Source organism: Gopherus evgoodei, chromosome 1 (genome assembly GCF_007399415.2).
Source record: "Gopherus evgoodei ecotype Sinaloan lineage chromosome 1, rGopEvg1_v1.p, whole genome shotgun sequence".
In the NCBI taxonomy this organism is placed as follows: Eukaryota; Metazoa; Chordata; order Testudines; family Testudinidae; genus Gopherus; species Gopherus evgoodei.
The window spans coordinates 285,988,762-286,132,940 of record NC_044322.1 but is presented as its reverse complement, the minus strand read 5'-3'; the positions used below and the strand labels follow the sequence as shown (position 1 = coordinate 286,132,940).

At 42.0% G+C, this 144,179-nt stretch overlaps 1 protein-coding gene and 1 pseudogene across 1 annotated transcript; one reads left to right on the top strand and one right to left on the bottom strand.

Annotated features, from left to right (window-relative positions):
• The first annotated feature begins 6,623 nt into the window (after window positions 1-6,623).
• Window positions 6,624-7,235, top strand: LOC115647193 (annotated as a pseudogene).
• Window positions 7,236-55,726: 48,491 nt separating this feature from the next.
• Window positions 55,727-141,535, bottom strand: KITLG (KIT ligand). The gene is made up of 10 exons (XM_030548585.1): window positions 141,311-141,535; window positions 100,379-100,492; window positions 86,411-86,473; window positions 77,788-77,958; window positions 75,050-75,212; window positions 72,903-72,986; window positions 67,900-68,009; window positions 62,136-62,212; window positions 59,775-59,854; window positions 55,727-58,537 (listed from the first exon to the last, which is right to left on the bottom strand). Exons 1-9 carry the CDS (start codon window positions 141,323-141,325, stop codon window positions 59,815-59,817), a joined length of 837 nt encoding a protein of 278 aa, XP_030404445.1. The 5' UTR covers window positions 141,326-141,535; the 3' UTR covers window positions 55,727-58,537; window positions 59,775-59,814.
• Between the last annotated feature and the right edge of the window lie 2,644 nt (window positions 141,536-144,179).

The window sequence follows — 144,179 nt, the reverse complement described above, 5'->3', positions numbered from 1 at the left end:
GCCCAGGGCAGTAGAGTGTGAAACGATGAGCAGAGTGGCTGAAAAGGTATGCTGGGATACCTCCTAATACCCTGGAGGCCAATAAAAGCGCTTTTGGTGGCCACACTTGATGACCAGCGCTGCATCACCAGCGCTGGAATCGCTATACCGCAAGCAGACCAGGTGTGTACAGCCAGCGCTGCAACCAGGGAGTTGCAGCGCTGGCCATGCTTTGCAAGTGTGGACACAGAGTGAGTTGCAGTGCTGTAACCCCATCACCAGCGCTGCAACTCTCTAGTGTAGCCAAGTCCTGAGTCTAACTTTGACATGTATTTATTAGGTACAACCACAGCAGAAGAGAAACCAATGACTGGCTTGTATCCTTGGAATAGAATGGAAATGAACATATAAGTTACCTCAAGAGTTGGGTTGGAAACAGTTTTCTTGTCATATGCAAATTTTCAAGATTTCAGAAACTGGGCTACAGAAACTGACTATAGTTTGGTGGTCAGGGCACTCACTTCACACTCAAACAATGTAGGGGTTTGAACAGTGACAGATTAATGATTTTGCTACCCCTAGTGTAAGGATATTAAAGAAGGTACTAATAGTGATTCTTCCAAGTGACAGTGACCCCCTAGTTTCACCAAGTACAAAAATCTTTTAGTTCTTCTGTTAAAACTTGTAAGCTAACATCTGCAGAAACCATTGATTGTATCTGTCCTGTGAAAGATACTCTATTACTATGTAAAACTTACAAACACGTTAATTGACTTTGTTTTTGAAGTAAACACTATGCTAGTCTTAAGCTGTAATTGATACAGTGTAAACAAACAGACCCCCCCACCCTCTGTGATTACAGGGCCAGGAGTCTCATATGAATTAACACACACCCCAAAAGTGGTGAAGACAGTAAATTAAAATATGGTTAAGATATGGATGTATGTTGATGAATGCTTGATATACATGAATAGTTAGGGAGATGCCAGCCTAGAAAGGGAGTATCCATCGGCCGAAGAATGTGTCAAGTGGACCACCAGACAACCCCCGGAGGGTAAACCGGGATCCACCCCATCACCTGGAAGGATAAGAAACACAAAACGTTGGACAGTGTGAAGCCACCAGGAATGTGCCATCTGCTGATTGAGTCAGCAACAGCAGGATGAAACAGCTCCCATAGACTAACATAGGAATTAATTCCTATAAGAATGAACTCCCAAGACTGAGGACTTTGAGTCTCTGGTTCTGCTGCCAACCTCCAGGAGCATCAGGTGCATCTGACACAGACTCGGCTCCATCCTCATGACCAAGATACCTGGCCAGTAACTTGGCATGAGCAACTTCTAGGCTGGTAACTATAACACCTATACAGAACTTGAATATGATTGTGTGAATGAATATATATATGTGTGTGTATAAGGAATAAGTAGTAATAGGAATTAGTCAAACAAAGTTGTTTACTTTTATCTTTTGCTTTATTATTATATTTACAATAAATGTGGCATTTTTCCCTTGTCCCTCTTAATAAGATCCTGCTGTTTTTTATTATATTGGTATAACGCTAGGCCCAGAGTTTTTTGCCACCCCAAGATCGCAAGTGCCGAAGCAAAACAAAACAAAACTTCCGAGTGCCAAAGCAAAATATAAAACCTTCCAAGAACGCAAGTGCTGCCCCTGCAAATTTGTTGGCCTAGGTGATAATACGCTGCTGGGTTTGAACCTGCATCTCTCACAGGTGTTGTGAGTCCTGTAAATGCAGTTCCTCATCTCTAGGGCACAGCCTCAAGCCCTGACATGGCACTGTAGTTTATTTCACCTCTTGCGCCCCTTTTGGTGGCCACTTCCTTGGCCTCACAATGGCCAGTTCCATCTTCTCTCAACTCTGTCTCTGAGTCTTCTGTGGCTCAGCTCTCTGGCCAAATCACATAATTAATAAAGGTCTATCTTAAATTTCACCATGTCTATACTTATGCTTTTTCTGCCTCTCTCAGTCTCAACTGAAATCTTCTGCTTCCTGGTCTCAGCAGGGATTCCCTTGAACTGCTTCTTCCTCAGCAGGATTCTTCTTCTGCTTCCTTTCACCAAGGATGCCAGCAGCTTGCCTCTAAGAATCTCCCTGTTCCTTGTAAGCCCTATGTCAGGCCTCCACCACAATAACCTACTTTACTCCCTGGGGATCTCTTTCTCCTGTTGCAGGTTCTAACTGAGGGCGGAATCTACTACACATCCAGTGGCTCTTCCAAGAGGATAGCTCCCATTGTTTCTCCCTCTACTGAGTTCCCAGCTCTGTTTTAAGAAGGACATGTCCTGCTTCACCACCACATCTGGGGCCAGTCTTTTTAATTAAACCTCATTACACCAAGCTGGAGTTGTTAATTAGCCCTTATGTTGACAGCTCATCAGTAAGGCTGAGCAATAGGTGCTGAGTCATGGGCAAGGCTGAGCCCAGCTTGCCTGAAAGGGCCAGCCAGACTGTAACAATCACAGAATCATAGAAGATTAGGGTTGGAAGAGACCTCAGAAGGTCACCTAGTCCAACCCCCGCTCAAAGCAGGACCTAATCCCCAACTAAATCATCCCAGCCAGGGCTTTGCCAAACCAGACTTTAAAAACCTCTAAGGAAGGAGATTCCACGGCCTCCCTAGGTAACCCATTCCAGTGCTTCTCTATCTTCCTAGTGAAATAGTGTTTCCTAATATCCAACCTAGACCTCCCCCACTGCAACTTGACATGATGTGTCTAGAAAGGTTATTACTGGAGCAGCACTAATTTTGCCCATCTGAATCCTCAGACAGGGGTAACTTTTTTGGGAAAATGCAGGAGAAGAGAAGGAAGAACAATTCTCTCACTTTTTTTCCCCCTCAGGGCAGCTATTTGAACTTGCTTAGGGGTTTCAACTGACATGAAGTGAAGGACATAAATCCACACCAGGTAGAGGTTAAGCATAGGAGTTTATTTCGCACAGCACTGGCGGAGTGTCACCTTGCTTATTAGGCTTAGAGACACCAGCAATCAGTTGATTACAATAGGATATATATTGCCCAAATTGCAATCCCAGTTATATTGAAATGGCATGTATAGGGGCTTAGGCCTGGCCTACACTTAATAGTTAGATTGACATAGCTGTGTTGCACAGGACTGTGAAAAAGTCACATCCCTGAAAGTCAACCTAATCCAGTTTGTAGACATGGCTACACCTGCTTGAGGAAATGCATTATCTACATCAACAGAAGAACCCCTTCTTTTGCTGTAGCAAGCATATACACTACAGTGCTATAGCAGCATAGGTGCAGCACTGTAGCTGTGCCATTAAGCTCCCATAGTGGACACATGGCCATATCCTACATATTCCTACACAAACAAAGGGCCTTCTTGCAGTGGAACTATCAGGACACGAGTTTGCAGCAGCAGAGCAGCTGCCCCTCTGCATACAGAATGAGTGTGGTGGTATGGCAGGCAAGGTATGGCAGTAACTCGATGCAAAAACATCAGAAGCGCTGTTGAACTGAAAATTTTCAGATTCAGTTTTTTACGGTTTGCTTCTGGCTATACAAATACACCATCTCTACACCTCTAAGGGTTGCACCAGGGCTGTCCTTAGCCATAGGCAGAACAGGCAGCCGCCTAGGGCACCACTAGGTCTGGGGGCACTGCTCTGCTGGGAGCCCGGACAGATGGGAAGCAGTGGAGCATGTAAGAGCAGGGCTGCTGGGTCCTATTGAGAGATGAATGCAGCACAGTCTGAGGGAGGGGATTGGCTGCTGGGGTCTCTGGGAAGGTGTGGAGGAAGGAACTCACCTGTAGGGTGACCAGATGTCCCGATTTTATAGGGACAGTCCTGATTTTTGGGTCTTTTTCTTATATAGGCTCCTATTCACCCCCACCCCCACCCCCGTCCCAATTTTTTGCATTTGCTGTCTGGTCACCCTTGGTGGGGTAATCGGTACCTATATAAGACAGCCCCAAATATCGGGACTGGCCCTATAAAATCAGGACACATCTCTCCCCCAGGCTGGCAGTGATCCATCTCATCCGGGTGGAGCTGTTCAGGGCAGGATGAGCTGCTGTGCCTCCATGGGTGTCCCGTCCCTGAGATCTGATGCTGTGCTAACTTCACCATGGTCCGTTGGGCTGGCAGTGGCACCCATTGGTGTCTGATCAGACCTCAGGGTTTGCTGTTACCACTCTGCACCCCAAGAGGTGGATTTTGAGGTCCTGCAGTTTTCCACCTATCTCCTCCTCTACTGCAGCTGTTGGACCAGCAGGCTGGGGGGTGAGCCAAGCACGAAAGCAGTACTGTGTTGCCATTTAGATTGTCATTTAACAAATTTGTTTGCCAAAAATGCTTGCTAACAATCCTGAATTCAATTTCAATATTATTTTTTTAAAAATCAATATTTTAGCCAAAAACAGAAAATTAAGTTGTTGACAATTTTTTGTCACAAGTTTGGTATGGGGAAGGGAGTGGGCCAGTTTTCATCAGAGAAACAAAAAATGTTGACTGACTTTCCTATAGCCCTGTTACTGCTAAATAGAGCCCTCCAACAACTGTAATATGCTCATCTCCTTACTAATATATAGAGCAAGGGTCAGCAACCTACAGCACACGTGCCAAATGTGGCACGTAAGCTGATTTTTGATGGCATGCAGTGGTGGGCTGAGTGGCTCAGCCCGCTAGTGCTCTCATGTTCCGGCTGCTGCCCCATTGCCACCTGGGGTCCTGGCCACTGGCCCCACTCAGCACCCACTGCTGGCCTGGGGACCCCCAAGGAACCCCAGGCTGGCAGCTGGCTGAGCAGGTTGGTGGCTGAGACTCCGGCTGAGCAACTCAACCCACTGTCAGCCGGGCGTTCCATTCACTCAGTTGGTAGAGGGCTGAGCAGGACTAAATTCAAAGAAATAGGAAAACAAGAGCAACTAATGACAAAGTGCATGAACCTAGAGTGGTGTTACCCAACCTTTTTCATCTGGCTGTCACCAGACGAAGGACCGTGGCGGTGGATGAGCATCCGCCGAAATGCCGCTGAAATTTTGCGGCATTTCAACGGTGATGCCTCTGGATGACGCTGCTTATCGGCGGCAAGCGGTATCATCCAGAGGCGTCGCCGCTGAATTTCGTTGGCATTTCGGCGGATGCTCGTCTGCCGGCCAGTATGCTGGTGTACTGAGAGGCCCTTGCAGGCGCCATGGCACCCGCGGACACCATGGCACCCACAGGCACCACGTTGGGGACCCCTGACCTAGAAAGCCTCCTGAAGCACAGCGATCATTTTGATTTAAATGGACTTGAACTGTATGAAGAGTTGAGTACACTGTCATCAATGTTGCCACATGCAAAATCAATGATGGACGTTGTACAGTTTACTCACCAGCAAACTTGTTGACATATATTCTAATGTGTACATTGCCACTCGTATTCTACTGACAATTCCTGTAACAGGAGCATCAGGAGAATGGAGTTTCTCAAAACTAAAGCTCATTAAAAACAATCTCCGCTCTACAAGGAGTCAGGAACACTTGACTGGTCTTGCTATTCTTTCAATCAAACAAGACATCACTTTGTCTTTGTCATACGATGATATTATTACTGATTTTGCAGGCAAAAAAGCCAGAAAGATTGGTTTTAATTAAAACCAAATCCTTGTTTCAATACCTTTGCATAGAAATTTCCAATAAAATGTTGACAAATTAAAAAAATCTATATTATTTGCATCATTCTGTCAAATCAGAATTATTTCTATAGTGCTACTTCTTTAGTGCTAGTTCATCAGCATTACAGTGTGCTTAATTAAGTTAAATTGGTTTTAATAACATCTATGTAGCAAGTTTTCCAGTAGTGTAACCTTGTTTGTGTTGCTAAGAGCAAGACAGGCACAGGTTCACCAGTTTAATAATCTTGCCTAGGACACCATAAATCCTAAGGACGGTCCTGGATTGCACCTGTGTATTTGAGAGCATCATTGGGCCCATATGCCATATGTGTAGACTTATGAATTATGCTGTGGGGAGCAGGGAAGGAGTAACTTCCTCTCTAAAAATTACACCTCTAGTTTCATTCCTCCCAACTTCTTTTATCAAGGTCATTAGGTCTTGACAGACCTTAAGGAGGAAGTTTTGTTGTAGCTGTATCAATCTCAGGATATTAGAGAGACAAGGTGGATGAGGTAATATCCTTCACTGGACTAACTTCTGTTGGTGAGAGAGAGAAGCTTTTGAGCTACACCAATCTCTTCCTCAGGTCTGGAAAAGTTACGTAAGACTTGTCTACACTACAAAATTAAGGCAACTAAGTTAGGTCAACCTACAGCCACTGCAGTAATTAAATCAGCTGTTCGTGTCCACCTTACCCTCCTTCTGCCAGTTGTGCACATCCTTACCCGGAGCATTTGCACAGACTTAAGTGAAACATGGAGAGGGGCTGACAGCATGCGTGGAGCTGACTGCTGGAGCCCTGCTGACTGCTAGACCTTTGCTGCCTTGGGCTGACAGCCAGAGGTTAACAGGCCACTTCATCTTGAATGGTCCTTTAGAATATGTGCTAACTACTTATGCTAAACTATCTGTTTGATCTTGTGTTTAGCTGTGACACTCCAAATACTTTCCCCAGACCCGAGGAAGAGCTCTGTGTAGCTCAAAAGCTTATCTCTCTCATCACGCCTCCATCATGGTGCAAGATCAGGAGTGAGAAGGAGAACCCCATGCGTAAGCTGCGCATCTGCAAACTCTGTCTCAATATTTGTGTTGGGGAAAGTGGTGACAGACTCACCTGGGCAGCCAAAGTGCTGGAGCAGCTCACAGGCCAGACTTCTGTCTTCTCAAAGGCTCTATACACTGTCAGATCCTTTGGAATAAGGAGAATGAAAGGATTGCTGTTCACTGCATAGTTCGTGGGGCCAAAGCAGAGGAGATTCTGGAGAAAGGGTTGAAGGTGCGAGAATATGAATTGAGGAAAAACAACTTTTCAGACACTGGGAACTTTGGTTTTGGCATCCAGGAGCACATTGATCTGGGAATTAAATACGATCCCAGCATTGGCATCTTTGGCTTGGACTTCTATGTGGTTCTGGGCAGGCCAGGCTTCAGCACTGCTGACAAGAAATGAAAAACTGGCTCCATTGGAGCCAAGCACAGAATTGGGAAGGAGAAGGCCATGCGTTGGTTCCAGAAGAAGTATGATGGCATCATCCTTCCTGGCAAATGAGCAGTTCCAGTTACCAAAAATGCGAATAAAATTTTTTAACATTTAAAAAAAAAAAGTTGGTCCAAAGAAAGATGCTGCCTAACATACCTTGTCTCTCTTAAGGAGGAAGCAATTTGCAAATGAGTTCATGCATATATACAAAGTATCAGAGGGGTAGCTGTGTTAGTCTGTATCCACAAAAACAACAAGGAGTCCAGTGGCACCTTAAAGACTAACAGATTTATTTGGGCACAAGCTTTTGTGGGTAAAAAACTCCATTTTTTTACCCACAAAAGCTTATGCCCAAATAAATCTGTTAGTCTTTAAGGTGCCACTGGACTCCTTGTTGTTTTCATGCATATACAGTGTCATTTTAGCCAGAGGGGTACAATTTGGTTATCTTTCTTAGTTAAATGATGAGAAAAGCTGGGATCTGTGGGGATCACTCTGAATGTCTTAGGAGGCTGTAGAAACCTTACATTGATAAGTCACACTGAATACATTATCTAACAAAATTTAGCAAACTACTTATATCATCCAATGGCAACTGCAGTAGCACTTCTGTAGTTTCAGGAGACAATCTACAGAATCGTAAGGAATCTACGTTAGTGCCTCCAGGATTTGGCTAGGCCTTGTGTTTTTTGCAATCTGCTCTGTGGGTTGTATACACTTGGTGCCAGTATGTTGATGGATCTTTTGTGAAGCTCTGTAAATATTTTCTTTCTTTTTGCGCATTATATTAAACATTACAGGTGGAGAATGATCTTTCTGTGTCTGAACAGCAGTGCGTTGTGAAAGTCCTTATCAGTGAACCCATGTCAAATACATTATGTTTAACTGTTCACCCCGTCTAGTGCCTTTTAAAGAACACCCAGTGAAGCGAATGATTTATCTCATTATTCTCTGTGTGAATAGTAAGGATTCATGTATTGGTGTGGGCACCTTTCCCCAAATCTTCTATTATGGACAGATATAATTGGAACTACTGTTATGCTACTTGACAATTTTGTTTATTTTACAGTAAATGTGCTGGCCTAAATTTTTAAATTAAAATAAGGCACTAGATTCTATTTCTGTAGAGCCACAGGTACAGGATTTCATAGTGCTATTTCCTAGGGAAGATGTGTGGGGAAAATTGTAATAAGTGAGTTCCCACAATTGTACTATACAGCAGACCATAAAAAGCAAACAAACGGGGCTTTCCTTTATTTCTGTAAAACTGACAGTTGTTTATAAGATTGTTGCTGAATCACTGTACATTATTGTTGCTGTCAGTACGCATGGCATTTGTAAAGATCTGACCATAAATAATGATGATGTGTTCAGACACACGACAGCACTGTGAAAACTGTCTCTTTAGAGTTTGTTTTCTCCATAGTGGAACTCTCAGGTGACACAATACTGCCCCAGTCCTTTTCAAAGGAGGTACTTTCAAGTTAATTTGACAACCCTTACTTTTAATCCTCATCTCTTTAAAATGTGAATGTAGGTAGTTCTTTTGGGCTTCAATCTTCCAAAAACATAATTGTAATATGAATAAAATCCCTTCTCCACAAATGACCCTGCAGAAAACTAAAACCAACACTAATCCTTTGCTTTAAGAAAAGTGACATTTAAAAATAAATATTTTGCACTTCTATAGTCCTTTCCATTTGAGGATTTGAAAGCATTTTCCATTAATTCTCACACCACTAATTTGAGGTATTATAGGGAAGTATTAATAGAAGGAAAAAGTGGTGAAAATGGCACATATGGACCTCACGTCCCATAATCTTTACTGGGACTGGAGCGGGACTGGAAACTGAATCCAATTCTTTTTTAACTCGAAAAGTCTTTTCTATTAACAGACTTGTTAATACCTTGAATTACCTTGTTTTCTGAAAAATTCTGAAGGAAGTTTTTAAAAATATGACAGTGCGATATGTCTGCATTGTTTTTTAACTCTATCTTATTCTATGTGGAAATGTTGAACATTGTGACTGCACAAGCCTTGGCATTCACAAAGGCAATCTATTGTATTGCATTACAGACAGCTGCCCTGCTTGGGAAGCATGCGTGACACCTCACTTAAGAACTATCATCTAGAGTTCTATATTGCAATCTAGGGTCCTCACTTTGACGGGGTTTCAAATACAAACACATCCCCACATAATACTTTCTAAACAGAGCCCACATGGGGTGAAGCAAGCACGAGTAGGGGAGACCTGGAGCATCTCAGGTTGTTCACATGTCACGGAGAGGAGACCCTCCTCAAGAGCAGAATTTTGCTCTGTGCAGGGGGCTGAGAATCACTACACACACACACAAAGGATTTACAGGAGAGGTTGAGCTGGGGAGACTCTGCCTAGCCTGAAGCACTGACAAACCTTAGATCCATAAGAATGGTTGAAAGCAGACTAGGGGAGGGTGCATGTCAGGACTTTTGTTTTCAAAAATCTTAATTCTTAAGTAAGTTACGAGAAATTTCTGTGCTTAAGAAATTCCTTTGTTAAGCCTCTGTTCTTTGCTTTCCCACCACATTGTCCCCAAGGGATTAAACTAGAAGCCTGGAGCACCCACAGCTAAGTGGAGCTCTAGGGCAGAAGATGCAGGTGTGAGGAGCTTGGAATGTTTCACACACTGGCTTTAGAGTCTAGGGCAGCAGGGCCCTCCATCCCAAAGAAAAGCTCAAACAAAATCTGAGCCTGGGTGTGCTAGAGACCCAGAACTAGAAACTGTGACTAAACTCTGCAGGACCTCCATTGACTTGAAACCATTATGGTATCCAGCAATTGAGTCCACTTTCAACAGTATTGGTGACCATACAGTGTGGTACAGGGCCAAGCTGTAATATGGTGTGACAAAAACAACGAGGAGTCCTTGTGGCACCTTAGAGACTAACAAATTTATTTGGGCATAAGCTTTTGTGGGTTATAACCCACTTCATCAGATGCATGGAGTGAAAAATACAGTAGGCAGGTATAAATATACAGCACGTGAATAGATGGGAGTTACCTTACCAAGTGGGAGGGTCAGTGCTAATGAGGCCAATTCAATCAGAGTGATGTGGTCCATTTCCAACAGTTGACAAGAAGGTGTGAGCAACAACAGAGAAAAAATTACTTTTTGTAGTGACCCAGCCACTCCCAGTCTTTATTCAGGCCTAATTTGATGGTGTCAGGTTTTCAAATTAATTCCAGTTCTGCAGTTTCTCTTTGAAGTCTGTTTTTAAAGTTTTTTTGTTGAAGAATGGCCACTTTTAAGTCTGTTATTGAGTGTCCAGGGAGATTGAAGTGTTCTCCTACTGATTTTTGAATGTTACAATTCTTGATGTCTGATTTGTGGCTATTTTTTCTTTTGCGTAGAGACTGTCCAGTTTGGCCAACGTACATGGCCATGGGGCATTGCTGGCACATGATGGCATATATCCCATTTGTAGATGTGCAGGTGAATGAGCCCCTCATGGTGTGGCTGATGTGGTTAGATCCTATGATGGTGAATGAATATGCAGACAGTGTTGGCAACAGGGTTTGTTGCAGGGATTGGTTCCTGGGTTAGTGATTCTGTTGTGTGGTGTGTGGTTGCTGGTGAGTATTTGCTTCAGGTTGGGGGGGCTGTCTGTAAGTGAGGACTGGCCTGTTTCCCAATGTTTGTTAGAGTGATGGATCATCCTTCAGGATAGGTTGTAGATCCTTGATGATGCATTGGAGGGGTTTAAGTTGGGGGCTGTAGGTGATGGCTAGTGGCTTTCTGTTATTTTCTTTTTTGGGCCTGTCCTGTAGTAGGTGACTTCTGGGTACCATTCTGGCTCTGTCAATCTGTTTCTTCCTGTCCCTAGGTGGGTATTGTAGTTTTAAGAACACTTGATAGAGATCCTGTAGGTGTTTATCTCTGTCTGAGGGATTGTAGCAAATGTGGTTGTATCTTAGGGCTTGGCTGTAGACAATGGATTGTGTGATGTGATCTGAATGAAAGCTGGAGGCATATAGGTAAGTATAGAGGTGTCATAGCATTCTTTCTCAGATCTGAACCTTAGAGTTCAGAAAATGAGATACTAGCACTGAATCCTCTAAGCTTAATTACCAGCTTAGATCTGATAGCTCTGCCACCACCCAAAAATATAGTGTTTTGGGGCACTCTGACCTCCCCAACCTTCCCTGGGGACCCCAAGAACCCAGATCCCTTGGGTTCTTAAAACAAGGAGAAATAAACCATTCCCCCACCTTTCCCTCTCCCAGAATTTCCCTCCCTGGGCTATCCTGAGAGATACTGATCCAACCTCTTAAATCACCATACAGAGAAGCATCTCCCTTCCCTTCCACAAAGAGGCAAACAAATTCAAGGAAAACAAAGAGAGATTCTATCTCTCCCCCTCCCATCTCCCCCCCACCTGTCCTGGTGAGTTATTCCAATCCCCTGGAATAACACAAGGGAAACAAGGGGAAAAAATCAATCAGGTTCTCTAAAAAAAGAAAGAAATCTTTTAATAAAAGAAAGGAAAAAGTAAAGAATTATCTCTGTACTTCAGGATGTAAATATACAGGGTCCTAGGCTTACAGGCACCAGAAAGAGACTTTCCCCCCAGTACCAGTACAAATCAAAATATTCCCAGCAACTACACATATAAAAGTTAACCAGCCAGATCCACAATTTCAAATAGAGTAAAACAATTAAAAAACCTAAACCGCCTGTTTTACTTACTATTAGAAAAGAAACTTAGAGAGCCTGTAGTAATATCTAGTCTCTCTCAGAGAGAAGAGCCCACAACGGACAAAGAACACACACAAAAGCTTCCCTCCGCCCAAATTTAAAAGTATCTTGTCTTCTGATTGGTCTTCCGGGCAAGTGTCCCGTTCCCTGCTTGTAACCCTTTACAGGTACAAGAGACATTAACCCTTAACAATCTGTTTATGACAAGAGGTCAATAGGTTTCCGGTATAGGGTGGTGTTTATGTGACCATCACTTATTTGCACTGTATAGTTCAAGAAGTGGATCTCTTGTGTGGATTGGTCCAGGCTGAGGTTGATGGTGGGGTGGAAATTGTTGAAATCCCGGTGGAATTCCTCAAGGGCCTCCTTCCCATTCGTCCAGATGATGAAGATGTTATCAATGTAGCACAAGTAGAGTAGGGGCGCTAGGGGACGAGGGCTGAGGAAGCGTTGTTCTAAGTCAGCCCTAAAAATGTTGGTATACTGCGGGGCTATGTGGGTACCCATAGCAGTACTGCTGACCTAAAAGTGTAAAACGTCCCCAAAGTGAAATAGTTGTGGGTGAGAACAAAGCCACAAAATTCAGCCACCAGGTCTGCCATGACATTATCAGGGACACTGTTCCTTACGCCTTGTAGTCCATCTTTGTGTGGAATGCTGGTGTAAAAAGAGCTTTTACATCCATAATGGCTAGGATGGTGTTTTCTGGAAGATCACCAATGGATTGTAGTTTCCTCATAAAGTCAGTGGTGTCTCGAAGATAGCTAGGAGTTCTGGTAGCGTAGAGCCTGAGGAGAGAGTCCATATAGCTGGACAATCCTGCTTTCAGGGTGCCAATGCCTGAGATGATGGGGCATCCAGGATTCCCAGGTTTATGGATCTTGGGTAGCAGATAGAATACCCCTGGTCGGGGTCTCAGGGTGTGTCTGTATAGATTTGTTCCTGTGCTGCTTCAGGGAATTTCTTGAGAAAATGGTGCAGTTTCTTTTGGTAACCCTCAGTGGGATCAGAGGGTAATGGCCTGTATAATGTGGTGTCAGAGAGTTGCCTAGCAGTCTCTCGTTCATACTCCAACTTATTCATGATGACTACAGCACCTCCTTTGTCACTCTTTTTTTATTATAGTGTCAAAATTGTTTCTGAGGCTGTGGATGGTATTGTGTTCTGCACAGCTGAGGTTATGGAGCAAGTGATACTGCTTTTCTACTATTTCAGGCCGTGCACATTGGTGGAAGCACTCTATGTAGAAGTCCAGTCTGTTGTTTCGACCATCAGGAGGAGTCCATGCAGAATCCTTCTTCTTGTAGCATTGGTAGGAAGGTTGCTGTGGGTTAGTGTGCTGTTCAGTGGTGTGGTGGAAATAGTCCTCGAGTTGGAGATGATGAAATTAGGATTCCAGGTCACTGCAGAATTGTATCATGTTCATAGGGGTGGTGGGGCAGAAGGAGAGTCCCCGAGATAGGACAGACTCCTCTGCTGGGCTAAGAGTATAGCTGGATAGATTAACAATATTGTTGGGTGAGTTAAGGGTACTACTGTTGTGGCACCTTGTGGCGTGTAGGAGTTTGGATAGTTTAGTGTCCTTTTTCCTCTGTAGAGAAGCAAAGTGTATGTTGTAAGTGGCTTGTCTAGTTTTTTATAAACTCAAGCCAAGAGGAAATTTGTCCACTGCATGGACTCCAGCGGGGGAAAACCAACAGAGGCTTATTGTACACAGTCATATGCTTTGAGGGTGGTGGTGGTGCACGTCCACTTCAGTAGTCCCATTCAGACCACAGGCAGATCCTGGGTAGTAATAATAAGCACAATAACCCAGTCTGAAAAGCAACCACAATAGTCCCAGGTAATAAAGTAAACACAGTCCTGCTCCCCTACCTTCCCTCAGGGAGTCTCTGGCTTCTGTCAGTCTGTGGGTGTCACACTCTGGAGAGCCTCCACAAGCAAACTATACTCTGAGATTAGAAAGCTAGTCTTGATTTTGTAATTTAAATCTTTTTCCCCCAGTGGTGATTCAGTTAAAAGTTACTATCAGGAACCAAGTCAAGAGGAGTCTTGCCTAAAGCATGGAGCAACAGTCCAGCCAGTTAGAGCTGAATCTAGCCAGGTCAGGGTCCTGGAACAAGGCCACATGTCAGAGTCAAAAGCCAAAATCACGGTCAGAAGGCAGGGCTGGGACAAGCACAACCACAGACAAAGAGCAGTCAATACACCACTGTTACTGAGCTTAAATATAAGCCTGCTGACTCCTGTAGCCAATCAGGTGTCTCAGTCAATTGGATGGCTTCTGTTAGGGCCAGCTGCACTCCTTTGGTTGCCAGGAGACTAGTTCTGTTGCACGTTGGCAACTGACAATTATATTTTTTAGCAGAGAGACAAGGTGAGTGAGGTAATATCTTTTACTGTACCAACTTCAGCTGGTAGAAGGTACAAGCTTTTGAGAGATACAAAGCTCTTCTTCAGGTTGTATTATGTTTAGACAATCCTCAACAGCTAGTCCCCTTGGAAAAGAGCTACCTTATAGAATAAAATATAACAGATTATTAGCCTCTTTCTATGGAATTTTAAATAGTTTGTAAATAAAATTCTCTAAAAGGGATATCTTTCCTTATTCTAGAGAAATGATTTTTTCAATTTGTTATGTAATCTTTGTAGAAATCTATTGATTTCATCACTATTTATTTATCTGGGAGTTTTAAATAGGGATAAGAGGAGCATCTTGAAATGATCTTCTCATCAACACAACTGTTCTTCCAGACCGCCATCTCAATTCTTTACTGGATGAGCTGGTGCCAATTATGGGATGGAGCAAAGACAACTGTGGGAACTTAACTCCAAGGGGAGTGTTCATATCCCACAATGCACTGCAAAAATGTTTTACAAGGCAGTGTACTGGATCTAGTGGACACTGGGATGCCTACCCATAGTACAGCACATATTTTCCCAATAAAATCTCTTGTGCTGAGGATGCGCAGCATCAACAAAGGCAGAGAAATGTGCACATGCTCTAGAGATATTACAATGTTGGTAGCTGTATTCTGGCAAAAATGTTACTGGTAAAACTTTTTAAAGTAGATATGACCTTTAAAACGGGGTGCATATTTTTCCTTTCATATCTAGAACTAGGCAAGCTAGGACAAATCATTAATTTTATACGCTAAATGAATTTTTGGAATATGTTGGATCGAGGCTTTTCCATGCCAAATTTCATTTAATTAGGACTAATAAGAAACATCTTTGATTATGATGATGCTAAGAAATTTTTATAATTCAAATGTCAGACAAGAGCTTGTGCAAATTAGTAACTCCAGTATTCTTTTTGATTAAAATTGGATTATCCAGTTAGTGAATAAGATCAAGTTTTTGAAAACTTGAATGGTTCAGAGGAAGATATGATTGCTAAATAAACATGTCTTCAGTAAGAACATATTTATTTGGGAAAATAGCAGAGCTTTGTTGGGTATTGTTTTGGTCTACTGATACCTACATTCCTGAGTACAAGATATCTTATGTAGAGGTTTTCTATGGATATCTTCTTAACAATTCCTTAGTAGTTTAGAGGAAAATTTGGATGATAAGATAGATAGTTATATACTTTCCTTTCTGTTCTCTATAGGGCTATTTTTATCAGTTTATGAATACATTGTTATTAATGAAGATCTAAAAAATTATAAATATAGGTGATCAAAAATGATGAAATATTTTTTACAAGTTTAGTCAGAATTGTGAAAATTTGAGAAGTTTTAACCAGCTTTAAAAATAATAATAATAACAGGTTATTGTGCTGGGCTGCACATTTCCAGCACTGAACAAAGACAGGAAGCGTTAATAATCTGACTTGCATGTGAAGAGACTACAGTAGTATAAGGGGCCTACCATCAATCCAACGTAGGCCTTGCCGCCTGCCCCCTCAGACCATGCCCACCTGTCATCCTAAGACCCGCTCCCTGAGGTATTACTTCTTGGGTCAAGACAGAGATACATGACCGGAAGCGAAGGGTGTCATGTGATCCCTCTACAAACTCCTTCCACTGCCCTCTACCAGTCAGGATGGGTTTCACCCCACCATAGGACTGAGCGGAGATTTGACCAATCAGGGGGTTTTCTGGGGTGGAGTGACCCTCCCGGAAGAGGGTTGTGTGACCCCTCTAAGAACTCCTCCCATCTCCCTCTGCCAATCAAGATGGGTTTCATCCACAGAAGATCTCCCTGAGAGCAGATTTGACCAATCAGGGGAAGTTCAAACCTTTGACAAGGTCCCTCATCAAAGGCTGTTATGTAAATTAAGCTGTCATGGGATAAAAAGGAAGGTCCTTTCATGGATTGAGAACTGGTTAAAAGACAGGGAACAAAGGTAGGAATTAATGGTAAATTCTCAGAATGGAGAGGGATAACTTGTGGTGTTCCCCCAGGGTCAGTCCTAGGACCAGTCCTATTCAATTTATTCATAAATTATCTGGAGAAAGGGGTAAACAGGGAGGTGGCAAAGTTTGCAGATGATACTAAACTGCTCAAGATAGTTAAGACCAAAGCAGACTGTGAAGAACTTCAAAAAGATCTCACAAAACTAAGTGATTGGGCAACAAAATGGCAAATGGAATTTAATGTGGATAAATGTAAAGTAATGCACACTGGAAAAAATAACCCCAACTATATATACAATATGCTGGGGGCTAATTTAGCTACAATGAGTCAGGAAAAAGATCTTGGAGTTGTCGTGGACAGTTCTCTGAAGATGTCCACGCAGTGTGTAGAGGTGGACAAAAAAGCAAACAGGATGTTAGGAATCATTAAAAAGGGGATAGAGAATAAGACTGAGAATATATTATTGCCCTTATATAAATCTATGGTATGCCCACATCTCGAATACTGTGTACAGATGTGGTCTCCTCACCTCAAAAAAGATATTCTAGCACTAGAAAGGGTTCAGAAAAGGGCAACTAAAATGATTAGGGGTTTGGAGAGGGTCCCATACGAGGAAAGATTAAAGAGGCTAGGACTCTTCAGCTTGGAAAAGAGGAGACTAAGGGGGGATATGATAGAGGTCTATAAAATCATGAATGATGTGGAGAAAGTGGATAAGGAAAAGTTATTTACTTATTCCCATAATACAAGAACTAGGGTCACCAAATGAAATTAATAGACAGCAGGTTTAAAACAAATAAAAGGAATTTCTTCTTCACACAGCACACAGTCAACTTGTGGAACTCCTTACCTGAGGAGTTGTGAAGGCTAGGACTATAACAGCGTTTAAAAGAGAACTGGATAAATTCATGGTTGTTAAGTCCATAAATGGCTATTAGCCAGGATGGGTCAAGAATGGTGTCCCTAGCCTCTGTTTGTCAGAGGATGGAGATGGATGGCAGGAGATAGATCACTTGATCATTGCCTGTTAGGTTCACTCCCTCTGGGGCACCTGGCATTGGCCACTGTCAATAGACAGATACTGGGCTAGATGGACCTTTGGTCTGACCCGGTACAGCCGTTCTTATGTTCTGGGGTGGGGTGACCCGCCCAGAAGAGGGTCATGTACCCATCTAAGAGCACCCCCAACTGCCCTTTACCAATCAAAGAGCAGCACTGCCCCTGGAAGTCCCAGTGCCCTACTGGAAAGAGTCCATTTTGTTTCAAGAACGCATGTTTCAGAAATCATGGAAACGCTGAGGAAACATGGACTCCTTCATCACCCCCGTGAGAACTTCGGACTTTGTTTTAGCTCTGAGGGCCTTTGACCACCCATGGAGAAAGCGCTACATCATCAACAGTTCCAAGGAGGAGGAGGGAGTGGCCACAACGAGCCCTTTGGCCAAGCCGTTGATGGATACGCTGGATCCCGATCCTGAAACCCAAGCACTCATGAGGCAAACCAATGAGCACGATGGCCTCTTGTTGTCCACCCCATGGCGGAAGGCGACCACGGCTCATGGGAGTCACCAGTGGACAAGGTGAATGGAAAAGACATCGCTCAGCTAAATGAATGAGAATGGGGCGTAATAGGGTTAGGAATCAACCCAGGGTTGCGTAAATCTAAAAACAAGCAATGGTGGGGCTTACACTGTTTCTTTTCTGAAAATCTCTTGACAGCTCGATTATGCCTTTCTAGAGGCTTTTGAGAACTTACACCTTGGTAGCCCTGGTGGGAGTAAATATACCATGCATCAGCTGGTTTTGCTCATGTCTGAGACACAGATCTCAAGAGGAAATCCATAAAAGGACAAAAATGGTAGAATGAAACAGTTTAGACTCCCTAATGGTAGGGATTGGCATCCTAATGACATCCATTTTCACAGGCTGCTGTAAGAGGTCATGATAAACTATGAAATTAATAAAACTTGTTTAAATTTGTCAATATGAACAACCATGTCTATGCAGACAGCTCTGATAAAGAAAATATATTACATCCCCAGGGAAGTTGGGAGCTTTGACAGGATGAATCCTCTTTTTCAAGTGGCCAAAAAGCATAGTAAAACTTTGAATAGAAGACAGGTAAACAGCTTGGCTTTCAGACCAGTACACTTACACTTTACACAAACTGGCTTGAATACGTTTTAAAAGAAACAAGACCATTATTTCAAATGTTGATGCTCAATGGCAGGCAGATTTGGTGGATATGCACAGGTTCTCCAAACACAACAGTGGTTTCAAGTACATCTTAACAGTGATAGACACTCTATCCAAATATGCCTGGTCCTTAAGGCTAAAAGACAAGACAGGTGGTGAGGTACCCAAGGCCTTTAAAACTATTTTCAGTGAAGGTTGCATGCCTCAAAAATTACGAAGTGATCAGGGGAAAGAATTTTTAAATGAACCTTTAAGCAGATTGTTAAAGCAGCATGACATTCACCATTTTGTTACTAATAATGAAGTCAAAACAGGGGTGGTGGAGCGATTTAACAGAACTTTAAAAACTAGGATGTGGAGATCTTTTACAACCAATAACACCTTTTGCTACATCGATGTGTTACCTTACTTTATAAAGAGTTACAACCAGACCTTTCACAGAACTATATGTACTGTATTTTCCCTTTATCTGCATCGCTCTGCTTCACGTACATTAGGTATCTTTGAAGCACAGTGCTGTAAAGTTTAGCCATTTCATATTTGGCTAAGTCTGTCCTTTGAAGAACAGATTTCATTTCAGCATCCAGTAAGTGAGTTGTGGTCATTCTGATATTTTCCCATGCCAGAGGGGGAGCCCTTAATTGCTCCAACTGGTGGCTGGGCACCAGGTACATTTTTTCTGCGTACTCCATTATCGACTTGTCAAAAGCCCCATTATCAGAGGGATAGCAAAACTTAACAGAGGTCTGATAAAACCCCCAGACTGCTTCACTAGATGCTTCTTTCTTTTAAGTGAAACCCTTTTATTACACACGGTTTTTATAAGCATGCGTCTCTTTTTCAGCACGCGCACTTGATTCTGTGTCAAAAGTAAGTTTCCTTTAAAGTCATTGAGCGCTATTTCTGAGATGGCCGCTACTAAATCTCCAGAGGCCAAACATAGTATAGCCCTTCTCTGCTGTGGGGATGATTTGCTAGTAATTTTTAAAAGACCAGGTTTCTCTTCACGCAGCTAGACATGTTTTTAATCAGCAACCCCTGCTGTTGAAAACAGCTTGCCAATAATTCATACCTTTTTATTCCCAGCAGTTGTTCTTTTCAAAGTATAAACCACTGACCAGTCTGGAGGGAAAAGACTGGTTCTTAGTCTATAAGCTTCTGATGTGGAAGCATCTAAATGCAGCACCAGGAAGTAGCCATAAGTTCTTTTGGTAGCATCCTCAAAAGCTTCTAGAAAGAATTGTGCATTGCTGAGGTAAATTTGCTAAACAAGCATAGTGAGTTGTAATTTATCCCTGGGGTTTTTGAACCGTGTACTTTGTGTTTAGGTTAATCATGCGACTCTTTTTTCCCCTGACAAAATACATTCTGAACTATATATATAATGCTCAGGTTCCTGTGATACATGTACTTGGTAAAAGCTTTCTCAATTTCATCGCTTTCACAAGCAGCGTTCATCAGATCGTCTAAGATAATCATATTTACTTTATTGGTAGGAAACAAACAGTCATTGTCAAAAGCATTGGGCAGGCCCACCACAAAATTGATAAAGGGATATTTACCGAGCAGTTCTTTATACAGAGGTTGCTAGCAACTGTAACATCACACAATGTTCTCTGGCATAACAGACAATGTTTGTTTGGCATTATCCAACACGTTTTTTATAAAATAACTTCTCTCGCAGTAACTAGGCCCTGTGACAATTACAGAAAAGGAGTGTTTCCACGTCGTATCCATTTTCAAAAGCCATAGAGCAGGGTTTTAAGCCATTCTCCGAAGACTCTTGTTGTAAATGACTTTTTGTGTTTTTTTGAGGGTCTTTATCTCTATTTGCTGCTCCTTTTTGTTCCTTATGATAGAGGGCTGCTGCACCTCTATCTTTTTTGAGGTGTTCTCCTCCAGGGCCACACTATGGTCCAGGACTAGATCTTTCAAACTGTCAAAGTTGATCTTTTCACAGTTTGCTACGTTCAGGGTAATCCCTTTGACTTTCATACAGGCCTTTCCCCCAGACAGCTTGTACCTGTATGTTTTCGGGACAGCTGACACAAACTCAGTGATGTGTTGATCTGGTGGGATCTCGCTTGTGAGGTCCCCCAGATAATCCCCCAGAGGAGAGTTCAAGTCACCCTTCATTTTCACAAACATCACCGAGTCAGTGTCGTGGTACAGGCACCGCTCTTGCAGCCTATCTAGCAGATAGTATAGTTCTAAGCGGGCATAAGCGGTGGTGATACAGGCTATGAAGATGTTGGTATTGCCAGAGACCCAGCAGTGGTCTTTTGTATGCTTCCAAGACACACACACTGTTTCATCATCAAGAAACTCGCAGGATGAAAGCTCGTAATTGGAGGAAAACAGGTAATGAAAGAGTTCATCAGGGTATCTCACAATGCTGGTATTGGGTGGGTTTGTTTTTTGGCCGAATTTACCCCACAGAGAATTTTAAAACAGCTTAGTGATTTGGCACTTGGCGGGGTTCAGTATGATCTCGTGTTGGTGTAAATGCACTTCTTCTTTCTGGTAGAAATCATTAACATACTTATTTTGTTTTTCTTTGTCTGGGCACCAGCTGGGATACCCTGAAGCCTCTTGTTTTTGGTGCAGGCATAATTTTATGTACTCTGAAAAGAATTTGTCAATTTTTTCTTCAAAATGATAGATTTCATAGATTTTAGCCCCCTTGTACCCCTTCGCTATGGCTACATTCAAATCCACCATGCACCACATCCCCAGGATGGCCCTCTTCTCGTCAGTATGGATGCACTGATCAGTTTCTGCACAGGTTCGGCATAGCGGGAACGTACATTTGCCACCCACTCTGACAGGTAACAATGAGAGGCCTCATGAGGGATACACGTTAACTTTCGCAGTTCCAGAATAATTTGTGAGGGGGGTCCAAATTTGTCATGAACTATATTGCGGTGTCTGATAGGATATTCTTTGGTTTTGTTTACGAAAGGGTACAGGCTGGTAAAATCATAATAATGGATTTCTTCACCAGAGTTAGGTTTGTAATATAGGTGGATAGCATTAGTCCTCCCCCAAAAAAAGAGTATGCCTAGGCATGAGAGGCTGAGGCAGATGGGCTTTGTTTAAGAAATCTGCAAGCTCCCTGTTTGTTTCTATCATCACCTCCCACTCGTGCTCCCAGAGGTTCGTCACTACATAACCAAGTCTTTTCAGATAGTCAGTCTTGAGCTGTGTCTTGTAATAAAGAAACCCAAAAGTTGTCCCCGTCATAGGGTTCTGTGCTTTTTCACAATAACAGATGACACAGCCCTGGAAAAAACACCCATTAAACTCAAAAGCTGTGCGTACCCCGTTAATGACAGCATAACCATCTAGAAAGTAGGGGCCTACCTGTAAATACCCACCCTGTAAAGCATGCCATATCTGTATATTTTCTTTGTGAATGGTATACAACAGCCACTGAATAAAGGTGGTCGAATATCTCTTTTTCTGCCTGTGATAGTTGTCTGGAGGGAGAAGAGCTACTGTGTTAGGCTGCAAAAACATAAACCTGTACATAGCTATGTGGACAGACGTCAGCGTTATGTACCGGAAAGCATATATACACTACTTTACCTCTGTGAATTTACCAGGACCTCTCTCTACAATATCCCTCATCTCTGTCATTTTCATGATCTCTTCTCTATACAGGATACAGGCCCGTCTCAAATTTTTGACATCCTGCTGACAATAATATGCTAGCTCTTTCTGCAAGTCAAACATCTCATATAAGTTGTCCCAATACCAGTCAAGAAATTCTGCTTTCTCCCTGGGCATCATGCTGTCTACGCCATAATGCTCCACCTCAGGTATAGGCCCCATGTAATTTTGGTTTTCTAAAGTGTTAAAAAAAAAAATGTGGGAAATACCCTTTGCAACCTTCAAACCCCGTCGCCTGCAGGAGGTTGCTAAGCTTCATGGGCCAGAAGTTTAAAGAGTCTATAAAACGAATGCCCAGGGCCTTCACTTCCACACACATTAGTTTACTACTCTGAGTTATCAGTTCTATGCACATCTTTTCCTTCAGTAACTGTCTAATGATGAAGTACTCATTGTAACCTTTGGAATGGTGCTCTAGGAACATGTAGTCCCAGAATTTTTTGCTAATAAAGGTCTTAACAAAGGTAGAAAGACACTCACCGCCCTTAAATTCCCAGGATTTTTCTGGCTTTAGGGACATAGCAATAATGTAATTGGGCACATGCAACGCCATCTCCTGTGTGCATTTAAAAGTGTTAAAAATATACTTTTCTGATAATTCAGGCTTTCTAATGCTGTCCATAAAACACAGGTGATTCAAACCCTGACACTGCTTACAACGCCTCCCTTTACACCTGTACCCCTTGTCCACGTAAGACTGACAATGATCACATAAAGTTTTAGACAGGCATTCGACTTGTTTTTTGATGTGCATTTGATGTGTCTGTCTAAACTCTCTTTGGAGCGACAATACATTGTACAGCTAGGACACCTCAGCTGCACGCCCACACTGTCTGAGCACATCACATTCAAGCAGAGGTGGCAATGAGACCTGCAAGAGTGGTTGTTACTGTACACCGCGTGGCAAAACTCACAATAATTTTTTGCACCAAACAATGTTTTCACATCCAGAAGCCCATAATAATGCTCATTGTGCAACAAGACAAAAAAAGTCTTGGGGAACACTGGGCCTCTCGTTTAAAAAAAAAACCCATTCGCCTTTCGCTGCATAAAGAACCACCTGTATGTTGACTCCTAAATGCTGTTCAAATGCTGCTACATCACTGAGCATAATCTTTTTTGATCTGACCACCCCAGTTTCTCATGCAACTTTCTCGCCCCATCTGACAATTTCACGTCTGTGGGTTTACAGTCAGACATGACAGCCAAGAGCCTGCCCGCAAAACACAGATTGGTACCTGCGTCAGTCAAGTCTACTAAACACTGTCTCTTTTTATGGATAATTTGACTACTGAGGATAGAATTTAAAACTCTACAGCCACCTCTGCCCATGTTTTTACAACTGTCACAATCAGGCGCAGTGTCCCATCGACATGCATCTCTCTATTACTCTGTAACAGCTTTGAGATCTGATTTAAGAAGTCTTCAGCAGACAGCTCATCCCTAGTTCTTCTTACCGAAAGCAAAGGGTTGGTTAAATTATGACTCTCTAAACATAACAGAACATAATAATCAGGGGCTACCCTACTGTTAATGTCATAGAGAACTAACTGTATCCCTCTGTGTATGGCTTCAACAACCTGCTGCGCTGAATTTATTTACTCAAGATTGACAAAACAAAATTCCTCACAATACACTGCACTCCCAAACTCTAGTTAATTCCTGTTGCCAACTTCTCACTCGCTCCATATACACGTCTGTTCGGGAGGGACTGTATCTGCATTTTCAGAGTTACTTGGAGGTTCTTCTATGGAACCATCAGCTGCATCCGATGCTATTTGAGAGTCAGACTCCGAGGGGACACTGCGAGGATCATCAGAAGTAAACAAGGACCTGTCTAGAGAGCTGTCATAAACAGATAGTTAAGGGTTAATGTCTCTTTTACCTGTAAAGGGTTAACAAACAGGGAACCAAAAACACCTGACCAGGGGACCAATCAGAAGACAAGATACTTTCAAATCTCGGTGGAGGGAAGCCTTTGTGTTTTTTGGGTTTGGCTTTGTTCTCTCTGGGTCCTGGAAGGGACTAGACGTGCAACCAGGGTTCTTGTCAATCTCCCTGCTACAGTCTCTTATATATTCAGAATAGTGAGTATTAAGTAGAACAGATGGTTATAATCTTTTGATTGTTTTCTATATTTGCAAATGTGTAGTTTGCTGGAAGTATTTTAAATTGCATATTGCTGGAGGGAGGCTTCTTTCTAGTGTCTTAAGCTGAAGGACCCTGTAACTTTTACCATCTAAATTACAGAGATAACTTTTACTTTTTTTTCTTTCTTTTTATTAAAAGTTTTGTTTTTAAGACCTGTCTGATTTTTATTTCTTTGTTGAGGCTCAAGGGAATTGAGTCTTAACAGGGAAGGAGAAGGGAGGGGAGAAGGGTGGAATCCCTTTGTTTTAGATTCACGGAGCTTGAAACTGTCTATCTCTCCAGGAGCCCAGGGAGGGAACACCCGGAGGGGAAGAGAAGGGGAGGAACAAACCTGATTTCTGTGTGTTGTGATTCAAGGAGTTTGAATCACGGTGATCTTCCAGGGTAACCCAGGGAGGGGAAGTCTGGGAGAGGCACTGGTGAGGGAAAGAGTTTACTTTCCTTGTGTTAAGATCCAAGGGGTCTGGGTCTTGGGGCTCCCCAGGGAAGGTTTTGGGGGGACCAGAGTGTATCAGGCACTCCAAGTCCTGATTGGTGGCAGCTATCAGATCTAAGCTGGTAACTAGGCTTAGGGGAATTCATGCTGGTACCCCAACTTTTGGACTCTAAGGTTCAGATTGGGGAAAGATACCCTGACAAGAGCCTTCTGGGGAATTTTCTAAATCAGACTCTGTTTGAGAGTCACCACCACCCCATAGGTCAAATTTCGCCTCCCCATTCTCAGACGCAGTGGTCTGAGAGCATCCAATAAGAGGCATCTCTTTTCGTTTTCTTCTCCTTATCACCTGTTTAGCCTTTTAAAAAAATTTTACAGTGACCCTGGCTCATAACTTTTGGGCAGCTGTCCACTTATCCCCAAATGCTGTCCCCCCATTTTGTTTATGCGTTAGCTGATGTGCACCCTTGAGGATGCCCCTTTTACTCAGGCCCCTTTCCACAATTAGCACGTCTGCTGAGAGCCGCCCTCTGGAAAAATTGAAGTATTTTTCAAAAAGTCACCCGCAAGAGCTTTTGCATTTTTGATGTAGTTTCCAGTCCTCCCTTCCTTTATAACCCTTGAGGATACAGCGTCCATCAGCTTTCTGAACGAAGTGTCATATTTTTCCCAAATCTTTCCAAAGAGCTGTACCAAGCTTATTGGGTTGGGAGAATGGTTTGTAATAATTTTCAGATACTTTATAAGGTGATAGCTCCTGCGATACTGGGGTTTCAGTCCTTGTTTTTTTATTCACAACCCCGAAAGCGCGTGCTCCGGGTTTGTGAATATGTGTGTTTTTGCTCACAGTTTTCTCAGGGCTTGGTGTGGTGCTGACCACCGAAGAACTGGAGTTGAGGGGTTTGTGTGGTTGCAATAACGCAGCATTGCAGGAGCTTTCAGTCCTTGTTTTTTTATTCACAACCCTTAAAGCACGTGTTCCAGGTTTGTGAATATGTGTGTTTTCCCTCACACTCACAACCTAAAAAGCGCATGGTCCGGGTTTGTGTGTGTTTTTCTTCACAGTTTTCTCAGGGTTTGATGTGGTGTTGATCACTGAAGAACTGGAGTTATATTTGCGTGATTGCTTTTTACCAGAGTCTTTTGTTTTGCCCTTGGGTTTGACATACAGGAGCTTTGGACTGCCCTGGTGCTTTTGGACTCCCCAGTTGTGCAGAAATGGACCTAGGAGTTACAGTGGAGAAGAAACTTGGTATGAGTTGACAGTGTACCCTTGTTGCCAAGAAGGCTAACAGCAGTTTGGGCTGTATAAGTAGGGGTATTGCCAGCAAATCGAGGGACATGATCATTCCCCTCTATTCGACATTGGTGAGGACTCATCTGGAGTACTGTGTCCAGTTTTGGGCCCCACACTACAAGAAGGATATGGAAAAATTGGAAAGAGTCCAGCAGAGGGCAATAATAATGATTAGGGGGCTGGAGCACATGACTTATGAGGATAGGTTGAGGGAACTGGGATTGTTTAGTCTGCAGAAGAGAAGAATGAGTGGGGATTTGATAGCTGCTTTCAACTGCCTGAAAGGGGGTTCCAAAGAGGATGGTTCTCAGTGGTACCAGATGACAGAACAAAGAGCACTGGTCTCAAGTTGCAGTGGGGGAGGTCTAGGTTGGATATTAGGAAAAAAATTTTCACTTGCAGGGTGATGAGGCACTGGAATGCGTTACCTAGGGAGGTGGTGGAATCTCCTTTCCTCCTTCCTTTAAAGCCTGGCTTGACAGAGCTCTGGCTGGGATGATTTAGTTGGGGATTGGTCCTGCTTTGAGCAGGGGGTTGGACTAGATGACTTCCTGAGGTCCTTTCCAACCCTGGTATTCTATGATTCTATGATCCTATGATCTGCGCTCTTGTGCTGTTTTGCATTGGCGTTGTTGTTGTTGTTGTTAAAGATCTCAGAGCAGATTTCTGGTTCTTTGCAGGTTCTGGTGGAGGTGTCCATGTAGGCCTGACTACAGCATTGTCAGGAGAGCTACCCATTCCTGATTAAGAAAAACAGAGATGTTCCAATTTAGCATCAAATAAACATTTTACAAAACTTAACTTTACCATCTTTCTCACCACCTATGTATTTGCTTAAAATACAAAACCAAACCAATAAGCAAAACATATTTACGGGGCTTCATCCATCCATCAGCCATTGATGCTGGTGAATTTTCTTTTTCAGCTGTCTCTTTCCTTTTGAGCTTGTTTACCCCTTGGTCTAAGGATCTTTCATGTTTTGAGAGTACTGTGGAGCAGACAACATTATTATTATAAAACACATGAAACTGTCTTGTAAATGTAAAAAATAAAATACTCATTAGGATGTTTTTCTATTTAAAAAATCATAGCTTTAAAAGAAAATAATCAATTTCTGGCTATACAACACACACAGGTTTTGGTTTATTTCTAGCACTAATGTTTTCTCTAAAATCTAGACATTTTTTAAATACAAGCACGTTTCCACCATGCACCCAAAAACAAAGTGGACAATAAAATACTTTTAAAATCTCCCACCATAACTGGGTCTTGCAGAGGTCCCCTAAATCACCAACAACCGTTTAAACACTAACTAATTTTAAAACAACCCATTTAAAAAAAAAATCACATTTTGCAGAATAAAAGCAGGGCGGGTGCAAGGATGTTTCGCACCCTAGGTGAAACTTCCACCTTGCACCCTCCCCCCCGTGTCCCTGCCCTGAGGCACCCCCCCTCCCCAGCTCACCCATGCTTCTCGCACGAGTACGCCGAGCACGCTGTGGCTGCTTTACTTCTCCCGCCTCCCAGGCTTCTGGTGCCAATCAGCTTAGGCACCGCAAACCTGGTAGGCGGGAGAAGTGAAGCTGCCACGACGTGCTCGGGGAGGAGGCAGGGCAGGAGTGAGCTGGGGTTCCCCTACGTGCCACCTCCCCCTTGCTGCAGGAGGCCCGCTCCATGCTCCCCTGCCCCAGCTCCCTCTGCCTAAATGCTGGCGGCGACCGAGGCGGCCGAAGATCCATCCGCCGCGGTCACTGCCAAAGAAAATGGCACCCCCCCAAATGTCAGCACTCTGGTCGCCTAAATGGTTGCACCGGCCTTGAGTAAAAGCCAAACTGTTTTGAAACAAAATACTGTAAAACCCCACACACTTATCTCTAGCATAGGTTCTCTGAATCACACACAAAACCCCCAGCAGTTTTAAACACACCAAAACAACAGTTTGCAACCAAATACTTTTTAAAACCCTTACCTATCTCTAGATTAGGCCCCTTGAATTACCAGCAACAATTTAAACACTAATTTAAAAAAAAATTAACATACACACATGCTTTTAAAAGCCAGTTGCAGAAAGTTACCTTCCACCACAGGGTAAAGGGATGCTGGCACATGGTTATTCTGTTTCCCCTCACATATATTTGGGCCTTTGGATTAAAGAACAAGCAAAATTTGTAGTAGAATTATCCTCCAATTGCATCAAATCCCTGTGCAATCTGTGTTATACTTGGTATTTTTTGATTTAACAGTATTAAGCACAACTATAGTTAAAAATGGGGTTTTACCTGGCCCTGGTGAAAAGCAGCTATAAATTGGTATTTCCATGCTGAACAGATCACACTGCAATAAAGATAGGCACCATTATTTAGTAAGGACAGCACGGACAAAGAGTGACATTATGTAAGATATATTTTCAGAGTTATAAACAAGCAGCATACCTAGTCCTGCAGCTATTCAGTTCAAGATAGTTTATGCTGAAAGAGGACAGTCTCCAAAAAACCTGAGGTTTTTATACCATCCCAACTCTTTGTTTCAGAGTCTGTAGTTAGCAGGTTGATTCGATCACTTACAACTCTGAACTAATAGATACTTAAGGAAATTAGGCACCCTTCCCCAAAGTTCCCTTTTGTGATCTGAGGGCCTTCTTACGATATTAAACAGTAAATCACCATACACAACAATCCTTAATGTTACTGATATCAATTCATGTCTTGGTTGTTTTTTTAAAACATCGAGGAGTCCAGTGGCACCTTAAAGACTAACAGATTTATTTGGGCATAAGATTTTGTGGGTAAAAAACTCACTTCTTCAGATGCATGGGCATTTTTTAAACATGTTTCTTTCATGCTTAACGTTTTGGATTGTTTTGAAATAAAATGGATGTATCACAACCATCGTAAGCACTACAAATACCCAAAGCTTTTAAATGTTTTTACAGCAAATGCTTGTTCTATAAAAGTATGGTGGAGGTTTGTGAAACCTAGAAAACATTTCAATTTTGGGTTAGACCCTTGTTTATTTTTGGAAATATATTATTTTAATGACTTTGATTTGCTAGAAGGACTGACCCATAGCATTCAAACAACTCCTGGGTTATATTTAAACTGTCCAATATAACTCTACCAATTCCTAGGCTATATTTAAACTATCCAGTAGCATTCTATAAACTCCTTGTGTTATATTTAAATTGTCCAATAGCATCTACAAACTCCTGAGGTTTTATTTAATTTAATATTAATCAGAGCTCACCATGCCCACCCACCTCCTTTACTATGGGTTTACACCCATAAGACTTAATTACTGATCACTAATATGTTTAACCCTGATGCCAACAAGGGTGGATAATCACATCTAGACCTACAGACTAAACAGAGTCACCCTTGTTGTTGAGTGGGGGTGTGGTTAAACTATCAGTACTACAGGGTGAGTCAGCTTTATTGTATTCAAACACATGTCTCAAACATCCCTGTTTATATAGAAGCCTTTTTTTGGCTTTTATTTTAAACATTTTTGGGGGGAGGGGGTCCCCACAAGATTCTACTACACATATTTCAGCTTTTTTGCTGTAAGTGGGTCACTTTTACACAAAGACACAAGAGCTAGTTTTTCACAAACTATTTTTTTAAATCTAAAACACATACAGCCCCTTGAAAACATACCAATATGCTCCATCAAAACTTTTATCTTGCTTAAGGGACACACGGACCTTCTAATAGAAACACAGAGAGTCACAAAGCCCTTTTCAATAGATATTTTTATTTGCAGCTACCAAGTTTTATATCACATGTTTGTCCCCTCACCATTCTCTAACTTAATCCTTTTAGATTTCTTACAACTAGCCTTTTTCTTAAGCAGGGTTCTATAACTTTTTGTGCAGACCAGATGGTCAATATAACGCTGTAAGCAGGCATCTTCCAGTTTGGTCAATTTCTTTAAAACACTGTCAGTATCTCCACTGAATTGCACAGCATTTACCAAGGTCATCTCTTTTGCTAAATTTTCTTGGGTTAGGCACAGACATTGCAAAGCATAACCTATGGCAATAACAGTGTTTAATAATCTTTCCAAACACAGGTCCGTGCACAGGACCCGGAGCTTGCAGTTTATATCCTCCGTCCAACTCACACAATCATGGTGCTGTTGAGCTGGAGCATCTATGACACAGTCCTCACAATCTTGGAAAAGCTTTTCCTTAAGGCAGTAATTAAGGACAGCACAAACAGCAACATATATGATAGAACGCATGACTTTTTTATGCTCACAATGTGGCACTGCCTCAGTTAATTCCATGCCAAGCCTCCTCCTTAAATCCACATAGCCGTCATCCTCAGCGTCCTCATCAATGATTTGTACTGGCGTTGAGAAAAAACAAAGCAGGCCCCATTTGTCTTCGCTGTCTGATACAATGCTGTCAAGGGCCTCTAGAAAGGCATCGTTAAGCTGTGAAGAGATTTTTAGAAAAGAAACTGTAAGCTCCCACTGCTTGTTTTTTAGATTTACGCAACCCCAGGTCAATTCCTAATGCCATCACATCCCATCCTTGATCATCACTTCTTAATTGTTCATTTACCTGAGCAATGTCTTGTCCACTGTAGTCGGCACATGATCAATACCCTTTTATAAAAAGGGACTTGCAATTTGTTCCTAAAACAAGATCTTGATGCACATTCAGATCTTCTCATTCTTCTATCAGTGTCTTACAGCATTAAATACTTCACCATGTAATATGTCCACCATAGTCGCCTTCCTCCTCCAGGGGTGGATGAAAAGATGCCGTCATGCTCGTCAGTCTTCCTCACGAGCAGATGGGTTTTGGGGTCGGATTCCAGCATATCCATCAACAGCCAAAGGGCTCCCCATGCTGCTCCCTCCTCCTCTTTGGAACTGTCACTGATGAAGCGCTTTCTCCACAGGCGGTTGAAGGCCCTCAGAGATAAAATAAAGTCCGAAGTTTTCACAGGGGTGGTGAAGGAGTTCATGTTTCCCCTCAGCCTTTCCACAATTTCTAAAACATGTATTCTTGGAACAAAATGGCCTCTTCTGCGTGGCCCTGGGACTTCCGGGGTGGTGCTGCACTCTGATTGGTAGAGGGCAGTAGGGGAAGCTCTTGGAGTGGTCACACGACCCTCTTCCGTTCAGATCACCCTGCCCCAGAACTCCCCCCCGATTGGTCAAATCCACTCTCAGGGAGGTCCTCTGTGGATGAAACCCATCCTGATTGGGACATTCTGTCCATCCTGTGTGGACATTCTATTCCAGAATAAAAGTCACTTTATTATGGAATAATTAGTGTGCTTTGTGATCTTCCTAATTGTTCTGAAATGAAGTGATTTATTCCAGAATAAAGTGTCCACACAGTGAGCTATTCCGTAATACTTATAGCGAAATACTTTATTCCTCAAAAATTATTCTGATCAAATTCCTCATCTAAACAAGCTCTACATTCTCTTATTTCCCTTCCAACAAGGAATTAGCCAGCTCAAGAAGTTCAAACCCTTCTTGCTTCTCGGAAGCCAGTAGATTTCTGTACATTGTGACTCCTTTTTCTCTCTCTCCCCTCTCCTTTTTCAGTCTTTCCATTTGTTTTATCATCTGCATGCACTTTATCCAGTTGTGGAATGGAAACTCAAAAACTATCCAAATTTGACTCAAGATATTGAATCTACAATAGCTGAGTAGATTCAGAATTAGGTGAAACAGGTTCACCGTTCCCTGTGTGAAGAACGAAGGGTTGAGCGTTGTTCATGCTTTCTACACTGCAGTGGACCACAAGGAAATATGACACCTGGAAAAATCTCCTCTGCTAGTCTCTGCTGTATCAGCTTCTGATTCACAGCCTGTCACATATTGGTCACACACAAATAGCAGAACACTTTGTACTATGGCCGAATCCATGGGTAGCAGGAATAATAGGCCAGGGGAGGCTAAGCCTCACCAAACCCAGGCAGTTGCCCTGTCTACACTCCACCCAGAAGCCATGCCCTCACTCTGCCTCTCCCCTGAAGTCAGCAGGGCTGGGCTCAGGTTGGTCGGTGGCCAGGGATGGCCTGGGGCCTGGGCTTGGGCCACGGTGGGGGTCTCAGGGATACTCTGGCTCTGGCAGGCAACAGGGGGGCAGGGTAGAGGTAGGACCTCGGGCAGGAGAGCGTGGGGCGGGGCTAGCCTCCCCGAATGGGGGGTTCACCAGCTGCTCATGGCCAAATCAGTTAGCCTTTGAAAGGATTTAGCGCTCTTAAATTGCTCAGTCTGACAGTAGGATCATACCAAGTCACTTTACCTCCTAGTCACTTAGCCAAGATGGAAATCCTGGTTTAGAAAGAAAGAAAGAACCATAAAGACTAAATGATGCATCTGAGCTAAGCTTTCTTGCCCTTCCACCAAATGGTGGAGAAGTGGTCATTATCCAATTCAGAGTATTTATGTAAAGCACCATTTAAACAAGCCTGAAGACTGAAATCAATTACTGAGGTTATTTCAATATCCCAATACTGCAGTGAGGGATTTAGGCCTGCAAAATGTGGGACAAAGGGGGACACTGATTCTAAAAAGAGTAACAAATTTAGGTATTGTCTCTTCATTGTCTCTTTGTCCCTCCCACAGCCTTAACTCCGTCCATCCTTATTCTCAAATCTTCCATTGTCTACTTCTCTAACTCCATTGCTTCCTCCATTTAATCTTTCTCTCTCTTAATCTGTCCCTTTCTCTTATCTAACAGCCTTCCCATACAAGAAAAGGGCCTATAGGAAACAGATTATCCCAGACTGGAGGTGACAAGTGGGATGGGAGGGAGGTGTGAGCTCTCTCAGTGCCTAGGTTTGGCCACACTCATCCCACTGCCTGGGAAGGACATGCACAGATAATTAAGCTTTCCAGGTGGCCAGCAGCTGAGAAGTGATTGACTTTAATGAGGCCTGTGATTGGCCTTTGTTCAAGACCTCCTAAACTGAGGAGTACATGTAGCTGTTGAATGCTTCCTCCACTCGGCTGCCTGCTTTCACATTATTCCTCTATATGTCTGGGGTCCACAGTAGATGGCTGGCAGAGGATGAACAAATAAATACAGGACAGTTTGGAAAGAGATGGGTGGGTAAGTAAGTGTGAAAAATCCCCTCCTTCTGAAACCTGTTTCATTTGCATCTTATCTTATGAAATGGCAGATATTTCAGATATACAACCATGTCTAGGCATGTCTTAAATTCTGTTGTGGTCAAAAACAGATTCTAAGATGATTTGACTGGCCAATATGGAAGTGGTTAGAAATTTATTAAAAAAGCAGGTCCCATCCCAGGTAAACTGTAAATCCATCAGAAGGGTAGAACATGATTTTTAAATATAGTTCTAACATAGTCTGACCATTCTATGTTGCTCATGCAAGCTATATTAGAACCTGATCTTGTCACAGTTAAGTTTAAACTGGTTTTAAGTATGAAGATGAGCCTTAAAAAATTCAGGTCCCTCCCCAGATCTCAGCTGTTCTACTCCCAGGACTTATTCACATTCAGGGATGATTCAGAGAGCTCTGTTCTCCAATCTAAAGCCAGATAGCTTAACATCATTTTATTTAAAGACACTTATTCATAGAGATAAAACTGTAAAACCAAATACAATCTATGTGTGAATTTACTGAAGATGATGGAATAATATCCACTCAATAATTTGAGACAGGTGGTTTTCTTTATAGCCTTTTCATTATACAACCATCTTGCAGTGATGGGTAAATAAATTGCAAATATATTTATCAAATAACTTGTTTTATCAGCTTCACAAAGTTTGTATAACATAATCCATTTTTCCTATAGTTGGGAGTTACTGGAATTTTCTCTTGCACAAGAAATGTAACATTTAAACAGGAATATTCTGTTTAATTAAAAACCCTCACCCTGAAGCCTGATTACATTTCACACATTCCTCTCTCCTTATTTTAAAGAATTGACTATTTAACTCTTGTAGCTGGCCCAGCTAGAGACCGCTGTGGCAATATGAGAGACTGTATTACACTGTTTCATGGTGAATACTAGGGATCCAAGTTTAGGGTAACACGGTAAAGATTTTATCTGCCTATAGCAGAGTCTGAGTCACCCTTTATATATTTGTTTCCTCAAGGTAGAAATTTTACATATTGATTTAGTTCTGACTATCCAGCATGGTATGATGCTTTCAGTAGAAATGTACAGCTACCCAGTGTGATGGTTACTTAGCTGCCTTCAGAGGCACAGCCCTTGTCCCCTTGTATTAGGGAAATGCTGTCTTATCTGAAGACTGCTTATGATAGACGTCAAATACAATGACTTTCATGGAGACCCAAGGGAGGTTACGGCATTGTAAAACTTCTTGAGCGGTGTATATGGTGAGCTCTTAAGTGGGGAAAAGAGAACTTCAGTAAGTATTCAATGTTTGGAGAAGCAGCCATGTGACTGATGAGGTCTGCAATGACTTTATGGCTGTGAAGAATCCTAAACAGCTGTCTTTAGTTTCTTTATATTGTACTATAAAAAGAGAACATCTTAATACAGCAACTGCTACTTGATGGAAACTGTTGGGTAGTGTATTCATCTTCTGTTTAATTGTTTGAACATTGACTGAGGAAAGGAAAACAGGAGTGGTGTTGTAATGGGCTGTGGGGATACTGTAATATGTATAATTAATAAACTCCCCTTTTCCTGCACTTCTGCCTGCTTCTGTGCTTAACCAGAGGCCAAAGCTCAGTCTTTTCAGACTTATAAAAAAGTATTACCCAGAGTTAAACTGTCAGAGAGTACCATACAATTTCTTATGGAAGAACATTTTGTATAATATATGTATATCTTCAACCTGCCTTTGAAATAATTGCAAAAACTTTTCTTAAACAACTATTATGCAGTATTCCCACATAGATTTACCCATTTTGGTTGTTATTACATACGTTTCATTGCAAAGTGTGTCTTGGCACACAAACACATACACACTCGCCTCTGATCTTATCACAGAGATGACTTCTCAGTCTGTGCATGTGTGTTATCTGGACTCATCAGAGCCAGAGGGGGATGACAGTCCCGCATTTCTCCTCCAAACTCCTCAGCAGAAGCAGTCCAGAAATCCTCCTGGCCAGCAGCAGTTCCAGTCTTAGGGTATGTCTGCACTATGGGATTATTCTGATTTTACATAAACCAGATTGGGGTGTATAAAGTCGAGCGCACGCGGCCACACTAAGCACATTAATTCGGCGGTATGCGTCCATGTACCGAGGCTAGCGTCGATTTCCGGAGCATTGCACTGTGGGTAGCTATCCCATAGTTCCCACAGTCTCCCCCACCCATTGGAATTCTGGGTTGAGATCCCAGTGCAAAGACAGTGTCGAGGGTGATTCTGGGTAAATGTCATCACTCATTCCTTCCTCCGTGAAAGCAACGGCAGACAATCATTTCGTGCCCTTTTTCTCTGGATTGCCCTGGCAGACACCATAGAATGGCAACCATGGAGCCCATTTTGCCTTTTGTCACTGTCACCGTATGTTACTGGATGCCGCTGACAGAGGCGGTACTTCAGCGCTACACAGCAGCATTCATTTGCCTTTGCAAGGTAGCAGAGATGGTTACCATCCCTATTGCACCATCTGCCATGCCATTGTAAATTGGCTATGAGATGACGGTTATCAGTAGTTCTGTACTGTCTGCTGCTGTCATGAGTGCTCCTGGCTGGCCTCGCTGAGGTCAGCCGGGGGCACATGGACAAAAATGGGAATGACTCCCTGGGTCATTCCCTTCTTTATGTCTTGTCTAAAAATAGCAAAGAATCCTGTGGCACCTTATAGACTAACAGACGTTTTGGAGCATGAGCTTTCGTGGGTGAATACCCACTTCTTCAGATGCATGTAATGGAAATTTCCAGGAGCAGATATATATATGCTAGCAAGCAAGCTAGAGATAACGAGGTCAGTTCAATCAGAGAGGATGAGGCCCTGTTCTAGCAGCTGAGGTGTGAAAACCAAGAGAGGAGAAACTGGTCCTGTAATTGGCAAGCCATTCACAGTCTTTGTTCAGTCCTGAGCTGATGGTGTCAAATTTGCAGATGAACTGAAGCTCAGCAGTTTCTCTTTGAAGTCTGGTCCTGAAGTTTTTTTGCTGCAGGATGGCCACCTTAAGGTCTGCTATAGTGTGGCCAGGGAGGTTGAAGTGCTCTCCTACAGGTTTTTGTATATTGCCATTCCTAATGTCTGATTTGTGTCCATTTATCCTTTTCCGTAGAGACTGTCCAGTTTGGCCGATGTACATAGCAGAGGGGCACTGGTGGCATATGATGGCGTATATTACATTGGTGGATGTACAGGTGAATGAACCAGTGATGGTGTGGCTGATCTGGTTAGGTCATGTGATGGTGTCGCTGGTGTAGATATGTGGGCAGAGTTGGCATCGAGGTTTGTTGCATGGATTGGTTCCTGAGCTAGAGTTATTATGGTGCGGTGTGCAGTTACTGGTGAGAATATGTTTCAGGTTGGCAGGTTGTCTGTGGGCAAAGACTGGCCTGCCACCCAAGGCCTGTGAAAGTGTGGGATCATTGTCCAGGATGGGTTGTAGATCCTTGATGATGCGTTGGAGGGGTTTTAGCTGGGGACTGTATGTGATGGCCAGTGGAGTCCTGTTGGTTTCTTTCTTGGCTTTGTCTTGCAGTAGGAGGCTTCTGGGTACACGTCTGGCTCTGTTGATCTGTTTCCTTATTTCCTCGTGCGGGCATTGTAGTTTTGAGAATGCTTGGTGGAGATTTTGTAGGTGTTGGTCTCTGTCTGAGGGGTTAGAGCAGATGCGGTTGTACCTCAGTGCTTGGCTGTAGACAATGGATTGTGTGATGTGCCCGGGATGGAAGCTGGAGGCATGAAGGTAGGCATAGCGGTCGGTAGGTTTTCGATATAGGGTGGTGTTAATGTGACCATCACTTATTTGCACCGTGGTGTCAAGAAAGTGGACCTCCCATGTAGATTGGTCCAGGCTGAGGTTGATGGTGGGGTGGAAGCTGTTGAAATCGTGGTGGATTTTTTCCAGAGTCTCCTTCCCATGGGTCCAGATGATGAAGATGTCATCAATGTAGCATAGGTAGAGAAGGGGCGTGAGTGGACGAGAGCTGAGGAAGCGTTGTTCCAGGTCGGCCATAAAGATATTGGCATATTGTGGGGCCATGCGGGTGCCCATAGCAGTGCCACTGATCTGGACCAGACTAACACGGCTACCCCTCTGATACTGTCTAAAAATAGTCAGTCCTGCCTAGAATATGGGGCAAGTGTACTAGAGAACCAGAGAGTACAGCCGCTTCGTGTCAGAGCCCCAGAGATCCCGCAGAAATGATGAGCTGCATGCCATTCTAGGGGGTACCCCTGCAACAACCCCACCCATTGCTTACCTCCTCCCCCAACCCTCCTGGGCTACCGTGGCAGTGTCCCCCCATTTGTGTGATGAAGTAATAAAGAATGCAGGAATAAGAACACTGCTTTTTTAGTGAGATAAAAAGAGGGGGAGGAAGCCTCCAGCTGTTATGATAGTCCAGGCAGGACATTAAAGGGTGAGGGGGGAGAGGAGCCCGGCCTCCCACTGCTATGATAGTCCAGGCCGTACAGAATCTTTTCTTTAGAAATGAAAGGGGGGGGGGGCTGATGAAGACAGTTACCAGCCGTTTTGTACCATCTGCCGGGGATGACCGGGAGTCATTCCCATTTTTACCCAGGCGCCCCCGGCCGACCTCACCAAGGCCAGCCAGGAGCACTCACGGGCTGATGATGATGATGGATAGCAGTCATATTGTACCGTCTGCCACCGGGAAGGGTGTAAATTGACGACATATACCCTGAAACACCTGGGAAAATGTTTTTGACCCTTCAGGCATTGGGAGCTCAGCCAAGAATGCAAATACTTTTTGGAGACTGCAGGGACTGTGGGATAGCTGGAGTCCTCAGTACCCACTCCCTCCCTCCCTCCATGAGCGTCCATTTGATTCTTTGGCTTTCCGTTACGCTTGTCACACAGCACTGTGCTGTGGCCTCTGTCTATCATAGCCTGGAAATTTTTTCAAATACTTTGTCATTTCGTCTTCTGTAACAGAGCTCTGATAGAACAGATTTGTCTCCCCATACAGCGATCAGATCCAGTATCTCCCATACGGTCCATGCCGGAGCTCTTTTTGGATTTGGGACTGCATCGCCACCCGTGCTGATCAGAGCTCCACGCTAGGCAAACAGGAAATGAAATTCAAAAGTTTGAGGGGCTTTTCCTGTCTACCTGACCAGTGCATCCGAGTTCAGATTGCTTTCCAGAGCGGTCACAATGGTGCACTGTGGGATACCGCCCAGAGGCCAATACCATTGATTTGCAGTCACACTAACCCTAATACAACATGGCAATACCAATTTCAGCATTACTCCTCTCGTCGGGGAGGAGTACAGAAATAGGTTTAAAGAGGCCTTTATATCGATATAAAAGGCCTCGTTGTGTGAACGGGTGCAGGGTTAAATCGGTTTAACGCTGCTAAATTCGGTTTAAATGCGTAGTATAGACCAGGCCTCATAGAGTCAATAGTCGCCCACATCCTCAGCATACAGAGTCTGTAGTCTAGATACAAAGTGGCACAGACTCTGAGACACTACTTTCCCAGCATACAAACCCTAGGCTTGCATTGTTCAGGACTGGCTCCAACCACTGCTGTGGAGAATATTCTGTTGTGGATTGTTCCACTGTATATAAATAATTGAAATATCTATTGGGCGAGACAAAGAGTGAAAAATAACTCTGTAGTCTAGTGGTTAAGGCATTCACCTGAGAGGTGGGAGACCCAAATTTAAAATTTCTGCTCCACACTGGGAGTGATGAAGAATTGACTTGAGCAAGTATCCTAATGAGTGGAATAAAGATTATAAGGGATTTCCCCTTTTCTCTGGCTCTTTTGTGTGGGTCTTTCTTGGAAGAAATGGTTTAGGGGCCTAACTCCAGCAGAAGGATGGGGCTTAGGCCACACCCCTCTCTTAAGCTTCAGCTGTCAACTAGTTTAGAACATAAGAATGTCTATACTAGGTCAGACCAAAGGTCCATCCAGCCAGTATCTTGTCTTCCAACAGTGGCCAATGCCAGGTGCCCCAGAGAGAATGAACAGAACAGGTAACCATCAAGTGATCCATTACCGGTCACTCATTCCCAGCTTCTGGCAAACAGAGGCTAAGGACACCATCCCTGCTCATCCTGGCTAATAGCCATTGATGGACCTATCCTCCATGAATTTATCTAGTTCTTTTTTAAACCCTGTTATAGTCTTGGCCTTCACAACATCCTCTGGCAAAGAGTTCTACAGGTTGACTGTGCGTTATGCGAAGAAATACTTCCTTTTGTTTCTTTTAAACCTGCTGCCTATTTATTTCATTTAGTGATCCCTAGTTCTTGTGCTATGAGGCATAAATAGCACTTCCTTATTTACTTTCTCCACACCAGTCATGATTTTATAGAGCTCAATTAAATCCTCCCTTAATCATTTCTTTTCCAAGATGAAAAGTCCCAGTTTTATTAATCTCTCCTCATACAGAAGCTGTTCCATACCCCTATTCATTTTTGTTGCCCTTTTCTGAACCTTTTCCAATTAAAATATATCTTTTTTGAGATGGGGCAACCCCATCTGCACATAGTATTCAAGATGTGGGCATACCATGGATTTATATAGAGGCAATATGATATCCTCTGTTTTATTATCTAGCTCTTTCTTAATGATTCCCAACATTCTATTTGCTTTTTTGACTGCTGCTGCACACTGAGTGGATATTTTTAGAGAACTATCCACAATGACTCCAAGATCTCTTTCTTGAGTGGTAACAGCTAATTTAGACCCAATGATTTTATATGTATAGTTGGGATTATGTTTTCTAATGTGCATTACTTTGCACTTATCAACACTGAATTTCATCAGTCATTTTGTTGCCCGGTCACCCAGTTTTGTGAGATCCTTTTGTAGCTCTTCACATTCTGCTTGGGACTTAACTATCTTGAGTAGTTTTGTATCATCTGCAAATTTTGCCACTCACTGTTTACCCCTTTTTCCAGATCATTTGAGTATGTCGAACAGTAATGGTCCCAGTACAGGCCCCTGGGGGACACCACTATTTACCTCTCCAATCTGAAAACTTACCATTTATTTCTACCTTTTGTTCTCTATCTTTTAACCCACTACCAGTCCATGAGAGGATCTTCCCTCTTATCCCATGACAGTTTACTTTGCATAAGAGCCTTTGGTGAGGGATCTTCTCAAAGGCTTTCTGGAAATCTAAGTACACTATATCCACTGCTTGTTGACCACCTCAAAGAATTCTAGTATATAGTGAGGCATGATTTCCCTTTACAAAACACATGTTGCCTCTTCCTCAACACATTACATTCATCTCTGTGTCTGACAGTTTTGTTCTTTAGTATAGTTTCAACCAGTTTGTCCTGTACTGAAGTCAGGCTTAAACCTGCTGTTTTTTGTAAATCCCACTTTTAGGTGCCTATTTCTCCCCATACATTGTATATGGAGTCTATATGCCTAATTCAGGGCCATTGGAGTGCCCAATTCCCTTTGTGAAGTTAGGTTAAAAAGTGCAGATACACAGAGGATTCATCAAAAATCCATGTCTTCTCCCTGCTTCTTCTCTCTCCTTTTCAGACTAAAATATATCAACTTGTCTCCTATCTTATTTTCTGCCTTAAAGAGGAGAGAATATTTTAAAATAGTAAAACGCTCCTACCTCATGGATTTGCAGTGATTAACAAGAATGAATACAAAGTGCACTTTTTTTTTCTGTGAGCTCTTTATTGTGTGGATCTTTTCCAACCGCATGGAGACTACTCCCTTCTTTGTGTGTTTTTATTTCTAGGCTCATTTCATGCTTCCAGGTTTCCAAAAGGCGATAGGAGTTTTATCACTTTCCAAGTGAGGACTGAGGATTTTGTTCATTTTTGTATAACTTTGAATTTGGGAATTACCAAATTTCAATCCATCTCAAAAAGCCAATTTTTGTATCTCCCTTACCCACTAAAACTCTTACTGTCACCCACGTCCTCAAGCACCTCCTCTATCCTCCTTCACCATAGGTTTTCCCGGGCTTTGCCTCTCCCTATGGGCTATCATTTCTCAACACATCTTCTGTTCCCATCAGTTTCTGCTAAAGGCCTGGATTGTTTTGTGCCAGGCTGTCAGCTACTTGTAAGCATAAAAGCTTCAAACCATTGAATAGTACAGGTAAACAGGATTTAATGTTGCTATACATTTTTTAAAGGTGATATGGTTCAAAGAAAGAACTCTTGACACAGAAAATATGAAAACAATGGCAAGTTAACCATATTGTATCAGAGGACAAGTGAAATGTTTCAGATGTTGAAACAAGTAACTTTATTTATTTTATGTCTTTGAAAAGCTATTGATCTATTGTCAACTATAGAGACACCTTAATCCTATTTCAAACACCAACAGACTCAAGAAAGAACTGCTAACTTGTAGATGGAAACTTCTTGTAAAGAAAGGACAAAGGCCTGCAGGCCAGGATGGGCTTCTGATAAAACATTTTGGGTGGTACTTCTAGAGGTCCAGTAGAAGAAGAGAGCTTCCAGCTGGCTGAAAGTGGAGAAGAATAAATAAATAATCCCACACAGGCCAAAAGTTCAGGATGCTGGAATCTCCCTTCTGTAATAATTAGGCGTAGTCATTTGCCTGATCCTCACTGTAGTAGATCCCTAGTATAACTGTTTTAGCAGGATTGGTTTTATAACAGCTTAAGCCTGCATTACAATCCAGTAAGGGTTATTACTAGAGCTGGACAAAACTGAACACCTTTGTAAAACATTTTTGAAATTGTATGGAAAAAGTGAAGTGTTTCAATATGACTTATTCATCAGCACACACACAGCTATAAAGATAGGTTCCAACAAAAGCTTGAGCTTTGAGGCAGGGAAGCAGATATCTAACAGCTAGTGAAAACATTTGGGAGACTTCAAAATTCCTAAGAAACAAGGAAAGCACAACCCTTTCAAGAGCAGGCCAAGTTGACTCCATCTTTGGCAGTGTTCTCACAGAAGATTTCTCACACAGACTGATCACCATGGCATATGTATGAGCAAATACTTGCATTGCAGGATAAAGTGCAACTGGTGTGACTTTTCAAAGTTGGAGAATTGATTCAGTATCCTCAAGGATGAAAGAGATTAAAGGAAAATTCAGGGAATCAGTGTTTGCATCAAACAAAGCATGATAATTGGCTTAGTCTAGAGAAGTAACTACTTAGAAAAATGTTTCCCAATTATAATACCATTGTAGAATGCTACCTGGAGCGACTGCAGAATCAAATTTGCTTCTGACATAATGGGGGTGTAAGCAGGAAGAAAAGACCTGGGGGACCTGTTTATTGTGGTAAATCTGGTTTTCAGTGAGCAGCCTCTGAACTACTGCTTATACCTCCAGAGTGTCCTGGAGATGTCCTGGTATAGCTTGCCAAGCGTCATCTTTGTGCTGGAGTACTGGAGACACATACATGTTTTGTCGATGAGAGATGAGTATCCCAGCTATCCATGCTGTCCTGTTTGCTTGGTCTGTCTTCATTTTATACTCCTGGCTCACTGTAACCTATGGTATCAAGGGCCCTGATTTTCAGAGGTGCTGAACATCCACAATTCCAAAACATGTCCTAAGGAACCTGGAAATGTTACATGTACTATGGGGAACAGCGCAGGGAGAATCAATCAAGTACATAGCTCAGTTTAGCAACATATTATGGTGGTTTTGAAAGTAAGCTGTTCCATAAGGAAAAAATATTGCTGTTACTGAAGGAATCTTATTTATAGTCAGAGAAATGCTGGCAGTTGAACAAAGAAAAGCTATTATCATGTACTCTCCTGGGGGAAATCTGTGTTTTTATTGTATTATTCCTTCCTCAAGCGGAGTCCTTGGTTTCTGGGTATGAGTAAAAATCACATCATGTAGGCAGAGTCCCTGTTAGCTCAAATATTTTACCAACTTGCCAAGGTGGCTGCCTCTGTTTGCTCTACTGTTGAACTCTGCCCTCATTTGACCACTGTTATCACATCCAGATCTTTTATCAGTAGCTGCACGTTGAAGGCAGAATGTTCAAAGTGGGAATTGAGATGCAAATTTTTAATAGTGATGCTAATAAGCCATTGGAAAAGATTTCCACATTACATGGCAAATTCTCTAACACATTTTAAAAAAAATCAGGCTTGGATATTTAAATGTTAACAAGATATACTTAGGTTGCATCTAGCCCATCACTTAAGGTTGAACTAAGCCTTTTGTCCCTAAGGCCTTTCTTTCAAGAAAGGTGGTGGCTCATACCTAAATACACTCAAAGCAGAGAGAGAGGTGAGGAGAAGAGGACTATCTTATAACTTTTAGGCCAGTAGTCAGGTTACTCACTCAGGCTATAGAAGACAGCAGTTCAAGTCTCTTCTATGCATGAAACAAAGACGGAATTTGAAATTGGATCTCCCACTTCTTACGTGGGGGCCTTAATTACTTGGCTATAGAATAATTCTTATGTTCTGTTTGGCCCAATACATATTTAATTATTTTTGCATAGTGGAACAGCTTTGGGAGAGATTGAGAAATCCATATCAGGATATCTTACAGTCCTATGGTCTCTGCCTACTTCTATTCTTCTTGTATTTCTTGCAAAAAAATCCAACCAAAACAACAAAATAACAACAAAAACCAAAACAAAACCCTCGGCTTAGGCACCTAACTCCAAGAGAGGGTTCATGGCTATGAATCCCAGGCAGAGACAGGTAGCTGCCTCTGGTCTGGATTTAGGCACCCAAGTCCCTTTGAGTGGCAGGATTTAGGACCCACCCCTCTCCTCCTCATTTCTTATTGACTATCTTAGATGACTGATTTATCAGCATACTGGCTTTTGTGAATCCTATTCTTAGACATGTCTCTTCCCCCCAGGTTCTGTGTAGGAACCTAGACACCTTTTTTGGGTCTTTTTGGGTCTGTGGATTCATGTGTGTGGTAAGGTACCTAAAAGTTAGAGATTGCTATGTTAAACATTGTAATGGCTAAATCCTTTTTGTGGGTCTAGCCCATTGTCACTTCAGTAACTACTGCTGCTGCTCCTGTGTGATGGGTTGGATCACAGAAACCTCCTTTGGGACTGCCACCTGATGTGCCGAGACTACCCCAAGTTCGTTTTCCCTGGAACCTTGGAACTTCAGAACCCTGTTTGGTTGTGCCAGACATGCTAGCCTGCTACAAACACAGACCCAGGTCTGAACTACATCCCCCACAAGCTTAATTGAAAACAGCTTAAGAAGTGTTCCTGTCTCCGACACCCAGATGCCCAGTTCCCAACGAGGTTTGCCCATTGTTTCTGATTTCCACTAATCTGTGTGTTATGCATGGGCGGTGGGTATAAGAGGCTGGGGAGGCTAAGCCACCAGCACCACATTTGGAGTGCATTGCTGCTGAAAGTATGCCCTGGCATAGCTGTGCCCATGCTTCACGCTGAGGCCTCGCTCGTCCTCTTCCCCCAAAGGCCCTGCCCTTGCTCTGCCTCTTCCCATCCCTGCTCCACTCGTATGGGGATCTCGGGGGAGGGGGCAAAGAGGCAGAAGCAGTGGACAGGTGGGTGTCTTGAGGGAGGGGCAAAGAAGCATGAGTGGTGGACGGAAGGCTGGGGGAGGGGGGAAAGCCTTCGGGGAGGGGGCAAAGAGGCACAAGCAGCAGGGGCCGGGGTAGGATTGCCAAGGCATCCAGTTTTTGACCAGAACATGTGGTCAAAAAGGGAATCTGGCAGTGTCCAATCAGCACAGCTAACCTCAGGCGGTGCTGCCACCGGGGGCAAGGAGGGGGAATCCTGTCCATCCACCTTGTGCCCCACCATGCCCCAACTGCCCCGAGGGGCCAGGGCACAGGGGGGCTTGGAGGGAGGAGGCTGGGGAGGGGTCTGGCAGAGGTGAGGGGGCTGAAGGGGTGGGGGGAAAGAGTGAGTGATGGAGATGTGGGAGAGGAGTGAGTGAGGGCAAGAGGCAGGGCAGGGGACAGGGCAAGGGTGTTTTGTTTTCAGCAATTAGAAAGTTGGCAACCCTAGGGAGGGACCTGGGGGGAAGAGGTGCGAGAAGAGGGCGGGGGGCCTCGGGGGAGGGGGCCGAGCAGGGATGGGCCTCGGGACAGGGTCACAGTCCAGGCACTCCCAGCCACCTCCTCATCACATGCCTCCCATGGTGTTACGATTATATGGGCTCTGGATACAAGAGTGAGGCAATGACCTCACAGAGGCCTGTGGGAGCCTGGAGCAGAATCATTCTGAGCACAGGCATGAGGCTTAGGGTTAGAATCGGAGGGTCGGGGAAGGGGGCACAGAACCTCCTTTGCCTGTAGCACCCAGTGGGCATTCTGTGGGCCTAGCTTTTGTGGAAATGAGGCTGCTAGAAACTTCTCACCCCTCCCACTCTGGTCAGAACCTTTGCCCCTTGGGGATATTGTCACCCCAACTCTGCCCTCCCCCAGTGTATACTGGGGTTGTAGGGCCTAGCTGATTGTATAGCTCAGCTTACATAAGCAACGAAGTGTTCATTACTCTAGTAGCCTTTATATAAATACATTGCTACATGTTCTGCTTCCTCTAAGTTAAGTTCAATACCCTTCTTTAGAGCACTGATTATGTTATAAAACTGTGGTCTGAAAGCACTGCTGGCAGCCTGCAGAGAAGTGGTTGGTCACATAGTACAGATTCTCCTGATTTCTAATAGACTCCTAAAAGATGTTTGAGTTTCTCATTGCACAATAGAGCTTGGAGACTGTAAAAACAGCTGAGAACAGGTTGTGCCCCTACAAGGCGCTGCTGCTACATAGGTGAAGATATAGGAACTGTTTGAAGGGATGGAGCAATAGTACAGGTAGAGGTGGGGAGATGTAAAGAAGACCTGAAGCAGACAATGCAATTACCTTTCTTCCACAGACACAAACTTGGTGCACTTGTGAGAGCTAAAAACTACACAAGTAATTTCTCCAAGTAATTGCCACAGTGACATTAAGTGACTCTAAATGGGAAGGGGTAATTCGCGCAATAGTTAAGGCTATGTTTTAGTCAGAGGTATTTTTTAGTAAAAGTCATGCACAGGTCACAGGCAGTAAACAAAAATTCATGGCCCATGACCTGTCCATGAATTTTACTATATACCCCTAACTAAAATCTTGGGAGGTGGCAGCTTGGGAGGGTGGCCCTGGGGGCACTGTGGGTTCTGGGGGGATATTCCAGGGTGGTGCCGTGGGTGCTTGGAGGTGGGGAGGGTGGAGGAGGACACAGCTCCGGGGGTGCTGCTGGTGCTCGGGGGGGGGGGGGGGGGGTTGCAGCTTGCAGGGGCACCACAGGTGCCTGGGGTGGGGGCGCTGCTGGTGCTCAGAGCGAGGAGGTGAGTCCCCGCCCACCATGCTCTCCTGTGGGGGCAGGGGGCAGAAGCTTGGTCCTTCCGGCTGCTGCTGCAAGCTCCCTCCTCCCCCACCTCTTCCCCAGCATGCTGGGTTCCTGCCCCTCCTCCTCTCCCTCCCTGCTGCCAAACAGCTGATGGCCCTGGAGAGGGAGGGGGAGAAGCGGAGCGGGAACCACAGCAGCAGGGTGCTTGCTGCTCCAGAAAAGAGGCAGGGATGGGGTCTTGGGGAAGGAGGGTGGAATCAGGGCATATCCCCTCCGGCCTCCTGCCGTGAGCCGCTCAGGGCAGGGGGCTGGGAGCATCCCCACAACACCACCCCACACCCCCAGGCCTGTGCCCTGCTTCCTGAACCCCCCTAGCCCTCTGCCCTGACCCCTGCACATGCCCAGCCCTCTGCCCTGGCTCCCCCACACTCCATGCCCTGACTCCGGCACCCCCTATGTCCCCACCCCCACCCTGAGCACCAAATGGAAGCTCCTGCACCCACCCACCCCACATTCCCACCTGCACACCTCATACGAAATGGGAGCTGCCCAAGTAAGCGCTCCACACCCATACCTCATGCCCCAACTCTGAGCTCCATCCCTCATTCTAGCTCCTGGCCAGACCCTGCACCCCAACCCCCAGCCTGCTCCTTCAATCCTAGCCTTGTTCTCAGTGCACTACCACCCTCCTCTCAGTGTGGAGAGAGAGGAAGAGAGTGAGCTAAAACCAGGAAGAAGGTAGGTACTCACTCTGTGTGGGCAGGGCCAGGATCCCAGACCGGCCGCTGGCTGAACAGGGCCAGCAGACAGGACCCTGGCTGGCAGGAGCTGGTGGATGGAACTCCAGACCGGCAGTGGGCTGAGCAACTCAGCCCATCAGCCCGCTCCCTGTCTAGGGTCCTGGCTGCCAGTCCCGCTCAGCCCGCTGCCGGTCTGGGGTTCTGACTGCCGGCCCCTTGCCAGCCGGGATCCTGGCCACTGGCCCCACTAAGCCTGCTGCCGGCCTAGGTGAATGGAACCCCACGCCAGCAGCGAGCTGAGCGGGCCGGTGGCATAAGATCTGCATTTTAATTTAATTTTAAATGAAGCTTCTTAAACATTTTGAAAACCTTGTTTATTTTACATACAACAATAGTTTAATTATATAATATATAGACTTATAGAGAGAGACCTTCTAAAAAACATTAAAATGTATTACTGGTTCTGGTTCTCATGGGAGACTTTAATCACCCTGATATCTGCTGGGAGAGCAATACAGCGGTGCACAGACAATACAGGAAGTTTTGGAAAGTGTAGGGGACAATTTCCTGGCACAAATGCTGGAGGAACCAACTAGGGGCAGAGCTCTTCTTGACCTGCTGCTCACAAACAGGGAAGAGTTAGTAGGGGAAGCAAAAGTGGATGGGAACCTGGGAGGCAGTGACCATGAGATGGTCGAGTTCAGGATCCTGACACAAAGAAGAAAGGAGAGCAGCAGAATACAGACCCTGGACTTCAGAAAAGCAGACTTTGACTCCCTCAGGGAACTGATGGGCAGGATCCTCTGGGAGAATAATATGAGGGGGAAGGAGTCCAGGAGAACTGGCTGTATTTTAAAGAATCCTTATTGAGTTTGCAGGAAAAAACCATCCTGATATGTAGGAAGAATAGTAAATATGGCAGGCGAGCAGCTTGGCTTAACAGTGAAATCCTTGCTGATCTTAACTGCAGAAAAGAAGCTTTCAAGAAGTGGAAGCTTGGACAAATGACCAGGGAGGAGTATAAAAATATTGTTCAGGCATGCAGGAATGAAATCAGGAAGGCCAGATCACACTTGGAGTTGCAGCTAGCAAGAGATGTTAAGAGTAACAAGAAGGGTTTCTTCAGGTATGTTAGCAACAAGAAGAAAGTCAAAGAAAGTGTGGGCCCCTTACTGAATGGGGGAGGCAATCTAGTGACAGAGGATGTGGAAAAAGGTAATGTACTCAATGCTTTTCTTGCCTCTGTCTTCACAAACAAGGTTAGCTCCCAGACTGCTGCACTGGGCAGCACAGCATGGGGAGGAGGTGACCAGCCCTCTGTGGAGAAAGAAGTGGTTTGGGACCATTTAGAAAAACTGGATGAGCACAAGTGCATGGGGCTGGATGCGCTGCATCCAAGGGTGCTAAAGGAGTTGGCAGATGTAATTGCAGAGCCCTTGGCCATTATCTTTGAAATACTCATGGTGATCGGGGGAGGTCCCAGATGACTGGAAAAAGGCTACTGTAGTGCCCATCTTTAAAAAAGGGAAGGAGGAGGATCCGGGGAACTACAGGCCAGTCAACCTCACCTCAGTCCCTGGAAAAATCATGAAGCAAGTCCTCAAGGAATCAATTCTGAAGCACTTAGGAGAGGAAAGTGATCAGGAACAGTCAGCATGGATTCACCAAGGGCAAGTCATGCCTGACTAAACTAATTGCCTTTTATAAGGAGATAACTGGGTCTGTGGATGAGGGGAAAGCAGTGTGACTTTAGCAAAGTTTTTGATACGGTCTCCCACAGTTCTTGCTGGCAAGTTAAAGAAGTATGGGCTGGATGAACGGACTATAAGATGGATAGAAAGCTGGCTAGGTTGTTGGGCTCAACGGGTGGTGATCAACGGCTCCATGTCTAGTTGGCAGCTGGTTTCAAGCAGAGTGCCCCAAGGGTTGGTCCTGGGGCCAGTTTTGTTCAGAATTTCTAAAAGGTTGCCAACCCCTGCCCTAGAGAAAGGAATCCTCATGGAATTGGTGCAAGCAGGTTACTTTAGCTGAAGGGTGTGGAAATAATTTAATCAAGGAAGTTTCAGTTCCTAACAGCCAGAAAATTTCTGTTGTGAATGGATCCACTGACTTTTTCCTTTTGAAAGATCCAGTGTGGATAGCTTTGAGAAGGTCTCATATGGAATGAAAGCTGTTAAGAAAGTTGAACAATCCTATAACCAAGTGACTGTGTTTGGCCAGCTTGTTCAGGAGACAGTTATTGAGAGAGGAATGTCTCCAAGCTAATTCTGTAAGGGTATGTCTTTGCTACCCGCCGTATCGGCGGGTAGCAATCGATTGCTCGGGGATCGATATATCGCGTCTCATCTAGACGCGATATATCGATCCCTGAACGCGCTTATATCGATTCCATAACTCCACCAACTCGAACAGAGTTGCAGAATCGACAGGGGGAGACGTGGACATCGATCCCGTGCCATAAGGACGGTGAGTAATTCAATCTTAGATACTTCGACTTCAGCTACGTTATTCACATAGCTGAAGTTGCGTATCTAAGATCGATTTCCCCCTGTAGTGTAGACCAGCCCTAAGTGAATAGTCTGTCTCAGGTTCAGAGGGAAGACTGCATAGCTGAGTCTGCAGAGCAGAACAGCTGTGTAGTTAAGCTCTTGAGAATGCAGGGGATAGCAGGCATACTCTCATCTCTAGACACTTTGAATATGACTTGTAGTTTCACAGTGAAGTTAACATCTGATTCCATGTGGAAGCAAAGGTTTTTAAGGGAAGGACAACAGAACTTTAAGTCTAGCTTGTTAGTGAAAATGGATGGTAGCTCTTTAAGACAGAGTCTAGCCTTGGAATTGGTAGCAGTTAAGGATCTGAAAATTGGTGAACTGGCTCCTCTCTGTGTTGATGCAAATTACTTGGCTGGCAGGGAGAAGAAAGACTTGTGAATAGCGTTAGCAGGGAGAGCACACCCAATCAGCCAGTGAACTCGCTTAAGCAAGAGAAATCAGGGTTTGATCCTTCAAGACAAGGAAGAAAGACAGAATTTACTTTTGCAAAGGGAAGCCGCAGGTTAACCCTAAAATGCCCAAACCTCAGTGGCATTGAGCCAAAGGTGTGACATGACAAACATGATTGTAAATGGACATTTCAGTGAATTTGCTGTTATTGCTAATGGTAATTTTTGTAACTGTGTTGCTATTACCAAAAAATGTAAAAATGTACAATGTGCCTAAGCTTTTGGAAAATCCCTTGAACATGTTAAGAGTAATGCATAAAAACATACTTTATGTTAAAAGACCTTCTTATACTCATATTTCTTAGTTAATCCCTGTTAACTGTATTGGAACTTTTCACAGGGGAAAAGACACTCCAGACCTAATGTGCTGTATAAAAAATGGAAACTGAGGCACACTACCACATTGCTTTCACAGCTAAATGCCAAAATTCCTGTAGTATGGACAACATTAATATCTATATTCTCTTGATGTTAATTGGGTTCCAAACATTTGCCAGAGTTTGTATAGATAAAGTAGCTATGTTCTTTAGCGTTTGGCAAAATCACACGAGACACACAGGAACCATGCTGCAAGAGCAGATCCAATCCACTATTGTTCTAACCAAGTTTTACCTTGAGATTGTAAAGAGATTCAATCATGTTATTCAATGTGATTTTGATAAACCATTTCTGTTATACACTAGTATGGCTTCTAACCCCATACTAGCTTTAGTAAGACAGAACCAAGGATGGGGAGCTCTTGGAATGCAGTCAGTGATGTTTGTGTCATTCCTTCCTGCATCAATTTTTGCATTGATGGTGTAATGTTGACATAATCTGGGACCGTATAGATCATTGTTGCAACCAAGGTCCTGTAGTGGCACCAAATCTTGTATAAAGGAGATCAAATAAGGTGCCTAAGACAGGGTTATGGTTTGCTGGTTTTGATTATGCTATCTGTATATGTGTATCATTTTTGTAGTTGAAATTATGAATATTGGCTCTATACTGTCTGTATTTCAAACGTATGCTATGCTTAATTGTTCCAATGGTTAGTTACTCTCACTGTTAAAAATGTACACCTTACATGTGTCTAGCTTCAACTTCCAGCCATTGGATTGTGTTATACCTTTCTCTGCTAGATTGAAGAGTGTATTATTAAATATTTTCCCCCAAGCAGCTACTTATAGAATTAAATAGCCGTAGGCTGTACTGGAGTGAAGTTGATCAATCACTTGTCTAATACTTAAGGTACAGCATTATAAATAAATCTAGAAAACATTTGCAAGTTTTACAGTGCCAGAAAATTGTGTAACTGTACAAAATAAGTAATAATCTATGTCCATGTGCTACAGAGCAATTTAACTACTTCACTGGGATGCTTTTCATCCAAACTTTGGCAAAGAGGCAATTGCCCAAGAAAATTTGCTTTATTGTTCTCAGGGAGTCATTCAAGAGTTTAGACACTTCCTCTCTGCCTTATTTCATTCTGTTAATTGGCTTTGTTGTCTACAAAGTTGAAGGTTGTTACCTGTTTTGTTAATGCTGACAGCATAGTCTAATACCGTGGTCCTCAACCTTTTTGTCTGGCGCCCGCCAGACGAAGGACCGTGGCAGCGGTCGAGCATCCGCCAAAATGCCGCTGAAATTCAACAAGTAGCAGAATCCAGAGGCATCGCCGCTGAAATTCGGTGGCATTTCAGCAGATGTTCGACCACCGGCCAAGATGCGGGCGCATTTAGATGCCCGGTGTCCATGGGCACCGCGTTGGGGACCCCTGGTCTAATAGAAGGGTGGCCTAAAATATTTAACTTCAGGGTTATTTAGTCAATGACTGTTAAATAACTTCAGGGTTAAATAGCCAATGAGCCCTAATAATCATCAGTCTCAATATAAGTGATGACCAGGAGAAATTTGTAACTTGATATTTTGTTGCTTGTAATAGTTAAATTGATAAAAGCTACAGGTTACCTTCCAGCTTCTTAACTTTAATTGGGCAGATCTTACTATTCTGAAAAGCACAAATATGTAACAAATAAACAAAAGTTTTTATGATCTCAGTGGAATATTATTCCATGAGCTCAAGAAAAATGTCACATTGTGACAAAAAAAGAAAGATAATTGGCCTGTATTTGGCTAGAGGCCCAAGCCTGGAGAAAAATCATATCTGTATTTTTAATTCCTGCTTGCTTTTCATGGGATTGCACAGAAGAGGCCACAAATCAGGACAGCAGTAATTGCTTATGGGAAATGTTTCTGTATTGTGTTGAAATAACCTTTTTGGGAGTATAGTGAGGGGTCCTTACTCTCCATAACTCTAGGATTCAGCAGCGCATGTGAATTTCTTTTATACATTCTACAATCTAAAATTTTGATTGTGTTAGCACATGGCCAGTGCAGTTAATGGGGAAACTTCAGGTCTTTTAGAATAGTTTTGAACTTTGGAAGAATTTCTACCACCAATAGTTACATGGAAGGGGTAAGAAGCTGGAACGTTATTAGCTGCAGTAAAATGTGAAATCCTGAACCATATTCATTAAAAATAAAAATTGTCAATTGTTATCATTCAGGAACTTTCTGAAAAAATATAAAGTAAGTAGTTTCTGCAGAAAACAATTATGTCTAACACAAACTAAAATGATCTTGGAGCCAGTGGGTCACATTCTCACCTGGTGTAAATCAGTGTAGCTCCATTTGGCCTTAAACTGTTAAACTACATTGCTGTAATGCAATTCATATTGTTATAGTGCTAAGTGTTGCTTTGCTGCTAGCTATAGGCTAGGAAAACTATACTCAGTTGCCTTCGATTCTGGGGAGAAATCCTTCCTCTGAGGGAAAAACAATTTTTTTCTTATTCATCTTTGACTATAATATGATTTGCATCTTTTTGGAGACCCACAATTATGTAAAATAAAGCACAAAATACATAAAGTAAGGGATTCTCTCAACTCTATAGAACATTTCAGGTCTTAGACTATAAATTACCTTTTTCCAAAAATAGACATTGTAAAATAGGTTGCGTTCACAATTTTTTTTCATGGTAATTGAAACCAAAGTACCAGCATTGGACCCAAATGATTAATATCTACATGGGACTAGGAAAGTTACCCTAAGTGTCTGAGATCTGTATTTGTCCTCCTTTGGGCATGTCTACACAGCAGTTGAACACCCATAGCTGGCCTGGGTCAGCTGACTGAGGCTCACAGGGCCTGGGCTGTAAAATTGTGGTGTGGATGTTCAGGCTGAAGATGGCGCCCAAGCTCTGAGACCCAGTGAGGAAGGAGGGCCCCAGAGTCCAGGCTCCAGCCTGAGCCTGAAGGTTTACACTGCAATTTTACAGTCCACAGCCAAAACCCATAAGCCTGAGTCAACTGACCCAGGCCAGTTGCTGGTGTTTAATTGCTATGTAGACATACCCTTAAGGAGCTACAATAATTTTTAATTTAAGTTTGAGGTTTGGGTGTGGTGTCCTGAATGACAAATAAAAATGTGTGTTGGCACTAGAAGCTTGATAATGGGTATAACATATCTTAAGACTTCATAGAACTGTATTTCAGAAACATCTGCACATAACTTTATAGCATCTTCATGTAAAAGGGTCTCAAATACCATTAAATCCATTTAAGAGTATGCCGAGATTTATGAGCGATCATGAACATGACTGAGTCAAGACAATGTACTCATAGCCAGAGCCAGCGCTACCATTTAGGCAGCCTAGGCAATCGCCTAGGATGCCAGGATTATTGAGGGGGTGGCATTTTGCCGGGGGGGCGGCAGGCGGCTCCAGTTGACCTGCCGCAGGCATGCCTGCGGATGGTCAGCTGCTCCCGCGGCTCCGGTGTACCTCCTGCAGGAATGCCTGCGGCAGCTCCACCAGAGCCACAGATCAACAGACCCTCCGCAGGAATGCCTGCGGCAGCTCCACCAGAGCCACAGGATCAGCGCGGGGGGGCGGCGAAATGGCCATGCGCCTAGGGCGCGAGAAACCGTGGCGCCGGTTCTGCTCATAGCATGGCAGTGCATAAAATCTTTATTTAGAACAATAAAGTATATGTATATAATGTAATTCCATTTTCAAACCAGTATAAAAAAGGATCAGGGCATACATCTATTTTTAAGAGGACATATATATACATACACATCACATTTTATAAACTTTGTTGCTTAACCTTTCAGTTAGAATGTAACTATACAAGATTTTTTCATTTACATCAAAATATACAAACTCCCTCACATGATGCAACCGCCAATGTTTGTGCCTCTGTCTCTAAAGAGTCTGAAATCTCCACATCCCTTCCATCTGCTAATATAATAGCAACATGACACTATTACTGTACATCTATTTTTAATACATAGTTGAATCAACTTTTACCTGGAGAGAATTTTTGGATAATTCTTAAATGCAAATCTCATTGAAAATAGCTATAGTAGTACACTGTTAACTTTTCAATTTAACAGTTGTATTGTGTGTGCTGAGCAGTTTCACCATATTACAAAGGGATAGCAACAGAAAATACATAGCTGTTGAAGATCAGAGTCTAGAAAATGTGCAAGTTTTAAGATTTTATACATGTCCCATGATACAGCACATTAATTTTTAAAAGCTTTCTTATAAAACGACTTCATGACTAAATAAGTACCATTAGTTTATTCAAGTAAACACACTTCTAAAAGAGCACATTGAATTTTGCAGTATACCATTAGCTGCTTTTTATTCTCACAAAGCTGCTATTAATAGCATGCAAAGTTCAGCTACTCCCAAGGAAACTTTCAAATGTTTCTTCCTTACAAAATCCACTGAGATCTGAGAATAATTTAGGTTGAACTTAATATAACAAAACAGTCCATTTTAACAAATGGACACTCATTTTTCAAATCAGAACAATGCATGGCCTGACCCTTCCCAAAAATGAAGGATTTTCAAATTGATTTGTATTCAGGAATTGCACAACTACTTACAAGATAGGACCAAGTAATTAAGGGCTTCATTCTGCCACCATTACTCCAGCAGTGGTCCCAGAGATATCAACTGCTTTTTGTAAATTGGCAGACACTATGCATGGAGTAAATTCTACACAGCAGGTAGCAGAATCAGGCCCTTTATAAAAATTTACATTCTTATTAGATTTCCAAATGCCAAACAATCTACCATATTTAGAAATATTTAAATATATTCAGGTTTGTGATACTCCTCTAAGGCGGCCCAAACACTCAGTTTAAACCTGTTAAGTTGGATAAAAATGAAGGAAAAGTCATGAGCCATCAAACTGATTATCCAGCTCACACACTTCATGTGATGCTGTTCCACTTTGTGCTAATGGACATTATTTACATTCCAAATGAGAACAATTATGATTGTGCAAACTTTGTGCTCTCAGAAGGATTGTACATGGGAGCTGTTTCAGTGAGATAGATGAATGTCATTCAGCCTTAAATTTAAACTTGTTCAAAGATGAATGTGTGTGGCATTGTTATAAACCCTGTATTATAACTAAGCTTGGAGATTGTTACTGTTTAGTAGCATTGCATTTGTGGGCAAATTTTATATCAATTTATAAATGCATTATTCATTGTTATCAAGGGTAAAATATGCACTAAACAAAAAAACAAACAAACCTGTAATTTATCAGAGGGGTAGCTGTGTTAGTCTGGATCTGTAAAAGCAGCAAAACGTCTGTTAGTCTATAAGGTGCCACAGGATTCTTTGCTGCTTTTACAAACCTGTAATCTGAATGTCAAAGCCTAATTTTAGACGCATCAGGATTCATTACTGCAAATGCTTAGTGTTTTACTGTTAATTTATTATGGGCATATTTCCTCTTTGTCAGAACATGTATTCAAGCAATCTCAACACAACCAGTAAGGTGTAAGTAGAGCCCTGCATGGGGTTATTTTTTTTTTAATCCTGCTTCTGCAATACCCACTCTCACCTGCTCCCGCATTGTTTCTTGTATTTTTTATCCCACTCCCACCTGCAAAAACCTTAGATTCTGCAAATCCTGTGTGAGAGAGATCGATCCCCGATCCTATTAAAACCAAACACCAGTCGGTTAACACACACACACAATTTTTATCACTAAAAGAATAAACAAATCTTGCTTAAAACCATGTAAAAATACTTTTAACTCCTGTTATAATAGACATCAAATCTTTCTATCCCTTGCTTAAATATAAGCATTTAAAGATTTATTTAAAATAAAAAACTTGCTTTACATTTCTGAAATTCTCTTTGACAAACTGATGAGATATTTAGTGTTTTTCCTGCAAATTACCAGTTTTGGTGGGTTTTTTTTGCCCACCCAATCCTGCCAGCAACAAAGTACATTTTACCCACTCCCACTATTATGGCAGCAGGTTCTGCAGGATCCTAGTCCCACTGCAGGGCTCTGGGTGCAAGTTCACAAACAAACATTAGGTCATGCTGAGATTCTAAAAGTGGAACTTTTAAAGTAGGCTTGAAATACTAGTTTAAGAAATACAGACATACATTATTGTGTCAGACTGAGCTGCTACAGATGGAGAATTCTACTGCTTGATTTTCTGTAGTGCTAAAAGTTGCTAAGGGTCTGATTTTTAGAGGTGCTGAGCTTCTCCCATTTATTTCAATTGAAGTGGTGGGTGCTCCAGCATCTTATGAAAGTCAGGATATTAAGGTCCAATTCTGACTTACACAAAAGCCTCTTGACCTGCTCTAGGGACAGATCCTCAATTGGTGTAAATTATCATAGCTCCATTGACTTTAATGGAGCTATGACAGTTTACACCAAGGATCACTGCTAGAACACTGAAAACAAGACTCTAAAGGGCAAATTTTGATCCCATTGAAATCAATGAGTTTGCCGTTGACTTGCCAAGTTTCCACTCAAATTGTCTATACATATCTGTAATTTCCATCATTGATCATAATACTTTTTGTACATTGTGACACTCGGATGTCTTTATAATTAATTGACCCTATATATAGTAAATTCCTTTGACATATAGTTCATAGCAGATTAAGGAAATAACTAAAGCATCCATGAGAGTTCTTCTAAAAGTTTAAATAAAAGTATCTCTAAAATATAGTCAGCTTTATGAAGACATTAAAACAAAATATTTTAGACATATTTTAATTAACTGTTACTGGGTTAATGGTAAGCTGTTAGTCAGTTTGTCATTTGGGGTGAGACATTCCTTCTTTCTGCAGCTGACAACATTAAAATAGATAAATAAGTAGGGTCCATTTTCTGGAAAGAGCCTGTACAAATGGGATGCATAAAATGCAAGTTGCAAGTTCCAGTATAGTATTTTCAGTGCCTCCTTAAAAATGCATGTCTGACAAAGTCTTAATTTATTATCAGTCTTGTTTCTGTAGTTCATGTATTTAATAATAGCAATAGACACTGAGGACAACTGGACATAAAGCTTTCATACCTTGACTAGAATTCATCTTAAAAAAAGGGTGGTGGAGGGGAGAACCTTATTAGTCATTTAAAACACAATGCAAATAGCTTTTACTGTATGTCAGCAGTAATTAATAAATTCAGTCTCAGTATCTTCCACATTTCCTACATCTTATATAAGCTAAGGAATCAGTGGCATGCATCATCAATATTTAGAAAAGGTTTCATGAGTGTAATGTTATTCCAGATGTTGAATGCAATTCAGACTTTGTTTTCCCTCCCCATTCTATGGCTGGAATTTTAATTGGAGTCTTCACACACACAACAGTTTCTCCTAATGCTGTCAAAGCTCCATCCTGCTACTGTCACTTCCGCTTTACTTCTTTCTGATTCATTCTTTGCTTCTCCTAAATGGAGACCACCAGCCAAGCCAAGTGCTGTGGAGGTTTTTGAGGTGGACATACATCTACCTGGCACAAGATAGAGACCACATCTCATTTTACATATGACCTTTGCTAGATATGAAACCAGTTCCTTAGAAGTGAAAGGCTAGCACGCTGGTCCAGTGCACCACTTGACTTGCAAGTTTTATATAACAATACTGAAGAGTATCTTTCTGTATCCATTTCTGCATTTTTTTTTTCCAATTCAGAGAACTCCATTTGTAGGCATCAGAGTAAGCAAGAGGACACAGGATGTAAATTAAGAATACAAACTTCCTTATGACTTTCAAAGATTACATGTTTCTGGAGGCATTTGAAAGATGTCTTTTTTGTTCAGGCCACCTGTTTCCTTTGCCAGAATCAGCTCTAAGGACTATACAGTTCAATGACTTCCAATTCCACACAAGGTAGGTATTTGAATAAAATAGAGTCCTGGTCAGAGCACACTCTTCTTGATGCTGTTCAATTCACTGCTGGTTTCACAGTAACAAACACACACCTCATTCTCATCTCTTTGCTGCCCAGGATCCATACTGATTCAATCAATGCAGACTCAGTCTGTCACTCCACAAGGAATATGAATATGCTTAAAGTTGCTTCATTTATGAAGCAAACATGGAACTGTTGGCTGCCTGCAAGGAAACAAAAGAAATTTGCTGGTTTCTCACACTCATTACTCAGTAGCAGAAGCCTAGCAGATAAATATAATACTTTCTTTATAAAAATAACTAATGAAATAAATAACTTGCATGTACATTTTTTCATCCCAAAGCACATTGCCAAACATATTTTTAAAGGGGCCCAATTGCAGTTTCACTGACAATTCCTCTAGCTTCCCAATCCTGGGCACAGAATACATTTAGACTCTGTTCCTGCACACACACGAGTAGTCCTGTTGAATTTAATGGGACTGCTCATATGTGTATTTGCAGGATTGTTGTACAATTGCAGTACGGAGAAGCCTTAACAGAAGAGCTTAAAAAAAAAAAAGTTAACATGATTCCCAGAAAAGTGAGCTGGTCTACTAGAGTAAATTCATTGGTTATGAAAAGCATGTAGTCAAAGCAAAATATGTTGGCATTTTCTTTTGTTTGAAAATAAAATCCATGTGCTTTTTTCTCCCACACAACTAGGTGGCCAAGTTAATACCAATATGATACTAATGCATCATGAATGAAGGTCCCGGATAAATATAGAGTTTGACAATGATGCAGAACAGTCCAATAGTGCAGTAATATAGTATTTCATATCTAGAATCACATCAGTATATTCTGTAAATATTCGTCCCCTGTGGAAAGTTTCCCATACTTTCTGTTATCTCCCCCACTCATCTCTTCCATTCAGAATAATATCTTCATTATAAACTATTCTGAGACAGCCTGTCTCTTCATGATAAGCACTGCAGCTGAAGAGGGCCTTGGGGAGTGAGGGCTGGGAATTCTCAATGAAGGGCCTCTGACTCTTCAATTGGGTGTCACACCAAAGGAGGAAGCGAGAGCTGTCTAGAGTGACCAGACAGCAAGTGTGAAAAATTGGGACAGGGGGTGGGGAGTTATAGAAGCCTATATAAGATGAAGTCCCAAATATCGGGACTGTCCCTATAAAATTGGGACATCTGGTCACCCTAGAGCTGTCCTTCATTTTGGGATCTTTGTGTCTCACTGTGATATTGAGAGGACTGGCTGCAAGACAAATGACTACATTCAGAACACAGGATAATTATATGTGCAATAAGACTGTCTTACATGTGACTAAGCTGACTAATACAAAGTTAGCTCTAGATGTGGCTTCAGAGAATAGACACTGAATTTCAGCTGACAAAATTACGAAATTTGTGGTTGGAATCTGTCATACTGTTTAAGGACTTACCAGTACATGAAACAGTAACAGTGTTGGAAAAAAGCAACAGCTACACTTGTAAGAGCTCTTTTTCTTTTTGCTGCAACATACTGGAAGACACAAAATAAATTTATTTCCATTGTGCTAATATTTCCTGGGAATGGTGGCAATTAAAGGCCGCATGTGCTAATTAAAATAAATACATTAATAAGTATCAGAGGGTAGCCGTGTTAGTCTGGATCTGTAAAAGCAGCAAAGAATCCTGTGGCACCTTATAGACTAACAGACGTTTAGGAGCATGAGCTTTCGTGGGCGAATACCCACTTCCTCAGATGCATGTAATGGAAATATCCAGGGGCAGGTATATATATGTGTGCTAGCAAGCAGGCTAGAGATAACGAGGTCAGTTCAATCAGGGAGGATGGCTGTGAATGGCTTGCCAATTACAGAACCAGTTTCTCCTCTCTTGGTTTTCACACCTCAACTGCTAGAATAGGGCCTCATCCTCCCTGATTGAACTGACCTCGTTATCTCTAGCCTGCTTGCTAGCACACATATATATACCTGCCCCTGGAAATTTCCACTACATGCATCTGAGGAAGTGGGTATTCGCCCATGAAAGCTCATGCTCCAAAATGTCTGTTAGTCTATAAGGTGCCACAGGATTCTTTGCTGCTTTTACATTAACAAGCATCACCACAATGTTAGTGTTAGAGCATTGTAACAAAAATCTGTAATAAACTAATAAGTACTGCTTAATTACAGTAGAAGCTCAAAACTTTCTTGTGATGGGATGATAGGAGAAAATATTGTACATGTTTAAGATGACTTGATGGGGAAAATAACCAGTATTAATTTCTTGGAGAGGTAGTCTCTTGCATTGAACTGTCTTATCTCCCCCTCCCTTCCCCCCCCCCCCCCGACAAGGTTTCATTCTACTTGTAGTGTCAAAGGGAAAATGTTCAGCTTTATTAGTCACCGTACTAAAGTGGGATGAGTTATTTATAGCGAATGATATCTACATTAATGTAAGCCTTAATATGTTAACTAGTCCTCCATGAATAGGCTGATGTTTATGAATTTGTTTGTTTGAGTACTCTGAACATTTCAGCCTAAGGTGACCAATCACAGTTTGTGAAGCCAAAGTCATGTGGAATTGTTTCTTCTCTTTTTACAATTTTTTTTGTCCAATCAGTGAGAAGAGGGCAAAGATTTCAAGATGAACACATGAACACACCTACCTGAATATTAACATGAATGTTACATTTGAAGTTGGTTCATGTGAATTTTAGCAATATTAGTCCAGTGCTTCACAGCACAGTGAATGGCAAAATCTGTTTCCAATTGCTGGTCTCCACATAGATCCAATCACTTTTTGGGATTGGCTCGATACCACCTGGCTGCTCCCCTTCCTGTATGGCAGTCTTTCAGCACAGTCTTATTTTGTAGGACTGATCATTTCCCCCTTCATTAGCAAATTCCACCTCCCTTGTGGAGTAAGCACAGATGGAAGAAATAAAGTCATCTACTGCTATTTACCAACCTCCCCTTACAACTACTGCTGCTATCAAAACTCCCCAGGGGAAGAGAGGCCACCACAATCTGCCTTTCCTTTCCCCATACTAGGAAACACTGGAACATTTGGCTCTTTCACTCCAGCAGCAGGAGGGCAGGAAGTTGTGAGGAGTGCATCGGGGCCTCCTACTGTAACAGAAAGGATAGGGGAAAACTGACAGTGGCATCTCTCCTCCACAGGGAAAGCTAACATGCAGACAACCAAATTCTACTACAAAGAGGGAAAATTACTGATGGAAGAGGGGAAGTTAGTCTGAAGAGATGAGCCTTTTCTGTCTCAGTATTGAAAACTAGAGGCAAAGATGAAGGATAATCGTATATGAGGAAGGGATGTGATCTCAGGTGGTATCCCTTCGACCTGCAAGGCTTTCATTTTCAATCTGCTGCAGAAGGAATATTAAATCCATCTTACTCTGCAAAAGATCTCCTTTGAAGGGAAGCTGCTGTCACAGGAAGCAGATTTTGCCATTTAATGAGAGTTCTGTAGCTGAACTCTCTCCCTTGACATTAGAAGTATGGAACTTCTCCCTGGCTTCTGAGTGATTAACTTTGCAACAATAATGTTCTCCTAATGGAGGTTGGGTTTTTTTGTATACAAAAAAAAATATTTACATTTAGAGTAGGACCACACTTTAAGGAACATACTCTAGACACAAATTCTATCCAATACATTTTTATGACAAGAATCTTGGTAATATGCACATTTTTTTGTTTCCAAGTGCATCTTTCAGACAGCAAGAGAAAGCATTAAGAAATGGAAAAAATTTGATTTTTCAAAGATGAGATGTATGTAAAGACTTCAGTGAAGCAAAATACCTTATCTCATTATCCTCTTGACAGTTATTACACTGTGTTGTTTCATCACTTTCTTGTCCGGGCGTGCGATGTGTTTTCTAAGAGGAAAGTGCATCAGATATAATTACTGTATAGTTACACTTTAAAAAATAAATGATGATTATTCATTTAAGTATCCCTTTCTATTTTCAGTATCAATATGTTCTTGTACAAGATAAACCGAATCCCGCTTTCAGATGCACACATGCATCCCACTGAAGTCAAGCAGAGTTATGCATGCAAGTGTGAGAGCAGAATTTAACTATATGTATTTTATATGCAATGAATGTTATGTTTTTAACCAAGCACAATATCAGCTTAATATCTCCTAATTGTTAGAGTATGAGAACCAGTCCTAAAAAAACAACTTGGACTGCTTGTGAGAGCAAGATTACTCCTCTATAGCTGAGCAGGACTGGAACCTATAGAAGCTTAAGTCTGATCTACTGTTAAATGTTTTGCTGGGACAGCTATGTCATTAGGAGTGTGATAAAAATCATCTCCTAACTGATGTAGCTACGTTGGCAACAATCCCCAGTGTTAACACAGTGATGCTGGCAAAAGAACATTTTTGCCAGCAAAGTTTACATCATTTGGGAACTATCATCATCAACACTGGTAAAATAATGTTGTGCCTCTGCTAGGGGGTTTGCGGGTATAGCTTTTTGACCAACTTGAATAACCTGGCGCTCAGCACCAGTTATAGTCCCTGCTATATGCCTTGCCAGTGTTGTCCTCCTTCGGTGCAAATATGACGGGCTCATGTCAAAGCCCCCCAGGGGACATGCATCCTCTGATGTCAGCAGGCATGTCTGCAGTATACCATGATAAGTTGCAGTGCTTATCATGTGTATTCAATCGTAGCAGGGATCTCCACTAATTCATCAAAATTGCAATCTGGAATGTTGCAACTCTTCACAGGTAGTGTCATCAGGTCATTGTCTCCCATGAAATTAATCATCTTGGCATATCAATCACGGCTAACGGAAGCAAGGCTGATAGATCATGGAAGCCATGAGGTGGAAGATTCTTTATTTCTGTATTCCAGTAGCCCCAACCACTTGCATGAGTAGCACTACTACTGTGAGGTGAGGCCAAGTCCTCCTTGATAACCTGGATGACTGTGTTATCTTAATTACTTATTGTATGTCTTAAACATCAGCATGGTCACCCCACTGTCACAGTAGTCTGTGCACTGACAAAGGAATATGTTGATTCAGTCAAAGATCATTTCTACAATCAGTTGGAATCTCTAGTACGCAGCGTCTCTCCACATAATAATCTCGTGATCTTGGGAAACCTAAACGCAGTTATTGGCTCCCTGCGAATTGTGCATGGTCATTACGGTTCAGGTGCACCCAATGATAACTCTTGCCGCTTGCTCACATTCTGTGCCTCTTAGAACCTTTCCATTCTTGGGTCATGGTTCAAGTGGTGGTGCATATACCAGATGTCATGGATCTCTCGCTATGGCATCTCTCAGAAGTAGCTGGACCACATCATCCCGCATGTGACGGGTGTCTCTTCACCTCCTGTAGAGTATATTGTGGTGCGGAATATGCCATGAACACAGATCACCACCTAGTGGGTTGCCCACATGGCAGTGACGCTCTGATGAGCAGGTAAGCCCTCTGCGATGATGAAGAAATTTAACATCGATGCATTTCTCCACGAGCCGGTTTAGCCAACAGGTTTTGTAGCAATGTCAGCAATAGTCTCTTCTCTAGCTGACCTTCCAGATGACATAGAGGTTGCTCTCTGCTCACCTCCATACTCCACCAATTTGTTGAGCCAACGATTGGCTATAAGTAGGATGATCGTATTTCCCTATGCTGAATATAGGATACCTGGTAAAATTACTCGTGTTCAATGGCAATCAATCAGAACTATGCAGTACAGATGCTCCCCGACTAACACAAGCATTCCATTCCAGAACACCTTGCATTACTTGAATTTTGCATAAGTTGGAAATGTATACCTGATCATTACGCCAAAAAAACCCTAATAATCCTATTTCTAACTTACAGAACTTTTTCCATAAGTGCGGATTTGCATAAGTCGGGTTTGTGTAACCCGGGTGGCATCTGTACAAACATTCAAATTAACATCAAGTTGACTCTGCCCCTGTTAAAAAGAATCCAGCTACACAGTTATTTCTTTTTCTTTATCTTCTTATCTCTAAGGCTTTAGGGTTCACATAGGAAGAGGTGACACACACATACCCATACATCTCTTTCATACAGGAGGAGCGACCGATCAACTTGACCCTCCCTGCCTGGTGCTCCCCACCCTCCACACCTGGCTGGGCCCCCCCGGGATGGACCCACCTCTCCTGGTACCTGGGATCGTGTCTTCCTGGGGCAACACAGGGTTGAGGGTATGCAGAGTCACATGCTCCACCACCCCAGATTTCTGCTAGGATTCACACCAGAATGTGGGCAGCAGCAGTCTTTCACCACTGTGCGGGGGGAGGGATGACCTGGCCTGTGTCTTTACAGAGCTCATCTCTTGTTTTCTCCCCCCTCTCCCTCCCGTGTGTGGCTGGAAGCAGCTTGTCTCTTACTGCTCACAGAATGTCAAAAGGCAGCTAACACCTCCAGGCTGCTGCTGGCCACTGACATAACCAGCCGCCTCCTGTCCCCTGGCTACAGTAGGGCAGGAAGGGTTAAGCCTCAAGGTTGCATTGTGCTCCAGAGCCCAGGGAACCTGACTGCAGGGGTTTCAGCGAATCTGGCCAGAGAGGTGGATCATCAGGAGAGGGTGGACAGAGGGGACACAGCAGCCTCACACTTCTGGGAGTAAGACCTAGGGTGGGGGTGTGTGAGGACGGTGCTAAACCCCTGCTTTGGGAGCTGCTGTGGATTGTGCAGATTTGGGGCACGAACAGGCTGGAAATAACTTCCCCAGAGCTTAGCTGACGGGCAAGAGGCTTCCCTGTACCAGCACTGTGTGGGGCTTTGGCACATGCATGGCGTGGCTCCTCCTGGTCAGCACCCCAGACTGAAGGATCTTGGGCTTTCTCAGGTTGCCTGCCCAGCCAGAGGCAGTGGGGGAAGGAAGGAGCCTGCCAGCCAGGCTGTTGATGAGTTGGAGCTCCGACCAAGAGGTGGTTCTCCACACAGCCCCTGGAGTGAGACGCACCCTGCTGCCGGGGGGGGTGGGGGGGGTGGGGGGAGATGGAGGAGCAGCGGGGCTGGGGATTGAAGGAGCACAGCAGTGAGAGTACAGCAAGAGGGGAAGCACATAAAGGGCCAATGTGTGGGCATCAGAGACGACATGTAACTGGCCACCACTTGGCACCTGCCCACACTCACCAGCCACCGCAGCTCACAGCACACAGCCAGTACTGGCCGGAAACAGGATGAGGGGTGGGGTCTGGGGCTTAAAGGATGGCTTAAATACAGGACTATCCCTTTAAAAGCGGGACATCTGGTCACCTTAGCTATAGGTGCCCAGCACACCGACTATGGCTATCAGAGCAGACCTTCCAGACAATTCAATTGAAGGCCGCAGCCCACCAGCATTGTGATAAGTGCACTCGTACTCAGCTGAAGCAAAAGTTTAATACCCTGTCACACCGCGATCGTGAGGCATATTATAACCAAGAGGCAGATGACGTCTCCCCTGGCTAAGCCAAATTCAACTTAAAGCAGGCATTCTGCACAATCTGCAACCTCAGTGGTCAAGAGGTAGTCGCTACAAATGGACAGCCAAAGCCATCCATGTAAATCGGATGACGACATCCTCTCAAGCTGGGTGGAATGTTTTCACAGCACTCTGAACCACCCTCTAGCTGCCGTGTGTTTAGAGATAGACAATCTGGCAGCCACTGTAATTTCGGACACAGACACTTGTACTGATGCACCAAGGTTGGATGAAATGAAGCATGCCATCTGTAAACTGAAAAATGGACAGGCAGCCAGTACTGATGGCATTTCCCTCCCACAAAGAGATGCTAAAATGTGCCATTGACCCTGTAGCAGAATCACTTCTGACCATCTTTTGTCTGGTGTGGAGAAGTGGAACTTTTCCAACTGCCTGGAAGGACAGTATTGTGATCTCCTTTTTGTAAGGGCAAGGGACTGCACAGTGAATGCAAGAGCTGTAGGCCAATCACCTTGTTGTCCATGGAAGGCGTTTGCACAAGTTCTGCTGGAGCGTTTGGAGCTCCTGCTACAGCAGAAGCATTGCCACCAACAGTCAGGCTTTACAAGGAACAGGTCCACATTAGACACTATTTTGGCCCTTTGCTTGTTGTCGGAGCTACACCATGAATTCAAGAAGCCCACACACATTGCGCATATTAATCTTAAGGCTGCGTTTGATTCAGCTGACCAAGTCACACTATGGAAGGCCTTAAAGGGCGTACATGTTCCTACCACTCTGGTGGACTTGATTAGAGAGCTGCATATTGGAACCACTGCCCATGTACATCTGGGGAATCAGATGTTGGCACCTTTTAAATCAGTATCTGGTGGCAGACAGGGCTGCATCTTGACCCCTGCACTCTTTTGTCAGGCCATGGATTTCATAATGCAACATTCAATCAGGTCAGTAGGCAATAAGCTTGGTGATCTCTCGCTCTCAGACCTTGACTATGCTGATAACGTTGTTCATCTAGTACAGAGCCCCAACAGGTTTCATGAGGCACTCGAGCAAATAGAGAAGTGTTAGCTAAGGTTGGCCTCCATGTTTCATGGTCAAAGACAAAGCTGCAAAATCTAGGACCAGCTCCACCCGTGACTCCAATCTCTTTGAATAATGAAATTGTCGAAGCAGTCTCCAGCTTTTGCTATTTGGATTTTATACTCACCAATTCCTCTAACTCTCACACAGAGGTTCTCCATTGGATTGGTATTGCAGTGCCTGTCATGGATCGTTTACTACAAATATGGAAATCAAGATCATCTCAGCATGACCACCAAATTCAGGATCTATTCGAGCTTTATCCGCTCCATACAGTTGTACGGCTGCGAAACATGGACAGTATGCTACTCAGACTGGACAAAGCTGGAGGCTTTCCACATAAAATGCCAGCATTGTATATTGGGCATAAAGTGGCATGACTTCATTTGTAATGCAGACATTTATGGTTGCTCTGGTCTACAGACTACTGGAACCACTGTTCACAGACAGTGTTTTATGCTTTTCAGACATATCTCAAGAATGCCGTAAGACGTTCCGATGAATGCTGTTCTCTGAGTGGCTTGTAACATCTGGGATAAAATTCCACCAATGAGAGATGGAGAAAGCCCAGAGGCAGCCCCCCTATTACATGGGTTCATCAAGTCTGTTCCGATGTTGGACTCTTGGGCCATCAAACTCTTGCAGCCGCACAGGAACCGACCAAAAAGGGCTAACAATTGCTACTGCTGGTATTCAGCTAAGCGCTGAAGAAGAGTAAACCCTTTCTAGTGTAGACAAGGCCTCAATAAGTGGAAAAGCACAGCCACATCAAGACATAAATTGGGACAACTGGGAAGTTGTGAGATTTCTAGTTCCTACACTTCAGGCCTAGAGTTATTTTGTTAGTACACCAACAGGCATGATTTTTTTTAAATTTGGGAGGAAGGGCAAGAGTGAGTTAGGAATTAAAAAACAGATTCACAGATTATATACATTTGAGTTACATAATTCAATGAGGTTCAAATGATATGCCCCTAGTTCTTAAAATCAAGATACTTGTTTGCTTAGGGATAAAATGTAACTGGTCTCTGCCTAACCAGGTAAGTTTAATATTTCTCACCTTCCAGCAGATGGCTCCCAAAGTAAAGCCAATAAGAAGAGAAAACAATGATGGCAGGGCTATGCTTATCACTTTCAGGCTGGGGCTGCTAATGAAGTCGAGTGCCTCTTCTGTAATTAAAAGCATGGTTAGTGATGACAGATTTTACGGAAAATTTTTTTCAGGTACCATTGTTAATAGCTAATTTATGCACAAAATATGACAGCTCTCAGCATCCCAGGTAACTGAGATAAATATTGTGAGATATACCTTCAAAGTGGTGTTTGTGTTGTGTTTTTTTTATTTGTTGTTGGCAGTGATATTCATGCCAAAAACATAACAGGAATTTTTCTGTTGCTATTGCACAAGTCCTATCCTTCATGCACATAAGAAATTTCCACTGATCTCAGCAGGAGTTATGTGTAGGCAATGGCCAGAATTTGGACCCTGGGTTAATTAGATAAGGCAGGATATGAAAATCCTATGGGAGAAGCCTAGGGTTGTACCTTCTAAACTGCAAATTGAGATACAGGACACTTGATTTAAACAGCTTTAATCTAGTTTTACTTAGTATCACGAGCTTCAGCTCAAATGGTGCATTATCAGGGTACATGAAAACCTTACGTTGAGTATTGGAAAAGAAATGCTGTGGTTAGATAGCTAATATGCAGTTTATAAAATATAGGTCCTTTGTTTAATCATGTGCTGATCAAGACTGAACTCTGCTAGAATCCTGCAGGTGTGTAAACATTAAAGGGAAATTTTAGTCAAGCAGAACAGATACCTGATTATTACATTACTGAAAGAGTAGATATTCTATGGAGAAAGAAAGTAAGTTGTGGAATAGAGGGGAACACTGAACACAGAATCAACTGGTTAATCTGCTGTCTTTGGCTGTTTTCCCTATGCACATCTTTTATCATAATTCATATTGCTGAATACACACTGAATACATGAAGATTTTATTTTTAGAAGTTTACTCAGGCAGAATGCAGAATTTTACTCAGGAAGAATGGAGAATTGCTTCTGCCCAGGTAAATAAATCCTTATGTTGTTCGTTAGCCATATTTCCTTCTTGAATACTTTACGGTTATACAACTAGAGTATGTAACTACCCAAAGCTATGGGCGTTCCCATTTTTGAAAACCCGTGTATACTCCAGGAAAAATGAATAATAATAAAGGAAGGTGTGTATGTTGTTGCAGATCTCAGAGAGCAGAAAAGTTATTAAATAACATGTTACCTAAGGTAGCATATATAACCTACCACAAATTCTCCACCTACTCTATGATGCCAGTCTCAGCGTGCAATGGCAAGTGTGTCGACTTTTACATAAAACACTTTTAGCAAGTTATTTAAAGTATTCAGCTAGATACACAGCTATCTAGTTAATTGCTACATTTTCACATGTGTTAATGTACATATTTCAATGAGTATTTGGACCATAAACTAGCTTGATTTAAAATTAGACACTACTGATTGGAAAGTCTCATTTCTGATAAGAAGGCCTCAGCATTCAATTTTGCCTTTATTTAGCATTTACACAAACTTGAAAGGAATACTCAGTTAGGTTTGTACCTTGGAAGGCGGGGCATATGGGACACAGTCTTCTAAGTACATGTCAGGAAATGAAAAATTGTAACTCTTTTGTAAATTTGTTTAAGATAATTTTGAGTTTATAGGTGGTGGTGGATTTGAGAGACCTGGAGAAACTAAATCTAGTCATGGCAGGTTTTATCATGTCCTATTTTTTTTCTGGCAATGTCTGCAGACAGATAGGTACTTCCAAAAACAAAACACAAAACCCTACTACATGATCCCTGCTCCTCCTGGAGAGAATATATGGGGAATTGGTACAATATATGCAATTATGTTCAGATGTTTATATTCTAAATAGATTATATTTACACTGTTCCCATAGGACTTCTCAAGCTTGTCAGTCAGTCAGTTTTCTGTTGGAATCACAGCACAGATAGGTCTTTAAGAGGGAATCTATGCCAAAGAAGTTAGTGGCCTTAGAGATGTATTCAGGAAGAGCATTCAGTTGATAGGGGATGCCATCGAGGAAAGCAGAGGCATTTGTGTGAGAAGCTGACAAAGGCTGACAAAGCTCACAGTGGGAGAAGAGGGCAGCACAGAATGAGAGAGGGGAATTGACGACATCATAGTGAATCTTGTCCAACTTCACTTTGAAAAAATATTCTGTCTCATTTTACTTCCTTACAATAGAAATTTCAAACCCAAAAATATGGTAAGAGTCACCAAAGACAACACTTCAGTTTCAGCAGGTTTTGGGCAACACCCACTCACCATTTAAAAATTCCTAATGGGCTCAGACTCCAACAGACTTTAGATATTTTGTGGCATGGGAATGCCTAATGATCTGCTTTTCTCCCTGTCTGTAATGTTTCTAGTCCAGTTTTCTGGGCCCAATTATCGAAAGGCTTAAGTAATATCATTCATAAATCTAAATACCTGATTATACCCACAAAATGATTCTCAATTTTAACCGATGGGCAAAAAATGGTATGTCAGATAGCTAAATGCCTATTTTACATTTCTTTCTACCCTTGAACTTCATTTCCTGTTTGAAACTTGTGTTTGGAGATGCTGGTTTTAAAGAGTACTAAAGCAGATAGATTTAATCTGAATCCAAACTACCTCCAGCTCCGGAGTCTCGGTCACAAATAGTGTATTTTCTGCCCCTTGCACTAGTCACTGGTACTTAGCTATGGTGTGAGGAGTCCTCATCTTGGCTGCATTGCCTGCATCCATCCCATGGTCACTGTGCTGGTCCAGGCTCCTGTTTTGGGTGCAGGCTGCTCCTCCAGCTGTGCCCCGGCCTGCTTCTGGGCCAACCCCATAGCCCTAGGTACAGGATGCATTTGGGCCTACTCTCCCCAGCAGCTGCAGCAAAAAACTGAACCTGTTTAGGCCTCAGCTATGTGTGTGCTCTCTCTAGCCCTACCCATATGCCAGCTGATTCGCTTTGGGCTAACCTCCTGTCCCCACCTGGCCAAGGCTCAGCTTCTGTCCTGGAGTGACATTCCTCTCTTCCAAAGAGAGGTGGGCTGGCCGCTAGAAATCAGGGGTAGGATTTTGTCCCAATACCCTACTTAATTGCAGATCTAGAGAATGAAGGCTTACACAATGGGTCTGTCTACAGTTGGGAGCTAGGGGTTTGAGTCCAAGGCTGAGGAGACACGCATACCTGTGCTAGCACAGATTGCACTAGCGGCTAAACATAGAGCGTAGACATGAGTGGCAGGAGGGGCTAGCCATGTGATTCTGTGCCTAGTGTCTAGGATGGAATTGTACTCAGGGCAGCGAGTTCCTTCCATCACTTGTGCTGCAGAAGCTACACTTCAATTTTTAGTCAGTTAGCTCTATGAGAACTAGTGCAAATATGTCTCCTCGAGCTGGGAATTACACCCCTAGCTTGAAGTGCAGACATACCCTAGATCTCCCCCAACTACACCTCCAAAAGAGACAGCAATAGAGCAGGGAGGGCCTAATATCTGAAAGTGGCAATGGTGAGTGAGGGTGAGACTCTTCTGGAAACTAGGGGCTGGTATGCAGAGCCACAAGCCGAGCAGAAACAGGCAGCCAAGAGTCAGTTTGTCTAAGGGGCTGCAGGGAGTGGGGGAAGTGCCTTTCACTTAGTAACTTCTCCTGTCTCATAGCCAGGAGTTGCTTTCTTGCTCATCAGCAAGGCAGGCTGCCACAGGCTTCTCTCTCCCTGTGCCTTCCTCAGCAGGAGCAGCACCATTCATTCCACCAGCTTCCCCACCGTACCACATATTTAGTCACCCCAGATATATGGGATGTATATGGAAAGAGCTGGAAAGACATACAGCATGGCACAGCTGTTGATGCAGAAAAGGAGTTGGGGAAATAATACTGTTACAACCTGGGATGCTGGCAAGAAAGAAGTAGTTCCTGGTATCAAGCCAGAAGTTACTAATGGAGAGTTACTTTTGTTTCCCAGTGTAAACTCTTCTTTCCATTTCCAGTCTCACTGCAGTTCCTGCAAATACCTGATGACTTCACCTTCCATTCCAATGCAGCAGCTGGCAGATTTGGTGATGTTCCCAATGCCTTCCACAGATAAATTTATTAGGGCAGGAGATGAGAAACATCTTTCTCTGCGATAGGCAGGACACTGAAATCATGTCTGTGGAAATCAGGTCTGTGGTACTGCTCTAACTTCTGCCACAAATATTAGAGCAACACCTCAGTCTCCATCAGGTTCTGACAGACCCCTCATTCTCCAGAGGTGGGAAACCAAACACTTGAATTAAATAACATACTAAGAGTTTGTTGGTTTTGTGTTAATCCCCTCAGCTCAGGGTTTACTAGGTCAAAAATTTATTTTGTTTAAGTTACTGTAAAGACTAAGAAGCACTTTCTCAGTCTGCAGCAATTTTAACTAAGTTAAAAAACTACAGAACATCTACTTTTAAATACGTGTAACTTCATCCCTTAAAAATGCACCCATTAACTTGGGAGTTGTACAAAGATTCAGAAGAGAGGAAAATGAGTCCATCTGAATGTAGCCTATTGGAATATGCTGTATCCCAATAATCACAAGTTCAGGATTATCAAAATTGATGTCGTAAAGCAACAGAATTAGTATCATGATGCCAATTCAGGAAAACTTCAGTGGTAGTTTGTAACTGTTTCATTTTCTGTCCATTAGAATTAAATGGTGGGGCAGGCATGTTGGTTGAGGTCATATGAATCGTGAGTTCTAAAGACACTAGAAAATCATTGTACAGAGATTTGCATTCTGTCATTTTTGAAAGTCACCACATAGTTGTAATTGTACGGCATCCCTGGAGTCTGACTGAATCAGGTCATTTCATTTTGATGTAATTACGGAGTATACAATGTACCATCAAACATTAGAATGATCCCATTGCTTTGCACAATTAAGGCTATTTTCCTCTAAGTGCTCATAAAAACCAGTGTTAAATGGAAATTATATATATATATCAGTTCATATACATATCATTTGTACTTACTGTTACTGTCACTGCTGTCATTCTTAAGGGAACTGGCAGCAACAGGAGGTAACAAAAATGAATTTGTTACACTGACTCTTGGATCTAAATAGAAAATGAGTGTCAGTATTATGCAACTTAAAATACAGTTCCCCCTACATAAGGCACTTGGCTATAGGACTACTCTGATCTGCTAACATATGATGTTAGATTATGGCTATAGGGGCTGGATCTACAAAGGTACTTAGGCACCTAAACCCCAGATTTAGGTGCTGAAATCCCATTTTAGGTGTCACTGTGATTCACTAAATCCTTGCCTGGCTGCTGCCTTACCTTGTAGGCACCTAAGTTTTTGCAGTAAGAGTTCCCTAAGTACCTAAGTTTCTGCTTCTGGGCTTGCACACTACTGCCTTGATTAAGCACCTGGATGGCTATCTCCTGCCTGATGCTCAGATTGAACCACAAACCAGGGAAAGATAGTTGGAGTGCGCATCTCCCCTGCGGAGTCTGATCTAGTAGGTGTGCTCAGAGGCCAACTACTGGATTGGGTCCCATTCAAAATCTGTCCGGAAGAGAAGGAGGCGGTAGTGACCTTATAATATTTAGTCCAGTGGTTAGAGCACTCACCCGGGATGTGGGGAACCCAGGTTCCATTTCACCTGCTCACATACAGGGGGGAGAGAGATTTTGCAAAGCTGCGTCAGGGAGCTTGAGGCAGTGGGGGTGGGAGCAAGGCACCAGGATGCGGTGATGGGCTGGGTAGTGGGCTGGGGGAGGCAGTAAGGGTCATGGAGTGGGTGGGGAACTCAGGGAGGCAGCAGGGGCCAGGGGCAATGGCAGTTGGATGGGTAGGGAGCCTGAGGAAGCAGTGGGGACCCTATCCACTTCCATATCTTCCATCTCTCAGGAGAGTGTTGTAATCACTGAGAATCACAGAAGACCCCTGTTCAAATCCTTTCTCCCCCTCTAACTGAGGGTGGAATTGAACCTGCACGTCTCTCACATCCCAGATGAATACTCTAATGACTAAACGTTATAATTTGGGCACCAACACCTCGGGCCACTTTGCATGGAGTGAGGCAGGTGCCTAACTCATTCTCACAAGAAAAAACTTAGGTGCCAAAGCCACCTACTCCAGAGAGGGGTTCCCAGTTATGGATAAGTGCCTAAGTCCATGAAAAGGGGCAGGGCTTAGGGCACACCCAACTTGTCAGCATCTCCCATTGGCTAGTGTATGCAGGATCCTATTCTTAGGTGCCTATCTCTCCCCATTCATTATATAGAGAGCCTAGTAGCAAACTCAGGCTTTGTAGATTGCATTGATGTTCCTGTGACTTTCTAGGTGTCTAAAAAAGTTAGGTGTTGCATCACTTCAGTCTTTGTGTGGATCCAGACCTAAAGTACTTCCAGTTCTTGTTGGTGCAACTGTGCAACTGGACATGTTGCTCTAATTAAAACAACTAATTAAGAATCATTGTGGCAACAACATTTAAGAAATTCAAGACATCTATTCATTTTAAAGACTGCAATTGGAACAAGTATATGAACCCACAGGAATCTAACCTCTCTATATCATAAATTCACTATACTCTTTAGTGGGAATGGGCCAAATTCACAGATGACTTTCTACTGGTGCTATTTACACTTAGTTCCAGACACTCAGCCTATAAACTATGCCACTTTAAATACCTTTAGACCTGCTTACCAATGCTTAACCTACAGCACCTTACACATCCCCTCTGAATTGGCCCAGTATCTCCAAAGACATTTTCACAAAGATCAAATGGTCATGGTTAAGCAAAAGTCAAGTGTAAGATAAAATGCAGTACTAAGAACATTGTAAAAGAACAACTCGGGATATTTTTGTTGATGTGAAAACAGCTTGAGCACATACACTGAAATAATTGTAGGCTGTATTAATAAACGATGCTATGTAATGATGCCAGTTTTGCTATCAGGCTTAAATCTATAGTACTAGCAGTGGGACTTCAGCCTGGGCATTAGTAGTCACTGTCACAGATAGTAAGAAATATGAAGCTAATAGATCAAATCCTCAAACATTCTGAACTGACATAACTTTATTGACTTCAAAGGAGTTACACCAATTTACACCAGCGGAAGATCCGGCCCAACAAAAACAATTTTTGGGAACAATTTTATGATCTTACTGTTCTCTGGTGTTTCTGTTGTTGATGGCAGAACACAGTCACTATGATCTGATTTTTCTGCAAAATCCTTGTAGGCGTCAATGGTGCTATTAAAGTGCCTAAAAAATTCTTCAGGAATGAACCTGCCTTCTTCATAAAGATGAACATTTTCTTTTCTAAAATTCTAGGAAAAATACAGAATTCCATTTTTCAAAAGTCCAGACAAATACTCATTTTGGTATATGTGGTCTAAGAGATAGACAGTGGGTGCTCTACCAAGGAATACCAACAAGTGACACAGAAATGAAGTTAACTTTTAAGATGCATAGTTCTGCTTTACTTCAAGAGATCTCAACCTTAAAAATACCAAAAGCTCTGATCCTAGGATTTTGAATTACTTTATTTCATTTTGCAAAGTTAGCACTGTTAATCCACTCTTGAAAAATTGTCACAAAAATTTCAAGCCTAGGCTTGAAATCTCCTCACCCATTTTACCCTAATAATGAAAAAACAAACAAACAAAACAAACAATGAGATTATAATTTTTAATTTTAAAAAAAGTTGTTTGTTCCTGGGTGTGTGGAATTTTATAAGGTTGTGCTTGACCATTTTAACATGAAACAGGAACATAATACATTCAGAGTTATCATAACTGTTTTGGATATTGAAACAAGTAACTGTGGTCCAAGTTCCACTATTGGTGTCAGCCTGCCTCTCCGGAGTGCATCTAAAAATAAGAGAGGGACTCCATAATTGTGAAGCCCGATGGATAATATGTTGTGCCAAACTAACTGAAGACTTTGAGATCCATGTTAATGCTATTTTTTTTAACCTACCCTTATCTTTAATGACAGCAGTTATTTATCCCAGCAATTCAAGTTTGGCCAGGGGATAGTTTTTGGTTCTAGTAAGTGTGGCAGGGACAAGAGCATCTTTAAATCATGCACCAAGAAAAGCTTCCTAGCGGGTGGTTCTTCAGTTTGTTTTATTTTTCTTGTTACAAGGATAGATCTAGGTTCATTCTTCTTCCAGGAAACAAAATTATCTAGTAATTCCCTCAAATTACAGAGATTACTTTTCTTATTTCTATTTATCTAAAAGTCTTTATTTTAAGACAAAGATTTCCAGCAAAATCTAGTACCAGCAGACCATGGGAAATTCATAGATTGAATTTGCTGAGATAGATACTTTTGGGTGTGTGCTAAAGCACAATACTTTTCTTATTTCTATTTATCTAAAAGTCTTTATTTTAAGACAAAGATTTCCAGCAAAATCTTGTACCAGCAGACCATGGGAAATTCATAGATTGAATTTGCTGAGATAGATACTTTTGGGTGTGTGCTAAAGCACAAAATTAGGATTGTAATGGAAAGGTAATTAAAGCCCTAACATACACTCACCATCACAGCAACTAAATAATGCACCTGACTGCAGATCAGGAGATAAGGTTCTACTCTGAGGTTTGCCATAGACTCGCTGTTTGATAATGGGCAAGTCACTTCACCTCTCTGTGCATCCGTTTCTCTCTGTAAAATGGAATAATTGCACTTGCCCACATTTGTAAGCTGTTTAAGATCTACTGATCACAGGTAATTATACAAAGGTGAAATCCTTGACTTCAACGGGGCCAGGATCTCACATTTAGTACTTTTAATTAAGTAATTATATAGCTCGACAATGTTACTCAGAATGCAGTTAGAGATATCAGGGCTTATACCTAAAAGTTATTAACTAACTTAACTCTTTTATTACTCTCATTCCTACTAAGGTTAGAATTAGACTCCTGGAGTGAGATTCCGGGAGCACTTCAAGCAACTACTGGAATCAGGAAGGTCCATTATCATGTATAATTTTTCTTGGATAAATATCCATTAATTTAATATGAAGGTTTCTGAAACTGATTGATTAATATCATCTTACTAGTTTATCACAATCTTTCTCAGATATTTTCGGATTCAAATTAGTAATTGTGCTCAGGATTCCAGTTGAAGTTAGATGCAAAATGATTCATGCTTATTTGACATAGACCAGTTTGATTTACCTTGAGAATGAGAGTTAAATGTTTGCACTACACACTGACAACATATTGAATATATCTGTCTGTTTGGTCATCCTATACATTGTAATCCCTCTGACATTTTTTAAGTGGTTATACCTAAAACTAAGATTTTGTCATGGATATTTTTAGTAAAAGTCATGGATAGGTCATGAGAAATAAACAAAAATTCATAGAAGCCTGTGGTCTGGGTAGGGAGAAGGGTCTAACACGCTCTAAGGTCCCCACATGGCCAGCAGCAGTGGGGCAGCTGCAGGGGCCCCAGCTTGGAGCCTGGAGGGCCCCTCTTGATCCGCGGTGGCCTGGAGCTCCTGTTGGAGGATCCCACTGTGGAGGCGGCTGGGAGCTGTGGGTCTTGGCTGACAGCTCCAGCCTCACTGCCCCACGGCTGATGTCATGTTGGTCTCCGGAAGTCACAGATTCCATGAGTTTGTGATCTGTGTGACAAAATACTAGCCTTATCTTATGCCTTTTTCCCCACTTGATGTAGCCAATAGCTAACATCTCTACATTGTACTCAATATATTTTTAAAGGGGAAGTAGTAGTTGCATTGAATAGGAATGGAAAGAATATAGAACCTAAAGTAGCCTTGGTCGTAGGGATTTTTTTTTTTTGGTTACTATATCAAGCCATGTATTCTGCTACAAAAATTCAGATATAATTATGCAGTATAAAGGGAAAAACTCTCTTTGAAAAGATTACCTTATTTTTCTCAGAATCTAGACATGACATAATATCATTGATTATCCTCGTGAGATTATTGATGATTGAATAGTTACTTAAAACATCAGACATATCTGAAAATTTTTGCAGAAGATTATGCAGACTCTTTGAAAACTCAGGCACCATCAAATGCAACCAACAGTGATTAGGCTGTCAGGGAAGATAAAAAAGAAGAGAGGCAGATTAAACACCACACTTAACCAATTTTTGCATAAGTAACGCAGAGTGTAAAAGTAGATTAAATTGTTCCTTCCAATTTGCATCATCTTGCACTTGTCTAAATTGAAATTCAACTAATATTATGTTGCCTGCTGTTCTCTTGAGTCCTTATGGTGCACCTTGCAATCCTCCTTGATCTTGGCTGACTTAATTATGTTATCAGAAAAGGTTGTCAGCATAATGTTACCCCTTCTTCTAGTTTGGGAATAAATGTCAAACTTCTGTGAGCTACTCAAGTATTAACCTCTTTCCATGCAGAAACTGGCCATTTATTCCTACTCTTTCATATCATACCTACTTCCATTTTTTTAATGACTTTCTTTGACGATTGTTTTCCAGACAATCTTCAAAATGCTCCTCATCTTCATTTCACTACTGTTGCTACCCTACACTTACAAGCATCTTAAATCCAGGAGAATCTTTGAGTTACGGTTCTGTTCTGAAAAATAAGTTTCTAAACTTCGCATTGTGGGATTCCACTATTGTTTTCTTAATTTCTGAGCAACTCTGCATAGTTTACAAGAAACTGCTTCCCCCTCAAGTCATTTTTTTTTTTTACTAAATGCCTGCTCTGCAAACTCACCCTGGGTATGAAAGTCAACCTGAGGTTTTTCCTTCTCATGTACTCTTACCAATAAAAAGAATCAAGAGGCCAAGTTATGACCTCAATTATAGCTGTGCAGTATTGTACTTCAAACACTTCATATCATGCCCCAAGTGACACCTGTGCAACCACAAGTCAGTGGGTTTGCACAGGTTTAGCTGATTGCTTCTGTAATTGGAACCTACTAAATCATTCTGTTGATGTACAGGAAGTAATAAAATACAGCACACTTTTACTTACCTGTGTTGGCTCTGCAGGACTAACATGAGTAAAAAGTAGAGAAAACCTAAGTCATTATGCTAAGTAGACATGCCTGAATATATACCCAGGCAGTAGATCTGTTCAACGAGAAAGGGACAGATTTATATACTGACAACTTTATATATATAGAAATCTGTTCACAACAAACCATGCCTTCGTCACACAATGCTCTATTACACATTGTAGGAAAGATTTTTTAAAAAGTGAAGAATAACATAGATATCAGTACAGTAAGTCAAACACTGGAATTTGTCTAGAACACTGAGCTATTATCCCAGCTCTTTATAAAGTTGCCATGGCATCTTTAGTGACCACAAGTGGTCAAGCTTTTGTTTAGCTTTTCATATGAAACATATGCCTTCAGCAGCACAGTGCCTGTCTCCAATACCTCTTGCAGTACTTTGCATGATATTTGGAGTTCTTCCATCCAAATACTGACATGCCCTGATTTTCTTCACCTTGTGAGATAGATCACCATACTAAGTGCTATATTTGGCATTCCTTATATGTGCCAAAATTTCTTGTTGTGTTCAATCAGCATCACTTGGGGCTGAATGCTTTTCTAGCCTAGTTTACCTCCTCTTCATTACCATTTACCTTACCATTAGTTCACCTTTCTACATTTTTATGGGGGAGAGACATGCATACCTTCTAAGACTAAACAAACTACTGAGCAGTCTTCATGATTAGTGAACAAGTTCACATTTATAGTTTAGCTTTACCTTACAGTCTTCACTAACTTTGTCATTTTTGTGTAAAAGAAACCATAAAGTAGTATTACAGTATTTAGCATTACAGTATTACCTCCTGGTCTGAGTCCCCCTGTAAGCATGTAACAAGCAGTATGTAATATTGTTGTTGTGTTGGTCCCAGGGTATTAGACAAGGAGGGTGAGAAAATATCTTTTATTGGATCAGCTTCTGTTGGTGAGAGAAGTTTTGAGCTTACACAGAGCTCTTCCCTCAGGTCTGGGAATGGGAAACGTGTAACAAACCATGACATTTTGGGCATTGTGCAATTTACAATGCCTAGTCTTGCATCTCGGCTCCTTTTGTAGAAGAGCATTAACAGGAGGGCAGTAGAAAGAGCAAAGAATAGAAGCCTTGTTGACCTTTATTCTGTAGGAGGAACAGGCCTGATATTGTGCCCTTCCACATATACCCAGTGTACAGACAGCTCATCACCTGCACTGACTCTGCTACCACTAGAGCAGCACTACAAGCAATATCTTGTAGTGTAGAATACAAAAATTCTGTGTTTCCAGCATGATTCTATTTTGCTGCCCTTTCTGCTCAATAAGTGAGATCTCTAGGAGAGTCATGAAAGGGCTCTGACTTATAGTGCTGTCAGCGGAATGATGATATTCAGCTCTAGATTTCCTCCTCATCAGAGTCAAGCTGTGCACTTTCCTTGCTTTCTCAGTAGGGAAAGATCAAAGATAGGGATGAGAATAAGCTGGCTGAAGTGTGTTCAAAAACACAGATGTGATAATAGTTGACAGAGAGAAATAGCTAATGGAACTGAGGAATTTACCACTGCTCCATCTGTACTAGTTATTTCAGCCCCTGACAAAGAGATTTACATCTTTGGATACTTTTTACCTGACTGCTCTTATACTCCAAGGAAGTAGCAGTAGACGCTTTTTATCTTTCTGCATTTAGCTAAGAGATTGCAGCTTCTTTTCATTGGTTTAGACCATGCCTTTTACCTCCAGGTTAGACTTCTGCGATGTACTCTATTTGGATCTACTTTTAGAGCTATTCAGACACTTCAGCTAGTGCATAATGCAAGAACCCTTCTGCTTAATGGAGTTGGTCAGCTTGAACACTACATGCACTGCACTCGCTTCCCATCTGCTTTATATGCAATTTACCTTGCTACTTTTAATCTATAAAGCTTGGGAGCTGCTACAATGGATACCATTTCCCACTTCATGCACCATATGAAGTGTCTGATAAAGTAAGGCACTTTCCTCAATCTCTAGATGTGCACTTTTCAGGCATGAAAGCAGGACATTTGCTGGAGAGGCTCCAGCTGTGGGTTTCTTTGCTTGCAGGAACCTATCAGAACCCAAATCAAAGCCCATTTATTCAGCCAACCCTTTGCCAAAAGGGTCTAAACTGAGGCATTGTCTCTTCCTATATATGTCTTGGTGAGTTAGTATTGCTGCTCATTGTGAATACACATGGATGTTAGTTTTTATATGTGATGCCGCCAGATGCCATGGCAATGAAAGCACTGTACTTTAATGAAATACATTGTACATCTAAAGTGTGCATGTTTTATAAGCACCAATTCTTCTTCCAATCTATGAATAAATGGGCATGAGAGGATGAGCTCTACTAGCTCTAAAATCATGAAGGAACTGGTGACCAGAAACATGTTAGTCTGTATCAGCAAAAAGAATGAGTACTTGTGGCACCTTAGAGACTACAGAAATTTGAGCATAAACTTTCGTGGGCTAAAACCCTCTTGCATCAGATGCATGCAGTGGAAACATGCATCAGATGCACGCAGTGGAAAATACAGTAGGAAGATAGACACCTCTACCCCGATATAACAACACCTGATATAACATGAATTTGGATACAACGCAGTAAAGCAGTGCTCTGGGGGCGGGCACGGGGCTGCACACTCCAGTGGATCAAATCAAGTTTGATATAATGCGTTATATCGAGGTAAAGGTGTATATACACAGAGGACATAAAAATGGGTGTGTTGCCATACTAACTATAACAAGAGTAATCAAATAAAGTGGGCTATTATCAGCAGGAGAAAAAAGAAACTTTTGTAGTGATAATCAGGATGGCCCATTTCCAACAGTTGACAAGAAGGTGTGAGTAAAAATAGGGGGGGAAAATTAGCATAGGGAAATAGGGTTTACTTTGTGTAATGACCCATCGACTCCCAGTCTTTATTCAGGCCTAATTTAATGGTGTCCAGTTTGCAAATTAATTGTAAATCTGCAGTTTCTTGTTGGAGTGTGTTTTTGAAGTTTTTTTATTGGAGTATTGTGACTTTGAGGTCTGTAATTGAGTGACAGAGTGAGGAAGGCTGAAGTACTCTCCAACTGGTTTTTGAATGTTATAAATCTTGACGTCTGATTTGTGTCCATTTATTCTTTTGCGTAGAGACTGTCCGGTTTGTCATGTGCAGCTACAGAAGCCTGTTACTATTTCCTTGCTTCTGGATGATTGCTGTTCGGGACTCATCAAAAATCATAATCTATAATATATTTTAGACCATATAGGATTCAGAAAGGACTCCTTTCTGATGCAAAGAAAATATTTTGTTCTGCTGAGTTTAATTAGTCTAAGATGTCAGGTATAATTTGCACTCCTTGAGGTTCAATTGGGATTTTTGGTTCGTGCAAACCTCCAAGCTTCAATAGAATTCATAACCATCTATTTTACCACAGTGCAACACTGATGCCACATACACATTCAGGTTGGATATGGGGTGTTCAAAAAAAAAAAAAAAGATTATTGTATTTTGGGAGTCTAAAACTCCCCCAAAACAAACAAAACCCCCAAAACCCTCATGGATTTTTGAGCAAGTCACATGATTTTTTGATCTCTTGAGATCGGCAATAATGAGAATTTACTGAACTATGTCCACTGTGCATGATTTTAGTTTTCAAAATGAAAATTTCACACAGCTCTAGCTACAAGTAGGATAGCCAACAATGTTGCTTTTTAAATCTATTGAATAATACATAGCTAATACAAGACTATGGCAGGGTTCAAAAAAGAACTAGATAAGTTCATGGAGGATAGGTCCATCAATGGGTATTAGTCAGGATGGGCAGGGATGGTGTCCCTAGCTTCTGTTTGCCAGAGGCTGGGAATGAGTGACAGGGGATAGATCAGTTGATGATTACCTGTTCTGTTCATTCCCTCTGGGGCACCTGGCATTGGCCACTATCGGAGGACAGGCTATTGGGCTAGATGGACCCCTGGTCTCAACCAGTATGGACACTCTTACGTTTAACTTATATATTATATAATATGCGCAATTACTTAGAGACTTGATCCTTTAAGGCCAGAAGGGACAATCATGATCATCTACTCTGACCTTGTGCATATTGCAGGCCACAGAACTTCACACATCCACTCCTTAATAGACCCCTAACCGCTGGCTGAGTTACTGAAGTCTCAAACCTTGATTTAAAGAATTCAGATAACAGAGAATCCACCATTTACTCTCGTTCAAATCAGCAAGGGACCCATGCCCTACACTGCAAAGGAGGGCAAATCCCCTCCTCTTCATGATCTCTCCCAATCTGACCTGGGTGGAAGTTCTCTCCTGACCCCAAATATGGGGACCAGTTAGACACTGGGCATGTGGGCAAAACCCACCAGCCAGACACCTGGTAAATAATTCTCTGTAGTAACTCAGAGCCTTTCCCCTTCTTCTGTCTGGAGATACCTGACTGACCCTTGATGAATTCCACTAGTACCTTCCCTCCAACCTGACAGTTCACCTTTCAACATGACCCGTTGTAGCCTTCCCTTTAACCAGTTCCTTACCCTCCTTTTGATTCTCATATTAATCCCCATTTTCTCCAATTTAATTAATAATTTCCCACATGGACCTGTATCAAATACTTTACTAGCAGCAAAGAGTCCTGTGGCACCTTATAGACTAACAGACATATTGGAGCATGAGCTTTTGTGGGTGAATACCCACTTCGTCGGATGCATGTCCAGATCACATGCATCCAATGAAGTGGGTATTCACTCACGAAAGCTCATGCTCCAATATGTCTGTTAGTCTATAAGGTGCCACAGGACTCTTTGCTGCTTTTACAGATCCAGACTAACACAGTTACCTTCTGATAAATACTTTACTGAAACCCAAGAAGTTTAGACCTACTGCATTTTTCTTTGGGTAAAAAATTGGTTATCTTCTCAAAGGAAGAAATCAGGTTGGGATGACAATCTACCTTTTGTAAAAAAATGTTGCATTTTCCCTGAATTACCATTTACTTATATATCACTACTTTCTTTCACAATTTGTTCTAAGTTCTTGCATACAATTCAGGTCAAACTAACAGGTCCATAGTTTCCTGGATCACTTTTGTTCCCTTTCCTAAATAGAGGTATCATATTTGCAATTCTCCAGTCAGAGTATGACCCTGAGTTTACAGATCATTAAAAATCCTTGCTATTGGGCTTAAATTAATTTGTGTGATCCTTTAATATTCTTGAATGGAGATTATCCAGGCCCTGCAATTTGGTTCAATTAATCTGTTTTGAGTTTGACTTCTACCTTGGATGTGGTAATTTCTACTTCCATATCTTTGTTCCCATTAGTCACCCTGACACAGCCCCCAAGCTCCTCATTACCCTTATTAAAAACTGAGGTGAAAGACCCATTTAGGTGTTGGTCCATATCTAAATTATCTTTAATCTCAACCCCATCCTCAGTGCTAAGTGGTCCCCCTTCTTTCCTTCTTTTCTATTTATATGGCTAAAGAGCCTTTCAATATTGGTTTAATTTCCTTTGCAAGGTCCAGCTCTCCTGGTCTTTTGGTAGTTTTCACTTTTTCCCTATGCTTTCTGATCTCCAACAGGTGGCTTTCCATGCTGATCCATCTCTTCTTCCATTCCTTGCAGGTAGTCTGCTTTTTCTTAATAAGTAGTCTGCAATGCTTGTTTATCCGGTATGGTTTGCAACCCTTACCTACATTTTCCCCCTTGCTTGGGATTCAAGCTTCAAATAGCTTCTGTAACTGTCACTTAAAATAATTCCAAGCCTTCTCCACATTCAGATCCTTGAGTTCTTCAATTCAGGCCACTTCCCTAAATCTGTAATTTTTTTTAAAGTTTGCCCCTTTGAAATCAAGGATCCTGGTTGCAGAGGTATTTTTTGTTATCTCATTTTAAACCAAATGGAAGAATAAAATCATGATAACTCAAATCAAAATTGTTCTTTACAACCAGTTCTTCTACGAGGTCCTTGTTTCTTACCAATAATAAATTTAAAATGGCATCACATCTTGTTGGTTTAATGACTGTTTGGTGAAGAAATCTGTCAGCTATCACATCCAGGAATATCTGACCCTACCTTTTATTAGTAGCCCTTGTTCTCCGACACATATCTGGGAAATGAAAGCCCCATAATCACACAATTTCCAGTATTATCTCATTAAAAACCTTAGAGATGGTCTCTATCCATATCCAAATCAGATCCTGGGGGTCTGTAGCAGACCCCAAGCACTACTGCATTGGAGCCTCAGTTACCTTTGTTCCTCAAAGTGATTTTGTCCCAACAGATTCTCTTTTATCCATCACTTCTAATTTCATGATAAACTACCTCATCATTAATATACTATGCTATTCCTCCCCCGTACCTTTATTTCTGTCTTTACTGGACAGCACATACCCTTCAATATCTGTATTCCAGTCATGACTATTATTCCACCATATATATTTCTGTTATCTCTATAAGATCTGATTTCACTTCCTGATTCCTATTTCCTTTTTTTTTTTGTTACCCAAGCTCCTTGCATGGTACACAGACATCTTAGTTGTTTCTGCTTGGCTTCATCTCGATTTCTTGCCTAATTAGGTACAATCATTTTACTGCCAGTATTGCCTATGTGCCTGTTACTGCCAGTGGTACTGATGCTATCGTTCTTCATGTTGTCCATTCTCCTATCCTCTCTTGTTCCTTTCTCCATTGCTATATCCTCTTTTAATGCAAGTAATGGCTTAGATCATATAGTCATTGGACTATCATTAGTCAGGCACTAGTTTGGTATTTTGCTCAAAGTAATTTATACTTTTGGCACTTCTTCCACTCTAAAGATTTTTACACCAGGGCTTTCTCAAATAATTATATTTATTTTTAAAAATGTTGAGCTTATGTCAGTGTAGCAATCTTTCAAATGTAATCCTTCATAAAATGAACAGTAGGCCATTTGAGGGAAACTTTAAAACCAGAACTAATATCATCAGATCACCCTAAGGCAATATTTCCAAGTGTGTATTCTTTAGATCATCAAACAATTTGTAAACTTTTTTAAAAGCATATTTTAAGAGTGGTTATAAACTACAGTATTATGCAGGAAAAAGAGTGATGCAAAACATTACGTGAGTGAAATACGATACCGTCCTAATACCTCAGCAGCTTCATTAAGGAAATAGAAACATACAGAGACTGATTGTTTCAGTAACTATTTCTTTTAGCAGCCTCTTACGTACATATTGTGGAAATGCTAATAAAGCACATGCTCTTGCCACAAAACATTTTAGAGTATGTTCTCCAACATAAATAAAAACAAGTCATTTATCCAAATAATGAACAGTATGTTCCCCATTCCCACTCAAAGTGGATAATGATTGAAATCTGACTATTTCCCAAAGAAAAGGTCTAAAAAAAGAAAGGTTTTGCAAGATTTCTGTAACTAGCAAGATTTCATATGACTGAAGCACTGATGTCCAAGACATATAAAGCTGCAGCCATCATTGCCTGGCTATTTTATTGGGATTGATTTCAAGTGATTGTACATACCAGAGTGTCCATCTTCTGAACATACCTAAGGGTTATCATATAATCATTTGGAAGATTTCCAACCTAGAACAAACAAACAGGTAATAAAAAATATATTAGTGTTTGGTAAGAAAATGAAGGCTTTGTTTTGGTCTCTGTAGTTTATACAGTTTATAAAGTATATAACACAATTTCTAGAAATTACTTATCAGTTGCAAATAACTTAAGTCAGTTTTTAGGGATTGTGTACATAAGAACACAAGAATGGCCATACTGGGTCAGACCAAAGGTCAGTCTAGCCCAGTATCCTGCCTTCCATCAGTGGCTAATGCCAAGTGCTTCAGAGGGAATCAACAGAACAGGTAATCATCAAATGATCTGTTCCTTGTTGCCCATTCCTAGCTTCTGGCAAACAAAGGCTAGGTACACCATCTCTACCCATCCCGGTTAAAAACCATTGAAGGACCTATCCTCTTTATCTAGTTCTTTTTTGAACCCTGTTAGTGTCTTGGCTTTCAAAACATCCTCTGGAAAAGAGTGTCACAAGTTGACTCTGCGTTGGGTAAAAAAAACATACTTCATTTTGCTTGTTTTAAACCTGCTGCCTATTCATTTCATTTTGTGACCCCTTGTTTGCTTTTCCATTATCTCCCTACTCTTCACAGATCCATGTTGACCTTATTCACAGTAATCATCTCAAGGTAGAATCTAAGATGGTAATATGTGAATACAGTTTAAGACTCAGCCTTCAAGCTCAGAAGGGACCATTATGATCATCTAGTCTGACCTCCTGCACATTGCAGGCCACAGAACCTCACTCACTCCTGAAATAGACCCCAACCTCTCGCTGAGTTACTGTAGTCCTCAAATCATGTTTTAAAGACTTAAAGTTATAGAAGCTGTCATGTACCCCAGGAGCTGCATGCAGCATCTGACTGCGGTTGTGGGGAACCGTTGCATAGAGATTACGGCTCGCTGGATGGCTAGGAACCTGGGAACCGGTAGGCTTGCTCATGCCTGTACCAAGTCCAGGACTGCCCCTATGAAGTCCAGTCTTTGCATAGGTATCAGCGAGGATTTGGGCACATTGATTAGGAGACCTAGCTTGTGGAACATGTCTAGTGCCATCGTCACGTGGGAACGGACCTCGTCCTTGGACTGGCCTGCGAGAAGCCACAAAGTTGAGGGCTGCAATGCAGCCTCCATGAGCAGCTGCTTAAGTCGAAAGTCTCTTTCTTTTTTAGTTCTTGGCTTGAAGGCCTTACAGATTTTGCAGCACTCTGTCTGATGCGATTCCTCCAGGCAACGGAGACACAAGTCGTGGGGATCGCTAATCAGCATAGGCTTGCGGCACATGGCACAAGCCTTGAAGCCCTGGGTGTACGGCATGCCCCGCCACCCAGGGCTGGTGCCGGAATTTTTCCAAAACCTAGAACAAAGGAAGCTTAACTATCTACTAAGATACTGCTAACTACTAAAAACTAACACTGATAACTGCTAACAATGCTAAGGGACACTCTCAGTCGAGAGATAGGAGATGTTCCAACGCCGCCACGGATGGTAAGAAGGAACTGAGGGAGGGTCGGGTCGGTAGAGATATATGCACCAGAGCGGGGCACCGCTCTGGTGGGGCCCCCTCTTCCAGCCCGATGGGAGCCGCTAAGGGGAAAAGTTTCCGATGGCCGTGCACACGGCACACGCACACCTACTGTGTAATGGACGTGAACAATCACTCAAAGAAGAATGTGACTAGAAAAATAGTGTTGCAGTATATTTGCCCTCGATTTATTTTTAAAGATAATGGTGGTACTTTTACTTCCTCTTTAAAATTGATTTACTTACTCTGAACCCTCTCCCACTCATTTTTTATATCTTATGCTTTCCTTTCTAATAGCACATCCACACATCATGCCACATTAACAGATATTCTAGTTTCCTTTCCAGTTTATTTGCTGTGCTCAGAGATACAGCATTAGCAGCATTTTAAACAGCAAAGACATTTCTGCTGGTGCAAAATTTCCCATACATAATCTATAGGGTGATACTTAGCACTGTCAGCAATAGTATATTATTTTAAGAAAGGTCAGTTCAAGATTAAATTTGTTCCACATCAATGAACACTACAAGAATTGACATGCATTATGTATACAGTCTACTTTACTGGCATCAAAGCCTGTCAAGCACTTTTCATGCACAATTAAAAAAAATAAAGGGCCAAGATTACAGATTTACTGAGAATTCACATCCTAAGAAACCCCCCCTAGAGATTCCAGGTTATCATTAGACATTTTTATCTATAATTGATTGTAGATCAGAAAAATATTGCAGAATTTGTAACTAAAAAAGGGAATTTGGGGATTGCCAAATCAGAGCATACATTCTCACTCTAACCAGAAAGAGCTTTTACTAAGATTTATTTATTAAACACCCTGGGCCAGATCTTTTACTGGTCTAAAATAGCATAACAGAGTTGAAGCCAATGGAGCTATGCTCTGCCCCAGGCTGGCATGGTAATTTACAAATATATGAGAAGACAAGCTCCCTGCTAAAATAGGGTAGGATATGATTATCGAATTATTAATTCCATTTTGTATTGTGTGTTAAACATCTGTCTCAACTTGTCCAAAGCAAGCCTATGGAATTGCATTCCAGACAGTTGCCCTGTCTAGGAAAGGTGTTTGATACCTCACTGAAGGACTGTCAGTGAGGAGCCAGCAACTTGATTGCCTCTGAACTGCTGACCCACTCTCAAGAGATGTTTTTTTAAAAAACACATAGGGATCCAAATGCAAGGTGAGTATGATTGGTAGAGGGGCTGGAGCATCCCAGTGGAGCACATCAGAAGGAAACTGACCCCTGGTCTACACTACAAAATTACTTTGGTACAACTATGTCATTCAGGGATGTGAATAATCCACACCTCTGAGCAACACTTGTCAGTATAACTAAGCACCAGTGTAGACATAGCTACTGCCTCTCCCTTTGGCTTAGAGCATCTTCACCAGAAGTGCTACAGTAACGCCGCTTCATTGGTGCAGCTACCCTGCTGTAAATTTGTTGTGTAGACCTACCGTGAAATAGGTGCTGGTCTGGCAGGTATGTGTTAGGGGGAAAGCAACTATCACCACATATAAGGAGGACTTGCAGAAGTGACTCTGGTTAGCCTGAAATGGTGACAAATCTCAGACTCACAGAAGTGATGAGATCTGACAAGGGGAGGGTGCATTTCAGGACTTGAGTTGTGTAACTCTCATGTGCTTTTAAAAATACTCTCTGATTAAGAAACTCCTTTACTAAGCCTGTATTTCTTGCTTTCCTGTCATGCTGTCCCTGAAGGAGTTAAACTAGAAGCCCAGAATGGTGGAACTCTAGGAGTGCATGTGAAAGTTACTGGGGGATGCAGGAGACTCAGATAGATTTTGGGATATAAGATGACTGGGCAGCAGCACCGCACATCTGAAAGAAGGACAGTAGGCAAGATGTCTGAGTGTGTTCTAGGGACCCGGAGCTAGGCCAAACAAACCCAGTTGGCTTCGAAGCACAGCAATGGGAGTCAACTCACTATAGATTGGTGGCCATACAGTGGATACAGGGCCAGGTTGTAATACCTGCCCCAAGCTTCCTATTTATATAAATTAAGCAAGTAAAGACACCATCTGTTGGCGGTTGTGATGGACACTATCAGGTCACATAGGGAGTCTCAATATTCAATTGAACGCTGTCAAGAATGACAAGCGAAAAGTTGACTTTAAAAATATAGTTAAAAATAAATATAGGAAAAGGGATAGAAATGCTGTACAAGTTATACAAATTCCAGTACCCTGCAACACAGAGCAGAAAAACAGAGTACAAGGAGGATGGAATGTTATGTGCATCTCTGCAATGAAATGATCCAATATTAGAGCTTTGGTTTTGAAAAGTACTTTTATCATGAGCTATTTTGAGAATTTTGATGTCAAAGAAAAAGAAAACCCCGAATGGACCTAAATGGCAACTTTTTACACATCTGATAATTGCATAGTAGCTATTTACATTTCTCTATAAATTCACACTTCTATAGTTTACACATATCTACACTCCTCCTCAGTGATTTCAACTGACAGTGCTGATACTGCAGAACCATCTTCCAAGAATTTTTATCACCTCATACTGCAATTATACCTGAAAACCCAGCTGTTGTTTTCTGGTGGCCACATAGATTATCAAGAGCAGCAGTCTTACTGCTCATATTTAAGGCTGGTTGTTGTTCATGGCAAAAAATTAAAAATGTGCCATTTCCTTTTTAAATAAAACATAAGTCGTAACACACCATATTTTAAACTGATTTTATATTAGAAAAGTATTAAATAGCCATTAGCCATAGTTTAAAAGCAGAAAGAGATCACAAAGCACCAAATGTAAACATGAACATTTTCATAAAATTCTAGCTAATGTTTCTTGTTTGATAAAGTATATTATCCATTCCAAAAATAATTAAAACTATTTTAAAACTTGTCGCTCTCCCCACAATCCACTACTTAGGACTGGATTTAAAGCGAAATGTATAAATACTTATGGTAGTCTTGTCAGTCCAGCCAACTTGCTGCTCAGCAACTATGACTCCTTACAAAAGCCTGAAAAAAATCATTTTTTTCCCCACAGAAGTTATGGCTGTGATAAGCAAACAGCTAAGTTGAATATGCAAGCATTCTGAGCTTTGTTTTCTGCTTTTTAACCCTACCCTAGTTTAGACACTCTTGCACCACCCCTTTAAGTTGGCAGAAACCACGTTGTCCACTTGTACTGGAAGCCTCCTTTCCAGAAGGTCAACCTCCTCATACCAATTTATTTCCATAATTAGATTTATCAAAATCTACCAGAAAATAAAGTGAGATCTAGCTCTGTTACTAAATTATCAGACTAATGAATTTGTGCTCCCTGTGGTATTGCTTTGGGCAAGAAAATGGCATAATAAACATTATGATTCAAGTTCATTTTGGGAAAGAACTTGAAAGTTTTTCATCTTGGTACTCATTAAAAGGCTAAAGTGATTTTATAACAAATTCTAAATGAAAAACATGTATTAGCTGCTTAGCTCCTGTTTTAAAATTACTTTAATTTTTTAAAAAATTGTTTGCAAATGACTGACCCATAAAATTGGGAAGTGTAGCTCACATATTTCCATGATTCTTTGTGTGAAAAACTCAAAGGAAACACACAGGAAACACAGAAACTTTGTTGAAATAATGTTAATACTATAACACAGGAAATTCAGAGTTTGGGGTGAAACTCCTTTGATGGATAATCCTGATGCAGGCTGAGTATCTTTTGCAACATAAGACATTTATAGATCACCCACTGTTGGTACATGCTGAAAATATCTTGGAATAAGAATGATCCAAAAAAGAATTCAGCTCAAGCTCTAGAATTCGGATGATTGTTTGTCAGAGGTCAGTGACGTCACCAATTCCAGAATTTTCTGTTTTACAGCACCCTCTCTTGCTGTCTGGGTCCCTCGCAACAGGGCCGGCTTTAGGCCGATTCAGCTGATTCCCCGGAATCGGGCCCCGAGCCTTAAGTGCCTTCTAAATTTTTGTTACTTACCCCGGCTGCAGTCTGCTCCAGGGTCTTCTATGGCCCTGCTCTCCCAGTCGGAGCCCCGGCTGGAGCAGGGCAAGCCCCACTGCAGCTCCGCTCTCCCGGCCGGAGCGCAAGCCCTACCCTGCAGCCCTGCTCTCCCGGCTGGAGCTCTGGGCCCTTTAAATAGCCCCCAAAGCCCTGGGATAGCGAGGGGCTCCAGGGGCTATTTAAAGGGCCGGGGCTCCAGCTGCCTCTGCTGAACCCCCTGTCCTGCCCGCACCATCCTTGCCCCCTCTGCCTGCAGCCAGCTCTGCACCCCGTGCCCACAGCCAGCCCCTGCCAAACCCCCTGCCCTGTCTCCAGCCAACCCCTGCCACACACCTCTGTGGCCCTGCTCAAAGCCAGCCAGCCCCACACACAGCCCTGCCCGCACCAGCCCTGCACACCCTGCCTGCCCTTCCCACACCCAGCCCCGTACCCTGCCCTGTCTCCAGCCAATCCCTCCTGCACCTCCCTGCCTGAAGCCAGCCAGTTCCGCACTCCTCTGTCTCCAGCCCTCTCAACCCCTGCTGCATCCCCCTGCAGCCCTGCCTGAAGCCAGCCCACCCCACACCCCCCGTCTCCAGCCAGCCCTTGGCCGGAAATGCAGCTAGACCCTACCTCCAGTCAGCCCCTGCCTTGCCTCCAACCAGCCTCATGTCCACTGCTGCCCTGCAGTTCCCAGGGCAGTAACCCTGCATACCTGCTTCAATGAGGGGGGCAGGGAGCAGCTGGGACCCACACATGTGCACACCCGCACGGAGTGTCAGGGACCCCACACATGTGAAATGGCGGTCATTAATAAGCAATCAACAGCATATATGATGCAATGTACATAATATATAATTGTATTATTTATATAGTTATGGAAAGTAAATAATACATGGAAGAAATAAAAGGCTTTTTTCTTTTTCTTTTTTTTTTTTTTTACACTTTTTTTTTTTTTTAGTCATCCCTGCAGGGCCCCGTGGAAAATGCTCGAATTGGGCCCCGCACTTCCTAAAGTCAGCCCTGCCTCGCAAATACCGGAAATGCTGCCTCAGCAGAGAGCTCAAAAGCTGCCTCTGTTTCCTAACTATCTGGGACACAGAAGGCCAAGGCAGTGACGGGGGTTGGGGGAAGTATGTATCATTTTGTAAAGATCATAGAGGAGTCAAGAATCCTTGGTGAAATTCTGGCCCCACTGAAGTCCATGGGAGTTTTGCCATGGACTTCATTGGGCCTAGGATTTAACCCCCTGATTTTATCAAGTTTGTTATGACTCATCTGACTATTTTTGGAGGGGCAAAATTCTGTGACCAGCTGTATCTATTAGATGTTAATCTCTGTAAAAGGCCAAGAACTTTAGTTTTTGTGAATTTCCAAGACACATCTCCTTGACCTTTAAGAAATCCTTAGATAATAAGCAAATGGTCTCATGGTGCAATATAAATGATTTCATCTGCAGCCCTGTTAATCAAAAAGTCAAAAATGAAATAGTTTCAATAACCTTAATATAACTTGTAATCACAGAACATATTGTACCACATTAGGGATTTATAATATGGCAGTCTTACAAAATTAGTTTCATGAATGTGAATGGTTTAATTCTAGGGTATCAAATTCATTTTTCTCAGATTGCCAAATTCCACTTTTTTCAGTCCATGGGGTAAGGTATACATTTAGGATTTTAATATTCTGAATTCACAGAAGAATATCAAATGGAGGTTATCAGAAATATCAAAAGTAAAATAGGTCATTGAAGTAGTAAATTAGTCATCATTTGATCAGTATCTTACTGTCTCATTCAATGGGCAAATATGCTCCCCTTAAGGACACCATTTCTGTCCTCTGTTTCTATTCCTACCCCATCCTCCTTGCTTTCCTGCCTTTCCATCTCTCCTCCCTGCTTCCTTCTGCCTTTCCTTCCCCACGGCAGCTTTTACTTTCCACTCCCTGGGGCTTTATTCCTGCCACCTTCTGCATTCTACCTGTAAAAATGATCAGCAATTAAATAGTTAATGTGGATATTTTTTTAAAACCTCATCATTTATAGCTGTCTGAAATTCATGAAGACAATACTAGATTAATTATTCTGTTCTCACTCATGAGGACTTAGGACATGTCTACACTATAAACTTAAGTCAACCTATTTTAGGTTGACTTACAACCACCACAGAAATTACTGCAGTGGTTCATATCCACACTGCCCTTTTCTTGTCGGTGATTCATGTCCTCAGCAGGAGCACTTCCACCGACTTAAGAGAGACTGGGTGGGGGGCAGAAGGCCAAGGCTCAGCTCTGTACTCAGCTCCCTGCCAGGAGTTGGTTCCCTGCCGGAAATGGGGCAGCTGCATCAGGCTTCTCGGATCCTCGCCGGGAATGGGGCAGCTACACCGGGCTTCTTGGCTCCCCACTGGGAACGAAGCAGCCACATTTGACTCCAGGTGCAGAGCTCCCTGCCGGATGCAGCCGGGGGGAGGAGAGGGGAGGAGGGAAGGGCAGCCAAGCTCCCAGCAGGAGGTCCAAGCCTGCAGTTCGGTCAATTGCCATGCTCCCAGTGGGGAGCTGGGGCACAGAGAGTCCAGGTGGCAGACTGCGCTGGGATCCTGAGTGGCAGCCCAGCTTGGGGTGGAGAAAGGGCAGCAGCCCAGCAGGGGAGCCTGCTTTCTTGTCAATTTCACAGCTCTAGCAGAGCCCCGAATTGATGAAAATGACAGCCAGTAGATGTAAGTAACACAGTGTCTATAGGGACACTGCATTGCCCTAACTGCACCAACATAAGCCCTGCGCCTCTTGTGAAGGTGGAGTTATTATGTTGGTGTAGTAGGGCACTTACATTGGCTGGAGCAAGGCTGTAGGGCGTACACTGACATTGTTAGATCGACGTAAGCTGCCTTACATTGACCTAGCACTGTAAGCTGCCTTACGTCGACCAGGCCTTGGAAACATTTTTTAAAATGTGAAATCTTAGATGCTGCAGAGTCTGAAAACTCCATGCAAGGCTCATAAGTATGTCAAATAGAAAAAACAGAGTCCATAGATAAGGTGTTTGAAGCCACTTGTTTAAATGGTTGGAGTCTTGTAAAAGCCAGGTATTACTTGTGCCTCCAACGGTCTATAGAAAAACTTTTAAAATAAGTAGAATACATAAGACAAGAAAATGTAAGATTTATATTCCTAACAGAAGAAGCATCTTATTTGCATAAATAAATTCTATTTGTGCTGTATAGTGACCTTGATGAAAATTCTATTGAAAAAAAAAATTACCATAGTAACAGTGACACTGACAACCACTATTGACGGGTGCTGCAATTATATTTTGTAACATGAAATATTTGCTCCACAGAGTGCATTTCCCTTAAGATGTCTTGATACAGAAAAAATAAAAGCCCAGATGATTGGCAGTGCAGAAAGAATTCTCTCTAAAAAAATTACTTCTATAGCAATGAAATTATGGCTTCCGAATGCCCTTGAAAAAGGGCTGACTGAGCTTGTTCTAATACTCATTTCTCCTCCCACAGATTAAATTTTGAATATTATGTTAAAATTGTCACTCAAATCTCAGAGAAAACTTTAATAAAAAGCTTTAAAAAATCTGTTGATAAGATTTCTCTAAAAAGAAAGCACTTTCGCTCATTTAAATTCTGTGCTTTTTAGGAGCTTTTTATAGAGTATTTCTTCATGTTGCAATACTAGATTATAGCGACTTCAAAAGTATATCTAAATCACAAGAAATACTATCTCTTTTGACTTGAGCCTGCTGTCACTGAAGTCAACGGCGATATATGCCCACTGACCTAAATTCTGATAAATGTTTCCCATGCAATTATTTATAGACAAAAAAAAAGAAAGCGGGGGGAGGGTTAATTCTGCTCTGATATGCTAGTGTAAATCCAGCAAATCCAGTGGTTGCATCACTTTATGACAGCAAAATGCGATCTTCAGTCTATTATTCAAAATAAACTTGATAAATCCAACATTACGCATAGTCAGAGATTACAGGAAGTTCCTCATTCCTAACTTTGATAGTAGAGTGCTGGCGTATAGCATAAATACTAAAATTCTGATTTCCAACCTGCATGTTATATTTTTGTTAACAGAATAAAATATGGTTTAGTAGACTAGAACAATGCTTTACAGCCAGGCTCAAGGTGCTTTATACATGCATTTTGACTCTCTTTACACCTGAGAAACTCTATTGTCTTCTAAATTATTACTACTAAATTTTTATGTAATGGTAACGCCCAACGACCGCATTTGGAACCAAGTCCCCATTATGCTGGTCTCTTTACAAACACAGAAAAGAGTCAATCCCTGCCCAGAAGGGTTTAGAATTTAACAGAAGTTTATGAACTGTAGGGGATGGGGAAGCAACATACAAGCAAATTAATCCAGTGAAGAACTGGCACATCTTAATTAGTTACATTTGTATTCCATCTAATTGAGGTAGAGGTGTGGAGTAGGAAAAAGAAAGAAGGAGAAGAGGAATAGTCATCATGGCAGAGATAAGTCTTGGGCGAGAGTAGAAGGAAGATAAAAGCTTGTTTAGATTTTAATAAGGCATTTTTATCATGCATAAGGGGCAGCATGAAAGAAACCATGGAGATGATTAAGTCAGAAACTGACTGGTGGATGGTAAAGTCTGAGAACGCTGGCAGAGCCAAGGCAGGGACTGACATCACAATAGGTTATTAGAACAACTAGGCTGGGTGGGGTTAAGTTATGAAGGGCTCTAAAAGGCAAAGCCAAGAAGTGTATATTTGATTTGGAGATGAAGGTGAATCCGGTGAGAGACTCAAGGAGGGGGTTGATGTGGTCAGGACATCAAGCCAAGATTATTTTAGCAGCAAAATTCTGAATAGACTTGAGCAGAGAGATTGCAGTAGTTAAGGCCAGGAAAGAAGAGGTTGCAGGAATCAAGGTGTTGAATAAGGGCTTGGATAAGAGCTTGGGCTATGTGAACAGAGGGGAAAAACCCCCACAGATTTTAGAGGTGCTATGTTAGGGAAAAATGGCAAGATTTATGGCCTGAATATAAGGATTCAGTGAGAGGACAGAGTCAAAGATGACACCCTGGCAATGGGGCAGAATGACTGGCATTGTTCTCCACAGTGAGTGAGAATAAGGAAGAGACTAGAAGGTTTGGCGGGCGGGAGAAATCACGAACTCAGTTTTCGCCATATTGAGTTTAATTTGATGTCTGGACATTCATGATGAGAAGTGAGAACGACCAGTCAAGATACTAGATTGGATGATGTAAGAGGATTTACAAATCTACCTCTGTACTGATGAGCTATCAGCATAAAGACAAACTGAGTTAAAGTCATGATTGTTGATAAGAGCACCCAGAGGTAGAACATAGGGGGAAATGATTAGGGGGGCAAGGACCGAGCCCGGACGGGCATACACTTACTGATAGTTACATTTAATGTAACTAAAGGCAGAATTTGGCCCTTTTACACAAACAGCAAAGTAACTAAAGGCAAAACAGATATAATTGTGCATTTAGCATTAGCTCCTGTGGCATCCTGGGATCTACAATTTTTTTTAGTGGAAAAGAACAATTAAGGTATATAATATGGAACTTTTAAACAAGTCCCTTGGGGCTAATGGGGAAATAAGGCAAATCTGTGCCATCAGAAATGAAACTCACTATGTAGACTTCTAGCACAATGGGGCCCTGGTTCATATTTGGGGCTTCTAGGTGCTTCAGCAATAAAAATAATAAATAATAACAGACTTTATTATGCTCCCAATTTACACATGATTGATCCTTGTAACTCAATCTCCTGCAACCAGTGATAACCAGAGGCATTTTTCATTTTGATTCATATATTTTGCTTTGAAGTGCATAAATGTTGCCAAAATGCTTACAGTTAAAAGCTTTATATATATTTTAATGATGTTGGAACTGAATGTTTGATCACTTAACTCTTTGGAGTACTGTATCTACATTTGTATGCATTAATGATACACTATCTCTAGATCATAAAATGTTAATGAATATAAAATAAATGCAACAAATCAACATAAAAGCTTGTGTTTTCAAATACACTGCTATCATTTTCAAAATAAAGGCAATACCCTCTTTGAATTTAAGCATTAAAAGGTTTCTTTGGAGGGGAAAGGAATAGCATTTATGAAGAGCATGTAATCCAGACATACTGAAGACAGTAGCATGACTCTCACTGCCTTCAGTGGAGCCATGATTTCATTATAGAAACCTGAAAACCCTGCCAAATCAATTCAGTTTTGAAGTATTCTGTGTAATACTGTACTTTGCTATTGCTCTAGTCTGAACAATCAGTGTTCAATATGAATTACTCTCCACCCTTGTATACAGGTGTGTCTGTGTATGTGTGTGTGTAAATACACTACTAATAAGGCCCATGATACTTCGGGCTTGTCTTCACTACTGGAGAGACAGATGCTGCTGCAATTGATGCAATGGGGGTCAATTTAGCAGGTCTAGTAAAGTTCTGCTAAATTGATGCCAGAGCTCTCTCTGGTTGACTCCATACTCCAGCTCCCTGAGAAGAGTAAGGTACGTCGACAGGAGAGCCTCTCCCATTGACACAGCACAGTGAAGACACCACTGTAAGTCAAACTAAGCTACGTTGACTCTGATTACATTATTCACATAGCTGGAATAGTGTAACTTTGGTCAAATTTCCCCGGTAGTGTAGACAAGATCTTAGGCTCTAAAACCACTGTAGTTTAAGCCCCATTATACATAGCTCCCTATGCCATTCCCAGTGACGAGCTGTCAACAGTGTAGTTTACCGAAAAGGGCACCGTCAACTTGTAATGGTCTAATTTTTAAAAAACGGTCAAAGTAGTTTAAGGTGTGACACGTATCTCCAAGTCCTGCTCCCCATTTTTGTGGTTTTATAGAGATGACTTGTATGTGAAATACCCACACAAACTGAGCATACTGTGGAGAAAATACACAAGTAAGCAAACTGGAAAAAATTGAAAACATTTCCCTTCTAGTTTCTGTATTATTCCCAGGCCTAAATTCCATTCACCACCAAGGCACAGTTGTCTGCTGCATGGCTCCAGCTGCAGGGTCTAGTCCTTAGGTGCTAGCTCTTGTAACAGAAGTAGGTAATAAAATTCATATAGGAGTGAAGTTTTTTAAACTAAGCGTCCTTTTAAGATGAGCTATCACGGGAAAACAGTGTGAATGCTCATATTGCATGCAAATTTATTGCTCCCTCCGTTTATGCTTGATTCAGTTTTAAGCCATATACTGTTAAATTGGAAGAGCTAACAGATTTATTCCATCTGAAAATATGACAATTCATAAAATTGGTGGTGATCTTCTTTCAAAATAGTTTGTCCTTTATTTAGCTAACCCTCATAACTGGTACTGTTATTTAACGTTACTTTTACAACATTTGAGGAAACAAAGCAGAATATTCCTCAAACAGAAGCTATTATCCTGAATAAACACTTAAATATTTTGGAATTAAGCTGAAGGGGACTACGGTGAAACATTAAGTTTTTGAGAAGGACCACAGAAAACAAACTGAGGAGTTAGGAGAATACACTATATGCCTGATGGATATGAGAACTGCCCAAACAGGATAAAGACATCTGAGATGTGCTGGCACTACATGCAAGCAACATCATACTGAAGTCTTTAACGCAGCCTTAAAAATGATCTTGCAACCATTTCAGCATATCAGAGCAATAATGTGGACTAAAGGGAAGTTCTAAATGATAGGACCTGTTGAGGGATATTTACTGCCTTTTACTACCGAACACTTAAGAGCTATGGACCAGATCCTCAGCTGCTGGAAATCAACATAGTTCCAGTCTATAAATTACACCAATGGAGCTGCACCAGATGAAACTAGTCAAGGATAAGGCCTTACAGCTATACTTAGCTGAACATTGCACTCATGTGATTAACAGTTAAGAAATCATTTTTTATGTTTAATTGAATATAATTCTAATAAGTAGGTGCCAGCCTGACAACCCTGAAGAATGAAGTCCTATTGAACACAAACTGATACAAAAAGATAGTACAAGTTATCCTACACGATCACTCTTGCCTATTCTGCTTCAATTGTTACCTGGACCAAATCTAAGGGTGAAGAGGGAATCCTTATTGAACTATCTGCTAAGCCTGCTAACAAAAGCATCAAATGTAAAGGTGGGTTTTTTTAATTAAGTGAACAGGGATATTGTAGAAACTGGGCCAATACCAACAATTTAGTTCAGGTAGTCCAAACATCCTTCAGTTCTAAACACTTTTGGTCACCAATCTGGTTCACTATTCTGGTGTCAGTTATCCAAAAGGTATCAAAATATTTACTTTAATCTCTCCTTAAAACTTAGGTGTCCTTACTGCCTTCTATTGTTTAATATTTTAAGAAGAGTGGTTTTTAAAAAGTCACTTACCAGTTTTGTGATGTCATTTACATCATCTGTCACTGGATTCCCACAGGGACTTTGGGCTTTGACAAGAGGATTAAGAAGGAGCAGTTGAAGATAAAAGCAAGTGATAATCCAAGTCTATATAAAAAGAGAATATTTATCTGATAAACATATTCAAAATCATACTGAATACAGACAGTAATGTGAAAAACAAGATAATTTTGAAACATTGCCTTGGCTATAAAGATGGGAAGAAAAGACTACTTGCCTCATTGTTTATACTTTTTAAAAAAACAAAACAAGGGTGACAGTAGCTCTTTATGGTAGTACAGTGACTTTCGTGCTTCAAGAACACACACCAACAAAAACTTTGATTGATTGTGATAGTCAACAGTTTAACACAATTAGCAGCATAATTAGGTTATTGCTGACTAGTCAGATATTTTCATTAAATTTCATCCTGAGTCATTAAAATGTACCGTATATTCCATTACAACAGATAAATTCCAGTAATAACTAGCCATAGAACTGAAATCTCTGGAAAACAACACTCTTTATGGAAGTCAAAATGCAGCAAAACATAATACACCGTCATATGTATTGAATAATTACTTATATGTTCATATAAAGCGCAGAAAATATGGATAATACTAACCAGTTTCAAAAAGGAAAAAAACTATGAACACGTTAACTGAGAAGTGAGCATTTAGCATGGAAAAATAGACAAAAATTGCTTTAAGTGCCATAAACAGATTTTTGTGCAACAGTATCTTGAACAGATTCTAATGTGATAGAATCAAGTGTTTTGGCAATAGTGGCTTTCATATGTGAAGATCAGATGCAACATCTTCAACAAGCCAGTAAACAACCTGGATACTAAACTTACTATAGAGTCAGCCAGAGTTTTCTTTATTCGCCATCCACATGACAATCCGCAAACAGGCAATAGGTGGCATTTGGCTTCAAAATGCACCAATTCTACTATCAAAGTAAAAGGGCCAATTCTACTGCAATAGTGCAACTCTTTGCAGTTACCAAGAGCTTTACAAATGAAAATTAATCCTGATTAAGGTAGAGTGTGACTTCAGAATTAATTATTCCTAACTCCATGCATGGATACGCCTTTTCCTGGAATAAGAGTGCTGTAAACTGAATTAGTTTAACAGATTTAAGACAAAGAATAGCTAATAAGAAATAATCTCTATGTAGACAAGCTGTAAGATTCAGGGCTGTTTCCAAACATGTTCTTTGGAAATGCAGACTGCTGAAGCATTGTTTTATTTACTCACTTGCTCAGTGCACCAAATTCTGTTCTGTACATACTGTATAGCAATGAGTCATACCAGTGTACTAAGGGCAGAATTTGACCTCACATGTCTAATGAGCAGGGAAGTAATTGAATCTTTATATAGAATGGTGTTTTGCTGTCCCAAGTGCCAAACAGATCTGAACCAATTAGAAGGTCCAATAAAAGTAGTACCACATATTAGACAACAAACTGGACTTCGAGGCCTTTTCTTAGTTACTGTACTTCATATGGTAATACCTTAAAGGTGTAGGCCATACATAAATTTTGAGAACAAAAATAACTTACTCATATGCAACAGTTAAAATATAGCTATATATCTAATGTAAGTAATCAGATAGAAAGTTGTGGTTCATCTGTAACTTTTATAAAATACATATGCTTTGTGGATTTTGAAATATCAAAATGGAAGTTTTCTTGTTCATTTATTTCCTATTGTAGGTGATCTGGGATGTTTAAACTTAATGCCATCCTATAGCTGCTGAGAAGCTGCAAAACTATTGCTGCTTTGAACAAGTTATCAAAATACTTTGATTATTTATATGTACATACTGATATCACATGTGCATGTGCATATGCACGTGCGTGCGTGTGCACACACATGACTGCATAGACTAGAGAGCTAAAGAATATTTGTGTTATTCATTCTTCATCTGGAGCCAACATTCTGGTTTCATCAATAGCAGTTTTGTTAAATCAAGGATGGCATAACATGAGCCACTGTGAACTGTCACGCTGTTTGGAATGCCTCACAACTGTGAATGCTTACCTCAGGGCAGACCATCAGAAAACAGGTCAGAGACCCCAAACTGGTGATGTGTTCTATAATTAGATTTCACCAAGCTAGTAAGAAAGGTGAACTCCTGGATCACTAACAGTCTTACCATGGAGTCACAAACAGTCCCCTTAGACTCTCCAGTTTATCTTGCCACCCAGACAAACTAGATTTAGTGAATAAATGGTCACTTACACCAAAATCATACAATGGTCAGGTTGCTCCCAGTCCTAAGAGACCTGTCACTTATCCCCAGATCAATTGGTACCCTAGCTCTTACACCAAAGACAACGTCTGTAGCCAATCCTGTAATAAACTATCTAAAGGTTTATTAACCAGGAAAAAAGGAATAAGTGTTAGTTACAAATTAAAGCAAGCAAACATATACACACAAATGAGTTACCATCTAAATCCTAAGAGTGACAGAGTTGTATTTATCAATTCAAAGGGCAGACCTAGGGTAACCACTGGGGATCTCTGCCTCAGTTGAGTGTCTGGCCCTGTCAGAGTTCAAATAGCCAAAAAAGATGGAAAATTTTCCTATGAGTTTGTTTTATTTTCTTCACTCAGCTTCCAAATCCATAGAATGAGCTTCCTTACATGTAGAATTTCTCTGCAGAGATAAAGCCATTAACCCATCCATTATACTGAGATTTTGTTGATGGCCCATCTGATTTTGACAGCGCTTCTGGATGGGTGGGGCTGGGGGGAGGACGATTCCCATGCCTGGGTTTTCAAAATTATAAAGCAAAACTTACATATTTTCTCATAGCATGGAATACAGACATTTCAAGTGAGATTAATGCATGCAGAAACTTACAAGCATTTCACAGTCTAAACACTAAATACATTCTTATACGACAAATACCTGTATGTTAATTTTGCTCACAATAGATGAACTGGTCTGGTCTCCAGCTATGAGTTTGTTAGTTCTTAGCCAAGTTTTTCAGTCTTGACAAAAAGTTGGCATCTGGCCTGCCAGCATCAATCAAGGATAGCAGAACATGAGCCATTGTGAACTTCACAAATTTATAAACAGTGCTTCCAGCTTCACATTTAAACAGGCATAAAGTTACTAGTACAGTATATTTCAATTTATATTGGAAAAATGTACAGATTTCCACAAACAGTCTGAGGGTGATATTTTCAAAGCAGGGCATGGGATTTAGCTATACATATTCTATTAAAGTCAAAATTAACTGAAGATGTGTGACAAATCACCTGCACTACTTGCAAAATCTCCACTTCCCTGCTTTGTAAGCTATGTGGTACCTGCTGACAATTTCATAGTGGAAGGGATGCCACAGGAATAAATGACAAGTGTGTATGCCAGGAGAAGCATGAATACATACCACTAACTGTCTGGAAAAAAGATTTTCCTAACTACAATTTTTTGCCAGAAAAATATTCTGAAAGGACAAATCTATAATCAAGGAAAACCACTTTCAACATTGCCTCCTCCCTTGCTTTCTGTTATGCATGGTTAGTTGGCCTCACCTTATTTTTATTTTAGGAATAGGGATGTACTCATTTATTTCCTTATTCTGAAGCGCACTGAATAGTGAAAATATATATAATCCCAGGAAAAAGGGAGAGGCTGAAACTGGACGAGGAGAGATTAGTTCAGAGCAAATTTCATGAATGGGTAATTTGAGTGCTCTCATGCTATAAAACATCTGCATTTTTAACTAGTGCACAGTAACTTAGAGACTTGGCTAAAGGTCCAAAGTGAAGCAGACTTCCGTTTCACAATATAACGTGTGAGTTATGCTGGTTAATATGTAGCAATTTCATAAGGGGAAAAAAATTAGGGGAACACCAAAGTTTTTTTTTTAAACATACACTGGAAAGCTTGGACATTTTCCAAAAGTCTAGCTTGTAGTGATAGCGTGGCTCCAACTCTAACTATAGAGAAGCTGTTGCTGCTCAGTAATAAATTACTTACAAGAAAGGAGGTAGCAACCACCTGGCAAGACAAAAGAATCCAGATAAAAATAGCAACAAAACAAATAGAGAGAGCCGCTGTTCTACATTACAAAATTTTATAGTGTTCAAACAAAGGCCACATCTACACTAGCACTTATGTTGGCAAAAAACTTATGTTATACAAGGGTGTGAAAAAAACCACACAGCCCTGAGCGACATAAGTTTTGTTGCCGTTAGAGCTCATGTGCACAGCTTTTCCTGCCAAATGGGATGGGTGTGGTGGATAGGTAATCTGTTTACCCCAAAGCAGAAAAGGGTAAGAAACCCAGTCTCAGTCCAAAAAACAAAGCGAGGGATTTTGGAACACTGCAGTGGGAACCACTGGTTTAACCAGTTTAGAATCTGCACCCAAGACTGTGTATTCTGTGGAGAAGGAGCCATATTTGACACCCTAACTCCTGCCCTTCAAGCACTGCTCCACGCCACTGGTTGAACTGTGTTCACAGTATTATGTAGACCAGGGGTCCTCAACCATTTCTCCTTCCCAGGATCCCAAAACCACCAAAGTTTCTTGCAGCAAAGCATACAATTCTCCAGAGTCTATGCAGGCAACAAATGATTGAAAGACTAGGATCATAGCAATAAGTTGCAAGTTGTTTGGCACACTGGGTGTGTGGCGGGTGCTTGATGGGGCTTCTCCCATCTTCTCATCCACTCACATTCACCAGCAAACACAGGAAACTTCAAGCGTTCACAGCCTCCTGAAGCACTGCTTCTTTACATCAGCGCAGAACCATGCCTTTGTATAGTGAGATGTAGGAAAGAAGAGGCAGAAGCTGCAGTAAGTCTGGGTAAGAGTAGGGAGGTGGCAAGGCAGGAGCAGGACAGCTACAGAATCAGCAGGAAGGAGCAAGCTCCTTCTTGCCTCCGCTCCTGATGAGCCTTAACAACTGTGGGATTTTACAATTTTTTTATTTTCTCAAGAAAAGGATGCAACCTAGTGAGTACCCCTTGTGACCCCCTTCCAGGGCATCCCCAGTCATCTAAGAAACCCTGCTGTAGACAATGCTTACTGCAGAAAATGTGAATTACTTATACTGAAGTAATTTTTAACTCAGGAAATTATAATCAGCCTTGAAGAGTTAAAAAATATGGAAGATGAAGATGCTTATTTGATAGACCCCTTTTCCAATTCCACTGTATTCAGTAAACACATGTAACATTAAATCCTCTGTTAATGTGGATTTCAAAAGCAAATACACACTTCCACAGCAACTGTGACTACTTTTATTTTGGTATATTTTAACATGGGTGAGGAGTGCAGATAAGGGTAACAAAACTAATTTAAATAATTAATTATGAAATAATAAGATTTATTTAGAACTCTGACAAATAGCAGGATTACAGAAGTATTCATTAAGCTGTGTAATTTTGTTATGGTACTCACATGCTTTCTGTAAACAAACAAATGTAAACATTTCACACGTTATTTTTATATCATAGTATTTTTGTGTGATATCTAAAATAGTTAACACATAACACAAATATACTTAAATGTTTTTGTGTGTGGTGGTGGGAATTAGTCTGCTAAGGTACAAATTTAAGAGTGGGAGGGGTACAACTAATCTGTATCTAATTTTAGTTCAGAAGGCTCTGTTGCCTACAGTAGTTGTTTTAGCCTTATCTAGCAGTCTTCCTCCGACTTCCCATAAACTTCACATCCACAAACTGTTCCCTCCATCCTTGTCGAATCTCACTCATTTTCCTTTGGAAGATTTCTGAGGTGCTTAGGAGGGTTAACGGGAGAGGACAAAAGCAGTGTATTTTGAATGTTTTGTCAATGTGACGTTGGAGTGGAACTTGCCAGAATCCACTAGCTGCATGTAGCGAGGAAGATACTGTTGCCTCAATGAACCTGGCGATTATGGGGCTTAGTCTCCTCTCAGTTACACTTGCAGTAAATCAGGAGTAATGAAATTCAAGTCAATGCATTACAATAGTCTACAAATAGTTAAGTGGAAATAGAAAATGACATTTTATTGTGGAATACCTTTCCCTCTTTATTGCTACAATTTAGCTTCTCTACATCTATGCAGATACAGACACCCCTCACCCTTTCCCCATAATGGGCATCATAGCGACACATCGCTCTGTCAGTGCAATAACACTGTGTTGCACCATTCGTCTTCTACACATAGTTCAGGATCTCAGGATAATCAGTGTGCTCTTCTGCACTTCCAGGTTCACATCATGCTGCCTCAGTAGAACTGCTGTGGCATGCTACACTTTCTGCTTCCCTTGACAGATGCAGCAGCAGCAGGCATCACCAGCCAATCTGTTACTGCAGCACTTAGTGATATACAGAATTGTACCTGTGCCCCGCAGTACAGTGTATGTGTCTCTAGTGGCATGTAAGATTTACTATTATAATACATCAAGCCCAAGATCGAGTTTATCTTGAAATAGAGAGAATTTTCAATAGTCTAGTAATTTTTCATTAAATGTATTACAATACAATGTTTTTACTCAGTTTAATTTTGTGTGGGGATACTAATAAAAATATTACACTGTCCTCCACAAAAACACTGTTGCCAAAAACACTCTTGCCAAAAACACTCTTTGTCTGCTCCATAATCTTGCATGCCAATCTGTGATGCAGGCAGTTGCCTTGCGTCCCTTAATGTGTTTTGGATGACAGCCAGTAAGCTTAGCTTTCAAACATTGGGAAACTTAGTTACCAAGAAACAGGTACTTAGGCCTGGATGCTGGTCTCTTGAGGTCATGTTAACTATATTCATTTAAATATTTACTGATTTTAATCCATCAAATAGCATTCTGATTCTGTCAGGAACTAAGAGTTCTTTGAATCGCCTCTGCACATCCCTACTCTTGGGATGCACCATCCAGCAGAGACATTGGAATCTTCTGGTAGCAGGGCCTGTTAGAGTGCTCACGCACCCTTCCCATTCCTATGCCCAGCATACAAGCACATTCTGAGGGCAAGACATTAGAAGGGGGCTTGGTGCCTGTTGTCTCCTCAGTTCCTTCCAAATGCAGCACTGAAAGGATGTGAACCTCTCTGGATCTCCCAGCTCCATAGCTAGAGTGCCTTTTTACCTTTTAGACTAGTTATCATTAGAAAGTTTTATAGCTGATTTTTAGGATAGTTCAGATTAGCAGTTTAGCTTCAAGTAGGAATATTTACTGGTATGGACATGGCACAGCCTAGCATAAAGCAGCATGGGTTTCAGAGATGCATGTTGTGCTCAGGTGTGTTCCCAGCATCTGAGGTGCAGGTTCAGTGCCTGAAAGGCCTATATGAAAATTATTCTCTGGCGTGCTGTGCTATCTGCAGCACATGTACTACTCGAGCCCAGAAGGAGAGACAGAACAGACTCCAACACCTTCTGTTACAAGAGGCCTTCTCTGTCAAGCCTCTGTGATGCAATAATTTTAAGGGATGCAAAAGGAAGGATAGGAGACCTGAATTGGCTCCGGGCACTTGTGGATCCAAGAAAGTATCAGTTATGAAAACTCTGGCCTTGGCACCAAGCTCCAGTTCCAAGACAACTGAGCTTCCAGTATCCAAATCCTCTGATCTGGAACCAAAAATATTATGGTCTCCATTGGAACCTGTAGCAGATAGAGACCCTAAGGATCTGGACAACTTACTGGAACTAACTATGTCGGTTCTGAAGAAAGAAAAGAAAGGTAAATTAAAACATATATCAGTTAGTTCTTTGGACTGTTCGCAGCAGGCAGATCCAAGACATAAGGACTCCTTGAATGAACACTTCTATAGATCCTATGAATCAAACAAGTGATATGATCCTGGACTGGGGGTAACTGGCAGGACTAACCCATGCCACTGTGGATACCCTGGCCACATTGGCTAACCTCTACTTAGCAATATCATTTGAGAAAATTTGACTTTCCAGTGCCAGAACAACTTCTACCTGAACCTACGGATCTGAGGCATCTGAATCCAACAGCCAGGGAACATTCCCCAACCTTAGGGCAAAACACACTCTCTGATTAAGAGTACCAGGAAGGATCTCTGTATAATTGCTCCTTTTGTGAAGGAGTAGCACTGAGGTTATACATTTTTCTATTACCTTGAAATGTGATAAAGACCATTGTTTCTATGTAAGTCTAGGGGCAAAAATGATTGAGAAACAATGTAGCCACAAGAGCTAAAAAGGAATGGATGGAAGACTAGAGTTTAGTTCATTCAACATAACCTTGCATAACCTCAGAGGGAAGAGGATCACTTTTTCAGTTGCTTAAGGAACAAAAATTCAGACAGTTCAGTTCTTTAGCAAGTAGGCAGTGATATTTCTGTTACGTGATTTAAAGAAGTAGAATTAATGAACACACCAGATTAGCTTGGTGGCAAGGATAAGGTTCTCATTATGTGGGATGGACTGATAAGACCCTCAGGGAATAAAAAAGCCCCATGCTGGACAGTTTATTTAATTTAAAATGTTTTAAAAGATATATTTCAGCTGTCTTTCTTGGTCAGTCAAATGAACACAAATCTACTGTCCTGTGCATCTGGATCTTATTTTTGACCAGGAAAATTACACTAGGATTTTTTTCTTCCATTGGGATTTTTTTCTTCCATATATATGTGTGTGTGTTTTCCTCTTTGTTTCCTTGTATGCAGTTGTTGTAGGCAAGTTGGTCCCAGGATATTAGAGACAAGGTGTGTGAGGTGATATCTTTTATTGAACCAACTTTTGTTGGTAACAGAAACAAGCTTTGACTAGAGGAGTGTTAAGTGGCCACTTCACCTTGACTGGTCCCTTGAAATGTGTGTGTAACATTCCGCAGGATACAATTTAGACTGTTGAACAGCTGTGTCCCCTCAATTCTACAACCTGGGGTGTCTTTTTGCACTGCTGTGCTGAGAGAGTAGAAAGCTTCTTCAGGTCTGGAAGAAGAGCTCTGTGGAAGCTAGAAAGCTTGTCTCTCTCACCAATAGAAGTTGGTCCAATAAAATATATTACCTCACCCATCCTGTCTTTGTTTACTTGTTCTTCAAAGCGTGCCTTTGTTTCTCTTACCTCTCCTCTACAGAGAATGTAAATAGAGGATTCCCATACCTTTTACTAAATGCTGCTGCTAATATACATTGGACATAGTATGTATTTGCTGTGGAGGCAAAAGGAGGTTGCAGCAGAATTGGAGTAATATAAGGTGTTGGATTTTAACTATAAAACTTTAAATTTGTGTCAATTATCAGAGGGGTGACCGTGTTAGTCTATAGCCACAAAAACAACAAGGAGTCCAAGGTGCCACCGGACTCCTCGTTGACTTTATAGTGGGTGGACCCATTTAGTCAGAGATAGTCTCTCTTAGGCCATGTCTACATCTAAAATTTTGCAGCGCTGGTTGTTACAGCTGTATTAGTACAGCTGTATAGGGCCAGCGCTGCAGAGTGGCCACACTTACAGCAACCAGCGCTGCAAGTGGTGTTAGATGTGGCCACACTGCAGCGCTGTTGGGCGGCTTCAAGGGGGGTTCGGGGAACGCGAGAGCAAACCGGGAAAGGAGACCAGCTTCGCCGCGGTTTGCTCTCGCGTTCCCCGAACCACCCTGCAAACCGCAGGGAAGGAGACCTGCTTGTTCGGGGAACGCGAGAGCAACCCGCGGCGAAGCTGGTCCCCTTTCCCGGTTTGCTCTCTCGTTCCCCGAACCCCCGAGCAAGCAGGTCTCCTTCCCTGCGGTTTGCAGGGTGGTTCGGGGAACGCGAGAGCAAACCGCGGCGAAGCTGGTCTCTTTTCCTGGTTTGCTCTCGCGTTCCCCGAACCACCCTGCAAACCGCAGGGAAGGAGACCTGCTTGCTCGGGGGTTCGGGGAACGAGAGAGCAAACCGGGGAAGGAGACCAGCTTCTCCGCGGTTTGCTCTCGCGTTCCCCGAACCACCCTGCAAACCGTAGGGAAGGAGACCTGCTTGTTCGGGGAACGCGAGAGCAAACCGGGGAAGGAGACCAGCTTCGCCGCGGTTTGCTCTCGCGTTCCCCGAACCACCCTGCAAACCGCAGGGAAGGAGACCTGCTTGCTCGGGGGTTCGGGGAACGAGAGAGCAAACCGGGAAAGGAGACCAGCTTCGCCGCGGTTTGCTCTCGCGTTCCCCGAACCACCCTGCAAACCGCAGGGAAGGAGACCTGCTTGCTCGGGGTTCGGGGAACGCGAGAGCAAGCTGGGGAAGGAGACCAGCTTGATTACCAGAGGCTTCCTCAGGTATGCTGGGATACCTGCTTATTCCACGGAGGTCAAGAAAAGCGCTGGTAAGTGTCTATACTTGATTACCAGCGCTGGATCACCAGCGCTGGATCCTCTACACCCGAGACAAAACGGGAGTACGGCCAGCGCTGCAAACAGGGAGTTGCAGCGCTGGTGGTGCCCTGCAGATGTGTACACCTCCTAAGTTGCAGCGCTGTAACTCCCTCACCAGCGCTGCAACTTTCTGATGTAGACAAGCCCTTAGTGAGAATACATAGCAGTTAACATAATCAGAGGCACTCCCAATATGATAACACAGCAATTGACATCTTTGGAAATATTTTACATAACAGGACTGGATTAACTGTAAAGAAGCTGGTAGTAGAGCATTTTTCAGCAAATGGTCCTCAGTTGTGGGGACTATTTGTTTCTCACTTTCCTCTTTGGTTCATGAAAGCTTGAATTTGCAGAATTTCAGGTCATGGTGCCATTTGTTTTCCCTTTGGAAAGCAATGAACTGTATGAGGAGGTTGATAGGTAAACTTTGGCTTTTGATGGGGAGAGATTTTGAGACAGCTCAATTTGCTGGATATTTGTCAAAAGTAGTTTAATGAGTTTACATAGCAAGTTGGCACATAACGAGAGCAGTGTCTAACACACAACCTTTTTAAAAGCAGCTACTGGTTTTGAGTGACTCAGTTTTGGATGCCCTACATAAATCATTAAGTATCTTCAACTGGGAACCCTCAGAAATTGGTCTCCCATAATCAGTGCCAACTTTTGAATATTTATGCCTAAATAAGTAAGAAAAGCTGCAAAATTATGCCTGGAGCATTTGTAAAATACATTTATAAACCCTAGTCTCAGCTATGTGGCTTTGTCTCCCAAGGAACTTGTAACGGTGCTTAAAAATATTCCACAATTACACTATTGGAGGTTGTAACTCTCCACACTTAACTCAGTTACAGGAAATGTGCAAATATCCTTCTGCACTAAAACTGCAAAGATTTATACCCAACTCTTTTTGCCTCCTCCGGCCCCCCTTCCCATTTCTCTAAATCCTACAATATATTATTTAGGCAATATATCTTTTTATGATGTGTGGGAGGTCTCCACTTTTGTGTATGGTTTAAAATTTTGAATTTTACAGTTTTAGGGTAACATTTTACAGATTACCTGATTTGCAAAGCACTATATTATCTAAGAACACACTGACTTTTTTGGTTAGGTAATAATAGAATATGGTTGCCCTCTGGCTATATCAACTGTAGTTATAACTTTACAAAAAGCAGTGAATAAGATGCTAGGCATCACCCAGTGATGTAAACACTAGGCTTGGATCCACAAAGGTACCTAGGTACCTAACCTTCAGTTTTAGGCACCCAAGTCCTATTTTTAGGCACCACTATGATCTGTAAAACCCCTGCTTGGTTGCTACCTAAATGTGTAGGCACCTAAACTCATTTGGCCCCTAAATGTTTACAATAAAAGTTCCCTTGGTGCCTATGTTTTTACCGCTGTGCCCAAAACATTGCCTATGCTAACAAACTCTGTAACCATGATTCACCTCATAGAATCACAGAAGTTGTAGTGTGACCTCTCTACAGACTTTTTCATTGCCGTTTGTCCTGAAAATGAAAAATGCCCATCTCCTGTTTCCCATTGTTGTCACTAGTGGAGCTGCACTGGGGAAAAATTACTGCGATAAAATTTGCAAGGGCATTTGTATTGTCTTGTAATTAGAATCGATTTCCTGCTTAAGCCTTCGTTTACCTGATAGCTCAAACATTCAAATCATAGCAAGCAAAAAAAATGCCCACCTTGTGAAAATGAAAAGTGTTACACGACAATGATTCTAGTCTGCCATAGTCTAAGATGGCAAAAAAGCTTTGTAAAAGAACACTAGCTAGGCAGAATTGAGCATGCAATGTGGAATGCATTCTATTCAACAATCATTATTTATAGCCACTTGCTACATAATAGCCTCCTGTCCAACAGGTTTCAGGAAGGGAAAGTACCCTGAAGTCAGACAATTTAATAAACAAGCACATTGTGGATAACTGAAGCTATGGATGTTTGCAACAAAAATCTAAAGCCACTCTTCTGTGGCCACTCTTCTGGCTTCATGTTTTGGTATTCACTTGAAAGCCAGATCCTGAATAGTTAAAAGATGTGAGAAAGACCATGAAAATTTCCATCAAGTTGAAATGATTTGCAATTTAGTCAAAATAATGCAAAACTTACGTTCTCATGGTTATACTCTGCAGCTTCCTATAGTACTGCAGCTAGTCAAGTGAAACTCAGCAGGTTTGACAGTTTTACTCAGATTTTTGGGGGTTGTTTAAACCCAAAACTTGGTAGTGTACCAACCCACATGTTAAAAAAACAAAGGAAATGTTTGAATGAGCCCCTGAGAAGTGATACTGCCAAGTTTTACATAGCACTATGGAGAATATGGACTACTAATCTTTAAGACTTCAAATATTTTGATTCCTTCCTTTTTTCTTTTCAACTATTTAAATAACCAACCATTTACACTGCAAGTTAGGTGTGCACTAAGTAATAGTGTTTCAAAATTAGTCTCAGCTGCTTCCAAATGAAACAAATGAGAGCAAAATAGGATTTGTAACTTAATTTTCTGGCTGAAAAGATAGATCCTTTTAATTATTTCAGATTCTGAATTATCAATATTACATATTTGATAGAAGAAAACTAGGCAATAGTTTTACTTGTTGTACATACCTTTAGTTCTCAAATAGCCTTTTAAGTGTTGTGTAATTTAGGTCAGTGTGTTTACACATATTCCTATGAAGAGGGAGAGCTATGGGAGACAATTTAGTCTGTTTATGGTTTATTAGGGTAACAATATGAGGATAGAAGTATAAACGATTATATCAATAAAAATGGAAAATGGGCATAAGTGCACATACATCTGTCCAATGGCTTTGCCTTCAATAGTCTGGGAAAAGAGTATTTAGTTGAAGTGATACACTGATAGATGAGAATAATCTCAGGTGCTATAAAGCTAGAGCATGCAGACAAGCACAGAAATCCAGGTAATTGACACTCGAAGGTAAGGCTAATCATCAAATCTTACTAGCAAGACTTAAGTGTAATCAGTGTATGTTTTTTGCCGCCCCAAGCACGGCAATCAGGCAGCTTTCGGTGGCATGCCTGCGGGAGGTCTGCTGGACCACGGATTCGGTGGCATGCCTGCGGGTGATTTGCTGGACCCGTGCCTTCGGTGTACCCGCTGCCAAAGCCATGGGACCTCCCGCAGGCATGTCTGCAGGCCCTCCCGCAGACATGCCACCGAAGGCTGCCTGACTGCCGCTCTCATGGCGACCGCCACGTCGCCTCCCACGGCTTGCCTCCCCAGGCACACGCTTGCGGTGCTGGTGCCTGGAGCCGCCCCTGAGTGTAATACAAGTGCTGGACTGGCAGTAAGCCCCTTATCTTAGTGCCTGGAACTGCCAATAAATTATGCCATGTTTTACAGTAATTTAGCTTGTATGGTAGAAAGAATGGATCAATTGCAATTTTTTTTTAATGTTTCCTGTCTAAAAAGTCTTTCAGAACAAAACCCAACATGCCAACAATTTATACTACCACACCACAGAAAGAAATTAATAAACATTTTTGTTCAGAGGGAATTTACTAATTTGTACCACACCATTCTGTATTTCAGCAGTCTGGACTAAAATGTTTAACACCTTCACAGAAAAGATTACTTTCCAAAGAAATATCAATTCTTTTCCTCCTGAAGAAAGCACATTGGTAGAACGGCTCTTTGGGGGAATTTAAAACGTTGTACAAACTGGCATAGGATGGTAAATTTAGAAAGGACAATGGGAAATGGGTGGGAATGGGACAAATCAGAAAAAGTCCCTGTTACATGAGAAGCCACTTACTGTCTTATTAGATAGAGGTCAGGCCATCTAGCTCAATTTCCTATTCAGTATCCCAGAAGGAGAATACATATCTTTTTTCAAAAGATTTTGTAAAAATTGTATTTCCTCCAAATGTTATCTTAAAGAGTTGTATGTATGAACATATCCCAGGGATGTACCATGAAATATTTCCTTTTCCTTTAAATGGTTGACCCTAAACAAGCAGTCAGTGTCCCTTCAGAAGTGTGGGAGCTATATTGTGGGACTTTATTTATTTATTTTACACACACTTTAAATTGAACTTTCACTGTCAAACCTCAAATTTATTTTTAAGTTTAACAGATCAGACTGAAATATTATTCTAAGGGTTTTCCCTGCCTCAGTATCAAACACTGAATTGCTATGGATGGTAATTTTTGAAGAGGGTAGTATACGAAACTGAGCTTAGAATTATAGGACAAATCTCACTTATGCAATTAAACTGAGTAGGATCAGGAATATGAGAATTGCTATACCCATTACCAATCTGCTACTGGTTGGTATCCTTTGCTTAGAGAAAGGTGCAAGAAACCAAGTAATTTACAATTATAGACTAGCTGCCCATAGGTGAAAATTTCATCCTGACTCCATGAGTTAGAGGTTACATTATGTCCTGAAAAATGAAGGATTCGATTTCTATTTAAAAAAAAAAAAATCTACTGTAACTATGGATATTCTTATCTAATAAACATCCACTTATTTTTAGGTGTCTTCTAAGCCACATTCCATATAAGATCTATGCAGTATTGTAGCCATGTCTGTTCCAGGATATTAGAGAGACAAGGTGGGCGAAGTAATATCTTTTATTGGACCAACTTCTGTTGGTGAGAGAGACAAACTTCTGTGCTACACAGAGCACTTCCTCGGGTCTGGAAAGGTACGAAGAGTGTCACAGCTAAATACAAGATTGAACAGATAGTTTAGCATAAGTAATTAGCCTATATTCTAAGGGAACATTCTAGGTGAAGTGGCCTATTAATACCCCTGTAGTCATAGGACAAAAGGGGGGAATAGTGGGTTACAGATCAGATCGTTGTAATAAGCCATAAATCCAGTGTCTCTGTTCAATCTATGATTTTTAGGCCTTGTCTACACTACAGAGTTTTGTTAATGCAAGTTATTCTGACATAAAGCCCCTGCTATAGTTAAATCTCTGTTGCATGTCAACACTATGCTCCTTGTGTCAGTGGACCGCATGCACAATAGCAACTCTTGCATCAACACCAAGAGCAGTACATGATGGGTAGCTATCCCCCTGTGCAACAACTGGCTGCAGGGTGCTTTAGGAAGAGTTTTCAATGCTCCATGGGGGCAGGGACAGTGTCACATGAGGAAGGTTTCTCAATCTCATTGTTCCATGGACATCCTACTACATTGCCATATGCTTTTCAACTGCCCTGGTAACCTGCAACCCAGCCATTTCTGCCAAAAAGCATGGATCCCATATGGATCTTCAATATTGTGCTATGTATTATGAACACAATGCTATAAGAGGAGCCCAACAGCGTGGGGTGGGGGAAAGGGGACTATTAAGCTGAGGGATGCCTTGAAGGAGCATATTACCACTGAGCCACAGTAATGTGGGTTGCTGTAGTGTGCTGAGCCTAGCGTTGTTTGTTTGCATCATGCTATGAACCCTTGTTTGCATGGTGCTTTGAAACCTGTAATGGTTGCTGCATGTGCCCAAGAAGTAACACATTTTAAATCACTTTTTAAAGTAGCACTCGGTAATATGACCAAATTGACATAACTCAACATTAACAGAAGAAGTCCACAGAGATAGGTAGGGTGTAAATTGTGTGTGTGTGCGTGAGAGAATATTGGGGGCGGAGTGTGTACATGTGTGAGGGAGGGAGGGAGGGAGGGAGGGAGAGACAGAGTGTGTGTGTTGTGGAAGTGTGTGTGATGGGGGAAGAGAGAGTTTGTCGGCACGCTGTCTCTAAGTTCAGACAGAAGCTGGAAGCAACCAATCCTGAGGCAGAAGCTGGCCAGTAAACAAGCAGGGAGAGGGGGACACCCCAACATCAGCCCCCATCTCTCTGTCGCTCTGCACAGCACAAATCTCTTTCCCCTACCCCAACCCACCCAGCAGCAGCCTGCCTCGCCCTGCCACCTGCTGTATTCCTAGTGCCTGAGAGAGCAGGATTCTGTGTTAATGTTTTGATTTTGTGATTCCCTCTGAGTTCTCCCACAGCCTCCGCTCCCCACAGACCAAGGAGATCACCACCTTCTCCTTCCTTACAGGGGTGGCTTTATGTTTTTTGCCACTCCAAGCACAGCAGTCAGACAGCCTTTGGTGGCACTCCTGCGGGTGGTCCGCTCGTCACGCAGATTCGGTGGCATTTCTGCCGGTGATCTACTGGTTGGGCGTACCCACTGCCGAATTACCATTGAAGCCGCGGTCCAGGGGACCTCCCGCAGAACCGTCGCCGAAGGCTGCTTGACTGCTGCCCTCACAGCGACCGGCAGGCCTCCCTCCTGCGGCTTGCCGCCCCAGGCACATGCTTGCTGGACTGGAGCCTGGAGCCGCCCCTGCTCCCGTAGTCCAGCCAGGAGTGCATTTGTTGTCGGGAGCTGCCATCCTGACCTGGGCAGTAGCTATGTGAACTCTCTACGCTGAGCTGTTTCAAAACTTCCTGGGGCTTTGAAAGTGGAGGGGCACATGCGTGGCTGGATGCAGAGCAGTGGAGTTCAGAACAATGAGCAGAGCAGTCACGGGGGAATTGTGGGATAACTCTTGTAGCCCAGCTACAGGGATGTAACGAATGCAGTCTCTACACTGGTTTTATTTTGTTAGCAAAGCAAGAGAGTTTTGTCGACAGCAGGAGTATTGTAGTGTGTACACTTCCACTGTTTTATCCATAAAAGCTGCCTTTTGCAGACAAAAAAATTCATACTGTAGACAAGGCCTTAGTGTCTAGCAAAGTTATGAATTTAAGCTTACAGGCTTGTCTTTTGAAAGTGTTGTGCAGGTTTCCTTTGAGTATGAGGACAGATCGATCACTCTATATCTGACCTTTTGTGAAAAGTATTCACCCACAAGTGATATGGTGTTTTTGACTGATTTTCCTGTGCGAGTTCATTCAAGAGTGTAGTGATTGTCTGGTTTCACCCACATAGTTATTATTGGGGCATTTAGTGTTGTGATAGGCATGGATGGACCAATGGATCTTGAAAGGTGTGTTGTAGGGTGTGTCATTGCAGCAGTGGAGATATGTCTTCAGGTTTTCCATCTGTTGTTCTAGCAGGGTCTGGTGGCTCTTTGAGTTGGTGTGTCCTGGTCTGTGGGGAGCTTACTTCTGACGATAAGCTTGGAGAGGTTGTGGGACTGTCTGAAGGCCAGAAGAGCAGGTTCAAGAAAGATTTCTCTCAAGATGCAGTCCCCATCAAAAACAGATTGTAGCAGTTTGATGGTATCCCGTATGGGTTTCAGTGTGAGTTAGTAGGTGACACCATGGGGTGTGCGGTTGGAGGGGGTTTTATTGAATCAGGTTCTTTCCAGGTATTTGAGACACTCCATGTTGCAATCTATTTCTCTTGTGTAGTGTCCTTGTTTGGTGAAGGTGGTTTTAAGTGTATATCTGAGACTTTCTCCTTGGAGCATAGTCTGTGGTATCCGAGTGCCTGGCTGTAGATAACAGATTTCTTGGTGTGTTTCGGGTAGTCACTGGATTTATTAAGATAGGAGCATCATCCATGGATTTCTTGTATATTGTCTTGTATTGTAGTTGTCTGTAGAGTTCCATTGCTGAAGCTGATTGTGGTGTCCAGGAAGTTGATGTAAGTGTGAGTGTGTTCCTGAGAGAGTTTAATGGATAGGTGGTGGTTGCTGAAGTTGTGATGGAAATCTATGAGGGAGTTTGTCTGTCCAGATGATGAAAATATCATTGATGTATCTCAGGTATATCTTTGGTTTTGTAGTGCATTTGTCCAGAAACCACAAAACAGCAAGAAAAGTATTAACTACTTTACATTTTCTATCTTTCACTTTCTTTGAATGTTCTTATGTTATTGGATTAAAAGAGAATGGCCAATTTACATTCAATATATTTCTTTTGTTTACTTCTATTCTATAATTTCATTACTTAGTTACCATACTAGATTCTTTTGAAGGACTTTACCAAAGTCTTTTGAAAAATCCAAATGAGTTTTCAGCAGTTTCTCCTTATTAACTATTTTCTTGACATATTTAAATAATTCTAGTACATTAGGGACACATGATTTTCTTTTCAAGAAGCTGTGCTTGTTTATTTCCATAATTGATTCTTATTATGCTCTCTCTCATGTTCCTTACATTAACCATGATACAAATTGAGCAAGATTTATTGGTAATACAACAATAGCAAAAAAGTATAACTTTTTTAAAAAAGCATAGGCCATATTCCATGAATCTATAGACAAGGATCATTATCAGGAAGATTATTAAATTGTTTAACAAACCATGAATGGGGTCACAAACCATGATAACCATTTTTTACTAATGACTTGTCTTCACTGCAAGGTTAACTCAAATTATAACTCAAGTGATGCCCCTAACTCAAGTACCGTCCACACATAAAATCCCTTAATCTAAGGGTACATTTAACTTGAGTTGGGTGACTTATCAGGAGGCTTAGGCTAAACCTGGAGCTAGCACAACTCCTCAGCTGCCAACACAATCACTCTGTAGTGTGGCCACAGGCTACTTTCACTCAAGGCAGTTCATTATCCAGTGCCTTCCTACAATTCCCTTCACAAGACTAGAAAGGACAGACAAGTTCTCCATCAATTAATTGGGAAAGAATTCATGGAAAGAACCCTGGGGAAGACCCCAAAAGTTTTAGTGCCAAACAGAAGTGAGTACAGCACCAGTGCAGACATAGCAGCTCAAGTGTTATTTCACAGTCTGTTTTTTCTCCCCTGAGCTAGGCAAACTTGACAGAAATAACCTAAGTATAGATAGCTTGTTTTAACTCTGCAGTAAAGATAAATAATTTTGAGTAAAGCTAAGGATAAGAATTGTACAGTAGACATACTGAAATAGGAGTTCAGCTCTAAGTCCAAGTCTCTCACTTTGCTGCTTGATGTGGCTACAGAAACATGTAGCTGCTCCTTTTCTCAGCTCCTTATTTTTAGTGCATCTACCTTTATGCCATTCTAGAGTATTAACACTACAGCAACTTGAGTTTGGTAAGTAACTAAGAAAGGAGGTGCATGGTCATATATATCAAGAATAAAAAAACCTGCAAAAATTTGACATTTTTTTCTTTAATTTTACCCAATGTTTTCTACTAGTTCTGCGTACACAGCAGGTAATAGAGATACTAGTTTACTGATCTAACTTCTTATAAGATTTCCATCTTACTCAGATGTATTCATATCACACCTAGAAAGAACAGCTACCAGATGTACTGAAGCCAGTCCTCTGACTTATTGTTCTTACAGACCCACTGGTATAAAACCCAGGCTAGAAATCTTGTTTTAACAGTACCTTTCCATGTTGTAAGGTGGCCTACCAAGGGACTATTGAGCTCTGGTTCCCACTGTTCAACTATAATTGCCTTTTTAGAACAAATGCCTTGCAAAAACATGCAGTTTCCTTGGCTCCCATGAATAGCCCTACAGAGAGCCTATGCTGTAGTATAAAAGGCTAGTGCAAACCCACTGAGATGCATTGAATATATGAATGTAATGCACTTTTCAACGTACATGCTGTAAGATTTCAAAAGCTGTTACTAAGATGTTTTCATTAGGAAATAATTTCTAGTTGTGTTTACTCAACTGCAAGATGGTAAATGCCATAAGAAAAAATAATCTTCCTGGTTCTAAACTTATGATTTTTCCCAACTATTCTGAATTAAGGAGTGCTTGCTGCACTGGAAACCTTTGTGTTAAGAAGAGGTTACAGTGAGTCACCCTGTTCAGTGCTGATGTGAAGCTTCACAGTGAGATATATACTTAGAACAGTTTAGTAATTTAAGCATATAGAGCATTCAGCTTTAGGTAGGATATTGTTCTTGGATGGTGGCATTCCAATTTAGGACTTTGGATCCCTTAAGTAATAGAAATAAATCAGTAAGCTATGAACTGGACTAAGTTTACATATTCTCAAGATCGTTTGTTAACCCCCCCCAACCCTGTCTTAGTGGGGAGGACATTTATTTGGACTGCAGGGAGAAAGCACTGTCTCCAGAAGGGAAGTGGCCCAGAAAATGCCTCCTCCCAGCCTCTTTGGATCAGGGGCATGTTGCTGGTTGGTCCAAAAAAGGGGCTAAGTTTCCCTCAGACGGATGGGAAAAGAGCACATGCCAGAGCCTAGCCATGCTCCCTCCCGCTCCTCAGCTTCTACGCATCTGACTGGCCCACCAGAGGAGATAGCTGATTGAGGTGGGGAAGCAACTCAAGCCTCTTGCCTCTTCAGCTGCCCTGCTTTACCTCCCTGTAATGCAGGGAGTTGCATTTCTAAGCTGCTTTGGATCTGATCTATAGAAAAGCATGGTTTTTGGGATCAGAGAGGATTTTTTCCTGTTGGACCAAGTTACTGGAGATCTGGTGGGTTTTCACCTTCCTCACTGCATTGTCGAGGTGCAGCTGGGGTAAGGAAGAATATGATTTAGAAGTCTATTAAGAGATAACATAGGAATGTATAGTTTGTTACTACTTGCAGACAGCATCCCATGTGAATAAAGGCTAAACAGACCAGCTCCCGGAGGTAAATAAGACTGAGAATTTTTGCTGATGGCCTGGAAGCCTACAGGAAAGGCCTGAAGTCTTAGCAGATTGAGCTCCCTCTTTGGTTCTCTCTATCTACTTTGAAGGGGAGTCAGGGGGAAGAGGAGAGGACTTTGAATTGAGCTGAATCCTGGGAGTAGGCTGAGGGTTTTACTCTGAGTTATCAGTTATAAATTCGGAGCCCTCTAATCCCAAACTGGACTCAGTTAAATGCCTGGTATGTGAGATGGGATGGGTATATTGCCCCTACCTAATGATAATAAAGTTGCAGCCTGTCACTTAAAATCCATTCCAGTGTCTGTCTTTTGTTCACCTATGTGTCCTATGCATAGTCAGAAATGTTCAGAAGTATAGGCTGCAGTCTGGTTACTACTGGTAAGTTTCCAGGACATCACTAGAGCTAGTTTGTGAGAAGAGATTTTAAAGAATATGGTAAGGAAAAGTTAGCCTTAGGAAAATAAGAAATTAACTCTAGTAGAGTCAACAATAGTGTGAAAAAAATTGAATCCATTGTTTGCAGAATCTCTGAGCTTCACTGTGTAACATAAAGCAGGATGATACAAGACTCTTAGAAGACTTTTGTGTATCCTTAGCAAGTGATTGATTCTTTGGAATGTAGTATGCCATATTATGTAAAAAATAAAGATAAGAAATAAGTCAACTACTGAAATAGCATCCAGATACAATGGTAATGAGCACAATATAAGTGCATTAAATAATACATTATTTATTACACACATGATTCTGTAATGTACAGTGTTCTACAAAACATAGGAATCATTCCTGCCCTAAAGAGCTTAATTTTACACAAGGAAGACAATTCTGTAGATGTACATATTCAGAGTTCATTGATGAGGAAATCAGCATAGGAACAATTCATGGCAGTGGATTTGAAAGGAGGAATTTGAAGGAGAGGAAGTCATTGGCAGACTACTGCAAGTATAGTAGACAGCATGAATAAAGGCATAAAGCTAAGAGCGAGATGAAGTAAAGAGAATAATAAAGAGTATTTGCCAGAAGAGGTGCAGAGATGGAAGTAAAGATGAGGTAAGGAGGGCTAGTAAGGAGGGCTTTAAACTAGGTTCGACGGGGACAGGTGAGCAAAGCCCACAGGTAAGTGGGGAACAAGACCTGGGAGATGGATTGGAAACAGGAGGGAGCACGGGCTATAATGGCAGAGAGGAAGGAGGGTCAGGGCAAAGCTGGGAGGCAAGATCAAACCAGTATCTTAGATGCCTTTATACAAATGCAAGAAGTATAGGTAATAAGCAGGAAGAACTGGAAGTGCTAATCAATAAATACAACTATGACATTATTGGCATTACTGAAACTTGGTGGGATAATACACACGACTGGAATGTTGGTGTGGATGGGTATAGTTTGCTCAGGAAGGATAGACAGGGGAAAAAGGGAGGAGGTGTTGCCTTATATATTAAAAATGTACACACTTGGACTGAGGTGGAGATGGACATAGGAGACGGAAGGGTGGAGAGTCTCTGGGTTAGGCTAAAAGGGGTAAAAAACACAGGTGATGTCGTGCTGGGAGTCTACTACAGGCCACCTAATCAGGCGGAAGAGGTGGATGAGGCTTTTTTCAAACAACTAACAAAATCATCCAAAGCCCAAGATATGGTGGTGATGGGGGACTTCAACTATCCAGATATATGTTGGGAAAATAACACCGCGGGGCACAGACTATCCAATAAGTTCCTGGACTGCATTGCAGACAACTTTTTATTTCAGAAAGTTGAAAAAGCTACTAGGGGGGAAGCTGTTCTAGACTTGATTTTAACCAATAGGGAGGAACTTGTTGAGAATTTGAAAGTAAAAGGAAGCTTGGGTGAAAGTGATCATGAAATCATAGAATTTGCAATTCTAAGGAAAGGTAGAAGGGAGAACAGCAGAATAGAGACAATGGATTTCAGGAAGGCGGATTTTGGTAAGCTCAGAGAGCTGATAGGCAAGGTCCCATGGGAATTAAGACTGAGGGGAAAAACAACTGAGGAAAGTTGGCAGTTTTTCAAAGGGACGCTATTAAGGGCCCAAAAGCAAGTTATTCCGATGGTTAGGAAAGATAGAAAATGTGGCAAAAGACCACCCTGGCTTACCCTTGAGATCTTGCGTGACCTACAAAATAAAAAGGCATCATATAAAAAATGGAAACTAGGTCAGATCACGAAGGATGAATATAGGCAAATAACACAGGAATGCAGAGGCAAGATTAGAAAAGCAAAGGCACAAAATGAACTCAAACTAGCTATGGGAATAAAGGGAAACAAGAAGACTTTTTATCAATACATTAGAAGCAAGAGGAAGACTAAGGACAGGGTAGGCCCACTGCTCAATGAGGAGGGGGTAACAGTAACGGGAGACTTGGAAATGGCAGAGATGCTTAATGACTTCTTTGTTTCGGTCTTCACTGAGAAGTCTGAACGAATGTCTAGTATAGTGAATGCTTACAGGAAGAGGGTAGGTTTAGAAGAGAAAATAAGGAAAGAGCAAGTAAAAAATCACTTAGAAAAGTTAGATGCCTGCAAGTCACCAGGGCCTGATGGAATGCATCCTAGAATACTCAAGGAGTTAATGGAAGAGGTATCTGAGCCTCTAGCTATTATCTTTGGGAAATCATGGGAGACGGGGGGAGATTCCAGAAGACTGGAAGGGGGCAAATATAGTGCCCATCTATAAAAAGGGAAATAAAAACAACCCGGGAAACTACAGACCAGTTAGTTTAACTTCTGTGCCAGGGAAGATAATGGAGCAGGTAATCAAAGAAATCATCTGCAAACACTTGGAAGGTGGTAAGGTGATAGGGAATAGCCAGCATGGATTTGTAAAGAACAAATCATGTCAAACTAATCTGATAGCGTTCTTTGATAGGATAACGAGCCTTGTGGATAAGGGAGAAGCGGTGGATGTGATATACCTAGACTTTAGTAAGGCATTTGATACAGTTTTGCATGATATTCTTATAGATAAGCTAGGAAAGTACAATTTAGATGGGGCTACTATAAGGTGGGTGCATAACTGGCTGGATAACCGTACTCAGAGAGTAGTTGTTAATGGCTCCCAATCCTGCTGGAAAGGTATAACAAGTGGGGTTCCGCAGGGGTCTGTTTTGGGACCGGTTCTGTTCAATATCTTTATCAACGATTTAGATGTTGGCATAGAAAGTACGCTTATCAAGTTTGCGGACGATACCAAACTGGGAGGGATTGCAACTGCTCTGGAGGACAGGGTCAAAATTCAGAACGATCTGGACAAATTGGAGAAATGGTCTGAGGTAAACAGGATGAAGTTCAATAAAGATAAATGCAAAGTGCTCCACTTAGGAAGGAACAATCAGTTTCACACATACAGAATGGGAAGAGACTGTCTAGGAAGGAGTATGGCAGAAAGAGATCTAGGAGTCATAGTGGACCACAAGCTTAATATGAGTGAACAGTGTGATACTGTTGCAAAAAAAGCAAACATGATTCTGGGATGCATTAACAGGTGTGTTGTAAACAAGACACGAGAAGTCATTCTTCTGCTTTACTCTGCGCTGGTTAGGCCTCAACTGGAGTATTGTGTCCAGTTCTGGGCACCGCATTTCAAGAAAGATGTGGAGAAATTGGAGAGGGTCCAGAGAAGAGCAACAAGAATGATTAAAGGTCTTGAGAACATGACCTATGAAGGAAGGCTGAAGGAATTGGGTTTGTTTAGTTTGGAAAAGAGAAGACTGAGAGGGGACATGATAGCAGTTTTCAGGTATCTAAAAGGGTGTCATCAGGAGGAGGGAGAAAACTTGTTCACCTTAGCCTCCAATGATAGAACAAGAAGCAATGGGCTTAAACTGCAGCAAGGGAGATTTAGGCTGGACATTAGGAAAAAGTTCCTAACTGTCAGGGTAGTCAAACACTGGAATAGATTGCCTAGGGAAGTTGTGGAATCTCGATCGCTGGAGATATTTAAGAGTAGGTTAGATAAATGTCTATCGGGGATGGTCTAGACAGTATTTGGTCCTGCCATGAGGGCAGGGGACTGGACTCGATGACCTCTCGAGGTCCCTTCCAGTCCTAGAGTCTATGAGAAACTTGTACTGGATGTGGTAGAAGCCAGAGAAAGGATTCAAGAAAGCTGGGGGTGATACTGTAGGAACAGCAGGAGAGGAAAATAACTTTTATAATGGCTTTTTTGTATAAATGGATAGGGAGATGCCAGGAAAAAGAATGTTCCAGCAATTGAATGAGAGATGATCAATCTGTGACAAAGGCTTATGCCATGGGGATAGAGGAGAATGAAGGAATTTTAGTGATATTATAGAAGAAAAAAGCAAAAGAAACTAGTAATAGACAAGATACACTGGGAAAAGAAGAGGATTGCTAGCAGTTGCTAAGTATAAGATTGGCTATGATTGGAGGGCCCAATCCTGCTATCATTGATGACAACTGCAAGAGTTTCATGGACTAATTGAATCAAGATTAGCGCTTCAATGTCCAGCATTATACCAATTTGGAAACAGTCAGTCAACAATGTTTGGGACTAATCATGTTATAGCCAGGTTAAAAACCTCTGTGCTTTAATGGCTAGAAGTCAAACCTGGGGCATGTTATTTTACTGTGATTAAGACAGGACCAAACCAAATATAAATATGCTCTGTTTAAAAGTATAGATAGTCTTTGACCCACACATCCTGGAACATAAAAGAGCCAAGCATGTATGTACAAGAAAACACTATTTTTATGACTCAGTTAGATTTGGGTCTAATTTGTGCAGGCAGTTTTTGTTGTGGAGAAAGGACTGCTATGTATATCACTCAAATTTAATAATTTGAAATAGGTAGCAATTCTGAATGTTAGGGATACTTTTGTCTCTCTAAAATAGTCCAAACCTAGGAATTCTGTCCAGTATTACCTATTGGGAGCTTAGATATTATCCAGAGGAGAGTGCCAAGTAGTATTATACAAGTTTTCTAAATTAAATTGGTTGCCTATTGTTCATAATCCCACATATGACTCCAAGTTGAATTAAAAAAAATCTGTTTGCTTGCACTTCAGTTCAAATGGGAGCTGACATCCAGATCTGTAACTGTTTTAAAAGGTTTGGTGAATAAACTTGCATTAAATAATGGCATAACTGAATGCATGACACAAACCATCCTGGCTTTACTTTACAATTAGTGACTGAGGAATAGAATTTAAGTCATAGAAACAATAAACCATTCACATTTCAATTTTAGCTCCTGTGAGTTCCAAGCACCTCTCTTCACCTGTTAAATTACTTTGAAGATATGCAGCACATTTAAATAGACCAAACCTGACTCATCAATATTACCGTAGTCTATTAAAGTTAGGCCATAAAAGTCAGTGTTAGTTATCATGACATCTTAGTCCCATTTTATATATAAACATACACACACACGGATACAGTTTGTGAAGAGTTTGTAATGTGCTGAAATGGTAGTAATCTGTCAAGATAACTACCATTTCAGTTTATGACTTGACTGTTATATTACACATATAATTGAAGAGTTAAAAAATATAAAGAAAATACTTTAAACTATTAAAAAGAAACAAAGGAACTATATAATTAAAGATCACGTGTTAGTAAATCTAAGCACTCATCCAGAGAAATTGCTGGGTGTCAAATTGCTCGCATAAGCAGAGAACATGTATTGCTTTCTTAGTAAGGAAGAAATATTGTTATCTGTAACTTAACGAAAACTTTATTTCCATGTTGTTCCTCAATGCAAACAATTTTGTGATCTAATACTTATAGTCAGGTATCATCCTAAACCCCTCTTTTTAAAATACCTGACAATCATTCAAACTGGAATTCTCTTTCTCAAAAAAGTTTAACTGTCTTAATTTGAGTCCATATTCCTGGTTTCACAGTGAGAATAGTGACACTCAGAGATAAATGCTCAGAACTAATGAAAACAGTGGTTTAAGATTATATCATATAGGACTCAAAATAAGGTAAATAATTTCTACTCTGCCAAGTTTCTACTGTGTTAAGAATAAAAAATTGCCCTCTGTCTTACTTATTTCAGGGTACAACACGGAGTAAAATTCACACTTAGAGATTAAGTGGGCCCTGAAATTAATCAATTGAAGGAAAGAAGAGCAGAATGATGGAGAGAGAGGGAGCACAGTAGCTGAACAGATTGCATCTGAAGCCTTGTCTCACCTCAACAGTTAGCTTGAGTTACTACACTCTACTCAACCTAGCTTGGCTTCAATGAGAAGCAGCCACATCACTCCAGCAACAAAGAGTGACTAGTTAAGCAGTTGATACATTGTGCTAACTCAAGTTTGTAATCAGTAGCTGCATTCCCACGGCATTACAAGCTGGAGCTTCAACCGCATTCCAGCTTCAACGCATAACCTGTATGAGCTAACTAGCTTACATTTAAAGCATCAGTTCGCACGAGCTAGAGATTTGTGTGTGTGGATGGCAGTTAGGTTAGAGGCAACAATCAAGTTGTACCTGGAACAAATACTGTAGTGAAGACAAGCCCTGAGAGCGAGGAAAATACTTATCTGAACAGAGCTTCAAATAGCACTGTCCCTCCACAGTACAACATCCATGTCATTTTACTGTTGATATATCAACTGTGCTATATCAAATGTATTCCCATTGGGCCAAGCCCACATGATAAAATATTTTCAGTCTAACAGCAAGAAAAAATGTTTGCTTTAGTTTTCCTTAGACTTATTCACTCAGTGCTTAATTTGTGCCAGGGCTGAGCCTCAGCACCTTTAGGCTTCATAATTTATTGCTGCATTAGTTATGAATGTATAAAACTGCTTGAGCCCCAGCACCTATTTGCTTGAGCACCAGTACCTCTTTCATTATAAATTAAGCACTACGTTCACTCCTTCCATTTTGCATGTCCCTGCACTATAAAGAAGTCCGACAGCACTTTCACAGAATTGACTATGCAGTAAAGCAAGCAAGATTTAGCAATCCAAGATAGGTACTTACAGGGATTCATATCTTAGAGGGAAAAAAATAAGGGAAGAATAAAAGACAGATCTTTGAAAATTGAACACTTTCCCTTCACTCAAGCCTACACATATGATCAGTTGTTATACAACTAAACAATTCCATCTTACATGAGTTTAAAGCACCATTGCACATTATCTGGTATTGTCAACAGAATAGAAATGCTACAGGAGTAAATGTGCAGTGGTCACCACTGCGGGGAAAAAAAAATCACCCTTTGGCAACAGTTAATACACAGTTAAAGTTATTTCTTATTCTTGGTGTATGAAAAACTGTGGTGTCTCAGATACCACAATGTGATTACTGTTAGCAAATGTTGACTTTATAATGGCAACCACTAGCACATATGGGAAATTAGAATGAGCACCTGGGGGGTTTCACCTTCCTCTGCAGCATGAGGCACAGGTCACTTGCAGATTTAAACTAGAGCAGGGGTGGCATGCAAGCTGATTTTCAGTGCACTCACACTGTCCAGGTCCTGGCCACTGGTCTGGGGGAGACTCTGCATTTTAATTTAAATTTTAAATGAAGCTTCTTAAACATTTTAAAAATCTTATTTAATATATAACTAAACTATTGTATGTATAGACTTATAGAAAGTCTTCTATAAACATTAAAATGTATTACTGGCATGTGAAGACTCGGCACAACAAATCTGAAAGGTTGCTGACCCCTGAACTAGAGTAAACGGTGGATTCTCTGTAACTTGGAGTCTTTAAACCATGGTTTTAGGACTTGAGTAACTCAACCAGAGGTTAGGAATCTATTTCAGGAATGAGTGAAGTTCTGTGGCCAATGGGAGCTGCAGGAAGTGACGGCCAGCATGTCCCCATGGCTTCCCGCATCTTCCATTGGCCAGAAATGACAAACCATGGCTGCTGAGAGCTGCAGTGGGCCATACCTGCAGACAGCCAATGTAAACAAAATGTCTCCCAGCCCGCCAGCGGATTACCATGATGGGCTGCATGCCGAAGGTCGCCAACCTCTGAACTAGATGATCACAATGGTCCCTTCTGACCTTAAAGTCTATGAGCACAGCTGTGATATAACAAGTAGTAATTTGTCTCTGGAAGAAGCAAGAAAGATTACCTGAAATATATGCCAAAAATAAAATCAGTATCAGTTCTTTGACAATCACATCTTCAGAAGTGAAAGATATTGCTACTGAACAGTAATGCAAAGGCAGGCAATAAATAATGGCACAACATCCTGCTTTCTTGTATTTCTCCATGTTAGAGTCTCTTTAGGGATAACCCATTGCAGGAAAATCTCTGTCAGACCTGCTTATCTCATAAACCTTAAAAGGCTCTTCCATGAGCTACAAGATTGTAAAATTCAAGGTCCTTTCTTCATACTTCAAGAAATGGTTCACCTGAAGGCAGTGATCTAAATCACTTTGAAATTTTGATTAGGGCTGTCAATTAACTGCTGTTAACTCATATGATTAACTCAAAAAATTAATCGTAATTAATTGCAGTTTTAATTGCACTGTTAAACAATAGAATACCAATTGAAATTTATTAAATATTTGGATGTTTTTCTAAATTTTCAAATATATTGATTTCAATTACAACACAGAATATAAAGTGTACAGTGCTCACTTTATATTACAAACATTTGCACTGTAAAAATGATAAACAAAAGAAACAGTAAAAACAAGGAGTCCTTGTGGCACCTAGGAGACTAACAAATTTATTTGGGCATAAGCTTTCGTAGGCTAAAACCCACTTCATCAGCTACACGGAGTGGAAAATACAGAGGCAGGTATAAATACACCGCACACGAAAAGTTGGGAGTTGCCTTATCAAGCTGTGGGGTCAGGACACCATCAAATTAGGCCTGAATAAAGACTGGGAGTGGATGGGTCACTACAAAAACTAATTTCTCTCTACTGATACTCACACCTTCTTGTCAACTGTTTGAAATGAGCCACCTTGATTACAGCAGCCTCACTAGGATTACAAAAGTGATTTTTCCTCCCTTGCTATTCACCCCTTCTTGTCAACTGTTGAGAATAGCCCTAGTCGCCTTAATTGGATTAGCTCGTTAGTACTGATCCCCTACTTGGTAAGGCAACTCTCATCTTTTCATGTGCTGTGTATTTATACCTGCCTCTGTATTTTCCACTCCATGCCTCTGATGAAGTGGGTTTTAGCTCACGAATGCCCAAATAAATCTGTTAGTCTCTAAGGTCCCACAAGGACTCCTAGTTGTTTTTGCTGATACAGACTAACATGGCAACCACTCTGAAAAGAAACAGTATTTGTCAAAAAGTGACAAAGAGTCCTGTGGCATCTTATAGACTAACAAACGTATTGGAGCATAAGCTTTCAGTTCACCTCATACAAGTACCATAGTGCAATCTCTTTAGGCTGAAAGTGCTACTTTCAAAGGTAGATTTTTTTTGTTGCATAACTGCACTCAAAAACAAAACAATGCAAAACGTTAGAGTCTAAAATTCCACTCAGTCCTGCTTCTCTTTCAGCCAATCACTAAGACAAACAAGTTTGTTTACATTTACGGAAGATAATGCTGCTCACTTCTTATTTACAATGACACCAGAAAGTGAGAACAGACGTTCACATGGGACTTTTGTAGCTGGCATTGCAAGGTATATATGTGCCAAATATGCTAAACATTCATATGTCTCTTCATGCTTTGGACACCATTCTAGAGGACATGCTTTCATGCTGATGATGCTCGTTAAAAAAAGTGTTAATTAAATTTGTGACTGAACTCCTTGGGCGAGAATTGTATGTCTCCAGCTCTATTTTACTAGCATTCTGCCATATATTTAATGTTATAGTAGTCTCAGATGATGACTCAGCACATGTTCATTTTAAGAACACTTTCACTGCAGATTTGAGAAAACACAAAGAAGGTACCAATGTGAGCTTTCTAAAGATAGCTATAGCACTCAACCCAAGATTTAAGAATCTGAAGTGCCTTCCAAAATCTCAGAGGGATGAGGTGTGGAGCATGCTTTCAGTACTGTTATACAAGGCACTGGTGAAACCTCATCTGGAATACTGTGTGCAGTTCTGGTCTCCCATGTTTAAGAAGAATGAATTCAAACTGGAACAGGTTCAGAGACGAGCTACTAGGATGATCCGAGGAATGGAAAACCTGTCTTATGAAAGGAGACTCAAAGAGCTTGGCTTGTTTAGCCTAACCAAAAGAAGGTTGAGGGGGGATATGATTGCTCTTTATAAATATATCAGAGGGATAAATATTAAGGAGGGAGAGGAATTATTTAAGCTTAGTACCAATGTGGACACAAGAACAAATGGATATAAACTGGACCCTAGGAAGTTTAGACTTGAAATTAGACAAAGGTTTCTAACCATTAGAAGAGCGAAGTTCTGGAACAGCCTTCCAACGGGAGTAGTGGGGACAAAAGACATATCTGGCTTTAAGACTAAGCTTGATAAGTTTATGGAGGGGATGGTATAATGGGATAGCCTAATTTTGGCAATTAATTTGAAAATTGATCTTTGATTATCAGCAGGTCAGTATGCCCAGTGGTCTGTGATAGGATGTTAGATGGGATGAGATCTGAGGTACTACAGAGAATTCTTTCCTGGGTGCTGGCTGGTGAGTCTTGCCCAAATGCTCAGAGTTTAACTGATCGCCATATTTGGGGTCAGGAAGGAATTTTCCTCCAGGGCAGATTGGTAGAGGCCCTAGAGATTTTTCGCCTTCCTCTGCAGCATGGGGCACGGGTCACTTGCTGGAGGATTCTCTGCAGCTTGAGGTCTTCAAACCACAATTTGAGGACTTCAGTAACTCAGACATAGGTTAGGGGTTTGTTATTGAAGTGCATGGGTGAGATTCTGTGGCCTGCATTGTGCAGGAGGTCAGACTAGATGATCATATATGGTCCCTTCTCACCTTAAAGTCTATGAGAAGTCTTAAAAGAGAAACAACTCTGATGTGGAAACTACAGAACCTGAACCACCAGAAAAGAAAATCAACCTTCTGCTGGTGGCATCTGACTCAGATGATGAAAATGAACATGGATTGGTCCGCACTGCTTTGGATCATTATTGAGCAGAACCTGCCATTGGCATGGACACATGTCCTCTGGAATGGTGGTTAAAGCATGAAGGGACATATGAATCTTTAGTGAATCTTGAATGTAAGTATCTTGTGACGGCAGTTACAATAGTGCCATGCGAACACCTGTTCTCACTTTCAGGTGACATTGTAAACAAGAAGCGGGCAGCATGATCTCCTGCAAATGTAAACAAATGTGTTTGTCTGAGCGATTGGCTGAACAAGAAATAGGACTGAGTGGACTTGTAGGATCTAAAGCAGTGGTGGGCAACCTGCGGCCCATTGCCAACACACGGCCTGTCACGGTAATCTGCTGGTGGGCTGCGAGGCAGCTTGCTTACATTGACCATCCACAGCATGGCCATCCGCAGCTCCCGGCCAATGGGAGCTACAGGAAGCCACGGGGATGTGCTGGCCACTGCTTCCCGCAGCTTCTATTGGCTGGGAATGGCGAATTGCAGTCACTGGGAGTTGCTGGTGGCCATGCCTGCAGACGGTCAATGGAAACAAGTTTCTCGCGGTGCGCCAACGGATTACCATGCAGGTTGCCCACCACTGGTCTAAAGTTTTATATTTTATAATTTTTGAAAGTAGTTATTTTTTGAACATAATTATACATTTATAAGTTCAACTTTCATGATAAAGTGATTGCATTACAGTACTTGTATTAGGTGAATTAAAAATACTGTCTTGTTCTTTTACAGTGCAAATATTTGTAATAAAAATAAATTTAAAGTGAGCATTGTATACTTTGTATTCTGCGTTATAATTGAAAATCAATATATTTGAAAATGTAGAAAACATCCACAAATATTTAAATAAAGGGTATTCTATTATTAACAGTGCGTTTAATGGCATGAATCACAATTTTTTTAATTTCACAATTAATTTTTTTAATTGTGCAATTAAATCACAATTCATTTTTTAATCAATTGTCAGCCATAATTTTTATAAGGATATAAGTTGCAGAAATCTTCAAACCTTCACAAACAGTGAGATCTATAAGCCCACAATTGGAAGAATAATTTCTGGAGAAGACACTGGATATTGATCTAGGTCCATTCTCCTAATAGGAGAGCAATATAACAAGTAAGAAGGCAAGTAAGGAATGCTGGAGACAAGAGGTGAGATTGTAAAGTAAAGGGAGCTGGAAAAATTCACAAACTAATCAGATAATTAGATAAGTATCTATAACAATTTTCCAAACCGTTTGAGCTACCCATCATTAACACCAGTTATATATATTTCAATTAAATATATATCTGGGGAAGTTACTGTTAGGTCACATTATTTAAAAACAATTACAATTATATTTGGAAGAAACAGAGTATGGTCTTTAGGCAACAGTTTTAAATTACTCTTCTATTAAATTGTAATAGAAAACTCTCAAATTAAAAAAAAAAAGTAATAGGTTTAACATATCTAAATTATTAGAGACAAATTCTGCTACCCTTACTCACGATGTGTAATATCTTACTAAAAATCAATGGGACTACTAGATGTGAGTAAGGATGGCAAAATCAGGCCCTTAATTTGAATCAAATTAAAAAATACAATCTTTTAACCATTCCTGTGCATGCAACATTAACATAATAAGTAAGAGGTCTTTTTCATACTGAAGAAACTACAGAATTTTCCTCAATAGGGAGGAAAGATGGTTCAGTGTTTGGGGCATTAGCCTGTAATTCAGGAGATCAGGGTTTAATTCCCTGCTCCACTGCATACCCTTTGTAATTCACTTAGGCTCCCATTTTAGAGGTAAGTAATTGACTTTCAATAAGACTTGAGAGCCTAAGTGCTTAAGTCACTACTGAAAATGGGATTACACTCTAAGTCACTTAGGCCTTTCAATGCCGTTAAAATTCTGGGCCTTAGTCTCTCTGTGACTCAGTTTCCCATGTGTAACATAATAATAGTATTTCCATCTCTCACAGGACTTGGTGAGGAGCCATACAGTAAAAGATTATAAGGTGCTCAGATACTACAGTGATGATTGCTCATTAACAGGGTTAAAATATGGTCAGTCTTGCACTGTAAATAGAACAAAACCAGTCTTCCTGATCTATGCTACAGAGTCTTGACTTCAGCATGTGGAATGATTTGGCAACACAGTTCAGTCCTGTATTCATTTCCAAGAATGAACTTTGCTTTAATTATGTCATGAGACTTAAGTAGTATAACTTGCTATGTGCCATACAGTAGTTTCTGAAAAGCAGATGAGGTCAGAGCGAAGGGGCCAAACCTTATAGTTCTTGCATGTCCAGAAACTGTCATTAAAGTCAGTGGAGGTTTGGCGTGTGCAAGGACCCAAAGAGATTTAAACCTAGAGTACAGTTCTTTAAGATGGTTTTAGGATGGTTTCCCCATCCATGACCACCATTCATCTAATATAGTTTATGGTCTATGTTATCATGACCCAAAGTGTTTGCTAATCCAAGTTAGTAAATTGAGTAGACACATATCTCAGCGGAAATAATTTATCAGCCTTCATTAACCTCAACAATTTTGCATGGACATTGTTTTAATCAAAAACACTTGATCCAGAATTTTATTTTTTCCTGGCAGATCCTAAGTGTATTATGTTTTCCATTTTCATTCTTATACAGATAAACATCTGATATTTACACTTACGTCTGGTAATAATAATTAAAACCTCCCACCACAATCAATACATGCTGTATACAAGAATTTATTTACTACATTAAATGTGTTTTCATATATTAAAAACTCACAGAATAAAAATTCATAAATACAATTAAATACACTGCCCCAGCTCAGATAATTACCAGCAATAAAAGTCAAAAAAAGTGAACCTTCCTCTCTCCACTCACGTTATATTCTTCCATCTCCTTCATCTCAAATCCCAGGAAAACACATCAGTTTGAAGTTTATTTGGAAGGTTAACTAATCTGTCATACCAAAGACCAAATATAGAATAAACTCTTCCATTTTCTTCTGTCAGTTCCCACACCACTCAAATGCAATTGCATAGAGGGATATTTTTCATGCTTTGCTTTAAATAATGGGTGCTATGTTTACATGCTACATACTTAGCATTGCCCTCCCCAAGCCAAAGCGAACATTTTGCCAACACTGAACTTTCGCACCATATGGTGATTACATGAGCCAGTGTACCATTAAGCTACATAACATCAAACTGATAGGACAGCAGTAACTTTAGCTAGCATCTCAGTTTTAACTGGTTGAACAATAGGACAACGTGAATTTCAGTGATAAAGTCAGACTTACATGTCAGAAATAGATTATTGGGACATATTTCATATTATACAAGAAATTTCCCCCTACACTGGATCACAAATTACGGGTACACAAACCCATGGACATGAAATGCAAGCAAGCAGGGCAAATCACCATATTAAATATCCAAAAGCACCCCCAGAAAAGACAGCAGTCTTTTAGACCATCCTGCTGGTGTTTCTTTATAAGCCTTCCCTCAGAGTATTCATAATGCACTGTCCACAACAAATTAAGTAAACCAGTCTTCTAGAGACAGAATCAAAACTGGGTGGGGAGGAAACCCTATCTGGACTCTCAGCTCAGTTCTCTGAGGACTGGTTATGGCATGGCATCCTCCTAGCTCCTAGACATTCTGTTCTGTCTCCCAAGCAGCATCTGTGGAGATCCAAACTTTACTTCTGTGGATTTCAAGAGGAGAAAGAGCTACACACTGCAATCCATTTGAATAACTGTGCAGGGCAGGAGAGACTGATTAGAAGTTCAACCTTCGTTTGTTGGGAATGCCTCTGAATGCTTTCACAATCCATTGTTTTGCACTGGACACATATCTTCTTTTTTGTTTTTTGTTTTAGCATGCTATTATGCAGGACAGAAATATATAATTTGCTTCTCCGCTTTCTGTCAGCTTCCTTCTTACATAGTTTGATTGTACTTCATACTAATACACAGGCTTCCTCTCCAGTGCCCAAGAATGTAGTAAAGCTAAGACTGTCCCATGAACGAAGCCCAGAAGGTCACGTAACCACTGGCAATGAATGCACCCATTCAACAGTGAAAAGCTTCATTTTGCCTTAAGCTCTTTTCCACTATTAAGGTCTCCAGGAGGTTGTGTCTAGCCTGATGCTGCAGGTCAAAATTCTGAAACATTTAGCCATTTCAATAGTGGGTGCCACTATCACTAACTCCAGTTTTTCTAGTTAGCTCTGTGTGATGACCCCTACCTGTACTGTTTCTTAATGAATCTGAACCAATTTAGATTGTCCTTTAATTAAACAAAGAATAAGAAAGTCAGAGATTTACTAAATATTCTGGTAAACAGTATTATAGCATCATTACTCGCCATATTTTCTCATATTTAAAAGGTTGTTTTGCCATAAGTGATATTGTTTGTTTTCATATTATGTAATATTATAAAATATTATATAAAATAATATAAAAGATCATAGACTCACTTCCAGTATTAATGTTTAATTACTAAGAGCATAATCCTGCAAAGCCTCTCATGAGAGAAATCCTTCAATTAGATTACTTCCATAGGACTAGTCACATAGTAAAAATGGGCAGGATTGGACCCTAAATGTTAAATCATATTTTAAAAAGAGAATTACCATCATTTTTGACATAGCCAGGAGCTGTTGGTGTGTTTAAAATAGAGATTTCATTTTTTTACCAAAATGCATAGTTTTTGAAGAAACAGTTTCAGCATTTAAATTATTGATGAACCAATTCTTTGCAGTATCCCTAATTTTGTCAGGTCACAGACTGTATGACTGCGGCAAATAAAATGATAAACTTGATCATGTTCTTTTGAACAAAGTTTTTAACAGCACATATTTTTTCCACTGTCCATCAGCACTTTACTTGTAGATATGTATCCCTCAACTAGTCCCTTAGCTGAAATAAAAAGAATGAGTACTTGTGGCTCCTTAGAGACTAATAAATTTATTTGAGCATAAGCCCAGGAAAGCTTATGTTCAAATAAATTTGTTAGTCTCTCAGGTGCCACAAGTATTCCTCGTTCTTTTTGCTGATACAGACTAACATGGCTACCACTCTGTTAGTTGAAATAGTTAAACACCTTAGGGTATGGCTACACTTGAAACTTCAAACACTGCAGCGGCAGCGCTTTGAAGTGCGAGTGTGGTCGCAGTGCCAGCGCTGGGAGAGAGCTCTCCCAGCGCTGCAGGTACTCCACATCCTCTACAGGTGTAGCTTGCAGCGCCAGCGCTGTGGCACTGCTAAACTGAGGGCTTGTCTACATCAGAAAGTTGCAGCGCTGGTGAGGGAGTTACAGCGCTGCAACTTTGAGAGTGTCCACATCTGCAGGGCATCACCAGCGCTGCAACTCCCTCTTTGCAGCGCTGGCCGTACTCCCGTTTTGTCTCGGGTGTAGAGGATCCAGCGCTGGTGATCCAGCGCTGGTAATGCAATGTAGACACTCACCAGCGCTTTTCTTGACCTCCGTGGAAGGAGGAAGCCTCTGGTAATCAAGCTGGTTTCCTTTCCCGGTTTGCCCTCTCGGTCCCGGAGCCAGCCAGCAAACCGCAGGGAAGGAGACCTGCTTGCTCGGGGTTCCGGGACCGAGAGAGCAAACCGGGAACGCCGCGGTTTGCTCTCTCGGTCCCGGAGCCAGCCAGCAAACCGCGGGGAAGGAGACCTGCTTGCTCAGGGTTCCGGGACCGAGAGAGCAAACCGGGAACGCCGCGGTTTGCTCTCTCGGTCCCGGAGCCAGCCAGCAAACCGCGGGGAAGGAGACCTGCTTGCTCGGGGTTCCGGGACCGAGAGAGCAAACCGGGAAAGGAAACCAGCTTCGCCGCGGTTTGCTCTCTCGGTCCCGGAACCCCGAGCAAGCAGGTCTCCTTCCCCGCGGTTTGCTGGCTGGCTCCGGGACCGAGAGAGCAAACCGGGAAAGGAAACCAGCTTCGCCGCGGTTTGCTCTCTCGGTCCCGGAACCCCGAGCAAGCAGGTCTCCTTCCCCGCGGTTTGCTGGCTGGCTCCGGGACCGAGAGAGCAAACCGCGGCGTTCCCGGTTTGCTCTCTCGGTCCCGGAACCCCGAGCAAGCAGGTCTCCTTCCCTGCGGTTTGCTGGCTGGCTCCGGGACCGAGAGAGCAAACCGCGGCGAAGCTGGTTTCCTTTCCCGGTTTGCTCTCTCGGTCCCGGAACCCCCCTTGAAGCCGCCCAACAGCGCTGCAGTGTGGCCACATCTAACACCACTTGCAGCGCTGGTTGCTGTAAGTGTGGCCACTCTGCAGCGCTGGCCCTATACAGCTGTACTAATACAGCTGTAACAACCAGCGCTGCAAAATTTTAGATGTAGACATGGCCTGAGGCTTTACAGCGCTGTATCTTGCAGTGCTCAAGGGGGTGTTTTTTCTGAGCACGAAAGTTGCAGCGCTGTAGAGTGCCAATGTAGCCATGGCCTCAGTCTTGTGTAACATTATCTTAAATGTAAACCAAGATTCTTTTTTTTCTATTTAAGTAGTTTTTCAAGGCAGTCTGATCTTGCTCAGCTTGACCTTTTTTAACACGGATCTAGTGAACAACTTCCTTCCCAGCCTTCCAATCCCCCTCCTTTTCTCTGCAGCAATCATAATGGATGTTTATGTAAAAAGGGAGGAACAAGACAACACTAACTCACGTCAGTGCAATTCCACTATTTGATTAAACACACCATTTTGTAGTTTTCTTTCTCTGTGTGTAGAAATGGATAGTTTTAGTGAAAAAATCTTTCAGTTTACAGTTCCCTCTGCTTTGATCTCTTCAGAGTGATGATTAGTTTGGTTTTCTCCTCCTGTCTGTTTGCTAACCCATCACCTTAGCTCACAGGTTGAATTCTGAAAAGAACACGCAAAAGCTCTGCAGGATGCAAATTATTGTGTTGTTTGGTGGTTTGTTTGTGGGGGACGGGTTAAGTTTTGGGTGGGGGGGAGGGGGAGCACAACTGCTTGAAGGCTGACAAGTTGCTTCACATCAGTGACAGAAGCAGTTCCACAAAGCTAAGCCACTATTTGAAAACCCCTGAGCTAAACCATATGCTATGGAATGCCAGGACTTCCTGCTTTTCCCAGCTGAATGGGTGGGCTCCATTATGCCTGCTTTGCTCTGTATTTGTGAATTTGGAAAAATGTTTTGATATTTTAAAAAAGTTGAACATTTCCTTTCACTAGGACTATAAATTACTTTACCATAATTCTTAACTACTTGCTGAACAATTTCATTCTCTTCCCCATAAACAAGTTTAAAAGTAAGATGGTAGGGGTTAGAGCAACATGCTGGCTCTCTTCCGGTATCCAACCCATTTTAAACAAAAAGTATAAAAAAAGATTATAGCAAAGCAACACTAGTGAATAACGTGTTCACTGCTGCTTTGCTGAGTTTGCTCACAAGGTTTGAAACAATAGTTTGGAGGTGTCAGCCACCCCCATTCAGCACAAGTGAATGTTAAGACATGGCTATTTACATCTTGATCATTTTAGTATAAACATGTGGTTGGATGTCACATACATTAAAGATGGAAAAGATTAATTAGTGCTGACACCTAGAGCTACTGCCAGAAAGTTCTTGTCCCTACACAAGCCAATTTTAAACATTCCAAGTGATGGGGGCTTCCTGTTCCACCACTTCTCTTGGAAGACTATTAACCACTTAGTAGATCACAGGTAGGAAATTTTTCCTGATTTTTTTCAGCGTGATTTTTTTTTAAACCATAGCCCATTAGTCCTAGATGTACACCAAGGCTCTAAATGAATGATCAGGGAAAAGGACCATGTGTGTGCAGCGGTAACTGAGAGAGAGGAGAGGAGCAAAGTGGGGAGCCTCCAGATAAGGAGAAAGGGGAACCAGCAGTCACCAGAAGGGTAGCAGCTGCTCACCAAAGGGAGCAGTGAGAGTAGGGCATGGCAGGAGTTCCACTATTCCTTCTCTCTCTCCAACAGCACGATCTTCTGAGATACCCTTGGCTCTCTCTGATGTCTGTGGGAGTTGAGGGTACTCAGCACCTTGCAGGATCAGGCCCTAAACTCTTGCCTTTAAACAGTTTCTGGTGATTTTTGAAATAAGATTATTTTCCTGCTGCCTTCTTATCAACTGTGCCTTCCCTCACCCCCTTTTTAAAATGTAAACAGTACAGTAATTGTAATCTCACATAGAACTTGGAGAAATAATGGCACATAATCCACCAAATGTACAGAGCAATTCTTTATTACTGGGGTGGGAAAGGGCAAGGGGAAGAATGCCAAATAGCCATCTAAAATGTATTTGACATGCTCTATAGTACAAGCTACTTGAATGAAGCTAGTGACCATGACCTATATTTCGCCTCGAGTTATTTCATGTTGTGGGTCCACTGTGTTTAGAACATACGTTTCTAATGTGTCTATCGCACACAACACATGTAACTTATTTATTGAGGTCACATTCCCAGTTGACTTCTGAGATCTTCTATGATAAGATTTTTACTTTCTTGGAACTTTTCCACAAATTGCTTGGTACGTGAGAATGCCGATAGGAAGGAATTCTTCAGGCCCCCCCACCTCCGTAAAATAGCTATGTTATTATTAATCATTGGAACCGATCTGCCCTTGCAAGGCGTCCAGAACCTCCCGCTTCCCATGCTAGCACTGTCTCGCGTTAGTGACAGCTGAACCTGAAGCACCCAACCTGCCGAGGCTTAGGTGGTGGAAAAGGGGTTTACATTTCTACTCCACCCAAATCCACGTGCTAGCAGCTATGAGTCTCTCTAATAATCGAGACTTTAATAAACTAAGCCCTTTAATACTCCAGAGCCTGAAGCAGATCTTAAGGGACAGCAGCCAATCTCACCTAAAACCAGTTACACAGCCAGGTAGGGCAAGCTGGCTCCCGAATTACCTCTAGCGCCTGCATCTTGAACGCTTTTCTCTGCATGGGTCTGGCCAGTGACCAGATTCGTCCCCAGCACGCAAATTTTTTTTTTAGAAAAGTTCCCATTGAGCTGCGCGCCTCCTTGAGTCCTCCATCCCCCCCAGCACCTCGGATGCTCCCTGCCTCCTGAAGCGCGCTGGGTCTAGGTACTCACTTGTGTCTTCTTCATAAGGAACGACAGCGCGGCAGTCCAGCCCAGCCGGCCGCGTGCAATCTCCCTTCAGCGGCACTGGGGCTCCAGCATAGTGCAGCCGCAGATAGTCCACGCATTGGGGTTGCCCGGAGCGAGCGCCCACTCTCTCCGCGGCCCCTTGGCTCGCAAGCCGCGCTGCTCGCTGACTCCACGGCGTGAGCAGAGGCGCTGACTGAGGCCGGAGCCGGCGCCGCGCCAGTTCTTTTATAGCGCCGCTCTGCCTCCAGCAGCAGGCGCAGTAGAAGCAGCGGCAGCCCGAGCCGGGGCGAGACACGCCTTTCCCCTCCCTCTCCTCCCACAGCCTCTGAGAGTGGGGAGCAGATTCCTCGCCAACGGGCAGGGAAGTTTAACGCGTTACCAAGCGGAGTTTGCCCGCTCCCACCACGGCGGGAAGCCCAACCCGACTCTCCCCTTGGGGGCAGGCGTTAGTCAGGGGCTTGCTGCTGGTTGGGTTTAATTCTCAGGCCTGGGTGCTGGCTTGACCTGCTTTCCATTAGGTATGGGGCGTGTACGGGCTGGTTCAATGGCTCTCAGCACCCCCACTATACAAATTGTTCCAGCAGTAGGTATACACCGTTGTGCTGTAGTTGGTACAGGCCAAAGTCAGTGCTGGATGCTGACAGCTCAGAGTGGGAGCCCTTTAACCAGGGCTGCCCAGAGGATTCCGGGGGCCTGGGGTCTTCGGCGGTAATTTGGCGGTGGGGAGTCCTTCCGCTTCAGGACCCGCCGTGAAGTGCTCCGAAGACCTGCGGCAGGGGCCCCCCGCTTCCAAATTACCACGGAAGACCTACACATCCCGCTTCGGCGGTAATTCGGCTGCAGGGGACCCCCCACCAGCGAAGACCAGGAGCAGAAGAAGCTCCAGAGGCCCTGAAAAACTCTCGTGGGGCCCCGCAGGGCCCAGGGCAAATTGCCCTCCCCACTGGGTGGCCCTGCCCTTTACACCCACTTTGCACACAGGGTATGGGGGCAACAGTAAACAGGGCCTTTACTGGTTACACACCTGTTTGGAGAGAGGTGGCAAGACTAGAGTGGCAGTCCCCATTTGGCTTATTGGTCCCTAGAAGCTGTTACAAGTTAGAGTAAATTAGAGCAGCTCTAAGGCTCCTTTAAATCATGCTGGGAGCTGAACCAGCCCCAGGCAGCCCTGAGGAGTGAGGGAGTGCAGAGATCGCTTATAGCCATAGTTGCCCTCTTTCCTCCCTTGCCTCAGTGGTGTCAAGAAGAGTTCCAGTTCAGCTGAGGGTTCAGGCAAAAGAAGGGGAAAATAATGTTCCTGCATCTTGAGAAATAGTTGCCAGTGCTTCTTTCTTAAGGTTGTAGCATAGGATGTAACCTTAAAATCCATGAACTGCACACTTGTAAAAAATGAAAGAATTAAAAACCTCTGGGCTTTGGTACAGAGAAATCTAGCACTAGGACCTTGTAGAGAACTGCAAAGAAAAAATAATTAGAAAGGACAAAATTTTGGATTGTGGTGTGTTACTGTATTTCTACATAGGAAAGAACAATTCTTGTATGTGGAGTTCCAGAAGCCAGAGAGAGAGACACACACACACAAAGGCTGTAAGATCCCTTAGCTGTTACTTCTGGAAATGGCAAGTTTGTGAGCTACCGCTGCTGCACTGTACCAGATGCATAACAGACAGGTGAATGAGCTAAGACTGACCAGAGTGACATGGTGAGAGGAACAAACAACCTAGAAGTGCATATTGCAAGCCAGGAAGTTGGAAGAGGAGAAGGCAGGAAAATTTCACAGACTTAGGAGAGAAGAAAAAAGTAATTAAGATGACTTGAATGACCTTTGAGTGTTAGACTAGCTCTTACTATGGTAGTTTTGTTCTTTTTGAAACACTTAGGGAGAAATTCTGGCCCCACTGAAGTTGACAGAAGTTTTACCATCAACTTCCATGTGGGCAGGATTTCAGTTTTTAAGGATGTCTACACTTCGAGTTGGGGATGTAAGTCCCAGCTTGAGGAGACATACTCATGCTAGCTCTGATCAACCTAGCATGCTAAAAATAGTGTGTAGCTGTGGTAGCATGAGTAGAGGGATGGGCTAGCCCATCTGAGACCCTAGATATGTACTCAAGGTAGCTAACTCATCTTGCCACTCATGCTGTCTGTGTGTGTGTAGGAAATGTTTCAGGGAAGATTTACTCAGATATTGCTCCCTGTAAATGATTCAGGACTCACCCCTGCAGCACTCCTTGCTGGTTGTCTCAGGGAGTTAGCTCATCTAGCCTCCAGAGCACCTTCCCACTACCACTTGGCCCCACTGTCCCTCCCAACCCAGTGCCCCATTATCTGGAGTGCAGCTCCCTGGCCATACACCCCTCAGTCTCAGGGTGTCCCCTCCTCAGGGAACCCCCACCCACTATCCCCACCTTGCCTCAGGCTGGGCTACTGCCAGTCCTCATCTAGCCCCCACTCCCTGGGGCAGACTGCAGTGTAAAAGCCATTCATCACTGGCAAGGAGGGTTTGGACCTGCTGCCTCTATCTACTTGTGGGCTGCCCCCTGCAACCCCCAGTACCCATTGGCCTTCTGCTAGGCCACAGCCTGGGGCTTTCCAGGCTGGAGCCTCCCCAGCTGCTCTGCCTTTCCCCAGCCCTGCTCCACTCAGATACTCTGCTCAGGTCCATTTCCCTCTACCACTAGAGAGAGACTGCTGAGCTCCTGGCTCACAGTCTCTTGTATAGGGCCATCTGAGGCCTGATTGGGGCATGGCTTCCAGCTATGCTTACTTCCCCAATCAGCCTAGCTTTTCCCCAGCCCTCTGCCAGGGCTGTTTTAAGCCCTTCCGGGCAGGAGCGAGGGACCCCCCCACT

Bases quoted from the DNA above. Each gene is read 5' to 3' on its own strand.
- KITLG (XM_030548585.1), bottom strand. The intron at 75,213-77,787 runs GTAATCTTTTCA...TATTTTTCCTAG, and splicing joins TAGATTCTGAGAAAAATAAG to AATTTTAGAAAAGAAAATGT. The intron at 68,010-72,902 runs GTAAGTACAAAT...TTTTAATTACAG, and splicing joins TGACAGCAGTGACAGTAACA to AAGAGGCACTCGACTTCATT.